The sequence below is a fragment of the Urocampus carinirostris genome, chromosome 15 (genome assembly GCF_059441175.1).
Source record: "Urocampus carinirostris isolate Australia breed hairy pipefish chromosome 15, RoL_Ucar_1.0, whole genome shotgun sequence".
Classification (NCBI taxonomy): domain Eukaryota; kingdom Metazoa; phylum Chordata; class Actinopteri; order Syngnathiformes; family Syngnathidae; genus Urocampus; species Urocampus carinirostris.
Window position 1 is genome coordinate 12,494,959 of NC_142363.1, and position 143,556 is coordinate 12,638,514.

Below are 143,556 nucleotides of genomic sequence, written 5' to 3' on the forward strand. Positions count from 1 at the left end.
CTACAAAAAACTCAACAGCCTCATCTTGAGGAAACTGAAGAAACCTTGAGAAGGGACTGCACATGTGGTAATCCCCCTTCCAGGATGACCAGGCTGCAATGGATGTTGCAATAACAAATAATACAAAGATAGTCAACATAAAACAAAGCTCATTTATAATCTATAGAATAAAAAACGAGTAACGCTTCACGAATTAGTGCCTCCCACTAGTACACAAAACTGGTAAAAAATACATGAACTATCACACCAATGTTAATTTTTATCTTAAAAAAAAATCATAGATCGAGAAATTTGTATTTGTTTTTCACCGTAAAATCCCACTTGAATCGGCGCCATGTTCTTCCCGCATCCTACTACCACACTCTGCCGTTTATCACTAGCCCTCGCTTGTACCAGACAACACAGCGCCATCTAGTTGCCAAATATAACACATTGGGGCTTTTAGACATGGTCACATCAGCTGGAAACAATTTTTATTCACCCTGCTACCAAGATGCACACCACTGTTTTGAAGACAACAGGCGATTAAAAAAAATATCTTCCAAAAAAAAGACGCATTCACACCAGACACCATTTCAAGTAATACAAAAATATTGTGTTTTATTTTGACAGAGCAGAACAGAAGCATGACACAAATGCAATTTGTAGAAAAAATACATCGCTCTTGAGCCTTTTTTTCTTGAGCGATCCCCGACAATAACGTTGACCTAACTGACCTTCTGGTCTGTCGGGCTGTTTGAGTACGCGTAGGCTTTCCCTAAAACGATTCTGTCCCTCAGAAGCTTGAAGAAGGCATAATAGTTGCTGAAGAGGATGAGTGCCAGCGAGATGGTCTGATGCCACTTTTCCGAGCATATCAACGAGTAGAGTTGGTAAAAAATCATGGTGCCTTCCAGGATGATGAGGATGTTCAATATTCGAAGCGGCTTGTTGAAAAAGAACTGCGGGTGGAAAAGACAACACAGGTCCATTGTGAGGCAAAGCCACGACAGCTCTCATAAAAAAACACCAATGCAGAATAGGGATGAGCAGATCGATCCAGATATCGATATTACGGATACCAAGCAGGTACTTGGATATTGACTACTATTGTCCTGAGATCTATATTTCACCACTCCACCAATTTCCTCAAAGTGCCGCTTATATACAGTGAAGAAAACAAGTATTTGAACACCCTATTATGTTGCTAGAAATCATGGAGGGGTCTTAAATTTTCATCGTAGGTGCATGTCCACTGTGCGAGAGATAAACTAAAAAGAAAAATCCAGAAATCACAATGAATGATTTTTTTAACGATTTATTTGTGTGATACAGCTGCAAATTCAAATTTGAACACCTGTGTATAGTCTATAATTCTGACCCTGAAAGACCTGTTAATCAGCCGATTAGAAGTCCACCTGCACTCTATGTAATCATCCTGAATCAGATTCACCTGTTTGAGGTCGTTAGCTGCATTAAGACACCTGTCCAACCCATACAATCAGTAAGCCTTGTAACATGGCAAAGACCAAAGAGCTGTCCGAAGACACCAGAGACAAAATTGTACACCACCACAAGGCTGGAAGGTGCTACGAAGCAATTGCCAAGCAGCTTAGTGAAAAAAGGTCCACTGTTGGAGCAATCGTGAGAAAATGGAAGAAGCTAAACATGACGGTCAATCTCAATCGGAGTGGAGCCCCATGCAAGCTATCACCTAGTGGCGTCTCAATGATTCTAAGAAGGGTGAGGAATCAGCCCGGAACTACACGACAGGAGTTGGTCAATGACCTGAAAAGAGCTGGGACCACTGTTTCCAAGGTTACTGTAGATAATACACTAAGATGTCATGACTTGAAATCACGCATGGGACAAAAGGTTCCCTGCTTAAACCAGCACATGTCAAGGCCCAGCTTAAGCTTGCATATGACCATTTAGATGATACAGATGAGTCATGGGAGAAAGTTTTGTGGTCAGATTAGGCCAAAGTAGAACTTTTTGGTCATAATTCCACAAAGTGTGTTTGGAAGAAAAAGAATGAAGAGTACAATCTGAAGAACACTACCCCTACAGTAAAGCATGGGGGTGGTAGTATCATGCTTTGGGGGTGTTTTTCTGCACATGGGACAGGACGAGTGCACTGCATTCAAGAGAGGATGACTGGGGCCGTATATAGTGAGATTTTGGGGAACAACCTTCTTCCCTAAGTCAGAGCATTGGAGATGGGTCGTAGCTAGGTCTTCCAACACGACAAAGACCCGAAGCACACAACCAGGAAAACCAAAAAGTGACTCTGTAAGAAGCATATGAAGGTTCTAGCATAGCCCAGCCTGTTTCCAGACCTAAACCCAATCGAAAATCTTTGGAGGGAGCTCTGACTCAGTGTTTCTCAGGAACAGCCCAGAAACCTGACCTATCCAGAGAAGATCTGTGTGGAGGAGTGGGTCAGGATCACCCCTGAAGTGTGTGCAATCCTGCTGAAAGACTGCAGGAAACGTTTGACCTCTGTAATAGCAAACAAAGGCTACTGTACCAAATACTAACATTCATTTTCTCAGGCGTTCAAATATTTATTTGCAGCTGTATCTCACAAATAAATTGTTAAAAAATCATGCATTGTGATTTACGGATTTTTCTCTTTAGTTTATCTCTCTCACAGTGGACTTGCACCTGTGATGAAAACTTCAGACCCCTGCATGATTTATAAGTGGGAGAAACAGCAAAATAGCAGGGTATTCAAATACTTAGTCTTCACTGTATGTTGATAGCTTAGTCCTCCACTCGGCCACTTATGAAGTTTATGCCTGTTTGCATGACTGAGAGGCATCACCTCTCCTTACCTGTCCTGCTGCTGCATCTTGCTTGTCAGGCAGAAGAGAGGGCCGAAGCTAGGCACCCTTTTTAGAAGCTAAATATGACAGTGGCAAACAGGATTTTCAAAAACACGTGAAAAAGTTTACCCTACACTCAGAAAGATTATTCTTGGCCATAGTAGCTATTACGTAACACTCAATTAAATTGAACCAAATGTTATTTGATAATAATAATAAAATGGCAAGTATATACAGCTCTTGTAAAACCTAATTTAAAACATTTTAAGTAAAGTAAATCGATTTGGCTCTAGTGTCCACTTAAGGCTGTGCACATTCATGGATGAGACAGTTGACTCAACTCATGTGGAGAAACTGTACATATGGGAAATGTTAATAAAGTGTTAATAAACATTTTAGTTATTTTGGTGTAAGGGTAGCTGATTTAAATACTTTAAATGAAACCCTGTTTTGCTTTATATTATCAGTAAAGCAGAGAGTATTGCTTTGAATGTTTTATTTCAACTACTGAGAGTATTAGCATACAGAGAGCAACAAGCTGCAACCAAAAATGTAAACACATTACTGTTCCTGAACAAAAATCTGTACATTCGTTGTCACTATGGCAACAAAGGCAAATGGGCTAGTTCGTTAGTTATATTGCTGATTTTCTGGTTTGACTCTCTTGACTCTACTCTGTAACAGTTAAAATAACAAGTAAATTTTTTTTTATACTGTTAAAAGTTTTTGAATTGTAAGGTTTACACTATTTGCACTTTTTTACTATATTTTCAAAATATGCTATAGAATGTATAGTTGACATTAGTATATTTGTATTTAGGGTACATTGCTGCTTTTTTATTTGGACTCTTTTGGCTTTTGTTCAAAAATTCAAAGTGTTTATTGTCATATGCACAGTAAAGAACCACGTTTCTCTGCACAATGAAATTCTTACTTGACTGTCCAATTTGCCAGTGTAAAAAAATCTAAGAAACTATACATAAAAGAATATTGAAAAAGATAAAAATACAAGATTAATTCAAGATGAGTTAAGGCAATAAGATAAAAAACAGATGTAATATGATTTCTTATATATTTTATAGTGTTAATTAACTGTTAGCTAACTCAAGAGGGAGAGATACATTTTTCAATGATAGAGATTTCCAAGCAAAAATTAGCGGATCGATACCACTGTGTATTGACTTGGATCGGATCGATACTACCCCAAATGCAGAAAACAACAGCCGATACGCTCGAGCTACTCACATAGAAGCGATAATGGGATACATCCGATGGTACTGCAACGTTGTAGTGGCCTGTGGCTTTGTAGACATTCTTATTATGCTTGACCTGGACTCCCTGTGGCCACATGTACTCTTCCGTCCACCTGAGAGCAAACAAAACAGAAACGTTTTTCCAAAACGATTTGTCGCCTGCAGCTATTGAGCGTGAGCGCTACGTACAAATGCTGGAGGACATTGGAACAGAGGGACGGGTCCACTTTCTGCCAGCAGCCCAAATGTGCTGCAGCTTTGTGGAGCAAGTCACAGTAGCGTGGTGGCAAAAAGTGTCTCATGAGGATGACGGCCGTGCTGACCGATACCAGGATGAAGAGCTCGCAAGACCAGCGTTTGTCCACATATTGTGTGCTCTGAAAAACAAATGAAAGGGATAGGGGTGCAATGGTTTGCAGTTGTCGACAAAAATTGATAGTAGAAAAGGTCGCGAGACAGATTCTTCAAACTGAGTGAGGCATCCCTGCATGAATATAATCTCTGCTGAGAGTCGCCTATAGCGTCTGTCTCGACTGGTAACAAGCATACAGAAATGGCGTCAACATCAACTAGGCGTACCAAAACTCCTATAGCTTGGGAGCATTTTAGCCTGAAACCAGCCAATTGAAAGACCACTTGAAAAGTTTGCAAAGCAGACTTGCATATGATGGAGGTAGATCCGTGTGACGCACAAATATATGAAGAGAAAAACTCGGACAGTTGAATGAAACGGAGTCTGACTCGCCTCGGTTTTGATTACATAAAGTTCACATTTTATATGCATTTTTCGCTAAAAATGAGTGATTAAGCGTTATGCCAAACTGTGCCAAGCAAACATATTTTAAATTAAATGGATGCAGTCCGTTAACCATTAAATGTTCTCCACAAAATGCAAATAGTAGTAGTTTTATTTACTGTTCTACTGCTGCTAATGAGTATGTGCTTGGTTTACTTGACTTTAGTTCATTATCTATTTGCCTGTCCCTAAAAAATGGATGGGGGTTTATTTATGGATCTAGGTCTCTACTGAACGAGCACTGTGCCTAATTGGATTTAAATAGGGCATTTTTATTACATTTTTGTCCAACTCTCCAGTATGTTCAATAAAATATGTATTTCTCATTGTACCAATTGTTGATGTGTTTATTATCATTTGCCACACAATTCAATTTAATGCGAAATTTAAGAAAAAAATAATAATAATCTGATTATTCACCCAATTGTTTCAATCGACGGTGACTAGTCGACTATTCAAATAGTTGTTAGTTGCAGCCCACGTTGACATCACACAAAAACTTTCAATTACTTTTAATTTTGCATTACCTAAAAGGTATAAAAGTACATTTTAAAACCATGTATATGAAACATCTGTAAACATCTCACCTTGACAAACCAGACAGGTACAAAGGCCACGTAGTAAGCGCTCAGCATGGAGCTGAGCAGGACCTCCTTCATTCTCCAGTTGAAGTCCATCTTGAGGAACTCCACCTCTTTTCGGATCAAATCCGGAGAAAGGCAGCAGGCGTGCGTTGGCATGATCTGGACGCCGTAGAGCTGGCTGGTGTGCTGCTTCCAGCTTTCCTTCAAAACCGTCAGGTAGTCCCGCACCCGGCTCACCCCGCCCACTTCTTTGGAACCGATGCTGGCGATGGGAGCGAGGGGGCCTGCGCGTCGGATGTCGAAGCTCAACCGGAAGAAAGGGATATACATCCCAAATCTGTCAAAAAAGGTAGTCATTAAAATATATTTTTGAAAAACCCTTATCAAGATCAAGTTACAGACACTGCCCTACCTACGAACGATCGTAAGTTGAATTTGTTGCTTCAGTGCATTATTTTGCATGTTTAAGGTTCATACAAGTATGTTTAAGGCTTGTATAAGTAACCTGTATTGTTTTGAACTAAAAAAATACACATTTCATAAAATAATATGCTTTATGAGGATAAATAAAGTTAAGTTTAACTTACTTTTGGAAGATGGGCTTCAAAAGCTAAGCTATTTTCTCCTCCGTGGTAAAAAGTTGCAGAAAAAAAAGCGATCCAACCATTTTCTCAACAGCATCAGGCTTTTATATTCCACTTTCATTTCAAATGAAAGGGCTCGCCTCCTCTTTACACTTTACACCAACCTTATTGAATGGATGCACGAGATATTAAACAATAAAAAATGTAAATTCTTAGCGTGTTGGAGATATGTTTACACACGAATTAGGAAGTAAAAGCCGGATTTCTTCTAAGGGTTGGCTGCTGGGTGACCTCTCAAGGCACCACCACATGCCGGTAGCGGCGCAAAGAAGCACTACAGTACCCTCCTCTACTCAGAAAAAGGTGCACACAATAAAAACTACTTACAAACTAACAAACTAACTTACAGCAATCTCCAGACATTTTGACATCCTGAAAAAAATGTTCGTATCTACCGTTTTACGTAAGTCGAATGGTCGTAAGTAGGGGAGCGTCTGTAATATATCTATCTATCTATCTATCTATCTATATATCTTTTTACCTTGGTCATATCCCTCAAGAGGGGTGACCGACAGAAAGACAAACACGTATACAAAAACAAGGAAAACAAAAAAAGGAAATCTGTAATCTAGAAAAACAATAAACAGTAAAATGACAAAAAAAGTTGAAGTGGGAAAAAAATCGGAAAACAGATCTTTTTTTTATTGCAGAAGCCAATCAATGAATATCAACACAAATTGGTTTTAATATGCTTAAATACACCTCAAGATAGGTGCAAATCAATAGTTTAATAATTGACCTGCCTTCAGAGTTGGAGCACAACTGCATATAAGTGAATTTTTGAAGGAAACTGAAGGACAGGACAACAAATTACATGCGGTCTAAAATGTGTAGAGTTCAAGATAAAGGTGCAGCGAAAGAAACAGAAAATTGCAAAGGACATAAACAAAACAATGCATTCTTGTATCTCTGTACAACATACAAGCTGTCAGCTCCCATTTACAAGTGAGTATCCACTCAACTAGGCAGAGTGTCTATTTCACTGGTTGACTGCTTTGCCATTGTCAAGCTAAAGCTCAGAAAGATGAAATGAAGCGATTTAAATGTCCTCATTTACACCAATTACTTCAAAATTTGGCCGGCTACAAGGAGGCCAACACAGTTTCTATAGGAAAGTTAAGATGGCATCCTATTTTTTCACTGTTCAGTAAGAAAAATACAATTATTACGGGATTGATTGTTTTGCAGTTAAATTGACAAATGGATGAAGGATGGACATCTCACCTTGACAAAATTCAAAGGGATGCGTGGATGCATTGACAAATGGACGGATGGATGGCATGTTTTATGAATATGTTTGTTGTGGGGTGTATGCATTTTTATGTGACCAATGTAAACTCGTAGTGTATTGCTATAGTATAGTATAGTATAGTATAAATCTAATAATAATTTTGTGTCCGAAAACTGTCTGTGACAAGTAACCTTTCAACTTTAATTGCCTCAGTTATAAAAACATGACAATAATTGTGTCTCATCAGCAGAGCGGTAAAGAAATGAAACTACAAACAACTAAAATGCACTTGTGAGGAATCGAAGAAGCTCTTATTTCCAAAAGAAAACACTCTCAAGTGATAAAAGCGCGGCAACGCTCGTGATCTTAACTCACAAAGTTGCGTGGTGACAAAAACAAGACGTCAGCAATCGATTGAGTGTGCCTGCAAACACGCTCTAAAGCTTAAGGTACAAAGTTCCTTCAAAGAGACATACGTAATGTTACTCACGGGTAGCAAAGGAAGAGCAGGCTTAGCACCGAGTAGCTTCGGAACAAGTAAATGAGAGAGCGGCACAGACTCCAGCCTGTCAGCGTGAGCACAGCAAACCTCATGATCACTAAGAAGATGGAGTGAGGAAATGATAGCTTCCCACTCTGTGATGCCTGCAGGAGGGGCAAAAGATGAGGAGAACCTTCATATTTAATCACACTATGCAACAAACTAATAATATCAAAATCGGACAGCAAGTAGCGTTAATTCCGGATTACAGAGCGCACCTGAGTAAAAGACGCAAGCTCAAATTTAAGAATGAAACCCAAATTTGTCTGGGTTACAAGCCACTCTGGATTTTAAGCCAGTGTGTCTTTGCAAAAGTGAACCCGTATTCGTACGAATGCAAATTGTTTACGCCCAGTGTTTAAGGATCATGTGACCAATCAAGATGGAGACTACTGGAGCGATTATAAAAACGAGCACACGTTTGCAAATACGCTGAAAGAGAACTGGAATGACGGCCATGTCGCATAAAATGTGAAGCCACTATTTTTAGACAACAGTGCCAGGAAAATCATTCTGTGGAGAATAGCACCAGACTGCAACACAGACGCAGATTTTGTGCTGTTGTCAATGGTGGTTGCCACAGTAAGAGACAAAATTGCATTTTCTAGTCATCGTTTTTTGAGGATTCAAGGAAACTCCAGGGACCTGACAATGACTAAGATCATGCAGAAACAGGCGTTATTGATAAATAACTTCCACTGCTGTTAAATTTTGGATGTATGAATTAAAGACAGGAAATATTGACTGGTTTCTCTGATAGATGGGTATAATAAATGTTTTCAGACGTCACAACAGTATTTTGTATTTAGAGTATCATACATATTTACTACTACGCCGAAGAAAAACTTGCATATGGACAGCGTCACGTTAAATGTGAACCCAATATTTCAAGACAACAGAGCCCGGGCAACCACACTGTGGAGAATAGTACCAGATTGCAACACAGACAAGGTTTTTGTGTTGTTGTCAACAGTGGTTGCTGCGGTGACAGACAAAATTTATTTGCTTGTCATCGTCCCTTGAGGATTAAAGGAAACTACAGCGACCTGACAGATAACTTCCACTGCTGTTCAAATCATATGTACAAACTAAAGTCTGAATTCCAGGTGGTGAAAAAGTTAAAATCCCGTAAGTACAAAGTCAATGTTAAATAAAGTACAATCAAACCCCTTGTTTTGCTATAGTTATATATTATCCGAATAATATTGGAAAAAAACAACTAATTTCTCCTCTAGAAGGGCGTCACAAATGTGTTAAGACACCACCACAATGGTTTGTATTTCTAGTTTTGTTTTCCCCCGTCGCCTGCGAACATGAGGAATTCGCCAAAATAAGCAAAATTGTATGATCATTTTGGCGGCACCAATGCCGTGCCATTTTCCTCCCAAAAGTGGCCCCCGCAAACTTGAATTATTTACAATAACAGAAGTTGTGATTAACCATACAATTTTATTGGACATCTGTAAACTATTCATTCATTTTATTGGTCTAAAAGAAAAGAAAAATAAACCGCACTGTGGTTTAAGCCACAGTGTTTAAAATGTTGCGAAAAAATAGCGGCTTGTCGTCCGGAAATTACGATACATTGTTTTCAAATTGCAACAATAATTGTGTTATTGTTCCTTTTCTAATCCCACACACAAAATCAAGGACACACTCAAAACATAAAAACTGGGATTGCAGTTGAATAAAAGCAGTAAAATGTTAGTATATAATAAACAGATTATGTTGATAAAACCTTAACATAAGTAAGCATTGCCAAATTACTACTTATTTGCATTTGATAACAGAAATTGAAACACTGATGTGCATAGCTCCTGTAATTAATGAGTTTAAAGGGTCAATGTGTATTATTTGAGCACCAGATGTCGCTGTATGGCAGGGGTCTCCAACCTTTAACCTTAGAGCTATATTTTGTTACTTATAAGCACAAACGACACCCAGTTTTATATGCATTTCTGAATTCTTAATCATTATTATTATTATGACTAATAAGTTATGCTACTATGTTATTGATTAAGTTAACATTTCTTGATATGTTGATTATGTATTAATTTTTTATGACTTTGACGACATTGAGTTTACAATTTTAGAGAAAATGGCAGGTTTGCCGGTCAAAGCGCTTGAGAGGGCAATGGTAGCAAAGCTGCCTAAATAGCCAGACCGAAAGCTAAATGGCTAGCTAAAAAGGAGGACAATATTTAGCTAGATAACTAGCAAAAAAAAAAAGAAAATGTTAGCTAGACAACAAGCAAAAAAACATCAAAAAGCTAGGTAAATAGCTTGCCAAATAGCTAAAATTGAGGAAAATAGCTCGCTACAAAGCTAACAAAGTAGCCAGATAGCTAGCTTTTAAAAAGCGAAGATTTTTTTCTCATTTGCTTTATAAAACCCATAAACAAGAATTTAGTTTGTTGTATTTCCTGCAAAATAAGTCAATACTTACAACCAATCAAAAAGTTTAATGGCCTCCCAGCTTTCTATAGACATCATTTTTGGTTTTTTCTGTGTATTTGTTTTTGTGCAAAAACCTCAACTACCACTACACTTCCGCCTAAATTCAAATAAATAAATTCAAATAAAATTTCTAACACAGGGTGAACCAATTACAGTAGAGATTTACAGTAGACCCCAGGATACAGCGTCCCCTGCCTTATGCTGTTTTCTCTTTACAGCATTTTCCTTTTTCGTGTAATCCCCAGCCATCTAGCTTTCGGTCTGGCTATTTAGATGGCTTTCACTCCTTTAGCTAGCTATTTAGATCCCATTTAGTTTTTTACCTGAGTATGAACTTTACATGACAATATTATTATCGTTGATATAATAACATTTGTCATTTAGATTCTATTTAAACCAAGTTACATATTTACTCTTTCCGTATTTTGCTGAAAATATTTCCGTTCCCACAAAAATATTTTACATAGTTGATAATATATTTACTAGAATTTTTGGCGTTGTTGTATTCTGTCCAGCCCATTGAGACTTTTTGTGATAAAGGGCTATAGAAATAAATATGACTTGACTTTGTCATGTGGGTTCAACCCATCTCTTCTAAAACTCCTAAATCAAATCTAAAAGAATAGTCTTGAATGTCATTGTTTGCAACAAGATTAGACATGACAGATAAAATCAGATGAAAGAATGTCGTGATAAATAGGAAAATATATATTTACATAGTAAAGGTTGGAGACTCGCCTAAACTGCAAGTGCAATATTCAACCCAATTTAAATTGAATGCTCTTTGTGACTATTCAGACTACAAATGATCCAGATTTCGGATCAATGTATGAACCAGCTAGAGATGTGTCTTATATTTTTTGCTTCTCCCGAAAGTTTGAGTGAACTGCAAACTTGAAAAAAACAAAACCCTTACCTCTTTGACAATTGCTGCGATTAACCTCCGAGCCAGAATGATGATTATAAATACGAGCATGTTATAATCTATCAGGTGGAAGTTCTGTAAAACAACAGGAACATTTAATGATAACAGTGCCACTTGGACATGTATATTTAAATAATCATCCTTAGTGTTTCCAATACATAGAAAGATTCTGGCGGACCTCCAAGGTTTAATTGATCTATCATAGTCCAATCAACTTTTATTATCAAAAAATATAGCAATATTTTTTAAATATATATAAATGTTAAGTTATTTAAAATAACCTCGAGATTTCTTATTGCAAAAATTAAAACACCATGGTTATGTATCTGTACCACGTATGTCTGTAAGCCAGAAGAAATCTCGGTCAGTCTGTCTCTCCCCGACACATGCAAAGATAACATTTGGTTGTTGCAGTGTTTGTTCCACCCCGCCTGCACTGTGATTAGACGGCCGAGTAAAATGTGACATTGACTCAGAGCAAGAAAAAGCTTTGGTGGACACGGGCCCCAAATGTAGTTCCTAGGTTGTGCATTACAATAACCCCGGTCATAGCAGCAATCCAAAAAGCAGCGGTACTGATAATGTAATTTACCAAATTAAAAAGGATTACGGGCTCCAGCCCCCCCGCGACCCTAATGAGGATAAGCGGTACGGATAATGAGATGAGATGAGATGAGACATTTAATTACATTTAAAACTCATAAAGGTGATTTGGTCGGTTTACTCGCCAATACCAAACCTTTATATAGTACACCAGTGGCATTGAAACAACACAAGTTATCATTTGACTAAGTAGTTGACAAGCAGATTTTTCTTAACATTAAACACTAGATTTGTTTATTATGTGACTTGCTTGCTGTCTCGTTGCCTTTCACAACTAATGTATATATAATTTAATAGTTAACAAGGGCAAACATTCATCAAAGATCGAGCTTCTTAATTTTGCTATAGAAATCCACCAGATTAATGCGTTTTAATTTAAAATGTACCCAATTATCTTCCGGTGGAGGATCCCCCCGGAAACCGCAAGACAGTACACCCACTAGGGTCTCACAAAATTTTATGGGAAACACTGATACTGGTTGTAGGATGTTAAGTTAAGTCCTCACCAGTGAAGTGTGTGAGGGAGGATGTGATGGCGGGTACCACCATACCGTCTTGTAAATGTTGACATAGTGGACAAAAAGGGCGATGAGGTGACAGAAGAAAAGGTGCAGCTCAAAAAGCACGTTGTGATCCACGGGCAACTCCGGGATCTTGCTGTGCTTCAAGGGCACCACCGTCTGTGCAGCAAGGGGAGGGCTGGACATGCATGCTCCTGTCCCGCTCCTGCAGAAACATGGAAGTAAGGATGCGTGAGACCTCAAATTCCTTTTTTGTAGGTTAAATATTCCCACTAACCTCGTGCGAGACCGCACCCCAGTGACTGGGGAGCTGGTGGAGTGGTTGCCATTGCTTACTGAGCCCGGTTCACTGCCAAGTGGAGGTCTACAGTAAGAGGTGCGGTTTGCCCCTCGCCTCCCTCCTGCCATTACACACACCCACAGCTCACTCCGAAGGGGATTCTCTCCTCGCTATAAGACCTGTTGAAATAATGATCAAGTCTAGTAACGTAGTTGTATAACCTTTAAATGGATCCAACATTTTTAGACATATTAGGAATAGTTTATGGCTTTTGGATACAACATATATTCATACTTTTCATCAATATGTTCCAATTATTTTTGGAAATAATGTATTTTAAAGACAGCATGTCCTGTCTGTCATCCTGAAATGAAACATGATCAGAGGAACACCAACACTTTAGCAAGCCAGTCGCCATATTGTTTTACGTGTTAATTAGCCCAAGACTGTTTTAAGTGAGGTTATTGTGGAGAATGCCTAGACGCAGTAATGGTACAACCGAGGCGAGGGGCGAGCGGACAAAAATTAGCTAACTCAAAAAAATAACACACGGAGAGCTGTCAACAGGGGTCTAACTGGGACAATCAACAAAGTCTGCCTCCGCGCAAAAACGAAAGGTTGGATAAGACAAAAAAAACAGGCAACAAATGCAAAGCCAGCCAGGAATTAACAAACCAAGGTAAACGCTAGCCCATCAAAACACACGCGATGAACAGCAAGGCTAAGCGGGAATCCACAACAAAAAGCACTAACAGCGCCAACAACAAAAACAAAGCCAGCCGAGAATAAACAAACAAGGAACAGGCAAACCGGGCATTAATATCTGGCTAGCCAATCAAAAAACACACGGTGAGCAGCTAACCTAGAATCAACAATGAAAAGTGGCAACGGCTAAAGCAATACCCGAGAATCTGGCCAGGAATAAACCAAGAGACATAGCCAAACCAGTGCTAACCTCAGGTTTGCCGGCCAAACATCACATGCTGGCAGCCAACGAGCGCCAACGGGAGCGAACCAAACAGGAAAGCCCTTGGCAGCCCCGACGGAGATCTAGCCGGGCACAATTATACAAAGTGCGACACACACACACGCACACACACACACACACACAGCGAAACACAAACAACAAAACACAATCGCCTATATCCGAGTAGAAATGAACGCTATGCAATCACGGTTCACTACAATTGCTGTCTGCTTTGGAGCTCCCCTTATATGTACTGTCAGTGGGATTCACCATTCCAAAAGTGGCTTGATCCTTCTATGACATCACAGCTTACGGCAAACAAGCCAGATGCGTCAACCTAAAGAATTAATTTCTCGACTCTTCCGACGCATAGAACATTTTGCAACATATTAACATAATTGTGGGCAGGTAAACCACACGTTTTGTGCTTTATTGGGAAAATAGAAATTTATTTTGAGAATACCTTTAATAACAACTAAAAGGTTTTGTCGACATTGATTGAGACAGCAGCTATGGGTCTTAACTGCAATCTCACCCACAGTGATGATATTTATCTCCTCTAACTTGACGACTCACCCGTGTCACTGAAAAGACAAGGCGAGTGCTTTTGGGAAGAGGTGCACTCCCTTTTATTTTACAATATCACAATGATCCATTCCCGGTGAGCCATTTTCAGAATCGGTCCGCAGGCTATCTACTTTGGGGACCCCTAAGACATATCTCGGGGAATAGTACTACCAATTAGAATGCTTTTGTTTTCGTGAAAACAGCTGCCTGCAATATATCTCATCTCATCTCATTAGCCGTACCGCTTATCCTCATTAGGGTCGCGGGGGGGCTGGAGCCCATCCCAGACATCTCCGGGCAGTGGGCAGGGGACACCCTGAACTGGTTGCCAGCCAATCGCAGGGCACACAGGACAGACAACTCATTCGCTCATTCACACCTATGGACAATTTGGACCGGCCAATTCACCTGAAATGCATGTTTTTGGAACGTGGGAGGAAACCGGAGTGCCCGGAGGAAACCCACGCAAGCACGGGGAGAACAGACAAACTCCACACAGGAAGTCTGGAGCTGGATTTGAACCCACGACAGGTTCCCATGACATGAACTGTGCCGCACAAGCGCTAACCACTGCGCCGCCGTGCTGCCCCCCTGCAATATATTTACTTGCGATTTTAAAAATCATAAGTTGTCATATATATATATATATATATATATATATATATATATAAAGAACAATATCTCTGTATTGTTTGTTATTGCAACATCTGTTGCAGCCTTCTCATCCTGGAAGGGGGATTACCTCATGTGCGGTCCCTTCTCAAGGTTTATTCATATTCCTCAAGATGGGGGTTTTAGAGTTCTTCTTTGCCCTCATATAGGTTTTAGATCAGGGGATAGTGTAATATCAGTCTGTAGCTTGCTATAATATGTGGTCTGTGCAGCCCTTTGAGACTCCTTTTGATTAAGAGCTATACAAGTAAGCATGACTTGACTTGAAAAAAAGTCTCAAAGGGCAAGACAGATAACCACTACCAAATCCCCTGATCTGAAACCGGCATGATGGCTAGGAAACATTAGAAACAAAAAACATATTTTATGATTAGAGGTGGGTCTGATGCTCCATCAAATGGAAGGAATGCCCAACTTTACACTCAAGCGTATGATTTTCACAGCGCCCCTCATCTTATTTTAGATTTTGAATTCAAAACTGGCTGGCATTTGTGTGCTTATCTTCTAAAAGGCTGGTAAGTGAACCTGATACAAAATAGTGTAACAACATGTTTGTTTTATATCTTACGGGGTGGGTCCATGGCTCAACACGAAAGTCCATAATTGATACGTAATTATCGCACTAATACACATTTCATAGTGCTCTGTTTAGATGACATGCACCTGTCCTCTTGGGCGTAACTCTTAGGAGGCATTGACACTTCATAAGAAAATGTCATACAAATGAATGCCAGCAGCAGTTAATAATAGGGAAATATGAAATGCAATGGCAAAGCAAAGCGACCAGAGAGAAGTGTAGGAGTCTTTAATAGGCAGACTTGTTGAGAAACATGGCAACAATTTCAAACATTTACAAGCACTTCAAATTCAAGTAATTTCCAATTATGTCATACAAACTAATGGCTGCTGCAGTTAATAATCGGAAAAAAAGAAATGCAATAGTAAAGCAAAGCCATCAGAGATCGGTGTAGGTGTCTTTTCTAAGCAGACTTGTTGAGGAACAGGGCAAAAAATTCAAGCATTAACAAGCACTTCAAATTCAAGTACTCTGCAATTATTGAAAACACAACATCCAAATTCAAGACTTTTAAGGATTTCAAGCACATGTGCAAACCCTGTCTTTCGGTTTTCCATTCTCATGTGCCAATGATCCTGCCAAAGAGGAAATGCCAACCATATCAACGCAGCTGATGCTCCAATGTCGCACAGCCATTTATTTATTTTTTAATCAAAGCCATTTATCCTAATAAACTTTTATCATTCTTCTTTTCAAAGTCTTTATTACATGTTTGACTCTGGAATGTCATGTCTAATCTCCTTGCATTCAATGATTCACAACATTTATATAAGTGTCAAGACAAATCATGTTTATTTGTATGGCTCTTTATCACAAACAGTCTCAAAGGGCTGCACAGAATACCATTAAACCATCTCCTGATCTAAAACCCACATGAGGACGAAGAAAAATAACCCCAAATGCCTGTTTGTTAAAAAATAAAAAATACTTAGGCCAATAATTGTTTTACTGTATTCTGAATGTTCTAGTGAAATAAACGAAACCCTGCGAGTCAAATGAAAGTGCTGCAATGGGGAGATGCGAGGTTGTGACCCTGATCGCCAAGCACTGCAAACTTTTGACGTAAGGATAATTTACAAAATACGGTTTCAAGAATGCCAGGCTGAATAGTCAGCCGTCACACACTTTTATCTAACCAAATTTGGCACACTTTCTGTGCAGCCCTTAGGATATTTCTTGGGATTAAGTGAGGCATTAGCTCAGGAGGTGGAGCGGTCGTCTTGGGATCAAACGATCGCAGGTTTGATTCCCGGCTCTTCCGTGTTATAGGACGAAGTGTCCTTGGGCAAGACACTGAATCCCTAATGCCCCCAATAAGCAGGTCGGCGCCTTGCATGGCCACTTTTGGGATGTGAATGTGTGTGTGAGTAAGTGTGAAGGACATTTTAAGCGCTTTGGGAGGTCTTCATTGACTTGAAAAACGCTATATAAATGCGGACCATTTACCATTTATACAAATAAATATGACATGACTTGACAATAAAGACAATTTTATTCTATTATATTCATTCTGGTATTATTTAAAGTTGTTTTGGTTTTACCCGACATTGGATTATTGTTCAGGATTATATAACTGCACAATCATTTCCTTACATTTGATTTGAGTCACGTCTAGTAATGAAGGTGTAATGTTGGGTTCCTCAAGTCAGACCAGTTGCAAATCAGTCAAAAGGTGTGGTCCAAACAAGCACGAATAGTAAAAGACACATTTATTACCCTACTGTAGTAACGACGTATGTAGTCATCAGGATTGCAATTCTGATAAGCACATATCACAAACTTATACATATTTCGCACTTGCTCCACAATCATCATTACAATCTCTTATAAACTAACGTCGCTAACACGACGTCCGTCCCCAGAAAAATCGTTTTAAAGTCGAGCATATAGTATATATTCGTCAAAACCACGCGGCAGAAGATGAAATAAGGTGGGGGGATCTCTGATGAACAAGGGAGGGTCTTTCCTCCAAGAGCATGCTCGATCAAATACAAAGATCCAAGGCCTGCTAAGAGTCCATGGATTTAGCTAGCTAGCACTCTGCTATGGTATCGATAAACAAGTCAAAGAAAGCCTACCAGCAAATATGAGTCAGATATTGCTCCGCGGCATTAATTTCCACTTAATTGGGGGAAACTGCTGCGAGACTAGCGTGTTTTTCATGAAAATGCGCAAACGCATTCATTGTTGTGGTACGAGTAGCCGCTGGTCCATAGGAGCGCGGACGTGAGTAAGCGAAGGGGCGGGGACTTATTTAAAGGGACAGTTCGTCAATAATTTACATAGGTGTAGGTACAGGGTTGTACATACCTGTCAACCTCCACGGCTCCATGCCCTTACAAACTGTCGTATTTTATAAATAATCTTACACCATATTTTTTTCAAATGTGTTTATTTGTGTAGTTTAGAAGAGAATATACCTTTATTGTCATTGTTACAAAATGGGTTAAACATATTGTGACAACGAAATTGGACGTGGCACTCTAGTTTCACATTTTACAGTGAGGATAAAAGAAAACAAAAAAGATACAGGAACAAGGAAGATAAAGGTTATAATTTACATAGTATTTCTACAAGAGAGTGTGGGCATGCAGGGTGTGACATACAGTTTTGGGATCGTATTAGTGCAATATGTGGTAGTGCAAAATAGGCAACATTGTGCAAAGTGAGCATAGCCATGAATACAATTTTAATCTGTATGAGGTAGTGTGTTTGCAAGAGTTTCAGTTTTTTGTGCGGTGTGTGTTAAGGGGGCTGATGGCTCTGGGGAAGTTTGTTTTTGTTTTGTGTGACGTGTAGTGTATGCTATTGTTTTAATAAGCTTATAATATAGCAGGGGTGGCGAACAAGTTTGACACAAAGAGCTGAGATTTTTGACTGTGAGAGTCAAAGAGCCACACCACCTTTTTGCAGGGGAGTCGAAAATAGGCACTACAGCGGCAGACGCATGCGCACAGTAGCATTAAACGCTCACTTCGTTTGTAACGAGAAAAACGATACTGAGATATAGGCTACAGCGGTGAACTCGTTTGACTTGATTAGTTTGCCGTTTCGGCATAGTTGGTGAATACCGGATGGTACCCATGATTGACAAATTTGCATTCATCCAGAAAGATTTTCTTGTACGTCGTACACGTCTTAAAATGCATAATAAACGTACTTTGTACGGCAAAAACGTACAGGTTGACAGGTATCGTTGTAAACCGGAAGGGGTTTACAGTAGCAACCTTGTGCAATGTTTTCAAGTTCTACTGGCACTCGTGTAGATTATTTTTCACTCGTATTTATTTTATTAATTGTTCCGCCCGGGCAGCACGGCAGCGCAGTGGTTAGCGCTTGTGCGGCACAGTTCATGTCATGGGAACCTGTCGTGGGTTCAAATCCAGCTCCAGACTTCCTGTGCGGAGTTTGTATGTTCTCCCCGTGCTTGCGTGGGTTTCCTCCGGGCACTCCGGTTTCCTCCCACGTTCCAAAAACATGCATTTCAGGTGAATTGGCCGGTCCAAATTGTCCCTAGGTGTGAATGAGCGAATGCAATGTCTGTCTCTGTGTGCCCTGCGATTGGCTGGCAACCAGTTCAGGGTGTCCCCTGCCCACTGCCCGGAGATGGCTGGGATGGGCTCCAGCCCCCCCGCGACCCTAATGAGGATAAGCGGTACGGCTGATGAGATGAGATGAGATGAGAATTGTTCCGCCCAAAGTGTATTTTTCCTCCACTCCTACCTCCCTTGTTGGTATACAGCGAGGGTACCATCAATCTACTTCCTTTTTTTATCAAATGATAAATTTAAGATATTTTATTTTTACTTTTGGTTATGAACATGTGTTGAATTGGGCCCTTCAAATCTTTGCCTCTGGTCATTTCATTATACTTATATAACGACAATAAAGTCAAGTCATGTTTATTTGTATAGCCCTTAATCACAAGGAGTCCCAAAGGGCTGCACAGACCACAGATTATTGCAAATAACAGACTATTATAGCACCATCCCCTTATCTAAAACCTACATGAGGGCAAGGAAAAACTCAAAAACATGGCCCGGATCTAGAGCCCGATCCAATTTTTCTCATAATGGATACATATACATTCAGACGTTTACATGTTAGATTTATTTTTCACATTTGTTTTTAATTAGATAAGGCTCATCAAATTGGTTTTGAAACACTCACAATTAAAGCAAAATAATATATAATGTCCCTGTTTTAAGCACTTAATTTGATATTTAGTTGTGTTATTACTGTACAGACACTGCCCGACCTACAAACGAGTTAGGTTCCAGACGATCATTCATAGTTTGAATTAGTTTGTAAGTTGCTTTAGTACTATATTTTGTATTATTTATGGTTTATATAAGTATGTTTAAAGCTTGTGTAAGTAAGCTGTGTTGTTTTGTACTTAAACAAATAAACATTTCATAAAATAATATGCTCTAGAAAGATAAATAAAGAGAGGTTTAACTTACTTTTGGGAGATGCGCTTCGAGAGGTCCTCCTCTGTGGTAAAAAGTGGCCGAATAAAAGCGTTCCGACCATTTTCTCAACCGCATCAAGCTTTCTTATTACACTTTAATTTCAAAATAAACGGATCGCCTCTTCTTTCCACTTGATACCAACCATATTGAATGGACAAGATATTAAACGATAAAAACGTCAAAGTTGTTAGTGCGCTAGCAATACAGAACACGTTGTTATGATTACACAGGAACCAAGAAGTGGAAGCCGGATTTCTTCTTCTGGTTGGATGCTGGGTGACCTCTCACAGCACCTCGCGGCGGAAAGAAGCACGGCAGTGCTGTCCTCTACTCGGAAAAAGGTGGACACAATACAAAATCTAATTTACAGCAATGTCCGGATATTTTTCGACATCCCCAAAAAAATGTTCGTATCTACTGTTTTGCGTAAGTAGTATTGTCGTAGGCTACAATTATACTTTTACATAACATTTGTGCTATTGTATTTGAATGGAAGGCTGAAATGTAAAAGAAATCTATTTCTAATATTTTTCATACTTTAGAGCAGGGGTTCAAACTGATTGTAGCTCGGGGGCAATACGGTCGGACTAGTGAATTAATGGCATAAAAAGTGTGCTTGAGCGGTGGGCTGAGGTTTTTTTCAGGGGCTTACAATTGAATTCTGATTCAGTGATTTAAGATTTGGACATATTTAAAACTGCAGGTTGTTTTCTCATTTTTCTCTTGTGTTTCTCTCAGCATTGTCTAACGGGCCATATAAATGAGGTGGCAGGGTAAATTTGGCCCACAGGTCATGGGTTTAACACACATGCAATGTTAAGAGCACATGTCAAAGTCGTGAGAGTTTCTAAGGCCCCTAAGATAATCTTGAGTCATCGTGTCATGCACCAGAGGCGTGTTCAGGAGAGTGATCAGACATGTAGTCTCTTGATAATCGCTTGCCGCGCACTGCTGAACGTTTTGTAATCGCTCACTGTGATTGCCTTACTGATCCAAAATGGCCGACGACAGTACAATGGATTTCGTTCTACAGCTTGCTTTGAGCGAGTTGGCTGATATGAGCGACAGTTCGCATATTGACACAGTTAAGGTTATCCTAAACGCAGTGGAAGGGTCATACCTGTCTTGCATTGTTCACAAACATTACCAGGCAATGTAAGACGATATATTACATCGCCAACAGCACTCGTCAGGGAGAGATCCTCCATCTTCTGCACTGTCGACGCCATGTTGGAAATCAAAGTAAGCGGTCTTTCTCCCGTGATTACTCGGGCACGCGAGCGCTCAATAATCACTGGCCGTTCAGAAGCTAGCGATAGCTCGCGATAGCAATCACTCACTCTCCTGAACACGCCTCAGGAATCACTCAGAGGTTTCTTAACAGCCACTTGGTGTCCTTAAATTGAAAGTTAAATGTCCAACTGAGTTTAAAGAGCCCTTATGACATATGTTTCATTGTGCCTTGCTGCTTTTATCTTACTTTTATCAGGTCTGTTTAGGGCGGAACAAACCGCCAAAGAGATGAAAAAAGAAGAGTTTATTTGAGTGCGTCTAAGAAATGCCATGTACCTTGTGCGCAAATCACGCGTTACTCTGCTGCCATCTCCTGGCACAAAGTCGTGATTGCAGCCTTACTTTTTCAAATACCATAAAGGACAAGACGGGCTTAAATATGATGAAAAACGCATTAAAAAAGTACATTAAAAAATGTGGACAAGGCAGCGCAAAAAATACAGTAACCCACTGCCTTATAATGGTTTAGTCCATTTGATTCATAGCACTGCTCCTCTTTGTCTCGTCCAGTGTCACTTGTGGCGTGGCAGGGGAGTCTGTGGAGGCTCTGGTGTGTTACGTGACACTGGTTATGGTAAACAACTATTTTATCATGACTTCTCATCAGCGTTTTTTTTCCCTGTAAAAACACCATGTTCAGGTTAGTCTATTACCTACAGCAACTATAGCAAAATACGCAAAACCTCCTCCTAATAGTGAAACTCCTTGACAGTGTTGATGATCCTAAATCACTCATGCTTCATCCATTGCAACCTGGTCATCCTTTTTATTTGATTTTTTTTATTTTTACTATAATTTATTTCATATTTTATTTTTATTGTTTGTTAATGGGCAGCACGGCAGCACATTGGGTAGCACGTGTGCAGCATAGTTCTGAGGTCATGAGATCAAACCTTCCTGTGTGGAATTTGCATGTTCTTCCCATGCTTGATTGAGTTTCCTCCGGGCACTCCGGTTTCCTCCCTCATTCCAAAAAAACATGCATGTCAGTTTAATTGGCCGGTCCAAATGAGCGAGTAAGTTGTCTGTCTCTGTGTGCCCTGTGACTCTGGGAACCAGTTCAGGGTGTCTCGTGCCCACTGCCCGAGGATAGCTGGGGTGGGCTCCAGCACCCCCATGACCCTACTGAGGATAAGCAGTGCAAATAATGGATAGATGATTTTATTGCAACATCCATTGCAAACTGGTCATCCAGGAAGGGGGATTATCTCATGTGCGATCCCTTTTCAAGGTTTCCTTATTTTCCTCATTCTGAGGTTTTTGAGTTTTTCCTTGCCCTCATGTAGGTTTTAGATCAGGGGATGGGTTAATAATAGTATAGTTTGCAATAATCTGGTCTGAGCAGCCCTTTGAGACTCCTTGTGAATGAGGACTATACAAATAAACATGACTTGATTTGAGCAAAATGCATGTTACTTTAACCAGCATCCCCAAAGCTTGTAAATTGAACCTATAATCGCCTATGGTTAGGTAAATGACAGAAAACTGAAATTATTTTCCTTTGAAGTACATCTTGCTAAAAGAGAAAATATACACCAATGGTTCCTGAATAATAGACTTCTTTTACAGTAATCCCTAGCCATAGTGACGTTTACTTTTGTATTTTGGTCCGCTAAACAGCCTCTGAGAATGTATTGGTCATGTTTACTGCATACAGTAGTTTCATTGAAAAAAAAAAAAAAGGCTTGGGCCTGTAAAAACTTTTCTTTAAAATACTGTAGTGTATTCGAGTATCTCATCTCATTAGCTGCACCGCTTATCCTCAGTAGGGTCGAGGGAGTGCTGGAACCCATCACAGCAATCATTGGGCAGTACTCGGGAAAAAAAAGTTTCTGGTTGAGATTTTAACTGAGTTCATTTGGAACCTACATGTCGGAAGTAATGTATTGTTAATGTTGTAGGGATTTTCCATCAAGGAAATGTTTAGTCCAAAACGTGCTGAGAGCCATAAGCTAATCCTTGACTGATTTTGGAATGTTCATTTTAGGTTCTCAGTAAGTTCTTTTAACTAGCATGTGACATTTGAATTTTTTTGCCAAATATTTCATTGGTCCAGCCCTCAGCTTGCAGTCTATTCGATTTTTCTTCGAATTGACGCTCATTGCTTATCCTCTTTTTGTATGCATTCATTCGTTATTCAGCTGCTGCACTTCTTGGTACTTGAGTTTTATCCAATTTTGAGACACTCAGTCAGGACAAGGGGCTCGTGCGAAGCAGTTTTTCCACTGGACCACTTCATTTTGACTATATCCAATCCTCTTGATTTTTAATAAAGAATGAAACAGAGCCATAGACAAATATTACTTAAGGTGATCACATAGTTATTCAGTAGGTTGGCTAAAATGATGCAAACTGTCCAAATACATTTCAACATTGTATCAAGCCAGCCCTTTGTCCAGTTTACCATGACACACCTGTCATGGTGGACAGTTCAGGTAAACAAGTTTACTTTGTTGCATTCACTTGTTTTGCTGCACCAAGTCACTGAGGCATTGGTCACAAAAAATACTTTAATATCATTGAAAAATCTTTTTAAAAGATGTAAAATTTTATACATTTCGAAATTCCCCCAAAAGGAAAAATGGCTCATCTCCACAGGAAACGTTCCACGTGGCATCATATCAGTCCCCACTTTCAAAAGGCGACTTAAAATACCTGTCGAGAAAGTACAGCAAATTTTAGGTTTTAGACTTAAGTGTACCTCTTCGAATAGTGATTGACTGACCATCATTGCTCAAGGAATCTGGCAGTAGTTTTGTCTCCAGCACTGAGACATTTTCACTACAAACCTGTAAAATAAAAACAAATGAGCTCTTGGCAGTACAAGCATGTGCATTAAACATTTGCCCACACACACAAGCAACATGCATGACTAAAAAAATAAAGATTTGTGCAACTCAAGCATTTTTTTCCATTAAGAATACTGGCACATAATTTGTTATATTATGGAGTGTTTTACATTCATTTTCACGTGTACTGTATTTTTATTGACAATCATTTTTCATCTACTATCTATAGAAACAGTAATAAAAACATGAGGTATTAAAAGTAAATGATTTTTTTGGAGCAAGAGTTGCATTACAATTTCTCTTTTTGTATGCTTTATTTTGCACGGTACAGCCGATTTTGCAATACAAGCTTTTGGGTGCATTTTGAAAAGAAAATCATTGTTTACTTGGCACAATATAAAACAAAAATCTAATAAAAGAGTTGGTTAGTTTTACCTTCATGTGGCGATCTTTTGGCTTTTAGAATCCTCCCCTCTGCGATTTTTGTCTTTTATAAAAAAGCAGCCAGCATGACTTTGCATCAAAGTCAAGACCCCTGCAAGCTTGGTTTGAAATACTGTTGAGATTGTTACTCTTAGTTGCAGATGCACTAAATAAAGGTTGATGACAATACATGTTCAAGCAGGATATCAAGTCCAACTTCTATTTGGCAGACCATACCTTGTGGAATGATGAGCTTTATTTTCTTAAGTGACATTACAAATGAAGTTTAGTAAATTTGAAAAACATTCTTGGTTCAATGTCAAAACACTTTTTTATTTTGCTAACGAAAAATCAGTCCGACAGTACATATGATTATTCAGCGTCAAATACAATTACACGATCACCAATGGGAATCTTTTCCGCACAACAAAGGCAAAATATCACGTTTGAATCACGTTTAAACTGAAACGAGAAACTTGAATATTTAAACAACGCTCTGAAAAAAAGACATTTGGAGAAACGCATTTAATCCTATTTAGCCAAATGTACACATTTGAGCAATTTAATGTGTCTTGCAAGATACATGGTTGTCCTGTATAAAAATGTTCCATCCTCTTGTACACACATTTAAATGGTTGGCCCTCAGTAGTTTGTCAATTGTGATAAATCACAACAAACATTTTCCTTCACCGAGTTTTATTACTATACGATTTAAGAGATTCAATAGAAAACAGGATTTGTATGAGATTGCTGTTGGACCATGTTTACCTGCAAATTAAGCTCTGTCATCTTTTGTTTTGTGTAAGCATAACTTAACAGGGAGAACTGATTTCTTTCGCCACAATACAATTAAAAATGTTACCAGCAAATATTGTTGAAGAGTAAATGCCTTAGGTTGGTCACACTTGAACTGCTAACAACTTATTGTAACAGGTTTTAAATTGAAAAATTATACATTATGAAAGCAAATATTTTTAAACCCTGGAAAAAAGCAGACACATGCAACAAAATGTTTTCTAAAAATACTAAAGCATAAAAAACAACCATTAAAAGGGGAAGGAAACAATGAAAACAATTACTTTTAAACGTTAAGTGAGTTACAATTGATGCCAGTTGCCATGGCAACTCTACCAGAAGCTGTTCAGAATCTTCCATAGGGATGCTCTCTATAAGCTCCTTTGGACCCCCTTGCTGAGGCAGCTTTGCCTCCAGCTCCAGAGGCCGACCACGAGCCATCCCAGTCTTCCTGACCTGATTTTGGGGAGGGGGTAAAAAAAAAAAAAAAATACAACCAATCATTCCTCTTCTTGCTTCTAAACAGTACAGGGTTGGCAGTTAAAGTTTTCAATACTTGCCATATTGTTCATAGCCAGCTTCCTGGGGCTCACCATGACCGTAGTCATAATATTCAGTATCCCTGGAAAGGTATTTAAACATAAGCAAAATTTGCCATGCAAACGTGTTAATAGCAGGTGTGTATCCCAATATTTACTCACGTGGGCACAGGTTGTTGGCTATAATAATTGTCATATCCCTCATAGGCTGGCTCTGCATATGAATCCTCATAAGCAGGCTGGAAGGAAGATAAATCACCGAGTACATTATCATGGCAAAAAGATGTCAAGACGTGCGTTTGATTAACCGTTTATTGGGACGCCTAAATAAGAAAGCTATATTTAATAGCTTACATAGTCTTCATAGGATTCGGGTTTAGCTTGATTGCCCGAAGGGGGAACTTGCTGGTGGGAAAGAGCAGCAGCGGGAAGCATCCGCGCCCCCCCTGCAGGGGGTCTGGAACGTGAAGCACCCCCTCGATTTGCAGATGCGCCTCTACCGCCTGGCCCGCCTCGAGAATTACCCCGCCCCATTCCGCCCCGCGGTCCACCACCACGCATACCTCCTCGAGGACCACCGCGAGGGAGTCCACGCCCTCTGTGGAAATGAAACAATTCAGGCATTTTAGTGCTCAGTTACAATAAGACAATCACTCCTCACGTTTGTCTTACCTTGGCCCAGCACCTGGTGGCATACCACGGCCTCTTCCCATGGGCCCGCCACGTCCCCTGGCTGAACCGTCGTGAGATCCATTCAGGAAATGGGGGTCCATAAATGGGTCATACTCACCGGGTTCCTAACAATAAATACTTGTTAAAATCTTTGAACAAATTCAAGTAAAAGGCTAGAGATGAGTGACTTACAGGAATGAGGAACTTTTTGACCTCATCCATAGCATGAGCCATGCGGAGGTAAGCATCTGGGATGGGTGCCATCACCTCAATAAATACATGCAACTCCATTGCAAGGTGAGCATACTTTGCTTCGCCACCATTACGCAGCTCTTCCTCCTAAAAGCACAATTTGTTGAATTATGTGCAAAATAATCATGCATTAGCAAATGGAGACAATATAAATCTCAGTCATACCTTTGACTTGTCCCTCATGGAACCTTTGCCCAAAACTGAAATCTTTGCACCAGTCTCCTCTTGCAGCCTCTTAATTGTGCTTCCCTGTGGCCCCAAAAGCTTGCCGACAAAGTTGACCTTATAGGGGAAAAATAGAAAATCAACACGTCTCAGTAAGTCTGTGTGGAGTACCCTTACAAGTTTCTCACACAGAGAAATTACCATTAAGAATTATAAATGTGTTCAATGTATTGATTGATCAGATTATCTTTTTATATGTCAAATCCTGTAGGCTTCAACATAAAAATAGAAACCGTTAAGGAATCTATTCACTACCTGCATACATAATGGAAAATGGAGGTTTGACAATTATAAACCTCAATGGAAACGAACACGATAATTACTAGTACAAGGATGGAAACATTTTCCCTCAAAAATCGATCACGTTACAATGACAAATGGAAATTTTAAAAACACAAGTCTGAAGAGCATCAGATGGAGAAATATATCAACCCCAACAGTAATTTTGTTGTGAGATTCGCAAAACATCATTTCAACACAGATAATTCTTGTAAAACAGAAACCGAAAGATGTTTTTCAGACTAATATGCATGAGAATTAACGAATTATAGACATACGAAAGAAATTGATAATTGATTAGTTGCCAATCGATCGCCTAACCGCCGCCGGTAGTTTAAAGATGGCCTCATTCAGTTAGGGTGAGCATAAAGCATGAATGTACAATCTCACCTTAACAGCAGAAGTTGTAATAATATATATATAATTGACTTACCCTTGGAAACTGCTTTGAGGGAATCAGTACACGCTCTTTGAGCATGAGATTCTTCGTTGTAAAGAGATCCAGATATTTCTCTTTCTCTTGTTCCTTCTTGGGTTCGCCTTTTTGGATCCTGTCGATCTCTATACAGAAGTACGCATAAAACATCAGGATCGAAAAATTCAATATGTAAAGAAATTAAATATCAAATGAATTATCTCGAATTAAGTGGGTCGTTTTCCTGTCTACATAAATGTGCAGACATAACGTCTTGAAAAAATAGAATAGTTAAAATTATGATGTAAACTAATTAGGCAAAATACCATATTGCATAAAATATGTAGTGCACTTTTAACAGCAACATAACGGAATCAATTATAGTGATGGTTGACCTACATAACCACCACGTGTAAAATTCGCCATCGTTATTCCATCGATCCCGACGCTATTCATTCATTATAAAACCAGGCCAAACGTCTACCGCCAACAGCACTAACCCGCTTTACGCAATAAATATCAACCTACCCGCTGAAATAAGCTTCATTGCGTGTGTGAAGGACGAATCCAAGCTGTCTTTCTCGGCCAGAAGCTGTGGTAGATATTTAGTGTCATCCATTTTGCTTTCCTCTTGAAAATCCTTCGACGCAATGGCGGACTCCCAAGTAGTCTTTGTTAGCGCTCGCTAAACTCGAACACTACTTAATGCAAAAGCTAGAAGTCGATACCTTTGATAAGGTTAACAGATAAACACTAAGCTGACGAAACTGAAGAAATGATCCTTTCCTCGCGGTCGACAGATTGGTGATGGTTTTTGTTCTGCGACACGAAGAGCAGTTACCTTCAGTCGACGGACAAAGAAGAAATGGCGCAGCTGAATTTGATTGAGGAGAGGAAAAGAAGCCGAGACCGGACGTGATGTCACATCATTATACCTACATATTTTATCACCAGAGTGGTTTAAAAACCTTTTTTTGTGTGTGGGTGTGTGAGGAAATATCGCGAAATGTTTTCCAAGCGAAAAGGGTATTTGTTTGGGATATTTAAGTCAAGTCACCTTTATTTTCTATAGCCTTTGATCACAAAACGCCTCAAATGGCTGCACGGACCACCAATAGAAGACCCTCTGAGCTAAAACCTACATGAAGGCAATGGAAAAACTCGAAAAACCTTACAAAAATTAAGAAACCTTGAGGAGATTGCACATGAGGCAACCCCCCTTCAAAGCAAGCTACAATGCATGGTGCAAAATCATCATCAGGCGCTATACACAGTCGACAACAAAAATAAACATAAGGAATCACTAAACCATCTTGAAGGTTCACGACTATATTTTCAAAATATTGGCCGATGCAACAGAGTCTGGCATAATGGGCCCAACCCATCGCATACGAGACAAATGTGGCACGGAAAGCTTAAAATGGATAGGCAATTTAAAAATAACAGTTCAAAAGCGTGCTTTGACCAAAAACTAAATTTCCCACGAGACCCGTCGACTACAATATTCACAAGTATTTCCATCAATGTAAATGAGCGTAATTGAGAAAATCGACTCTAAGAAGGTCCAAGAAGATTTTGTTGTTTTGTGATACATCTACATTCGAGATAACTTTATTCCCAGATCATGCTGCATTACGGTGTGGCATGCTGGGTGCTAGGCAGCAGACAGGAAAACACTTCAGAGGGTCATCAACACAGCCCAGAGAATCGTTGGTTGCTCTCTGCCCAGTCTGGAGGACATTGCCTGCTCTCGCTACCTCAGCAGAGAAAAAAAACATCATAGAGGACTCTTTTCACCCCGGCCACCACCTCTTTGATCTGCTGCCTTCTGGCAGACGCTACAGATCACACAAAACAAAAACAAACAGACTCAGAGACAGTTTATTCCCCAAAGCCATCACCACCCTTAACACACACTGCACAAAAAACTGAAACTCTTGCAAACACACTACCTCATATAGATGTAAAATTGTATTCATGCCTATGCTTACTTTGCACAATGTTGCCTATTTTGCACTACCGCATATTGCACCAATACGATCCCAAAACTGTATGTAAACACCCAATGTAAATATCTTCTTCCCCTACACGCCCACACTTTCTTGTGTAAATATTGTGAAAATTATTTTTTATCTTTATTGTATTTTTTATTCACTCAAGTAAAATGTGACACTGGAGTGCCCCGTCCAATTTCGTTGTCACAATATGTTCAACCCATTTTGTAACAATGATTATAAAGGTATATTCTATTCTGTTCTATTCTATGCCCGTATACAAAATTGCTTGTATCGCAAGGGCATTTTCCAGATCCAAAATAGCTTAAAACCAATACATTTGTTTCCGATTTACCAAAAGCATCCAAGATATTCTTAAATATCTGTAAAACACATCTTCCTGATTACCAATAACACATTCAAATAGTAATTAAACATAAAAATACAAGCACAAGGTAAATAAGACCATAATAAAATTAAATTGAGGCTTAAAACACACTAATATTCTATAGCTTATGAAGGACCAATAGTTCGTATTGACAATGTCCATATTCTTTGTTAGTGCCCTTACACCATCCATTGCAGCCCGGCAATCCTAGAAGAGGTATTACCCCTTCTCTAGGTTTCTTTTTTCCTCACGCTGAGGTTTTGAGTTTTTCCTTGCCCTCATGTTGGTTCAAAATCAGGCGATGGTGTGATTGTAATTCTGTGCAGTCTTTTGAGACGTTTTTGTGATTAAGGGCTATACAAATAAATGTGACATGTGCGGTCCCTTCTCAAGGTTTCTCAATTTTCCTCCCGATGAGAAGTTTTTCCTTGCATTTATGTATGTTTTAGATCAGGGGATGGTTAATAATAGTCTCTATAGTCTGTACTTTGTACAGCCCTATGAGACTTCTTGTGATTTGGGCTATACAAATACATACATGACTTGACTATTTTAGGCCCAGGTTTCTAGTGGCAATGTCTGGAAATTCTCATAACTTTAATTTTCTATCGTAAGTTGCAAACCTTTTTGCTCGAAAGACCTTCCACATTTATTGTAGCTCATGCAGATCGTATGTAGAGGCATCACTGTTTTTAATTTTTAACATATTGTATATGTGTTAGTGGCATTATTTTATTGCAACTGTAATGTTTTTGACTGGAATGCAAACTTTTGTATGTTAGCAACATAACCTTAAAATCACTTCTTTAAAATGGAGCCAGTACATGACAACTAAGATTTGGGGTTATTATATGAAAAAAAGTTTCTTGTACTGGTCCAAATTTTACACCAGCTAAAACAAACAAAAAGGTAAAAATGAAACAGATTTAAAAAACAACAACTCAATTTGGGTTACTTTTTATGAAACAAAATTACCTGATTGTTTAGGTTATTCCAGACTAAATGACCCAACATTTTGCGTTAGAAAATAATTGTTAAGTTTATAGTCTAGTAGATGGGCAGCACGGGAGCGCAGTGGTTAGCGCGTGTGTGGCACAGTTCTGAGGTCATGGGATTAAAGCTTTCTGTGTGGAGTTTGCATGTTCTCCTCATGCTTTCATGGCTTTCTTCCGGGCACTCCAGTTTCCTCCCACAAAAAACATGCATGCCAGGTTAATTAGCCGGTCTAAATTGTCCCTTGGTGTGAATGAGCGAGTAAGTTGTCTGTCCCTGTGTGCCCTGCGACTGGCTGGCAACCAGTTCAGGGTGTCCCCTGCCGACAGCCCGAAGATAGCGGGGATAGGCTGCAGCACCCCCGTGACCCTACTGAAGAAAAGCGGTACAGATAATGGATGGATAGTTTAGTAGATACAATACTCTAAAATATTAAAAAACGAATAAACACACCATTCACATAATTAGCCTACCAAATTACAAGTTTTACAACATATTCCAATACTCTCTTCGACAGCTCGCTGGGGAGTGTGGTTAATATTTTGGAAGTTTGGGTACTGTGTGAAGTTGAGAGAAAAGACTCAATTAGAATTTACTACCACCGGAGATTAAAGAAACATTTTTTTCAATAATGTGTTTACTCTTAATGAACACCCAAACACAAGAAACTACTTTATATCTTATTATTTTTGTAAAAAAAATGCTTCTTTAACAACATCTCCATAAATCAAACATAGCAAATTACATACAAGTACAATATAAAAAAGTTTATAAATAATAAACTACCTAATAAAAGTGTCCCCATGTAAATAGATACCAATCTGATTCATAACCAATTGTGAAATAAAATGGAACATCCAAACACAAGAAACTACTTTAAATCTTATTATTTTTGTAAATATTTTTTATTTTTTTCAGACAGCATCTCCATTAAACAAATACAGCAAATTACATACAAATGTCACTTAAACATTTTATAAACAAATAGATACTTAGCAAAAATGTCATAATGTAAACACATAAAGGTCTGATTCATAACCAATTGTGAAATGTCATTTGCACAGGCTTTCCTTGGTTAGATGTTGATAAAGTTGCAACGATCTATGTGAAAACACAGTTTTGACGATTTCTTAAAATTATCTGTTGACCGAGATTTAGAAGTGTGAAAAAGATAAATGGGTTATGTCTTTAAATGATGACTTCAAACTTATTTCAGGAAATCGTAATTGCTGATGGTGAGGCGTTGTTAAAATCAATACCATTGATGTAAAGATATTTACAAAGAAAGCAAAAAAGTACATTTTCATCCCTTCCATTTGTTGTCTAATATTTTTATCACATGCTCAGGTAAACCCCTGTACCAGCAACACTGGTAAAGGTGGAATCCACTGTGGAGTCAATTTAAGGCCACAACTACATAGACAACCACTACCCACATACAGTTAAAAACTGAAATGCAATCAAGAAATAAATACTCTTTAAAAACTAAACATTTGATCGTCACATGAAAGCTTCATCATCAAACACTATATATGCTCACTATAAACCATGATTAGTTCTTCAAATTGATCCAGAATTTAATGGCAGCAAATTGGATTCTAAGAATCCAACAATCAAGTCCATCAATAAGATTACAAATAAAAAGACCATTGAATCTGGCCGCCAACGTGCTGGAGTCCCAATCCACTGGTGAAGAAATGGATATCTTACAGTTTCAGATATCAATAATAACAAAAATCTCTGGTTTTTCTGTGTCGTGGACCTGCATGGCAGAATATGTGATGGCTTTAACTTCTGTACCCTATCACGAAAAACAGAAAACTGTCACTGCAGTTTGCCTTTGTTCTCAAAACATTTGTCAGGATTCTTACCTGTGGATGCTTCTTCAGAGAGAATGTTTCACCCCACCTTCAACACAAAAAAATTAAGTCACATGATGAGGAAGATAAGAAATTTGAGTTTAGTTACATTTTAAGTTAAGATTTAGGAAGATATCAACCTTACCCAATAGAGCGAATTTCAAAATTAGACGTTTTATTTATTTGCAAAACTTTGACCTCCTGGACAAAGACAGAAAAAAAAACATAATTATGTTTTAAAAAAGTAACAGGCATAATTTCAAAACTACTGTCTGTATTTGTTAAGCACATACAAACGCAGGATTTCAATGACCTCCCTTTTATGTATAATTCAGAGAATTTCCAACTTATAGTTCACAGAGGAACTGTTTTTTTTAGACTGTGAGAAATATACTTACCCTGGGAATAAAGAAATTATCTGCACTAAACTTGAATAGCCAGTCATCGAGAAAGTGAAAGAGTAAAGATTCCAAGTCGTCCCCTGTAAATATCCGCAGAAAGGCATTATTATTTGTTCCGAATAAATGATTACAATGAGATGTTCACCTTCTGACTTCACTTCTAAAGTATCGGTGGGTTCCACTGTTTCAGTGTCCGTCATGTAGCCAAACATGCCCATGGCGCATTGTTCAAAGGCTTCCTCAATGGTGTCGCCCCAGGAGTGGATTCTTGGAAAGCGTAAGGAAGTTTGAGCACTAAGTCTGCAAAGCCAAATCTATGACTGAATTATGTTCTGTAGGATACTCACTGAACATCTGCTGTGTGATCCAAGTCTATAGAAAGGGAGAAAAGGCTATGATTTCAAATAAAATATACATGACTTCGTTTTAAAATTAGAATTGTCTTTCTAGTCATTGATAATGTAGTGAACATTGTTCACAACAAGATTTGACATGTCACTCCAGGATAAACACGTAATAAAACTATAAAGAGAAAACAAGATAAAAAGAATGTCAGGATGAAGAGGCAAAAACTATTTACAAAGTACTGCTTGGATACTGGCCTATGTTGTAAGTGCATTATAACAATAGCGTGATGAAAAATAGTGTACCGTATTTTCCGCACTATAAGGCGCATCGGGTTATAGGGCGCACCCCGAAAAGTTAGTTTTTGGTCTTATATTTGACATACATAAGACGCACCGGATTACAGTATAAGGCGCTACAATGGGAAAGTCAGATAGTTCAGTCTAACTTATTACCCCCTTAACATTCCGAAAGCTTGCAAAGAAGCAAATACGTGTCGTAGACACGTGCGGATGCGGTGTCCGTACGATGTCACTCAAATGCATCGTTCCAAATATCATTCGGAAGGTTAAAGTCTTGGGATTCAAGAAATGCCAACCATTCCTTAGTTTCTATTTTCTTTTTCGCTCGCAACTTTACTGTGCATATGACAATAAACACTTGGAATTGAGTTTAATTTAAAAATAGACACTCCATTCCATCCATTATCTGCACCGCTTATCACAGAAACATTGAGTTCAGTCTGAAACAAGATACAGGGAAAATATATAGCCGTAGTAGCTCACTAAAGTCTTTGTGTTCAATAATAATGTGCAACCATGGTCCTCTTATATCCGTGAGTGTAGTAAATCCAGGAGAGTAAAATATTTACAAATACAGTACAGAATAGTAAAATACTTTTTTCTCTATGCCGTCAACCCGACGTGCTATTCACATCCATCTTTTTCGGCCAATTGCAGGCTTTGTTTTGCCGCTTCAGCCAATGCCAGCCTGTAAATGATAAAAAGGATCTGCCCCTTGACCTTCGAATAACTTTAGCCAATAGTGATCGATTCAACTGATGATTGACACATCCTTTTTGGCCAATTGCAGGCTTTGTTTTGCCGCTTTAGCCTATGTCAGCCTGTAAATGATAAAAAAGATCCGCCCCCTTTACCTCCGAATAACTTTAGCCAATAGTGATCGATTCAAATGATGATTGACACATTGGTTAGCCAATGAAACGCCGGTAAATAAATCCCAGCTGTAAAACCGCGGACTACTTGGCGTTCGGGGGAAAATCTAGTCAGCGGCTGCTGCATTAGTTGCAAGACTTTGCGACTTAATATTGATCCATAAATAAGGCGCACTGTATTATAAGTCGCATGGTCAGCTTTTGAAAAAAATAAAGGCTTTTAGGTGCGCCTTATAGTGCGGAAAATACGGTAATAACATTGGGCAGTCAGAAAATTCACGAATAAGACGATAATCAAAATGAATACCCATTTTTTTTAAAAATATGAGTAGGATAAATAATTTTCACTTTCTTGCAAACTTGTTTATGGATGTGATGGCCCTGTGGAAGAAACTGTCTCTGAGCCTGTTAGTCCTTGTTTTTAGGGACCTGTAGCGCCTACCAAAAAACCTCAAGTCAAAAACGAAGTGTAAGGAGTAAGAGGGGTCGTTTATATTGAGGAGAACAGGAACAATTAATTTTTTTCAAAAATCTTACTGTACCTGTACTTCAGGTTTCTTACTTGGAAAATCTCTCTGCTGTACTGCAGGAAAAAGCATGAAAGAGCTTGTAGCAGTTTATGGACTTTACAATATTAAAATATTTAAAATGGTTTCGGACAAAGGGGATGTTTTTATGATAATTAGTTTTTTGCAGTGGCGTTCACGTGATCTCTTCTGTGTTTGAAACAAAGCTCTTTCATGTATTTAATGAGAATGACTACTAAATATTGACCAGTGTTCGTGGAAATGTGTTTTTATTTAAAAAAGACAGTATTATTTAGCTTCTCATAGTGGTAAAAACACATTTTATCATTTAAAAAAATAAATAAATAATAAAACAAATACATGAACATATTACATAAACAGACATTTAAAAAAATACTCATAGAACAGTGCTTTGATTTAAAAACAACATGAACCTCACCTAGGGGGCTGACATAATTGTCAGCAATCTAGCGGCTATGGGTACCCAGAAACCACAACCTCACAATAGATTAGAAAAACGAGAAGAAAAAACGTGCTATTTGGTCTCTTTACACTGTATTCTTCTTTGTGCTTTTGGCACTCGTTTTTGGTTGCACGACACATTACAGCGACATCTTTTGGTTAAAAAATACACACTGTGCCTTTAAGGAAAACCTGCAGCATTCAAGGATATCTCGGAAGTCTCCACCATTGTTACCTGCTTCAGAATAAAACGTAGCATTTAAAATACATTGACAACTATTTTCGAGCACAATTTCAGAAGAATTCAACTTTTCTCTAGGGCGGCAGTAGCTCAGGAGGTAGAGCGATCGTTTTAGGATTAAGGGATCCCAGTTCGAGTCCCGGCTTGTCCGTGTTACATGCCGAAGTGTCCTTGGGTAAGACACTTAACCCCCAATAAGCAGGTTAGCGCCTTACATGGCTGCACAGATCACGGCCGCTATTGGGAAATGTGAAGCACAATGTAAAGCGCTTTGGGAAGTCATTGACTTGAAAAGCGCTATATAAATGCAGATCATTTCATTTCATTTCTTTTAGGGTGATAATAAAATCTATCTATCGACCCTGGTCATATCCCTCGATAGGGGTGACAGACAGCAAGAGAAACACATACATAAAAAAGTTTAAAGGAAAAAATGGAAAAAGTAGCAAAAACACAAACAATTTGACCATGGCCAACCGAAATGCCCAAACAAGTTAAGCACCCCGGCACCCAAGTTGATCATGCTTTCGTCCCTCCAGATGAGACGGGACACAAAAAAGCGGCCATGTCACTCGGGTCAGGGTGACACAACACACTTTTCTGTTCAACAGCAGGGCCCGACAGCTTTCACTGGACTACCCCTGCCGCATCATACAGGTGCCCTGCCCATCTCTTAGAATGCGTCCAAACATCCCACTATTCTTTCACAACCCCTCTTCCACTACATTTAGACCCCTTTCCACCAATGCACTCAAAACATCATCCATCCACGTCAATCGCGCCTTCCTCTTGGTCTCCCATTTACTTCTGCTCTGTAGATCCTCTTCAACATTCGCTCCTCATCCATCCTCTCCATGTGTCCAAACCAACCGAGTACTCTCTTATCAACACGCTTGCTCAGTTCCACTAGGACTCCAGTTCTATCTCTCACAATTTCATTTCTCAATCTATCCAATCTTGTCACTCCTAACATACTCCTCAAACACTTCATCTCAAAACATTTGGATCCACTACTACTCCAGTTCTGTCTCTCACAATTTCATTTCTCAATCTATCCAATCTTGTCACTCCTAACTTTCTCCTCAAACACTTCTTCTCAAAAACATTTAATTTCCTTCTTAAATCTGCGTTCAGGCTCCAAGTCTCTGCACCATACAACACAGTCGGCACAATCACGCTCTCATGCATTCCTCTCTTAACATCCGTACTCATATTCTACATAACAGAGTTACTCATGAATTTGTAGTCGTTTTTACTTACAACAGACCCCTGGGCCGGTAACTGCCTGCCAATGGATTTAATCAAGCCCGTGAGATGATGCACATGTCAAAACCAAGACCTGCAGTTTTAAATGTGTCTGGATGTCATCAAACCCAAGCTTCACTCGCAAAATAATCCACCCACTGTAGCTGTATTTGCTGACTACCATTTATCAACCAGAGTATGTTTAAAGCAGCAAAGTTCCTAAATTTGGGAAAACATTTAAAAAAAAAAAAAAAAAAAAAATACACAAAAAATATTTTTTTCCAGTTCGCATGAATACCGTGTTAAATAAACTGTAGTGGAAATCAACTAAAATTGGTCTTTTCTTTTCTTTTTCTTTTTACAAATGCACTGTTAATGCACACCATAATGTGTATCGTGTAACAAACGATGAACGTGGAAAAAAAACCTCATTGTTTTATACTAGTATATCATACATCTGAATCATAATTTATTTGTGAGCCTTCAAAAGATGCCCAACCCTACAGCTAAGGCACATTTTTTTATGCCATTAATATAGGAGTCCGGCCCCCGCGATACAGTTTTTCCAACATGTGGCCCCTGAGCTAAAATAAGTTTGACACCCCGGACTTACAACCACGACCACAAGATGTTGGATGCAATCAGACAGAACATGCAAAAAAATAATGGAAACATCAAATTATAACACAAGCTGATTTTATGAATAAAGAAAATTATTTTGAATGCAGTTATGACCTACGCAGGAATAATGATTACCGGTACACAAAAATCACGCGGAAAAAAGATCATAGATAAAATATTGAGATTCCATTTTGAAATCCCGTCGCGTAACTTTTATTACAGACAACCAATAGAGTGTGTTGTTATGTCACGATATCTTAAGTTATACTTACATTCGTATTTCTTTTTGATCGCAGGATACTTGGATTTGACAGCTTTCTGCCACTCTGTCAGATCGAGAGTGCGGTCCGCCATTTAATTAATCGGGTTCCTCAGCAGGTTAAGTGAAAAGATTGTCAAAAGAAAAATTCCCATGTCAGGTTGGACCATACACGGGTTTTCAACATGGTGGATGGGGCGGGTCAAGAGTAAATGGCTGCGTCGCACTTCCGGTTGCGTTTCCACTCCAGTGATTGGATAAACGAGCTCGGCGGAGTTGGCGCCATTGCAAGCGCTCGTGTTGCGCTTTCCTGCCAAATTCGCACTTGGACGAGTGTTAGCTTCTCAACAAAAGCGCGATGGCCGACAAAGACGGTAGGAAGGCTGCTTCTGTAGTGTACTTAGCCGGACTTGGTGCATGGCGTCCCCGTGACATTGAATTAGTTGGACGGACTGGCCCGGTGTTGGCGGGTCTGTCTGCTTCTCGTTTCATTGTTAGAAACGCTCATGCTAGCGGTTAGCTACTGTAGCGTTAGCTTCCTAGAGCGTGCTAAATGCACAAACTATAATTTACTTTTGTGAGGTGATATAATGGCCCACTTGGAGTCATGGTTTCACTGTGATATCGGTGTTGTTTTTATAGGACCCTCAGTCCCTTTTTACGGTTAAGTCTGGCAACGTCCATCTCAGTTGGCTTACACAATATAGTACATTGAGGGTCGGGGACCGTTTTGACTCTAGAGCCATGAATGCAAAATATTTATATTTTCTTTTTTACAGCAGGCCACACTAAATATAGTGAACATATTAAACAAACCTGCTATATCTTATTTCTAGACTAAAATGATTTGTCCAGAGCTTACTGTGGATTTTGAAAATTTAATTATCAAATGAATGGATCCTTCAAACCAAATGCCAATCTTTTTTTGCAATGACATTAAGTAGTCTGAATCTGTGACGTTTAATGTTTTTTTTAATATATTAAATAATGTGTATGTGTCCCAATTAAAATGACCCCCTCCCACAGTTACTTGTGATTGTTGATGTTTATTTTGACTATCATTTTCCTCCTGAATAGGTTTCAAAATAAGGAGCGAGCAGAGTTCTGTCGTGAACGTATCACAAAATATTGCTAACGGGAAAGATATGGATGTGTTTCAGCTATGTAACGTGGTCACTGTTCTAACCCAGGGAACAGAGTGGTCATTATTCATCTACCATTCCGGTTTAGTTGAGTTTCATTTGCAAAGCAATGGAAACTAACGTCAAACTGGCGAAAATCTGAACGGAAGTAAATAAATACTGAAGGGGGGTGGGGGGTTGATGTAGACTGAGCCCTGCAGCACGCCAGAGTTAGCACTAAAGGCTCAGAGGTCCTATAACACTATCTAACACATTGATACTGTTTGAGATTTAAATCCTAAGGGAAGCAAAGACCTACATGGCTCATGGCGCTTGTGGTAGATACACGGTATTGCACTCCCATCTCCAATGAGTTAAAATTTTGAATTTTATCCCCGAGCCAGACATGCACTCTTTAAAAGGGCCACTCATTCCTGTCCTTTTGGCAAACAATCAAGCTTATTATCAGACAAGGCTGGACTGGCTGTTGTGCACTTTGTCAATGCATTTCATCCACCTTTAAAGCGGCATTTTCTCATTTATTTGGTCCCCATCTTGCTTTGTTGGTAGCTGCCTTTGATGATGCAGTGGAGGAAAGGGTGATCAATGAGGAGTACAAAATCTGGAAGAAAAACACCCCTTTCCTCTATGACTTAGTCATGACTCATGCCCTGGAGTGGCCAAGTCTCACTGCCCAGTGGCTGCCAGACGTTACAAGGTAGGTGAACAGGTTACTGTCTGTAGTATTGTACTACAAAGGATTAAGATTTTCTGATCTTCTTTGCAGACCAGAAGGGAAGGATTACAGTGTCCATCGTCTAGTTTTGGGGACACACACCTCAGATGAGCAAAATCATCTTGTGATTGCTAGCGTCCAACTTCCCAATGATGACGCCCAGTTTGATGCATCCCACTATGATAGTGAGAAGGGAGGTAAGAGATGATTTAATGTCGACTAGTTCGTCCGTTTTTCCCACAATGCACACTTCATTTAATTAAAAATGTTGTGGCAGGCGCTACCAAACCCAACTGTCATTTACACTTCACAATATCAGTTGTTTCATTTAGAAAATATGAAAGTGCCTATCTCATTTAAGTGCATAGTATTTTTAGACAATAATGACCAAGTGGGAACCCTACTTGATGCATTAATTCTTGTCGTTTGCCGGCAGCTATGTTTTGAATGTACACTCGTGTATTATGCCCCCCACCTCTGTGTGTTGCAAAGTGACCGAAAAGATAAAAAAAACGAAATACGATAAAATCTGTGTAAAGCGTTGTTTCGCTTTTTCTCATCCCAAACTAAGCATTGGAAGTGACAAATGTTGAATACTTGTGGTAAAGATAAGATGTTTGCCTGAAATTTGGTCAGGGGTTGCCAAAATCTCCTGTCATCCTAACAAATAGAATATGAAAATTGTAATTAACTTCTGGCTGGCCCCTCAAATCAAGTTAGCCCGTCGGGCTTGGGTCGGGTTGGGCTGGATTTTTAGGTCAGATCTTACCTCTAACGTTTTGCCATGAAGTAATTTCTTGACAACAGAAACTATAACACCAACATAAAATTCACATTGTGTTTTTTCAAGATCCAATTAATCATCATATACAACTAAGAGTTTTTTTTCCCCGCTGTGCCTTTTTGCAGATATGTCTTACAGGACGATTTTCTCTTTTGTCTATAATCTCATTTGTCCCCACTGAAATAAAGAGTGAATAATGACATCAAATGTAAAACCTTTCCGTATGCTATCTATATCACTGGTGGTCTAGTGGTTAAGATTTAGCGCTGTCACCCCTGCGACTCTGGTTCGATTCCTGTTGCATCCAATTTTTTCGAATGTTTTTAGTGATGTTTTTTTTTAACTGATCAGTCATTGCATAATTACGGTAATATCAATAGATTGCGTGTTATATACAAATAAATAAAGCTAGCTGTCAAATTAGTTGCCGGATCAAGAGAAGGAAATCTAATTGTGTTTAAGAAATGGGTCTGAATTCTTGTAATCTAATTAATATCCTTTAAGACCATAGAATTGAACGGTTATTCTGACCTGATTGTTGGGCTGTTATCTGTTTTTAAAAATGAATATTTTGTCATACTGTATTTGTGTGTGTTTGTGCAGAGTTTGGTGGCTTTGGTTCTGTGAGTGGTAAAATAGAAATTGAGATAAAAATCAATCATGAAGGAGAAGTCAACAGAGCTCGGTACATGCCCCAGAACCCTTGCATCATTGCCACCAAGACCCCCACCAGTGATGTGCTGGTTTTTGATTATACCAAGCACCCATCCAAGCCAGGTTTGACAATCGGTTTTACAGTTCCAGATATCATCTTACTTCACCAGTGACCATTTTACTCATTTGTTTTTGCGTTCCAGACCCCTCTGGAGAGTGCACTCCAGACCTACGCTTGAGAGGTCACCAGAAAGAGGGCTACGGTCTATCTTGGAATCCAAACTTAAGCGGCTGCCTCCTCAGTGCTTCAGATGATCATGTAAATGCCTACATACAAATGTCACTTGTCCATTTTCCTTGTTCCTGTTTCTTACCACTTTCTGCCATTGTTTTAGACTATCTGCTTATGGGACATTAGCACAGTACCCAAAGAGGGAAAGATAGTCGACGCCAAAACCATATTCACGGGCCACACTGCTGTTGTAGAGGACGTTTCATGGCACCTGCTCCACGAGTCACTTTTTGGCTCTGTAGCTGATGACCAAAAACTCATGATGTAAGTCTAATGTAACATCAAGCATTGGGAAAAAGCACGACACTATTTTTAATCTGGATGCTTTACTATGTAAAAAGCTGGGACACGCGATCCAACAACACCTCCAAGCCCAGTCATGCAGTTGATGCCCACACTGCTGAGGTCAACTGCTTGTCTTTCAACCCATACAGCGAGTTTATCCTGGCTACTGGCTCTGCAGACAAGGTTGGTTTACACTTCTAGTCACACCAGTCACCATTCTTTGTATTGATGCTGACGTTTTTTCCCTTTTTAAAAAAAATGTATTTATTTATTTTTAAAGACCGTGGCTCTGTGGGATCTGAGAAACCTAAAACTGAAACTACACTCCTTTGAGTCTCACAAAGATGAGATATTCCAGGTAAAATCTTTATCAGTGTAATGTTTTTTAAGCTTATGCTAATAAGGCCTTGGCCTCAAGTAGCAGAATCCTCCAATTGTTCCTTTCTGTGAAAACAGGTCCAATGGTCTCCTCATAATGAAACCATCTTGGCCTCAAGCGGCACAGACAGGAGGCTAAACGTTTGGGACCTCAGCAAAATTGGCGAGGAGCAGTCTCCTGAGGATGCAGAAGATGGCCCTCCTGAGTTGCTGGTTAGTTGGGGGGGGTTGCTTATAATGTGCATCAGCTTGAATATTAGGTGTCTCACAATACTTGTTTGTTTAGTTCATCCACGGTGGACACACAGCAAAGATTTCAGACTTCTCATGGAACCCTAATGAGCCATGGGTGATCTGTTCGGTGTCAGAGGACAACATCATGCAAGTGTGGCAAATGGTAATGAGAGTGAAAAACATAACTTCAGTTGCAGCTAGACATATTGTAATGTATTTTTTCAAAATGCATTTTTCCCCTTAAGGCTGAAAACATCTACAATGATGAAGACCCTGAAGGAGTAGCAGATTCCGAAGTTCAACCTTGAATCCATTCCATCTTCTCTTCCAACCTGCATATTTCTATGATCTTTTTCCGGTGTCTGGTGCACAAGCACTTCTTTTAAACTTTACATTTTGGGCACCGTTGTTTTCAGAGAAAATCCGAACACGATGTTATCAGTCTGAATTGGTTTCACCCCTTAGAATAGTTTGTCAAAATCAGCTGTTCAACCCTGATGTGAAATGGTCATCGGTCCTTTAATTTGTTGAGGTGAATTGGTTAGCTCGACACATTTCTACTAAGATCCATTTTTATACAAATGTACATAACCAAGGTTTCCATTGTAATTGTTTGAAAGTAGAAAGAAATTTCAAGCTGTGTTTCATCTCATTCCCTTTCCTCTGCCTTTTTCTGTTATGTTGTGCTTATCTGAACTCTTGTACTTATATTCATAATAAATATTTGGATTAAATAAAGGCCTAGCCTAAATGAATGTTGACTGCAAAAAAATAGTAATAGACTTCTAACCAGTCCAGGGTGTGTCAGCTTCTTGACTACAACACAGCAGGGCTAGGCTTAGTTCACTTGAGTCTGGTGGCGCATAATATGAACAGTGATTCTCAAATGTTGGGGGATTGTTTGTGTAGCTCTAGGTGACGCGAGGGTTTAAAATGTAAATACATTAAAATACTTGTCTTCCAGGAATTGTAGGTACTAAAAATAAAATTGTAATATTCAGTCGCTAAGTGACTTGGCAAAAACAAATCTTATTTTTGATGCAAAAATCCTAAAACACAAATTTGAACTGGCAGATACTTTGGCACCCATTAAGAATCGTCATTTATCTAACGTAACCACATAACTTATTGAGCACAATTCTAAATCGTATAATGTATTTTCATAGTGGGCAAAGATCCTCTGGCTGCGGCTGCATCGACTCGCTACAACGGGTCAGATGTATCGACATTTCGTTCTGTGTACATTGTTACAAAGAATGACAATACAAAGGAAATTATTATTATTAAAGTTGAACCAATAGTTTTTTTGTGTTGTGTAAAAAGGACACGTATTTGTCAAGTATGAGTACAAAATGTAATTTATCTTTATTTCAAAGTATTTCAATAATACAATACAAATTATGTCCAATAAATCAATTTCTTTTTTGTGATAATTCATAAAATAAACAACATAATGGTTAAGATCTAATGGATGGCATGGTCTTTGTCTAGTTTACCGTAGTAAGCAAATTTGGTACAAGGCTATTACACTTTGGATGGATTGATAGTAGAATCTTGCAGCTTCTCTTTTGTTCTTTCATCACAGATACTAAAAATAATGGTGTATCCGTTAGTCCCCTTGAATTTGAGAGAATTGCAAGACTTAAAACAAACTCACCCGAGATTTGCCATCTTTTTTAAAATATCATTTGTAAGAACTTCTAAATCTTGCTTAACTCTTTGTTGCACCTTCATGTCCAGCTTTAGTTTGCTTAGAGCCTCATTCCGTTCTTCCTCTGCTTCCTGTTTGGAGAAATAGTTTCAACTATCAATTTGAATATATTGAATTTTAGATGTTCTGTACCATGTGCTGTGCGATTCTTTTCTCTCGCTCTTGCTGCATCAGGTTGATCCTTTGCTCCAAAGATGACCCCTGTTCCTTAAGTCTTTGAACTTCTTGTTTTAAGGGCTTTAGTCGGGCCTTTAAAGACATTGCCAATTTTTAATTTGGCCACAGAATGTGAAGTTTTTCTCCCCACAATAATGCAAATATGTTGCAAAATATTCCATGCATCAGTGACCTGAGAAATTTAGTCTCAATGTTGACCCATCTGGCTTATTTTCTGTATAATTGTGATGTCACTGAAAGAACACTTTCAAAATGGAGAATCCCAATAACTCGGCAGCAATTTTAGTGAACAGCTATTGGATACCGCTTATTTCTGCTTTGAGAAAATTGAACTTTGGTTATTCTGTATCCGTCCTCTTTTAGGTAGGCAATTGTGGCTTTGGTATAATTGTGTCCGGCAACCTCATCGGGGCTTTTTTGTTTGGTTTGCTCCGGGCTAGCCCTTGTTGGCTCCCTACAGTGTGTTTAATAGCCGGCAAGCCTGGCGTTAGTGCCGGTTTTGCTTTTTTCGCAGCTACCGCTTTTGTTATTTCAGTTAGCTTGGGTCTGTGGCAGTTTTACCCTGTTCCTTGTTTATTTATTCCTCCGTTAGCGTTTTATCTGTAGCCTTTTCCACTTTTATTGCTGGTTCTCAGCTAGCCTGGCTGCATGTCCTTTGGTCGGTCAGCCTTTCATCAAGCTTTCCCACTGAGGCGGTGTCCACCTTTCGTTTTGGTCCCGGTTAGCCTCCTAGGTCCGGCTCTCCATGTTTTTTTCTTTTTGCCAGTTCACCTTTTTTTTGTACCATTAAATACACCTGCGACACACCTAGGTATTCGCTACATATACTTCTACAACTGCTCAAAACACTTGTAACCTCTTTGACTAATTAACACATACAGTAAAGCAATATGGCGACTGGCTTGCTAGGATGCTGGTGTACCTCTAATGACTTTTGAGACTTTTTCTGATTAAGAGCTATACAAATAAACATGACTTGACGTCGCAGATCAGCATGACAAATGCATGCATGTTTAGGAATTTGGGATTACCTTTAAACTTGCTGCCTGCTCACTGCTCACCCTCAAGGCCTTCTCTCCAAACTGCTTCCTCTTGAGCAATGCTATGAGCCGAGGCTCGTACCTGTTCGCCAAGTCCTGCACACTGACGCTGAGCCGCCGCTGGATGCGGACAGAAGCTTGACGGCACAAGCTAACGTCACTCGTAGATCTGGGCCTGCATGCCGTCTTCGCCTGATCCCTCAAAGAGTTGAGATGGTTTTGGTGGGACTCCTGGAGCGTAAATAACTCTTCTGTCAAACAATGGATTTGGGTTTTGAGCTCCTCCTGTAAAAAGATGAGTCTCAAAAATAATCCAAAATATTGCGACCGTTCTCTTGCAAACACCCACTGAAGCTGTATTTGCTGACTATCACTTATCAACCAGAGAACATTGGAGAAACCCATTCTGACACTAATTTACCTTGAATTTCCCTACGGGGATGAATAAAGTATCTATCTATCTATCTAAAAGTCAATGACGCACTGTTTTAGTCAATGTGAAAAATACACAATAATAAATACTGTAGCACCTGGGCGTCTTTGTAGAAGTATAACAAATCTTAAGGTCCTTTCTCTATTGGATATGAAATCAAAAAGCAAAGTTCCCATATTCTGGTAAACATTTCATAAAAAATAAAAATCTAAAGGTCTTTCAAACCGTGAAATCAATCATTTAAATTAGTGTTTGTAAGCTATTTTTGTCACTGTTCAGGCTAAATGAGTTTCCGCAAGTTCAATAAACTGTAGCGGACATGAATAATAATAATAATAGTGGTTTTATTTGTTTATTTTACCAACGCACAGTTGATAAACACTGCAAGAGAAAAAGTCTTAGTGAAGGAAAACAATATTGAAATTATCCATCCATTATCTGCACCGCTTTTCCTCAGTAGGGTCGCAGGGGTGCCGATGCCCATCCCAGCTATCTTCGGGCAGTGGGCAGGGGACACCCTGAACTGGTTGCCAGCCAGTCGCAGGGCACTCAGCGACAGACAATTCACTCGCTCAGTCACACCTAGGGACAATTAGAACCGGCCAATTAACCTGACATACATATTTTTGGAATGTGGGAGGAAACACACGCAAGCACGGGGAGCACATTCAAACTCCACACAGGAGGTTTGATCTCATGACATCAGAACTGTGCCGCAAACGCGCTAACCACTGCACCGCCATGCTGCCCCATATTGAAATTATAATAAAATCTTACATCCCAGATTCCAAATTTTATTATGAGCCTCCAAAAAGACCCCAGCCCTCCAGCTAAGGCACACTTTAACGCCATTACTTTACTATTCTGGCCCCTGTGAGAATTCAAACATGGTAGGCATGTGGCCAGTGTTGGGCCCGTTACTTAAAAAAAGTAATTAATTATAGATACTCACAACTTCTTCCAAAAAGTATCTGAGTGAATTGTATGTCAAAGAATTTGAAAAAAAAAACCAAAAAACAATATGAAAAGGAAAAAGAGGATGAGGAAGAAAAAAAAGAATAAACTTTAGTCTGTGAGAGATCTTTTGATTAAGGGCTATACAAATAAACATGACTTAACATTTTTATACAACTTGCTATTGGTGGCTGTAATCGGTATTGATATCTGTATCAGTCTAAAAAAGTAGATACATCCCTAACCTAAATCGTGTGAGCCTAATCGGGTCCATTTGGTGTCTGACCTTTGTTAGCTCAGCTTGGGCCACATGGTACTCGTGTTCAGCCAGTTTCACCTGGCTGTGGATGCAATCCCTAGCAGTGTTGAAGAGCTTCCTCTTCACAGTCTGCACTTCTTCCAAAGTGTACATGTGATCTATTCTGGCCTGGTCGATCAACCTCCGTTCCTTCACCATAGTTTCCCTCAGATGATCCACAATTTGCATCATGGGCTCCTGTCTGAACAGGAACTCTTGAATGAGCTCTTTTCTCCGCATATCCAAACGGAAAACTTCCTCGATGCACCACTCAAACATCTGTCCTATGCTTTCTATGTCTGACTCGCCCGCCTTAGGGTTGTCCATGTTGCCATTGTCATTACTTCGTCTGATGTCTTCAACAAATTGATTGATTTTCGTGGGTGGCTCCTCAGCTGGCATATTTTCCTGATTGTCCATGCCTGCAAGACGACAAAAATCAGAGATGATTGGAGACTGACTGAAATGCCGTTAATCAAATGATGATCAAAGATAACAAAGGATTCAATAGCAGTATGTGCTATTTTGCATTACAAGTAAAATAAAGGGCAACGACCTCACAGTTGAATCCATCAATCATAAGAGTCTCCATTTGTACAAAAGCATTTACTGGTCACGTGATCTCAACCGACACTCACTCAGTTTTAGGATGGCAGTTGGGAAAAACGGTCGGTCCTTGCAAAATCTCCCTTCTCTGTTTTTGTCGCAAGTAAAACAGAGGCCCACTTTGCGCGTATTAATAACAACTGCAGTCAGTGAGGTAACCCTATCCCTGGGTTAGGCTGAAGTCTGTCAGACCCCCACGGGTGTCATTTCCTCTCCCAACATGCCCTGTATGACCCAATTCGAAATGAGTCAGTTTTAAAATGTCAACAATAACAACAATGATAAACGTAAAAATATTCTAATAAATGAGCATGAAAACAAAAAACTTTTGCTAACCACATGGGTGCATAGTAAGTGTTTAATGCTAACCACTCTTTCAACCCAATCCACTTCATAATAACATGCAATTGTTAAACAATTTTTAACATCCTGGTGAGCAAAATCATGCTATTCGCAGCGTTTTTATTTTCAAACAAACATATTGGACGTCAAAGAATGGGTCTCATCGTTTGAGAACGCCTTACAGTTGCTCCTAATCTATCTATTTCATTTTTTTTTTCAATTTTGAAAGGGGCCACTAGTGTGGAGTGAGACACTTCATGTGTGCTGCTAGATATTGCCCAAATTTATCTTTGTAAAAAAAAAGGCATGCCATTGTTCAGTATCTTTGCTTTCTTTCAGTGATCAGCTGAGTATCTAACATTCATCCACATCAGTAGGTGGCAGCATATAATTATTCATTTTTTAATATTTTGTATACAGGTATCTGCTCATAAGGAGGTACTACAATATATTTATTAACTTATTTTGCATAAGATCACACTACAAAAATAATAAATCAAATAGAGTAAAAATATTGTACATACATCCTTTGATTTTAATGAATATTTTCTTATAATACTAAAAAAATCTGACAATAAGTCAAAACATATGAAACACATTTTTGGGTTCGACTGGCTGAAGATATTTGCTAAGTTTAAGTATTATTTTTGTTACTTTTCTGGAAAACCAAGATAAAAAATATTGTAAAAAAAACAAACAACCAAAAACGGGTTAAAAATATAATAAAATAATTCCATCAATCCATCAATTATTTACACCGCTTATCCTCAGTAGGGTCGCAGAGGTGCTGGAGCCCATCTCAATTCTGGTCTGAAATCTCCAATTTTATATCTGTTAAGATTTACAATGGGCTCAAACTATTTTGGAAGGTTATCGTGCTTGGAATATACATGTAAATTAAAATAATTTTTTATTGTCAACCTTATTATCATCATATCTAAATTCTACATTTTAAAGTTCTAATTTACTCATGGACACGCTCTGCCCACCCAAACAAAACTGGATGAAGTGGTGACAGGGGTCTGAAAAAAGGAAAACAAAAGAAGAAAAAATTAAAACATAAAAGGAAAAAGGGAGAGAAAAAAGAAGAATAAACAATAAAGCAAGAACAAATAAGTAAAAGGCATGGAAAAAAATAAATAAAGGAATAAAAAAAAAGAGAGAAAAAAAAAGTAAGTAGGAACAAAAAACAAAAAGAGGAAAAAGAAAGAAAAGGGGAATTAAAAGCTACTTGAAAAGAAACAAACAAAAAAAACTGTTGAAAAAGGAAAAAAGAAGAAAAAATAGCAGTATATTACCAATAATAATGTAATATTCTGCACAAAAGAAACAAATACGTTTTTGAAAAATCTATTTTTCTACTTAATTATAATAGGCTTTTTATTTCACTTTGCCATGAACTTTTAACTAGTTCAAACTTTGTTTTATACTAAGCAACTTTAAACTGGAGTCCCTGCGTGACAAAACAAAATGTCTGTATGTATATATATATATACATATATATATATATATATATATATATGTGTGTGTGTGTGTGTATATAATATTGAGTTTTCAGTGAAACAACAAAATAAGCTACACAATACAAGAATAAACTGTACGCTTTTAAAAACTCAAATCATGAAACACATCTCTGAAAAACACTTGAAACAGCGCTGAGCAAAAAATATTGGGGGAAATAGTGGTTGTGCCTTAGATCTACCCCCCTCCTCTGAGACTCATGTCTGGCAACAACCCTGTCCATTAAGCTTTGCTACAACCAAAAGGCCATAAAAACTAATAGTATTTGTAAACATTTTGGAATGGTTGTCCAATTTATCTGTTCCCCCCCAGGCATGTTTGTTTGTATAATTATATTTTCTTGTAATTTTGATTGTTTGTACAGTTTGGTTGTATTTTAACGCAACGATGCATGGGAGTGAACATGCGTTTTGTCCAATAATACATTTAAAATTTAAAAAAAGGGTTAAAAACACTATTTTATTCAATCGTATATGTACTTCTCCTAAATGTCCACTAGATGTCGCTTTCACACAGACCACCCAGCCACATCCACACCTGAGGAAGAGCGGTCCAGCCTCTTCCAGGTGGGCCGATACTCTTCCACGAGAGCACCACCTCTCCCGGCCATTTTCACACCGAAGCCCGGCGGGGCGTCCCGAGTCCTCAGACGGCTGACAACCAGGCTACCAAAAACTTGGACCAGCCTCCAAAGACGGCGCCTCGACACCCAAGCCCACTAAAGCTTCTCGGCTCTTTCCTCGCCTCTCGCGGATATGTCTCACCTTAAAAGCTTCGGTTACTGAAAAAGTTTTCGAGATAAGTGGAAGGAACGACTGCAAATGGAGAGGGGCTGAGGACAAGTGAATCCATCCGAAAAATTTAACGAGGTAGGCGTCAATTACAATCACGATTTTGCTTCGTCAAATCGAAATGCGATAGAAATGTGTTGGTGGGGTGCGTAGTTTGAGTTTCCTTTAAATAATTGAAAGTAGAACATTTTCTCTATTAAAGGGACAGTGTTTAATATTAAGTGACTCCTAATGGTACAAAAAACTCCCTCAGTGAAAAAAAACAACAAAATTGATTTGAATACTAGTCAAAAGTTCATGAACTAGCATACCAGTGTTATTTTTTATTAAATAAAAAAAGTCCAATGTTGAGAAATTTGTATTTCATTCGTAGAATCCCTACCTAGAGGTCTTGCTGCTAGGCTGTGCTCTTGGCACGCATTAGACAACCGTGCAGAGTGGTTCCATATTACACACTGGGGCTTTAAGTATGAATTAACATTTCCCAACTAAGTTCAAAAAGCCCTCATAATGTTTTTTTCCCCCCACCGCGTCTATCTGCCTTTATTTTACTTTCAGCAAAGCTGTTTGGAGCGGAACACATTAGGTCAAGGATTTGCAACACAAAATTTTGAAAGAGACTAAACAGATTGACAAGAAAAATAAATAAACAAATGTCTGGAGCCACATGATATTAAAACCCTCTTTACAAAACTTTCTTGAATAAATAGAAAAATGAGATTCTTTCAAATAAGTTTGTCATTTATTATTTAATATTTATTCTGAATAGAACTCAAACATTGGAAATTGAGGGGTGCGTGATTTAAAAACTAAAGGCTGGAATCATGATTTTAAGCCAGGAGATGGCGGGAGCAGAACACATGATTTAGGTGTATTTCTTAGACGCGCTAGAATAAACGTTCCTATTTTCCCTTTTTTCGTTATTTTTAACCCCCACCCCGAACATGCATGATAAAGGCAGATAGGCGCAATGGAAAATAAAGAATAAAGCCTGTTAAACTCCATTAAATTGTTGACACGTACTAAATAAAGAAAATATTTAACTTATAACTTCTTAAGGACACTTCAAACGACACACCCCACCTTTAAGAGTGTCTATGTCTTGTGCTCCTACAAAAAATTCCTTCATCTTTTTCTATTTTCATACATTTCTGAAAAAGCTCCAGAGAGCTACTGGGTCAGCACTAAAGAACCACATGTAGCTCTAGAGCCGCAGATTGCTGACCCCTGCATTAGGTAGAAGGTATGGGCGATGGAAGGGAGTGCTGGAGAGTGTCTTCATGCTCATTCCCGTTTTTGTTTGTTTGTTAGTGTAGTGGTTCTCCGCTGGCCTTACGTGACCCAAATAAAGAAAACAATTCCAAATCTCAAATGTATGGAATAAAAAGCTTGTGCCGTTTGAACCAGAGATGGATTATTTTCACATTTAAGAAAAAAAAAAAAGAAAATGGCTAGCAAAACCCAAACCACTTTAAGTAGTAATATCGACTTCAATGCCTAATTTCAACATTTTTAGGGGAATCTGAAGCTATTCACTACAGTGGCTTTGTCTTAAGGATAACCTACTCAATATATTATATATTCTCCACTCTTTAGGCATTTGGCCATGCTCAACATGTGTACAAACTTTATCTGACTAAAGTGAAATGGCGGTGTCAACTCTCATTTGCACGGAAGTATTGCCGTCAATAGTTTAGGAATTTAAATAACCTTCAGTAATTTTTTTTCTTTTTTTAGCGTTATTTTGTAAGGCCCGCGGCGAACATTTGAGTCCCGACCCACCAGTTGAAAAACACCATCAGTGTAGCATGAATATGGTGAAAGTAAGAAAAGTCCTGTTTCAACTACAGTCCAAAACCGAAAAAAAGATTTAAAAAAAAAAGAGTTTATTTGAGCTTGTCTGAAAAATGCCATACTTGCATGTGCAACAAAGGGAGCTTGATAGAAACTGCAATGATGACATAAGCCAGGAGATGGCAGTAAGAAGTATAAAAGTTCCAAATTCCGTACAGCTCCTCTAACATAAAAAAACACAATCTATAATCAAAACACTGTTTTGATCAATTTTATCAAGCATTGTTAGAAAAACATTGCACAGGTGCCCAGCCAGAGAAAATAAATAGCTGTTTGATATATCTGTATTTAGTTTTTGAATATGATAATAGTCTTAAATCCAATACCTCGGGAAAACGGGTTACACGTGCTAATCCATTGTTTCTTGCATTTACCTGCACAAGTTGTTTCATTGTCTGTTTGTAAAGGGACAATTTCATCTAATTGGTTTTGAAACACTCAAAATATACAAATGAAAATATTAATTTAGATTTTTTTTAAATTATGAGTAATAGAAAAATAATATCTCCCTTTTTTAGCACTAAATTTGGATCATTTGAATTAAAAACTCAATCCGATTGGGCTATTAAAGAAATTTGATTTCTTGATAAATAATAAATGATTAAAAAAAGCATGTATTGAATAAAAAATTGTAGCCAGCCATTTGAATGTCAGCTGTGAGCATGATGAAAAATTATATAGTATTGTTTTTAGTTAAAATATATATTTTAAAGGGGTACACTGAGGCTAAGAAATCCAGATGAGTGCAATCCTATTACCTTAAACAAATCGGGATGGGCGTCTCCTCAAATGTTCTCTCCAATGTTCTCTGGTTGATAAACGGTAGTCAGCGCCTACAGTGGGTGGTTTGGAGTGGTGTGTGGCTTTGGTGACATCCAGTGGACATATTCAAAACAGCAGGTCATTGTTTGACGAGAAGTGGCTCATTTTTTAAAATGCTTTTCTCAGCATCGTCTTGCAGGCCGGAATAAATCCGTTAGTGGGCACAATACGGGCCGCAGGTCGTCGTTTGGCCACCCGCGACTTTTATGGTACTGTATTTGAGAAATAGATTTATGTTGAGTGAGACGCATGAAAGGAAAAAAAACAAGGTGTGGGACATTTGCTTAGCTTGGCCTTGAGGGATCCTAAGTCAAGGTATTGTAATTTAAGACCTGTGTTGCTTCCCTTTGCCTCTGAGCGAGTGACAATGAAGACTATTGTGTTGTTTTCCATCCACTGGCTTGGCTTGACAGCGTGGAGCTCGCTCACACACTTGGATTAATCCATTCATGAAGTACGTGGGTTTGTTTGACAGAGGTGTGGAGTAATGATAGTACAAATACTTCATTACTGTACTCAAGTAGCTATATGTCCAAACACTTTTTATATACTGGGCATTAATCTGATCCAACTTCATACACGATAGAATTGATCGATGCAGATCAAATACAGATACTTTTTGCTTGGAAATGTCATGATCATTGAATGAATGAATGAATGAAAACTTTATTCGAACATCAAAATAAAAACAGAACAAAAACAATAACTATTACCTACCCCTTCATCTTCCCCACCAAATGTACCAATGATATAACAACAATTGTAATGATATTAATAATAACAGTTATGTTATAAGAATAGCAACAATAACACAACAAAGTTAAGAAGACGCACTATTCCCAATCTCCCGCACCACTCATACCCCACCCTCCTCATCTCTGTATTCCTCCAGGGATGTTCCTTTGTATCTAAAACTTTTCCTGGTAGGTCTTACCTTTGGGATTATCAATTCACTACAGCCTCTTAAGTTATAATTTCCCTCTTTCCGAATGAATATTTTATGGATGTTTTCTGGCACTATGTTTTTGTTGACCTTAAACTGCAGGAATAAAATATTTGTATGATCTCGATATCCTACCCTGTGTATGGTTCTAATTGCACGTTTTTGGAGGATAAAAAGGGGCTGTAGTGAACTTTTGTAATTATTGCCCCAGACTTCTGCACAGAACTAGAGAACAATATAATAAATACAATGCAATATAGTTTAAAATGAATTTGGCTTTATTCATTATTGAAATGCTTTCAGATACTTTAGTTTGTATGTGTCTGATGTGTTTTCCAGCTTAATTTTTTTGTCCATTATGACCCCTAAAAACTTAATTTCTGATACAGCGTCTATTGCAGCACCATCTATTTTTACTTCTAAATCTTGATTTGCCTCGCAATTACCAAAGAATATTACTTTGGTTTTATTTAAATTTAAAGATAATTTATTTAGATCTATCCATACTTTTAGGTTAATTAATTCATGATTAATACAGGTTACCAAATCAATATAGTTATCATTTGAATAGAAAATGTTAATGTCGTCTGCAAATATTACTATTTTCAATAGAAGAAAGAAAATCCTGGCTCGAATTATTTTATATTTACAATAAACACAGCACAAACATTTTAGATGCCATTTTTTAAAAATAACTACAGTATATATTTTTTCTATTACAACTGTTTCAGAACAAAAGTCAGAAGAATCAAACAAATAAAGCAGCAATGACAAAAATCCAAATATAATGATGTCAACATGACAACTACACCTTCCGTTGCACAATATTTAAAAAATAGTCAGGTAGTGCAAAAAGTGTTAACAATACAATGTAAAACATTTAACAGTATGAAAAAATGAAATCTCTAATACAAAAACTGTCGAAGAACAAAAGTCAACAGTCAAACAAAAAATAGCAATGTAACAAAATTACAAATACTGTTAGTGTCAAAAAGACAACTAAAATACCGTCCATTGCACAAATGCATACAATTTTCAAATGAATGTCAGTATTGAAAATAGTGGAAAAACAATTTGATCCAAATTTAAAAATTATACTGTAAACTAATCTTACGATCCACTAACCAAATTATTATAGTGCTAGTTAAAGTGGGGGCAGCACGGCGGACGAGTGGGTAGCGCCTCCGCGGCACAGTTCTGAGGTCATGGGATCAAATCCAGCTACCAGCCTTCCAGTGCGGAGTTAGCATGTTAGCATGTTCTCCCCGTGCTTGCGTGTTTTTTTTCCGGGCACTCCAGTTTCCTCACACATTCCAATAACATGCATGTCAGGTTAATGGCTGTTCCAAATTGCCCCTAGTTGTGAATGAGCAAGTGAGTTTTCTGTCTCTGTGTGCCCTGTGACTGGCTGGTAACCAGTTCAGAGTGTACCCTGCCCACTGTCCGAGGATAGCTGGAATGGGCTCCAGAACCCCTGTTACCTTACTGAGGATAAGCGGTGCAGATAATGGATGGATGGACAGTTAAAAAGGGAAGACCGTATCAACCCCAGGAAAATAATATTGATCCCATCCAAGTTACTTGCTTAGTATCGATTATATCAATGTTTTGATTGATTAGCCCAACCTTAATTTTTATATCACATTTTTATCACTTCTTTTGGCTCATGCAGGTGTTGGGGGTTGGAGAAGATACACAAATTAAAACAAATGATAATTACTATTCTGGTAAAGGGACAGTGTGTGCTATTTAGGACTTCCTAGTGGGATAAAAATGTTTCATACATCAAAAACTAACAAATTATTGCTTCAAAATAATAAGCAAAAATATATGAATTATAATGTAAATTTGCATAAAAAATACTCTTAGGTTTGAGAAATCTGCATTTATTTTACGTAACATGAGCCTCACCTAGTGGGAGGTGATTTAATTGTTGGACATCTTGCTGGTACGATTACCCACAAACCTGGGAAAAAAAAATGTGAGAAAATTGGTGCGATTTGGTCACTTACAGTCTCTGTAGTTTGTATTCTTGCTTGCACTACACAATACAACAACATTTAGTGATCAAATAATACATACTGTCTCTTTAATGTGCTGATTAATTTGTCTATTAATTGACAAATCTTTTGAAATAAAAACTTAACCTCATATTCACATAAGAATAAACAAATGGATTTAGAAAATTGTTCAGCCGTAAAACAAATCCATATTCAAGATTTTTTCTCTTTTTGGCAATAATATTTAAATAATAACATCCATGTGCTCTCCAAATGGATACTTTTAAAAAATGAACACATTTACGCCATTGTAACCTAAATGTTTTTGTTCAACATCTAGTGTCATTGAAATTTTGATTGACCACAAAGATTGTTATTTAGGTGCAATTTTAGGTTCAGAGCTTTGGGGGTGCTGAGCACCCAGAGTGTGTGGCTGTTTTATCGTTACTGTGGGTAATAGACTCTCACCTGAACCTGGTTGAGCACCCTCAAAAACGAACTGGTTACACCCATGTTGTTAATCATGTTCAACAATATCATTCAGCGGGTATTTACATGAGGGAAGCTAAAATTTTGAGTATTTGGGGAAATTGAAACAATATAATGTGATTTATTTGTTTTTGATACGGTTGCCCCTATTAATAATAGAATTTGGTCTAATATCAGCTGCAATTACGACATTGTGTCTTTTCAGATTGTATCCAAATTCTCACTTATTTTCCCTTCTCTGCAAGCGGTCCATTCCAGATTCCACTCCTGCTCTTGTATCCAGCAGAGTCGGAATATTGCATCAAGATTACTCAAAAATAAAATAAAATAAAAAGCTTAAATAACTATCTTTTAGTGTTGGCCAGGCATAAGATGAGTTTGAGAGTAGCAGGACTAAAACAAAAGTTTATTATTCTTACCTGAGTCGACTTAAATAACCAGAACTGTCAATTCAAATTCCTTGGTGCCCGATACATATTAAAAAAAAAACCATACATCATCTAGAACTCCTGCTGATATCGGATTAGTTTGATACCGGACAAAAATTGCAATTCCTAAACAGTATCGGGAATGAAAAAGGTGCATTGGGGCACCCATAGTAATTTGTAAACGCTTTTCTACCAGAAATGTGAGTAGCAAGATATTCCTTACCAATTGTCTGATTCATTCTCATTTTTCACATTGTGTGACACAAGAATGAATCTTGTTGAATTTAATATATATTGTTGAGATACACAAAACACCAGCATCTAGAGAATGTTTGAGTGAAACAAAAAGGCGATTATAAAGATAATTTCCTGGCAGTGTTCATAGAGCAGCTTCAAACATGCTAGGCCAATGCTCGTTAGTTATTTTTTTGTTAACTGTTCTAGGCAATAGAAATTCTATAAATGAGGAAACTGTTATGAAGTATTCTAACACATTCAGTCAAATTTGGTATTGCAGTTTTGAAAGAAAATAAAAAAATATTTTTACTTTGGTGCTGAGGATTATTTATGATGTGTCTTTTTTACTTGGGCAAGGGAGTTTATTCTTTTGCAGTCCTTTCAGATGAAAAATAAAAATTGTACTTGAATTCTAAGTGTATACTATTTCAGTAGCTTATGGGTGCATAAATCTTCTTTATGCATATTGTTAAGGCCGATGTATGCTTTGTGAATTTTTATTTGTTTAACCTTACCTCGTGCTTTCCATGTTTGTCGGATAGCTTTTGTGGACTTTGAAATTTGAAAGTTGAGGTCCTAAGCCCCCTGTCCCCCCCCCCCCCTGCCTAAAACCCCCAACTACTTCATAAAGCTTTATTCTAGCCTCTATACTTGCAGATATATGTGAGGCTGAGGCCAAGCCATTTGTTTAGAAAGGGTGTGTCGCATAATGGTGCTCTTTCTCCGCCAGCCTGCCATGCTGGGGCATGCATGTGCGTACCCATAGAGATTGCAGGTGAATTATGCAATCGCCTTGAGCACAGCAAAAGCCTTTGGTAGAGTGGGAGCTACGCACCATACAGTATTAGTAACGAGACGGAACGGTAGCACTTACGGGACCGTTTAAGAAGACTATAGCAACATGGTTCCTTCTGAGGTAAAACTTTTTCTTATTTGGTTTAATTGGTCTGGAGATATTTAGGGGAAGAACTATGAGATGTTTTAGTTGGTACTCGCTTATGATGATTGTGTGTTGGTATGTAAATGATGTGTGAGCGTTTTAAAGTCTGGAAACACGATTGATGAGTGACACTGTGGATCAATAGGCTTAGCAGATGAGTAACTCATCAGTGGATTCTCATTGCAAACATTTAGCTTACACAAACATGGAGGGATGCTGTCAAGAAATTTCGTAAAACAAAAAAATAAATCTGGCCATTAATTAGATTTGACTGAAGTTTACTCTTAAGTGGTTCTAAAAAAAACACGAAATCTAAACATAATTTTGTAGTAAAGTGCAATTAATAATCACAATTGTTGAAAAATAAAAACTTTTTGGTCAGTCGGTTGTTAGTCTTTATACTTAACTAATATTGTAATGAGCGATATGCCACGTAAGGACAGAACTTACAAAAAGATGAGTGTTTACCTAATGATTTTGGTATAATGTTCTAAAATATTTGTCCTGGAAGAAATGATCACAAATACACCTGATTCCCAAAGTCATTGGTCATAAAGGAAAACAGTTGAAAAATGATGTCAAAATTCTGTAAAAGTAATTTGAGGCCTATTTAAAATTTACTTTGCATGAAAGGACATCGGTGTCATTACCAGACATAAACAATTAAATTAAGCAGCTATCAAGCCCAAAGCACAGTCATTTTGCTCAAATAAACAGGAACTGGAACTTGAGTATGTGCGCTGATACTTTCACTGGAAATCTATAGCAGGTAGCCCATAGAAACAAGGATTATTTTTGTGCTGATGAAATGAGTTAAATCTTTCCATATCCTTGTTTCATAAAACCTTGTTTTCATTGTTATCATTTCATATTTTAGAGTTTAATGGGGTAAAACCAATGGTTGATCTCATTAATGGTATTAAGCTAAAGTGAATCACAGGGCACTATTTTCAATTTCTTTACAAAATAAACTAACAGTTTTTAGAATAAGCAACATGTTACTCACAGGCGAAATATGAATTATTGATTGAAAATCAAATTGGATGATTTTTGGAACCGTCTTTAGGGTGTTAGCTTTTTAAACAGTAATTCAACAAACGTGATTATGAAACTACAAAACCAAATGTGTATTTAACCCGGTAAACAACCTAGAACCTTAAGGGTATACTTCTGGATCGAGTCCGCATGAACCGGATGTCAGATAGACACACTCACGAGTACTTATAGTATTCTGAATAATCGAACAAAACAATTGAACAGTTTGTCAAAAATGAAAAATTTCAGTTTTCTTGGTTTTTAAAACAAAGAGAAAATACAACAATGTTTTATTACATTTTCAATTTATATCCGGCTGACTCATGCTGCTGTTGCTTCTCTTCGACTTGTTGCGGCATGTGGCTGGGATCTTTTGCTCACGTGCATGATGGGATGCGAAGCGATGAAGGAAGCAACCAGGTGGTGAAAGGGAGATGGTGGGAGGGTGCAAGCAAATTTGGACAGAAGAGTGAGTTCCTTTTGTGGGTAATTATAAATCTTGCAGGAATGCAGCCTGTTCTAGAGGTAGACATGCTGCTGCTTGGCTACAGTTGTTTAACAGCATACTAACTTGCAGTACTATCGAAATCTCAGTACTTGTAGTGCAGTCTAATTTGTTATTGTTATATACAGTGTGTCCCAAAAATATATACACGTTTTAGCAGCTGATAAGTCAATTATTTATTCTTTCTTTATAGACTGAATCCGTTAAATGTGTGATTGCAACAAGACTTGACTTTGAAGAAAGGACATTTTTCATAAAATGCTTTTTAACCTTATTTATTCTTAGTAAATTAACATGGTGGTTGACCATGACATGTGGATTCTCAGGTCCCTAGTAGGTGCAATTGTGACTGTTAATTGAAGCATTCAATTTGAATCGGGCCTTATCACGGCACTAACTCTTTATGGTCGTTCTTACATTAGTCAGAGTATGACTCGCAATTCTATACTCTCTGGTCTGGATCATCAAAATTAAGATAATTGACTAATCTTGGAATGCAACTTCTGATGCAGTGATTTTTTTTTTTCAATGCCTACCTCGAGACTAACTTTCCGCGTAGACTTTCTTGGACTTCGTTACAACATTTCCAGTAATCTTTCTTCTTTTGTGTAGCTTGTCAAAGTACTTGGTCTTCTGGAACGCTTCTTTATGAACATCCTGATCAGTTTTATCAGCTTCAAAGTTATCTCTAATTTTAGTGAGGGTCACTCATGTTGGTAGCTCTTCGTAAATCTCCCTCCTAAATTGTCTTTGCACTTATACTGTGTTTTCGTATAGTCCAGTAGCATTTTAGAATACACTTTCTTCTTCAAAGCCAAGTCTGGCAGCCATCACTCGGTTCAATGGGTTCAGTCTGTAAAGAAAGAGTAAATAATTCAGTTATCAGCTGCTAAAATGTGTATACAATTGTTAAGGACGCCTTGTATTTATGTATAGAAAATTAACTATTTTGTGTTGTTTTATTCTTTGCTGCATGTTTTTGTCCCATGGTTGGTTGGTTAGTTTGATCCCTTAACCACTAGAGTCTTAGGGGCACCATTTCCTGTGGGTTGTCTTGGGCAATTACAGCCGGTCAGCGCTAGTCCCTCTCCAGGCCAACATGTTTCCACCCAATCTCGGACCGGGGACCTTTCCCGTTAGGCGATTGTGCTAACCACTGCACTAGCAGGTAAACCTTGTCTTATCATTAGGTAAAGAAGTAAATAGCCCTTCAAGGGAAATACCTTCAAGTAAAAAATGTTCTTAATAGAAATTATGAAAACATCGACGAAAGTGCCACTTATACTCTGACAATATCTTTATAGTCCTGATTTAAAGTCTTGAATAAAGTAAGTGTGCTTGAACCCACTTCTGAGTTTTAACAAGCTGGTGTCAGTTGTAAGCTCCTCAAGATGTGCCCTAGTTGTGTCTGTGTTAATACAAAATAAAGGTTACAGTGTAATTCCATCCTACGTTGTGTTGTGTCACTGTGTTATACAGTAAAGATGTAAGGCACCTGGATTTGAAGTGGTCGGGTTCAGCGATTCCCAAAACAAAGTTAAACATCTGGCTTGTTTGGAGCAGGCTGACTTGATTCAAAGCTAACTGCTTTTTAAGGATAGTATTGGCCTTTATGATGTGTTAATTCTCCAGGTTTCAAACAACAATATCCAGCTGATTGCTACATGCTGGGCCATGTGGGCATACGGTAGATGGTGCTATGTCCTGCCACGCCCTTTGGCAGTGCTTTACTTACAATCTGGCGATCCTACTCCCAAAATGGACATTGAAATATTCAAGATTATCGAAATTCAATGGGAGACTTCTTTTGCCCAAATGAACAGTTGCTTCTTAAGAATTCTGTATAATATGGATTTGGTGATAGGAAAGCTTATTTTAGCCTGTAGAATGTAAAAGCAACATCAGGCTCCTTGGTCAAACAAGACAACCCTGTTCATGAATATACTGAGGGATTAAATTCAAAGGTTTTCAGTTTCAGTGATGCTGCCATGATTCTTGATGGCAGATCATGCCATTAATAGTAATTTGAGTCTCATTTAGACAATTTTCCTTTTTGAGCAAGACACAAGTATCCTCAAACAATTACGTTTTTGAAAAAAAATCCACTTTAGCCAGTGGTAAAAATAAAACTCAACAAATATTACATGCGAATTAAAGGTACAAAGATTTTGAAGAGAATATTGAAATATGTAATAATAATAAATATCATGTTCAATTGATTTGACTTGGCATGTAAGTAAATACCTTTTGAAATATTTTATACATTGTTGAATTACGTTTTAGTTTTTTAAAAAAAATCCCCTTATCCATATGTTTGGATTGATGATTAAATTTAATGAAGTTGTGGAATGCACATTTTTGGCTTGAAGCTTTATGAAAAGAATGGCTGTATGAAATTAGCCAAACAAAAAGCTCTTTGCTTCAAAAATAAAACTGCCCCTTTGCATTTTATCTGATGAAGGGTGTCCGTTTTGTTAAATTCTTGATTGAGATTTTATTCAATTCCAGCAAGGCTTGATTTGATATGTGTTTAACTGGTATTACTTGGTTCTGAAGTTGAATACACCTCCAATCTTTTCATAAAGAGGCGTGCGCTAACTTAAGCACCCATAGATTTATGTTTATTTTTAAAAATATTTTTTCTCTGATAATAATAATGACTATTTTCGCCTGAGTTTGACAGTTCACATATACTTATATTACAATAGCCTCTCATTTGAACTAGGGTGTGTGGATTGTTTTTAGTTTTGCAATTTCATGTCCCTGAATTGCCACTGTATCTCTTATCCAGAGTGATAGTCTAACGTTCATTGTCAAGGACAAATAAACAGCACATGGGACACATGAAGACTCTAGCAAGACTAGAAAAACCACAGCCTGTGTTTGTCCTACGTGAAGGAGGAATAGTCCAACACTTGAATTTGTTTACTGTGGCTGCATTTTTATGAATCTCACGCTAGGTGATATTGTGGAGGTGCTAGGAAATGACTCTTTGTGCTTTTAAGATTTTTACCATTTTGTTTGGCTTGCCTGTAAAAACCTTTCCACTAGGTCTACAATAAAAGGATATAATCAATTTCCTGTGTTTGACAGTTTTATTCTTAGTGTGTGCTTCGTTTTTCAAATGTGTTTGCAAGGCTGATACTTTGGGCTTTTAAGTGTAACCGTGGAAATGGTAGCATGAGTCAACTCCTTGAGAGTGAACTGCAGGGTAAGTCACTGGGTGGTCCTTTTGCCACATCCTACTATGGAGGAACTACTATTTTTCCTCTTTGCAGAAAATAATCGGGGAGTTTGTGGCGTTCAACACAACAAAAGAACCAGGCCCTCTTTCCATAGGGACTGTCTTTTCCCTTTTTGGATGCAGTGCACACAGAGTAGACCGGTCTTAGTCATACCCGAATGACTGTAATTTAGGGTAGCAAAACACAGGGCACAGCTATCTGGCGATTTTGTTTCAAAATGATGTATGCATTGTCATCTCAAAGGGCTTTCTCCATGATGCTGTCTCCACTCTGTCCTAGTTGAAGACATAAAAATAAGCAATTTCTGAACCCCCTCAACAATTTTTGTGTTCATATTTATGTGAATATTTTCTTTAACCAGGGACCGGAAGACTATTTAAATTTTATGGCAGTTATAGGTATATTCCCGCACATGTTCCCACAATTACCCGCACAGATTTTGGTGAGAGAGCTAAAACATCAATTTTCCCAAAATGTTCCTTATGTTGCAACCAAAATAGTTATTTCTCATACGTACACTTCAAGTCTGCTTTGACTTACAGAGCTTATTCGGAAATGTTTCTTTTGTGTGTGATTCTTACTGAAGGATATACTCATTGCCTCCAATATCCTGTTTAGTATGCTGAAATTAGTTTCAGGGGGGAAGACACGCATTGCTGACAAGCATGAGCCAACAACGATTGAGTAACAGATCTTTACAAATAAAGCCAAGATTACCAATTCTTTAATAATTAACCCTTCACAGGTTTTCCCTGATTTTCTTACTATAGTTTTTGAAGCGCATTTTTACTTTTATCCTGGGAGATAAAATGTCCATTTAAAGTATGCAGACAGAAAACGCCTAGTAGTGAGTGATGCACATTTCTTAGGGGGAGTAGTAGTTTAGCAAGGTGAAGTAAGGAGGAGAAGGGAGGGTGATGAGCTCATGGACAAAGATGAAACAGCGGACTTGATTGAGAAGAAGATGAAAAGACCTCTGATATAATCCCTGATGGACGCCAGGGATTGTTTATTTTCCTTCTTGAGGCCTGGAAGATTGTAGTTGTGTCTGTGTGTCCTAACCATGTGTGTGCACTGTGGGGTGCGGCTTTGTGAGTTATGACTCCGTGTTGTGGAATGAAGGGAGCGGTGCCAGGTCTTTCTCTGCAGAACTGTGAAGTTTGGTCTCGAGGCTTGAGGGGACTGAGTTTGACTGCCATGTGGCCGGCCCTGTGAGTCGTGTTAGAGTAGCACAAACATAACACATACATACATACATACATATGCACCCAGGGCTTCTTTGTTTAATGTTGATAACCATCGGTGTCACTTAGCATATACAATGAGGCTTTAAATCCTATGGTACAGACTTTCTGGAACAGTGCAAATACATTGCTGAAGAATCCATCGCTTTTGTGTGTATTCCAGGGTTCAAATCCAACAAGTGACGGTATGACCAACCGAGACTCGCTGGGCTTCGGGGATCTGATTCCGCATGATGTGGTTGAGATCTTTGCCCATGAGAAGCATAAAAAGGGGAGGAAAAAACGCAGTCACTCCCTGGGACGAGCCTTGGGTTGGCTAAAGGGCAAGAAAAGGAAGGATCTCGGCACCACTGGGCAGAACCTTGGGCTCGGCCCAGCCTTGGACTTGGCTTTGGACGGACACGTGGCTACGCATCTCAGCAGCAACAAGGGAGGACACAAGTCGGGGAAACAGACCCAGGCCCAAGGAAACAGTCACGGTAAGAACCACTTACATCTGCCTTCACTTTCTCTTTGCTAACTGCAAACATAGTTGTCAAACACTAACATGCAACAGCTGTTAAGAGTTTCTCATGAAAGCACCAAGCAGAGCGCTAATTTTGATACTATCAATTTGATTCCATTCCGGACAAATTTGAGGGCTAAGCTTACAAGATAGCAAACAAACCACCACAGTATACTGGTTATACGTTTTTCCCTATTACCTGGGCTTTAACTGATGACTAAAAAAACAGAACAATCGGAATTTGTACTCCTTTAAAAAAGTGATCAGATCAGAAGCCAAAAAATCTTGGTTGTGAAATCCCTAAGGGTCATTTATGCCTCAGTTTTGCAAGTTTCACTCTGTAATCGATCTTAAGTTACATTTTGTCTGTTAAGGCATGTCTCCAAGCCTAAGGAAAGGTGAAACACAAACGTTCCTTTGAGTAATGAAGATGTTCTGATACTGTTTTTTTCATAGACTGTTACCTGTACTGAGTATTTGACTCTTGTGTCCTCAGTCATTCTAATAGCAAGTATGATTCTCCCCAGTACTTCTGATGTCACACTGCCTTCACTGGCAAAATGAAAGCAATAATGGACGGCAAGAAGCACTTGTGTGCACGGCAGTTGAATACAATGTTGAGTTGAAACAAATCCCAATAACCACCAGAAAAGAATAGAACCACAACTTTATGCGATAGTGATTTATTGCTGTGCCAACCGGCAAGGTTCTTAGCCCGTTTTAAATTGTTATCGCATCCATTTTGATGAAGACAGAAGACTGCCATATTTATCAGCAATAACATGGAGGGACTCGCGGCCCTCAAATTATTCCAGGATTTGCAGCAAGCATTTTTTACATGGTAGATTTGACGTATTTCTGGTCAATTTTATATTAAGTAGATACAGGTATTGTGGCTAACTTCGACCCCCCCAACAGAAGTGTTTCACACTCCTTAACGTGAGCGCACACTCGCTTTTTCCTAGCGCTGCGTTTTTGACAGAACGAGTGTCAAGATCATTGTCTGTATACTGTGTTTATTAGGGATTGGCGTGATTAAACAAAAAAATAGTGAGCGTTTGCGTGATCTACTAAAATTAAATAAGATAAAAGATAACGTTAGTATCTTACCTTTGCAAATTGAGGCGGCTTCCCCTGTCAATGAGCATCAAATACCGGCAACACAGCTATAAATAACTGGTAAGCTTCCAGACTTTTATAAGCTTTTATATCAGCACCGGTGTATGGGGATACTTCATTTAAAATATCGTGGTACAGATGGTGTGAAATGAAGTCAGGTAGACTGTATGATTTGTTTATATGTGTGAATGTGTCGGGATGAAAACTGTACAGGTCGGTAATTAGCATTGCTAATGCTATCCACAGTTTATCTAAATAGTGCCTTTTGTGCTTTTTGACAAGGTGAGCCACCTTATCTGACAGCTGGTTAATATGTGTTTGACTAGTCATTGCCAATGGTGTTGAAAAGTATAGCTATTTTATTGTTGTCTACTGTTTACTGGCCTCGTCCACTGTTTACTATGGTTTACTACCATCCATCATGGTGTCGTCATGTGGTTAGGTCACATGTGTAAAACAGGTCAATAAAATCCCCCTCCTAAAACTCTAGAAAAACCATATCATTTTAAACAAAGTAAGTGAAGACAATATTATTTTATGTCTTCCCACTAGTTTAAACTTATTATTGTGGTTATTATTGCTTTATCCATTATGAAGTATGGAGCAAAACTTACCCGGTTAATCCATCTCAGGGGTTGCCATTCTCCTACATTGTCCCCAGTGAAAATAACAGAACCACAATACAGGCCTCAAAAAGGCCTAGTCATTACTCTGTTTTAGAAGACTAGGTAGCCATAATTGGTTGTTACTAAGGTTTAAGTATGTAATTTCCAATGGGCAGGCAGTAACATAATAGCCCATGAAATAAATAAAATCAGGGGCTTTCGTATTTTTAACTCTTCCCCTAAAGATAAAATACATACACATATTTTTTTTTATTTTTTACATGGGACAGATATAGCAAAAATGACATCATCGTTATAGGTTTGATCAATAAAAAAAAAAAATCCACCAATCACGAGTCACTTGGAGCCACGGTCTTAAATTTGTGAGTCAACACTATTTTTATCTTTATTATATAAAAATCATCATATTTTTACTAGAGTTTTACAATCTTACAAAAAATAACTACACATATCATTAATAATTGTTGCACATTGTTTGTGTGTTTTTCTTTATTTTATTTGTAATATGCCGCAAAGAAAATTATCTGCATGGCGGAACATTTTGCAAATTCTTAGTATCATTTTTCCTATTTAGCGTTTTTAACCAAACTATTTTATTGATACAATTTTTTTATTAAATTAAACCAATATTTTTCCCATTTTTTTTAGCTTGGTAAGCATATCATTTTAAATAAAAAGATTGTTAAATATGGTGGATAATTGTGCACATTTTGACATTTTTTTTCAGATCTTAGTAATAATTCTTAAAATGAGAAAAAACATCTCCCAAATGCCATATCAAATTACCATTATCCTATTAGGGATTTTCTTTTCTCGTTTTACTGTCCAAATGAGAGAAACGTGTAATAAAATGCCAAGATAATCTGAAATAAAAACAAATCTGTAGGGCCAGACGTTATCGGTTAGCGAAAAAGTAATCTTGCACCACTTCAAAATTTTTGATAACTCACTAGAACTTTAATACACCTGTAGTGGGATTTTGTTAAACCTTGAATGCATTACCAGATCTAGTTTTAAATACCGTATCTTTGTATTGCATCAAATAAGAAGGCTATGTTTAAACCTAAATATTAATTGTTACTCTATTGTTTTGACACAAAGCAATACTTGTCATCAGAAGTTACGTCAACCTAAAATGTTGCAATTCTAAACATGGTGTTCCACAACATTTCCGGCAAGTTGATGGAAACCAGAGTAATATGTTTCTCCTCACCCCCAGGCATACATACATGTTTGTTCACTAAAGACTGTTTGAATAGACTGGCTTCCCAGTCACCCGCTGACCTTTAGATTTTCTTTCTTTGTTGTTGTCCTCTTCTGTGATAAAATCACTGACTTGCCTGGGCCCTGTGTTACAAACACCAAGTCCTGCACTGAGACTCTGTGAATCTTGTCTTTCAGACATGAGGTCACACTTGCATAGCCGTTTGAGGGCGGTTTAGCACGCACGCTTTGAATGGCAAAAAAAAAAGTGTTCACACTCACCTGCAGAAAGTGACTTTTTCCCAGAGTTGTGCTCAGCAGATCTTGTCTGAGCTTGCACATACCTGCTACTCAACCTCAAACCAGTTTTCCCTTTGCTGTCTGAACAACAAGTTTTAAACTGTGCATTCTTTTAGTTTGGATGGCAGCAAAATCGCAGTCTTTGCTAAATTGAACACGGTAAATACCCAAATGTCTTGGTCACAGGTACAATCAACAGAAACATCAGCCCACAAGCAGAACATTTTGCTAACGAAGCAACTCTTGGAAAATCATGAAAGTACTGCTTGTTTTGGGGCTGTTCGACCACGGTGTTCTAGCAGCAAGGACTTTTGATTCTTGTCACTTGCATTATTTACTTTCCGGGTAAGGGAGGGAGGGTCAGGCTGCTACACTTATTTCTACTTTTCACAGTGAAACTTGAGTGGAAAAGGTGTTGGAAGAATTCCACTCGGCTAAAAATAATGTTGGCTCGCACAGACGTTTTATTTCCACAACTGTTAAACAAGAACATATGTCCAGATGTAATACTTGGAATACACGTCTCTTTTCTACTTAAAGGCTCACTGGCCATAACATATTGTCACCACGTGTTATATAACATGTCATTATTTTGTATAGAAGTTATCTTTGTAAAGGTCAGTAAGAGAATTGTAGAATCTGTTTCTAGAGTTGAACCTTATAAAGTGTCTGGTGAGTGCAGAAAGCACGTTGCACAACTTTGGTTGTACATAGTGCTGTTACATGTGATTCATTGTGGTCAGCACAGGAAAAAAAATGAGAGTTTTGCAAGAGAAAGTACACTATGCTGGAGATACGTAGATATAGTTCTGTAAAGCTGGTGTGTATGTTGACCACACAACCTGGACCTTGTTCATTCTGTTGTCTGCACAATACTGGCAAAACGGAACATAAATGAAGTATGTACGGTTGATCTTTGAATTGGTTGATTTCTGAATTTGTATACCTCATTGTGTTTGAGGATCCGGCGCCTTGATAATGAACTGAGTACTTTAGATGGAATAAGATCTTTGATTTTTGCAATCCGGAGATGGAATAAGAGCTTGCTCTGTCCACTCCACGCATCGGCCCGGTATTGCAGTACCTCCGGGGATGGTGCATTCGCAATGATCGCAGCAAGGCTTTAGGGCTAGGACCTTAGCTTGGCCTTTTGGCTGAGAGTAAGTGTCCCGGCTCCTAGGCTTTGTAGCATATTATGAACTGACCGATAACGAAAAATGGATAATGAATAACGAAGATAGAACAATAACCCTTAAAACCCCCCCACATGAACATAAGAGGACTTTGTTTTACTCTTTCAAGTACAAAGCCATACTGTCAGATGCTAGGGATGTTCGATATCAACGCAACTACTACATAATATATATATTGATTAGCTTAAATGGGGGGAGCACAGCAGCGTAATGTTTAGCGCGTGTGGGGCACAGTTCTGAGTTCATGTTATCAAACCTTACTGTGTGGAGTTATCATGTTCTCCCCAAGCTTGCGTGGGTTTCCTCCGGGCACTCCTGTTTCCTCCCACATTCCAAAAATATGCTTGTCAGGTTAATTGGCAGGTCCAAATTGTCCCCTCGGTGTGAATGAATTGTCTGTCTCTGTGTGCCCTGTGACTGGCTGGCAACCAGTTCAGGTTGTCCCCTGCCCACTGCCTGAAGATAGCTGGGATTGGCTCCAGCACCCCTGCGACCCTAATGTGGATAAGCGGTGTAGATAATGGGTGGATAGTTTAAATGGACTGCAGCCTAAAATGAAGAAATGAATCATAATTTTCAAATTCGTAGTTCCCGAAAGTAGCGGCAAGAGGAAGGATAGTGCTGATACCTTTAAAAAATAAATCTGTCAATACAAAAAGCTAGCACCTCCTACATCCAACACTATTCGTTGTGTAATTACTTTTGTCGTTGTGCTGATTTGAAAACAACTGTTTTGGACTACATGTTAAATAGATTCAACTGTTTCAGGGTCAAAATTTTGGCAGTGTACAATCCATTTTAATTCAAGCATTTTTATTCTTTACTTTCATTTAAGTCTTCATTATTAAATAAATGTGCAATTAAAAGACTACAAAAACAGAAACTTTCGAATTAAGCATTTTTTATTTTAAATTCAGATATAGTGCAAATGATTTAAAGATGGAACATTTTAAGGTCAAACTACCTAATATGAGTTAGTGGAATTCTGATTTGATTCGTTACGATATAGCACAAAGAGGATAATGTGAATGTAGAGACACCTGGCTACTTTGCACTTCGGTTATCGCTGGTTCATGACTTGGCAGGTTTTCATGTTGCATTGTGCTATGTATTTTGATTGGCTAAATAGAGGAATATGCTTTATATTGACAACAAAGTTGGACCTCTCCACTCACTAAACCTGCTCAGGAGCCACGTGCTGGTCTTTTGCACTCCCTGGCACTTTTTCAAAAGTGTTTTATGATGAAAATATACTTCTTCTGTAAGACAGACCCGGAAGGTAAATGCAGTTTTCCGCAGCAAAGTATCATGTAAATTGGATAAGGGCCTAATTTATAAAGTTGTGCAATAAAAAATCAAAACTATTTTTAAAATTATAATTTGACATTAAGAAAGTTATTTGTAAAAAAACAAAACACTTTTAAAGTAAATTATTTGTATTTGTTAAAAATACTTGAGCCTGTGAATTAGGTTTGTTCTTGAGTAAAAAACACACCTAGGGACAATTGGGACCGGCCAAATAACCTGACAAGCATGTTTTTGGAATGCGGGAGGAAACTGGAGTGCCCTGAGGAAACCCACGCGAGCACAAGGAGAACATGCAAACTCCACACAGGAAGGTTTGATCTCATGACCTCAGAACTGTGCTACCCACTGCACTGTCGTGCTGCTACCCAGTTTAAAATATATTTGCCGATTTAATTGATAAAAAAGCCAATACCGATATCCATCAAATGTCCAAATATCATGCTGATAATCGTACTGACCAATAATCAGTCGACCTCAAGAATGAACATCTCTAATAAATATTAGAAAGAAAATGGCCTGGAAAGGGATGGGTGCCGCCAGGTTGTACTTGGCTGTACAGGAAATATAGCCGATATGGTAAAACATTTTTTTGCTTTCCTCTTCATTAATGGGTGCACTTTGATCCATGTTTTGTACATTTTAAAGTGAAGAATATATTTGTTTTTTGCTGGATGCACCTTCATTCTTTTGACAAGAATTAATTGTTTGATTAGTTTTTTGTTCTGTGGTTCTTTTTGGAGTTAAACCCTTACAAATTATGGCTCGTCGAGAGAGAATGGGGAAAATGTCTAACTTTTTTATGTACAGTGCATCCGGAAAGTATTCACAGCGCTTCACTTTTTCCACATTTTGTTATGTTACAGCCTCATTCCAAATTGTATTAATTTAATCTCTTATCTCAAAATTCTACACAAAATACTCCATTATGACAATGTGAAAAAGTTTTTTTTTTTACTTTTTTTGAATTTATTAAAAATAGAAAACTAAGAAATCACATTTACATAAGTATTCACAGCCTTTGCTTAATACTTTGTTGATCCACCTTTGGCAGCAAATACAGCCTCAAGTCTTTTTGAAAATGATCCCACAAGTTTAGCACCCCTATCATTAGGCAGTTTTGCCCATTTTTCTTTGCAATAAGTTTCAAGCTCAATTAGGTTGGATGGGAGATGTTTGTGCACAGCCGTTTTCAGATCTCTCCAGAGATGTTCGATCGGATTCAAGTCTGTACTCTGGCTGGGCCACTCCAGGACATTCACGGAGTGGTTCTGAAGCCAATCTTTTGAGATCTTGGCTGTGTGCTTTCGGTCGTTGTCCTGCTGAAAGATGAACCTTCGCCCCAGCCTGAGTTTAAGAGCGCTCCGGAGCAGGTTTTCTATATATTGCTGCATTCATTTGTCCTTCTATCTCACTAGTCTGCCAGTTCCTGCTGCTGAAAAACATCCCCACAGCATGATGCTGCCACCACCATGCTTCACTGTAGGGATGGTATTGGCCTGGTGATGAGCGGTGCCTGGTTTCCTCCAAACATGGCGCCTGGCATTCACACCAAAGAGTTCAATCTTTGTCTCATCAGACCAGAGAATTTTGTTTCTCATGGTCTGAGAGTCATTCAGGTGCTTTTTGGCAAATTCCAGACGAGCTTCCATGTTCCTTTTACTAAGGAGTGACTTTCGTCTGGCCACTCTACCATACAGGCCTGATTGGTGGATTGCGGCAGAGATGGTTGTCCTTCTGGAAGGCTCTCCTCTCTCCACAGAGGAACGCTGGAGCTCTCTGACTAAGGCCCTTCTTCCCCGATCGCTCAGTTTAGAACGCCGGCCAGCTCTAGGAAGAGTCCTGGTGGTTCCAAATGTCTTCCATTTACGAATAATGGAGGCCACTGTGCTCATTGGGACCTTCAAAGCAGTAGAAATTTTTCTGTATCCTTCCCCAGATTTGTGCCTCAAGACAATGCTGTCTCGCAGATCTACAGACAGTTCTTTTGACTTCATGCTTGGTGTTTGTGTTCTGACATCCACACTCAACTGTGGGACCTTATATAGACAGCTGTGTATCTTTCCAAATCATGTCCAGTCAACTGAATTTACTGCAGGTGGACTCCAATTAAGCTGTAGAAAGATCTCAAGGATGATCAGTGGAAAAAAGATGCACCTGAGCTCAATTTTGAGCTTCGTGGCAAAGGCTGTGAATACTTATGTAAATGTGATTTTCTTAGTTTTCTATTTTTAATAAATTCAAAAAAAGTAAAAAAAAAAAACTTTTTGGGAGTATTTTGTGTAGAATGTTGAGATAAGAGATTAGATTAATACAATTTGGAATGAGGCTGTAACATAACAAAATGTGGAAAAAGTGAAGCGCTGTGAATACTTTCTGGATGCACTGTATATATTCTAACTGCAGATTATTCAACAATTATTACTCAATAGCATTATCATATGATTTGTCATATTTTGTTAAATTTTACTGCTCATATAACTGAAAATGTACTAGTGCAACCTTTTACTAAGTAACAATAAGTTAAATTTATGATCCTTGCTCTGTTCAGCCTGTCAACATGCCTCTGTGGAGTGAAACCCTTAGCAATGAGCAGTTTGTGTACAAACGGTTGCTATTAGCGGCAAGCATAGCAAACTCTCCTCAGTGTGCGTATGTGTGCGTTGTGTGTGTCAGTACTAAACTTCAGGAGCAGGGAGCACTGGAGTGTAACACACCGGCACAGAATTAGATCCCTCCACAATGTCGAGTCTACATGAGCGGCCCGTGATGCTGATGAGTAGCGAAGCCAGAAAGGGGCCTCCCGCTCACTCAATGCCTGGCCCAAAGCCAGTTCATTAAAAAGCTATGCCAGCACTGTTACATTGACGGAGGAACAAGAGGTTTTGTTTTTCCTGAACTCTCACCCTTACTCCTCTTTGAGAAGGTGGCACCCGCAAAGGATAACATTGTATTGACACCAGAGAATCACTTCAGTTACTGTAGTGCTTCTCCATTATTTTCTATCATGCCCCCTCTAAGAAGAAAATCTCTTGCCCCTCAACGACCCCACCCATGCAACTATAAATATTAGTTGTCTATAAAATTGATTTAAGTACACGTCTATCACTATCATTTTTAACGTATAAGAGAATAAAAAAGACATATGAACTTATAGCTTTATTAACTGTCACCAAAAATATTTTAAGTTCATCTAAAATTCAAAAATCTGTAGTATTAGCAAAGTGCAGATCTTAAATGTAAAAAAACAAAAACACTTCACCAGGAATAGTGCCGATTCCCACTAACGTAGAGAAGGTGCAATTTCACTTATTCTAGGACAGTAAAAATGTTTGAAGATGAACCACCCCACCGCCTCCCCCCCTTGATAAACATTCTGTTCTCTCTGTTCTCTAACACTAATATTTGGTACCGTGAACAAAAATAGTGTGATAATGACACAAAATCCACTGCCTTTTCATTGGTTATCTGTATCACTGGCGGTCGAGTGCTTAGGTTGCAGGCTTTGATGCTAGGTCCTTAGCTTGGCCTGTGCATTCGCAATGATCGTAGCAAGGCTTTAGGGCTAGGACCTTAGCTTGGCCTTTTGGCTGAGAGTAAGTGTCCCGGCTCCTAGGCTTTGTAGCGTATTATGAACTGACCGATAACGGATAATGGATAATGAATAATGAAGACAGAACAATAACCCTTAAAAACCCCAAACCCCCTCTCACTTTCACTTTACCTCCAGAAACCTTGTTAGAATATGATATGGTGAAATTGTGAATGTGTTTAATTGCTGTTAAAAGTGTTGATAAAAATTGTTCAAACCTCATATTGTTAGAATATGATATAATTAAATTGTGGATGTGTTTAATTGCTGTTAAAAGTGTCAATAAAATTCAAACCAAAAACCTCTCACTGCCCCGACCCGGGTTTGACTTCCGTTGTATACAATGTTTTGCGATTTTGCTCAGCTATAGTTGTCATTTGATCAATCTTTGCTCAACTACAGTCTACCACAAAACCTCATGTGGTAACACACACAAATAAATATTGTATGCATCCTAATTTTACCAAGCTTTTGCGGTAAATAAGGCCCAACGGGTTAGCGCACTTTCAAATTTCTGGCCAATTTGCGGTAGTCCGAAAAAATAAAATACTCGTAATGCAAATGTACTGTATATTACTTGATTTCATTTTGTATATTGAAACTGGCACTGCATTGACGGACGGGTATTCTTTGCAAAAGGACACATTTATATACAATTCCACATATTTTACCAATTACTTAGAACTGTCATGTCAAACAAGTAGCCCTTCATGAATTGATAGCTCTTGCTTTCGTAACAGTTTGAAACTCCGGATCTAGATGAAGAATCCAAAGTTTGGCTGAACCTTCACATTGTTTTTTTTTTTTTCGAAATGTATTTTTTTGTGAACAAGACTGTTGGAGTTTGACCAGCACAGTGGCTTGGTTGTACTGATAACCTTTTGGATGTTCTCTATCTGTATTGTCTTTTTTGGCAACAAACTTTTGTGCGTACTTCAACTAGAATAAAGGGCTCTAGGGTGTAGTTCCTCAGTTTATTTATTTTTACCCAAAGTGGCACTAATGAATAGTTGAGAGCAGTGATCATGTTAATTACATAATTGGCCAAGTCTTTTGTGAAACTACCATCATTTTTGGTAGTGTTTATTTTTTAATGCAAAGTAGCAGTCAATTTGGTACAGACGCTACAAAAAGTCCCATTTACTAAACTGAGTAAATTAATCATCCTTCCAAGTCTTCATTTTGACCACTATTTTTCATTATTTTTTATCTCATCTCATCTCATTAGCCGTACCGCTTATCCTCATTAGGGTCGCGGGGGGGGGGCTGGAGCCCATCCCAGCCATCTCCGGGCAGTGGGCAGGGGACACCCTGAACTGGTTGCCAGCCAATCGCAGGGCACACAGGGACAGACAACTCATTCGCTCATTCACACCTAGGGACAATTTGGACCGGCCAATTCACCTGAAATGCATGTTTTATATAATATAAAAAAATATTTTTTAAAACAACTACAATTAAGATGTATTCACAATTATTAGAAGAGTATGCTAATTCACTATATATATATATATATATATATATATATATATAAATATGTTTTAACACTATATTACTTAGTGACCCAAATCATAAGAATTATGCTTAAAACTTTTTTGAAGGAACATAAAAGAAAATTTCTAAGAAAGAGAATATTACTCTGAATGGACTGAATTTCCAGCACAAAATTACCAAAAGAAAAAAATAAAACAGTGTTTCATTGTCATGGTCATGATCCTCGTCCCCTTTTCTGGACTATACTTTTTTGTCCATTAAAAGCTAAAATATCTAATAAATATGTACTGTTACTAAAAAGGAGAGTGCATCTGGTACAAGCTATTCACATTTCATCATCATTAGTCACTTTATTCAAAGTACTGAAGAAGAATGTATATGCTTGTGTTATTTGCATGTTAGACCTCACATGATTACTTTATGATAACTTGATACGTATTTAAAATCAGCAGTTTGTAATATACCTGCCTGTTATGATATATTTGATATTATGCCACTTATTGCAAAACAAATGTTTAAATTATTCTCCTTGTTCGATATTTATGCTATTGGTTACACATTCTAAGTTTCGGCCCCAAATGTTCATTTTGGTGCTTCCCTAAATATTTCTCTGAAGTATTATATCTATCTGCCTGCGGAACAAATGTTTCCTCCAATGTATTGTACGTACAAAAGATTTTGCTTGCACAAATGAATGTACATGAACAAGAATACTATTCACTTAACAATAAGACACATTGCACCTAATCTTGAGACGTAGCCATTTTAGGAATTTTTTTAATGTATATTATTCACAGTTATAATGTCCAAAATACACTAATGCAATGTAACTAAAACCTTTGATAAACACTGAGTACAATGGAACAAATCAGAGTACTGTAAACTATCCGATTAATCGCATATGCAATACATTTTTGAAATGGTAAATTGTGGACACCCTGTTTATTATAATTTACTAGTGCGTTTTCTTAACGGTAAATTATACTCAACAATTCTCAAATAAATATTTCTAAACATTGTGCTAGAGTTCAACTCTATGCATGTTTCTATTCTGTGACTCAGCAGATGATGGTTGGGGTCATAAACTTCACTCCAGATGCAGGTCAGCTTTTTCCTCTGAAGGCTCACTTTTAGATTCCGTGCATGCCTGACCTTTATAGAGATATTTGTCTGAGGTGGGTGGATTTAAGGAGCCTTTGTGTGATTGTGTGGATTGCCTTAGATGCCTAGCTTGTGCAAAGGTGTGACGTGGATGCTACTGTTGCAAGTACAGGTTTTTCTGCTCAAGTGTGGTTTTGTGTAAAAACTGTTGTGTTTTATAGCTGTGTGACAGCGAATAAGGAAATGAAACACATTGCCTTTATTTAGGGAAATGAAAGCAGTTGCTTAGAGATGGGAGAGGCACATGGTAGATACTTTGGTAAACAGAATATGATCATATTATATCCAATTTGTTTTTCAAGTTTTTATGCCAAGATTTTTAATGTATCAACATTTGTATAGGCAAGAGAGTCAAAAACGTTTTTTTTTTCTTATTATTCACAATCAAACAGAACCATTGAAATAAAATGTGTTTCCAAGCATTTGTAATGTACTCTATATAAACAAAATTGTTTTGTTCAGTGATGATTTCTGCTCACCTTACACATATGCGCATTTTTGTTAATATGCAGACATATAAAAGCCCTACTGAAGAGAGTGGCATGCTAAAAAGATATTAAAAATAATAGCAATTATCGACTGTATCCATCCCAATTTAGAATTATGATTTTGTGATCTTACAATGGCCACAAGAGGGCAGCCAATGTGGGTATCAGTATTGTCAGGAGTTACTTTTTTGAAAATAAGATTGCTTCTACTCACTCTATAGTCTCCCAAAAAATAACATAGGGATCTTTTGCATTGTTTCTATTACCATGTATCTTTTTTGTTTGTAATTGTTTATTACTCTCACTGTTGCTTGTCAGATTGTGTACAGTTTTTAAACGGTCTTGAGATTTTTGCCTTTGTGATGATGACATAATGACATGGAGAGACAGACAAAACTGGTTTGACAATGTTCTTTCATTATGGAAAGTGATCAAAAACATTTTTAGTATGCATTTGCGCAATACGCGGATTATAATGAGAGGTTCAAGATACGATCGAAAAGTTTCCCACCATGTATGGGTTTGTTGTGATAGCACTCTCTGTTGTTATAATTTTTTTAGCTTGACTGTCTACTAGGAAGTGATGCTTGAACATGACTACAGGTTTTAGTAGGTATTTATGGGGAATTTATTTTGGTTGATGAAAAGCACGATTTGGCAAGGATAGCATCTTTTACATGGCTTTATCTGAGTTTTTACTCAGTAACAGTTTCTGCTACCTTTTGTATAATTTTCTCTCTAAGCTTTCAGTGTCACTTGTAGGGATTAGCCAAAAGGACATCTGGCTGGCCTTAGTTTATGACATCACACACTGTTCATTTGCAAGATATTCTTTAGTGTGTCTCAAGTTCATGAAAGAAAAACATTTGTCAATGCAGTCTAGCAAGTATACATGGAGCCTGACAAGTGTGTGTTTTGTGTGTCAGTAACTGCAGGATGCAATGAGTGGTTGAGAGCCAAGGCACAAGATTTAATAGGTGGATGGAATCTATAGCATGGAAGATAGCTTGACATGCTAAAACAAAGGTGTGGGTTGTTTCTTCTTCCCTAAGCTGTGATCTGTCAGGGTCAGGAGCCCACTGTGATAAGCTCACAATTGTCTGATTATCCAATGACTCAGTTTTACTTAAACATGTCTCTGAACTCGTTCCATTATAGAAGACTGTGTTGAAATCCAATGTTATTGCTGTAATAATGAGATTCTGCAAAGCTGCACTTAAACATGCTTGAAATGTTTCCATCCCGCTGAATTGCTTTTACTGGAAGGCATGTCTGATGCTCATCTAAAATCGGTTGTATAGTGTTTCACTCCAGTTGTGTAGTTGCAATGTTGTTGTTACTTGTCTTCAGTCACACATACATATTTAAGCACAATGTTAAAACAAACAGAACACACCATTGTTTAGTGATGCAATGGCAGACCGGAATAAGTTCCAAATCCTTGAAAAGGCTTGTTTATACTTAGATACCGGTACTCTGAGTGTCTCAATAATGATAACATTTTAGGTACACAGTAACTTTTATATGGAATGTTAATTGACTCTTAGGTGTGCCTAATGAAAAAATCTTTGAATCATTAATACAGTCAGTTGTGCATAAATGTTTTTCTGTTGTCGTGTTAATCAAGGGCTTAAAGTGTTTGTTACCTTTGTATACCACCGTAATTCATTTTTACAGAACTGTATTAGTAATATGACACTTGTATTCCTTTAAAAAACAACAAATGCTATCCCCACCTGTCGGTAGTGGCTTTAAAAAAGTTATTTTACTGTCGCTGTATTACGCTTTGTGCTGTTTTTATCAAACAGGATCATTTTGAGGAATTTAAGGTTGGGTTTTTTTAAATAGAAGGTTAAGAATAGAGATGAAAAGTATGTATCCAGCAAACTGTCGGTTAAATTGAATTATTGTGGGTGTTCGAAACTTTTTTTAAGACTGTTACTTTAAAATTGAGTAGTCATTGATATAGATTTACTACACGCTGATAACATTAGTGGATGAAATTCCCTTTGCTCCGTTACTTTTAGGGAAATGCCTTTAAATCCCAATAAAATATTTTCCCCGATATTGCATTTATTAAATGGAAATCAATCATTCTTTTGATCCCTAATTTTGACTACTTGAAAGGACGCCAATATTTGTATCGCCAACCATCGCGAGTGTCGATACCTTAAAATAGGCTGCTATCGGCACCAGTACTTGTCATACATACTTGCCCATACTTAAATAACATAAAAAAGTATGAGCTCTAGTAAATGTAATTCATTCTTTTTTCGGGGAAAAAAATGTTTTGAGTAACAGGAAGGTTTTTTTTGTTAAAGGAGATATTCTAAATATTCATCCTGAACAAAAGAACTGTCCAGTAGCAAGCAAAACTGATCCAAACAAGAAAATCTGATACTTTCTGTATCTTTTGTGATGGTCAATAAAGAAATCAATACACTGTTATTTAAAGGGACAGTGTGTAATATTTAGTGCCTTCCATGGTACAAAAAAACTTTCACCCAGTAAAGAACCTAGATTTGAATACTTGACAAACATGAACTATCATATCAATGATAATTTTATTAAAATCATAGGTCGAGAAAATTGTATTTCTTTTTCACCGTGGAATCCCTTCTTGGATCTGCACCATTTTTCAAGCATCCTGCCTCCCCCACTCTGCTGTGTGTCACTGGCACTCCATCGTACACGACAACACAGTGCCATTTAGTGGTAAAATCATACACATTGGGGCTTTATTGAATTTCCTTTTGTTCAAACTTAAATACAATTATTATTTATTGCATGGCCTTTGAACATAGTCATATTTCAATATGCAGCTTTTTTGTCAGACAATGTTTTCCTATTCTGGACCAGTTGGGCAGGATCATGTCCACTGGATTTAGTAAATTGATTCAAATCCAAGATGTAAACATCCGCTTGGATTGGATACATAATCACTTCCAGCCTGTTAATGCTGTCAATCCATAGCGGACAGATGGCACTTTTAGGAGGGCAGTGATTAATATACGGACATATTGGCGAGTTACTCGTGATAGTTATGGAACCTCCTCATTAACTGCCGGTGGCACCCCACCCATTCCTCTCCTGTCAAGTGTGTTTGGTTATGGTAACTAGACACTTATGTGCTCATATCGACTGACTGTATGTACAGTGGGTGCAGCAAAAGTCGCATATTAGGAGGATTTGTGTTTGTAACTCACACGATTTGAATTTGACGTTTTTGTCGGGACTATTTAGACACAGGGTTCATGGGGGTGCTTGAAATTCTTAAATGCTTGAATTTTAATGTTTTGTTTTCAAGAAGTGAAAAGTGCTTGAATTTTGGTTGAAGTGCTTGTAAATGCTTGAAATTGTTGCCATGTTTTTTAACAAGTCTGCTTAAAAATGACACTGAGACTGCTCTTTGGTGGCTTCACTTTGCGATTGCATTTCTTCTTCCTGTGTGATTAACGGCAGCTGATGTTAGTTCGTATGGCATTGTCCAATGAAGTGTCAAAGCCCCCTACGGGTCATGCACAAAAGGACAGGTAGATGCTACTCCTTAACAGGGCACTATGAATTGTGTATTAGTGCAAGGATTACGTATCGGTTATAGACATTTTATGGGCCATATTAAAATGATGGTAGCGTTTCCTAGTAGTAAATTGGAATGGGAAGAACTTCCCGCAACTGATAATATAAGTTCCATATTTTTATCCATTATCTATACGTTGTCTCAAAAACAAATATATTTTCAATTTACTCAAGCTTCCACTGGATTTTTTCTTTTAATGGTACTGGGAAAATTGGGAAATTGGCTTCGAAAGTCCACGACTGCCAGCACCTGTGTTATGTGGTTTAAATGACTCACTTATTTATTTTTCCCTTTCTTAGCATTTTTTGTCCAACGCAAATGCCCGCGACCCACAGAAAGTAAGTCCGCAACCCACTTTTGGGTCCCAGCCCACCAGTTGAGAAACACTGATTTACAAGACTTATGAAAACGAGAATATTTTGCATTATTCATTACATAGGTTTGGAAGTACATGAAGTTAATCGACATTGTTGGGGAAATGATTTTTTTTCCTCTTATCATCAAACACAAGGTTACAATGAATTGAAAATCTACAAATTTGATAAAACTGAAGGGAGAAAAAAGGGCTGGCGGAAAAAAGCCTGTGCTTATCTTGCTCCTGTCTCCTTGACAGTTCAAAGACTTTTCACATGAATCCAATCATATCAGTTTTTTTTTAACAAAATATTTGAGGAGAATAAATCACATCCTATCATCATTCAAGGAAAATAAAACAATAATGCACACTTGATATTAAGTCAGATAATAAACATAGGATTACAATTTCTCATCACACGATTTGATTCAATATAATCACACACAAAATTAGACACTGTTTCAATAAATGTATGTATGTATGTATGTTTTATTATTATTATTATTTCTTAATTATTTTTTTTTATTCTTTCATGGTTAAATTCAAAGAATAAAAACTTGTCATTTCTAGTATGATTCATAATGTAGCCTCGAATTAATTTTGCTTTGTATTCTCTCAAAGGTGTGAAGGCTTGTCAAGTTTTTCAAATCAAATCAAACCAAACTTATTTGTAAAGCACTTTCCAGTTCATTGTCCGAACTCATCATTAGCTGTACCGCTTATCCTTATTAGGGTCGCTGGGCATTGTCCGAACTATTCCACTATTTTAATTGAGTAATATTTTTGCGTTGTTATTGGTCTTCTTTCGGATGGTTTGTCCCCTTTCCCTCATATCATACATTAATTGCTTTCAAGTAGCATTGTAAATTTGCTGGTAAGCTTCTGTTTCCAACTCTATACATCATCTGAGTAGTTTTGCCTCTATGAATAGGTTATATGTATGTGCTCTATAACTAGTTTGACTATATATTCTGATTGCTTTTTTCTTTATCATAGAGGGCTTAAAGTTGTGGCATGGGTGTTTCCTGGTATCAAAGCACAGTATGTTAAATAATGTAATAAGTGAGCAATAAATGACATGTAGATATTTTTGTATAGGATTTTTTTTTCAAGCATGCCAGAGTATAGAAAGATTTCTATGCCAACAGTAGAACTCTTTTCACATGTGTGGCCATGTGCTGAGAAGCTACAGGCCTCTTTTGGAACATGCTTTTGATCTAGTTTTAGGAATTCAGCCTATATACGCCCCCTTGCGGCTGAAAGTAAATAACCTCGCCATGAATGCATGGGGTTAGGAAATTTAAGATTTTTGCAATTAATTACATCATGTTAAGACTCTGCTAGATTTCTATTTTCCATAAAATGCCTGAAAGCAAGTCTTGTTTACCGCTGTTTGATCCTACCGACCAATCCGGGCGTTTGCAGATGGGCAACAAGAGGGATGGTAGGAATTAGGCTGCACAGGATTAAGCGCTTTAGCTTCAATTGTCTATTGGCTGTTGAGATTTTCTCCACTCGGAATGGAAATAACAAAAACAACTTTTCAAAAACAACCCTGGTCATCAATTTGTCCTGATGTACCAGACTCTGTTGGAAGTACATGTGGATTTAGATCTTGTTCTGTTTGAAGACTTTTTATACAGTACAAAGGTTGAATTTTGGGATTGTTGACCAGTGATAAAGGAAGTCATGGTGATGCTTTTGACTAATGACCTAAGCTCTAAATTCTACTGCTTTTCAACAGTCAAAAAGAAAGGTAAGTGAAGACAACATTGACTAAATCTGATCAGTTCAGTAATTCTTTTTGGAGTGTGAACAAAATGTGATCAGATCTTCTTTTGGAAGCTGATTAACATATTTTGATCTGTTTTTAAAATAAGAAAGAGGTCCGTTACAATTGTGACATATAATAATGAAAAAAATATTTTAATGTGTATAGAATGCTGGTCTAAAAGTGTGCTAAAAATTAACAGTAAAGCATGTGGCCGCACTGGCTAATTCCAGCGTGGTTTTACGGTGCAAATTGAGTACAGTAGGTGGCTAAATGTAGAGCAGCGATCAGTATCGGTGTTATGTAAAAGTGACCTGCAAATTGAAGCGACACATTATCTGTGAAGTCCTGAGACTTTAGACGAATAAAATAGAATAAAATTATTCAATTTTTAAAAAATTCTCCATTGTAAAAATCCTTCATTTTTTTCCTAAATCATGACATCAAGACAAATAATTCGATCCATACTTTTTTGTTGGGTTAGGTATACTGTTTTTTTGTCCAAAAACTATTGGAATCATAATCTCTCTGAAGGACTGAGATTTTTAAAAAATGTTTTACTGTTTACACTAACATGGAAAGCAGAGAGGATCTGAGTGTGGGAACGTGAGACTCATTCCTTCAAAGTTGTTCGTCAGGTTTTGTCGTGTTTGAAGTTCACATGTGACTGAAAGTTATTTGTATCTCAAATTGGGTTGTTTTTTGGATCACATATTGAGATTTTCCATGTAAAAATGGCAACATTTTCCCAGAGTAGAAACAAATGGAGCGTATTTATTCCTAATGAGATTAAACATTTGTCAAACCTACCACTTTTTTTTTTACATTTTATAATCAACCTTAATTCCATTGTTGAAAGCAACATTCAAATCCAAAAATTAATAATGAAGACAAAGTCTTTATTTCAGAGACATACGGTTTTGTTTTAAATTTGTTGAGTCCTAACACGATTTTGCCTCTTTGGAGTCCATAATCTGCTGTTAGAGTGACAATATCCCGTGGCTTTTCTTGTCCTCTCACTCAAGCTGCGCTAAATCTGCATGATGACAAAAGCCCGCCCCCTCCGCTTCTCCAAGAGAACGTGTTCATTGAAGCCAGCAGGCCAAAATACCTGGAGGACCTTCACAGCGAAGCTCTGGAAGGCTTGAAAATGATGCAACAGGAAGGTATTGTACTTTGGAAGACGAGCACTAACAGGCAGTTCATATCGTAACACAATTTCTGACATTGCATATGTTACTTATTTTTCCAGATACCAGTGGTGGAGTGGAGTTTCGAGACAATGAAAGTACAACTGTAAGTTGCACTGCACATAAATTATTGTTCCCTAAATCGCAAAACTTATCAGATGTTGGAACTTTTGTCAGTCGACAATGACAGCACGGACAGATGGGGAGAGCGGGGGCTTCACGACTGACAGCACCATTCCTGACGCATCCTCTGTTGCATCTATGAAGTCGTCTTCATCAATGAGATCCTCCCGCTCTGGTCTCACTAGGCAAGGTAATAGCATAATCGATCATAATGTTAGAATCTTTGAATTGAAAAAAATAAAAAAGACAATAGGCCAGGAAGTAAGCTTATTTATAAAATTGACATACTAGTTAAAGATTATCCCTAATTCCTAAATATTTCAAACCTAAGGAAATATTACATCATTTTTGCTTAATATCTGTATATATAAATAATCAGTATATTCTAATTATTTTCCGAGATAATACATTTTGAAGACGGCCTGTCTCGTCTTTGAAATCCTGAGCTGTGCCATCATCACAGTAACACAAGCATGCTTGCAAGCCATTCCCATGTTGTTTTACATGTTAGTCGAAGAGGTTATGCATATTCATTCAATTCCTGTCTGTTTCCTATACAGACTGACACATGAAATCAAACTGCTCATGACAACTGTGGGTGTTGTCGCGAGCAGTTTGTGACACCTGAATCCCTGCACCATCATTTGTGCTGAAGCTAATCAAAATACACCACCAACTGAATAATTCAGGTTAATGTGTTTCCGACTGACAAGTTATTTGCGCTTCATAAAGTAAAATTGCAAAATTACTGTATACAAACTGGTAATTAGATCAAACACTATCTTAGAAGAACACAACCTGTGTTTAGGAAACGATCACTCTCTCTCTCTCCTCTTCATCGTGAATGTGAAGTTTGTCCTCGTCCTCGTTACTCTCCTTAACCACTGGTCCGAATTGATATGGCTGTATATGTAATTCTCTGGCACCATTTTTTTCTCTATAGACGTATCAGTCAGGGACATCCTATCCTCATAATCAACTAAAAAAACGTGATCAGAGAAACTTTGATCATTACTATCACTGTCTGTTTCGGAGCTTGCCTCACATGTTGTGTCAATAGGATTCGCTAATTTAAAGGTATTGTGTTACGTCAATGATGTCACAACTCTACAGCAAACAAGCTAGATGGGTCAACTTTGAGACTAAATTTCTCAAGTCCCCCTGCTCGTGGAATATTTTGCAACATATTTGCACAATTGTGTGGAAGAACACTAGATGTTCTGTGCCTACTTGACAAAAAGAGTTGAAATGTGTTTTCGTGGCTATATGACAATTTCCTCAATATTGTTCTTACCAATTTCTTGGTTCAGGCTCAACATTCCGGCCTTTAAACTCTGGAAATCCGCCTGAAAAAGGAAGGACTCGAAGACGGCACAGGAAGACAGTGGGAAGCATCCCTCGGCATGTTCAGCAAGAATTTGGTACGGAGAATGAGTTTCATATTCATTACAGAATCCATATGAGGTTTAGAGGACAGATTATTGGCCATTTTGAATCATACCAGTATAAATGGCTACAGTGTAATGAATAGTCAAATCTCTAAAATCATATACAACCCACTGGGAGGTCGGTGGTTCGCGCCCCGGTCGAGTCATTCCTAAGACTTAAAAAGTGGTCGGCGGCGCCCTCTGTTGGCTGCGGCTGCATCGGCTCGCTACAACGGGTCAGGTGCAATCGACATTTCGTTCTGTGTACATTGTTACACAGAATGACAATACAAGGAAATTATTATTATTATGGAGTTTTTTTTCCAGACTTTAAGAAGGGCTCTAATTTTATGGTAAAAAAAGAGAACATTTTAAAGAAAACTAATGGCGCCAGAGCTGGTATTGAAATTCAGCACAGCTTTACTCAGAAATAATGTGTACCATTTATGTAATACTAGTGTTGAAGGTGAAGTGTAATATGGCTTTTCCTATTAGCTTTGATGACATTTCTGCTTAAGAGTTGCAGCCTAGCTGTTCATGTAAAGGGGATTTTTTTTTTTCAAATTAAGTTGTTTTAAATAAGGGCGAATACAGTCATAACAACAATTTGTTTGAAATAGGAACCGCTTGATCTGTAATAATACAATTTATTTTGTCTAGTTGAAGCAAGACAGATTAACCTTTATTCTGGTTGTTTAATTTTACACAGGTGGGTGCAACGCCAAATTAGGAGCTAACTTACTGGAGATAAAGGGCGATTAAAGATTGAAAATTGCAAAGCTTTTTTAAAGGATGACAACAAATGCCAAATCTAATTCAAGAGCTGCATAACATTGGAACTTGGTGCAAAACTCAAGACTACTCATTGCAATTACCATTGCATTAGGCACTCTCGTAACGCTACATATATTAACTAGTACAGGTTTCAGAGTACATTAAAACATACATTCAAAACGACTCGAACCACATACCCTTCACAATCCGTGTTTTCCTTTCCTCAGGCTTGGACAGAGTCGGCCGTACTATGTCTTCAAAGTTAGATGAGGAAGACTCTTTCAACAGTGAGAGTGATGCTGAGCATCACGGACCATCCAAATCCCACCAAAATGTTATCCAGCCGATTAGTGAGGACCAAATTCAGCAAACTCGTTCTGGTCCAGTAGATGACCTAGCCTTGCTGCACCGACTTGGACCTGAGTTGATGGATGGGGAGAGGCCTCGGTCAGTTGCCGTTGCCTCAATGACCACAGCTAACAGCCTTCAGGCGGAGCTGCCCTCCCCAGTCATGTCAATGTCACCACAGGCTGCTTATATGTCCAAAATCATCCCCAATGCCGTGTTGCCACCGTCCATTGAGGTTGTAGAGATCAACCGGGGACAAAGCCGGAACAGCCTGCGCACTGTTAGCAAGAGCAGCCTTCTTCTGTCCAGCCCTGCCCCGTCCCGCAGCTCCACCAGAACCACTTCTTCCAGAGCTTCCAAAATCAGCTCAGCTGGCGGCCACAACCCCTACAACCTGTCAGACGCCTCTGGTTGGAGCCATTCGGAGTCCTCAGAGACCTTGGTGTCAGATTCTTCAACCATATCTAGCGGCAATATCTCTAGAAAGGAAACTTTACAAGAGAAACATGCCTTAGTAAATGGCAAACTCATTAGTAGGGAGCGTGGCACCAAGAAGGACGGTCCAATTACGCGGAGCCTCTCTGTTATGAAATCCAAGAGGGCACCTCCACCGCCAAGCCGCTCTTACTCTCTACACAATAAGATGAAGCGGCGGTCTAGAGAATTAGCGGGGGTGGTCAATTCAACGGAGACAACTCAAAGTGGCACAGTCTCCCCTGTACGAACCGTCGAAAGCCCCGGCTACAATGGGGACACCAGCTCTCTGGATGACTCTGCAGGCTCTGTCTTATTTGGGGCAGCGAAATTACCTCAGGCAAGTACGTCTGTTAATTCGGAAAACACTGTATTATCTTCTGTTGAAAAGCAAGATTTGCCACAGGAGAATACATTAAGTAAAGTAAGATCTCCATCCAGCGGCTACTCCAGCCAAGATTGCACATCCCCGCAGATTCCGCCCTATAGCTCCTCACCCAGGCAAAAAAGAGGAATCCTAGCAAAGCTTCAAAGGTTGTTTCCCAGTGCCTCGTCTTTATCCCCCCTTACACATTTGGAAACTCATGAAAACACAACATTCACCAATGACCTCAAATCTCAACCAGCAAAAATAGATTGTGAAAGTGTCACCCCCTCAGTAAGGACCTTGCGTGAACTCTTTGACATCCCTCCCCACCCTAAAGTCCACGCACCTCCGGCGCCTCCTCCGGAGGTTTGGGCTCACAACAAGCGTACATTTGAGTTGCTTCTGGGACCACCTGCACCAGAAAACATCTACGCCATCATCAAAAAGAATCCAAAAGACAAGAGACCACAAAGGTTACCTGCATCTGTGTCAACAGAGGGATCCGCGAAAAGTTTGCAAGAAAGAAAACGAAACAATATGCCTCCAAATGTGGAGTCAACAAACAGGAATGTGCCAGAGACGCAGATGATTCAAGAAAGTGCACTTTTGAATGTGAACAAGGTTCACAAAATCAGCAGTGAAAGACTCGTTAAAAATGTAGATGTAGAAGAAAATGGCAAAGTGAAACCGGATGATAAGAAGGTACATGTAAGTGACATCTTGAATGAAATGTTAGTGAAGGCTGTAAGCAAAAAGGAAGAAGGATTGACAACAACAGATGGTGGGGTCGAAAATCCACCTAAATACGCTCTTTCGCTCACACGCATTTCCCCATCCCCTTCTCCACCTCCTGCACACTTCCCCCCAGAGCCTCCTGGAAAAGAACACATGGAGGTAAATGTCGTCTCTCCAGAATCATCCTGGCCTCCGCCGCCACCACCAGTGGATGGTGGTCCGGATGGATTAGATTTTCCCCTTCCACCGCCACCGTTAATTACCGAGGGTTTCGTTGCATCTCCTGTTACAGTAGCTAGCACTCAAAATCACTCCTCCCGTCCCACTCCTGCAATTATAGTGACCGCGGTACCGGAATCAAAACCCCAGGACTCTTTAACATCACATGGGGCTATGCCTCCGCCTCCTGTGAGTATACCCCCTCCACCAGCCTATGCCGCACCAGCCCCACCAATCCATTCTGCACCCCTTCCGCCGATTACAGATGCCATCCATATGAGAAAAAATGAAGTCATTCCTTCTCCATCTCAAGAGGTCTCCCTTTCAACAGCTCAGAAAGTTTCCCCAGATGTGGTTCCAGTGGTGTTGGAGTATGCTCCTCCTCTAGTTCAAGTCTTGCCTTCCCTGATTACAAAATCCACCTCTTTACCTTTAGCCAATGTTGAAGAAGAATCTCCTATTGACGATAATCAGGCTGCTCCTGTGGCTCCAAAAACTGCTCCAAAAGCTTCTTCTGAAGATGTCATTCCAGAGGTACTGGAAGAAGAAACTCTAACTTCCAAACTGTACCCACCGCAAAGCATTCCACCCCCACCACCAAGCCAGACCCTCAAAGCAGACTCGTCTCTCATGTCTGAATCTCAAAGTACACAGATTCCATGTAACGGTATTCTCACCCCCCCTAAAAGTATACCTCCTCTGCCTCCTGTGGAACTCCTCCCTTCAACTGTGATTACACTCCCAAACACAGAGGCCCCCATTTCACAACCAAGCGACTTTTCCGTCCAATGGAATTCTGTCACCCCCTCGTCATTGGAGAGGATCGACGAACTAAAGTCGTGTCCTCCTGCCAGCATTCCTGTGGCACCACCTCTACCTTTTGGGAGTCTTGATGTTCTTTTGCATCAGAAAAATATTGCGACCACAGAAAAGAAAAGCCCTGAATCTCCTTCAGATAATCAAGAGGAATCCGTCCCTGTTGTTACGCCTTCTCTCCTGCAAGCGGTCAGGCTGCGGCCTGTGAACAACAACCCTGAAGCTCCTGCAGATCAAGAGCGACCTCAAGCTGAGGTTATAACAACCCATCAACCCAACAACCTGTTCTCATCTGTTCAAGAGGCCCCACAGAAGCCTGTTAGAAGATCTCTGATTATATCCTCGCCTACATCCACAACCCCACCTGATGTCATCACCTCTGTACCAGATGTACCCCAGGCCCAGTCTGTAGTTGCTGATTCACCCATACCCTCTCCCACAGCCCTCAGGTCCCCAACAACGACTACCTCCCCTCCCCCTTCTATGAACCTGCAGGAGGCGATCCGTCTGCGGACGGCCGCCAGATCGAAAGACCGCTCTCCGCTCCGTCTCAGCTTGCATTCACCCACGTCGCCAAATCGCCACAGTCAGTCCCCCACCAGCACAGCAAGCTTTATCTTCTCCAAGAACAACAGAGTGGGGATAGACACCAGGATTATGTCACAGAAAACTCAAGACGTCTCCTCCAAGGAGGTCGAGTTAACGAAAAAATTGAAGATGCCGCCACCGGTTGCAAAGAAACCAAAAACAAAAGCTGTAGATGTGGGGGACGGCGATGATGTGGAGCCGACTGCAGGACAGCCAGCGAAGACTGAGGACATCATGGGTAAATGTTGCTCATTTCATTTTACAAACTCTTTACATCATTATTTTTTAAATAGAATTAAAAAGTTTGAATTGGACTCTAAGTGTGCCATCGTGAAAAAAATATTCAATTTGATGCAGTTGCATTTGAAATAATTAAAGGTAGATTTAAAAAGTACGGTTCACCTCAAGATGGTGCATTGCAAGAAAAATCAATCACAAATCCAGTTGCATGCATTTAAAACAAGTATAATTATTGTTTGAATGCCATCATATCCCGCTTGCGTGGACAAAGACGCGTGACATCACACGCGGCGTATTGTTAGCGGAAGTGCTCATGGATGCTGATGCCCTAGCCTATCTAGAAACGTAAAATGTATTATGCTACCGGAGGCAGAACAGAGTTGTCCTCCCAAATATGAATTAAATCCAAAACCTCACTTTCCATCCATTTTGAATGCTCTCTGGTTTATTGTCCGCAACGGTGTGTGGATTTTTACTCCACGCGGAAGAAAATGGAAACGAAGATTAATGAATCGAAGGTTCTCAAGGGGAGGGAACTGAAAAACGAACTCCCGCAGGTTTTTATCCACGTATTTTACTTTATAATCAATACTTGAATAAACCACAAACAAACTTAGTTTTGCTACCACTGTATTTTTAAATTCACACACTTGTATACTTGTGTTGTGTCAAAAATTTGTGTCATGCGTGGTGGCTCTTTTCTCCCCATGGATAGGGCAATATCACCATCTCTTGCTAAGAAGTGTAAATGACCCTCTGTTTTTTTTGGGTTCTTTGCAATTTATTGCCAGGGCAAAGGCCCGTGACCCACTTTTAGGTCCCCACCCACCAGTTGAGAAAAACTGGTTTAGGGTAACTGGACAAAGACAGGTCATATTAGCCCTGCAAGCTGTAGTTTGAGACCACTGCTCCAATAAGCTTTAAGCGTTAATAGTTGTCTCATAGATTCGTCTCGTGGTATAAAATTACGAGTGTGTTAATTAGTCTTATGTCCTTGTATTCTTGGTGAACAATAAAGGAAGTTATAGTTTGCTTTCTTTGACACTTACTACACCTTTTTTGCATTTTGCAACATTCTCTCCCTGTTTCTCCCACTTTAGATACGGCAGAGAAATCAAACGGTGGAGAAGCGGACATTGCAGAACTAGGAGAGACATGATCAAGTCGCGCAGAAGACGGGACAGACTGCAAATATGTTGTAAAAACAAACAAAAACAATCACTTTGGTGCAAATGGTATGGGTTGTTTTTTTCAAACGCACGTTCAAGAGTTTGGTAGATTCTTCACATTTCACGATCCAAGCTTTAATGGTACAAAGCATTTGAAATGGGCTCCCTTTGGCTGTTTAATTGATTGTATGCATACACTTCATACAGTATGTCCTGCTGAGTCAGTTCTTTTTGGACTTCTGAAAATGGTACTTGGGGGTGCTTTCTTGTAAAATATGCTAACAAGTTCTGTAATTTACCAAAGATGTTTCCAAACTCAATGTTTAAAAAAAACAAAACAATTAACTAAGTTATTTTTTTGGAAAAGGGTACTCTGCGAGTCCCTTTGTTGAGTTGTGTTAATCTAAAAAATATCTGAAATCAAGAGATAAATATTCCTCTCACTCATGCCATGTGTGGAACAACTCACATGTTTTCTTTGTTCGTGGCCCTTAATGTAATTCAGGATCACTTTATAATCAATGTCGAGCAATACTGAAATTCTTTATTTAGAGCACAATATCTGCTGCTGTTATGAAGCAAATAATGGAATGATTTTGCTTTGAAACGTATTTCCCTACGGACTAATGATATAAATCGTAAAAGGGGAAAAAAATAAAGATATATTGACACAACTTGGTCTTGATTTCTCACGATTCTTCTGTTTAATACATGTGGTGACGGCATAAATGCCTGCAAAATAATCATTAATATGATATGATCATTGCCATATTTCTTTTCAGGCTGATACTCGATCACTGAGTATTCACTGATTCCGGGTAAGGATACCACTAGTTCTGAGAGCCACTTATTGTTTAAAAATCTATAATCTACCAGACAAAGACACAAAGAGCTTAGGTAAGGTTTAGAATTATATAGAAACAATTACCTGACAGTTTCAACTGTTTTTCTCAACATTAAACAAAAGTTACAGGCCAGCACGGCAGTGTGTGTGCAGCACAGTTTTGAGGTCATGAGATCAAACCTTTCTGTGTGGAGTTTGCATGTTCTCCTCGTGCCTGCCTGGGTTTCCTCCAGGCGCTCAAGTTTCCTCCTACATCCCAAAAAGATGCATATCCGGTTAATTGGCCGGTCTGAATTGTCCCTCGGTATGAATGAGCAAGTGAGTTGTCAGTCTTCACGTGCTCTGCGACTGGCTGGCAACCAGTTCAGAGTGTCCCCTGCCAGCTGCCAGAGTATAACAAGAATGGGCTCCAGCACCCCCGCGACCCTACTGAGGATAAGCGGTGCACATAATGGATGGATAAACAAAGGTTTAAAATATTGTAAAAATACTAATGAAACGTAAAGGCATATTTTTCAATCCTTGTGTAAAAATTGCAACAAATTCATTGGACCTTTAACTCACTAGTTATTGAAAACTAGACAGAGATGTTTTGTTCGGAGTATCTGTTAAATGGTCCGGGCCGCTGACAATAGGTTGGCAGGCCAGAAACGGCCCATGGGCTGTACTTTGAAGATTCCTGTAATAGTTTGTAAAATTCTCTTCCCCCTTCAAAAATAACTTACACTGGCTGAAGTAATATGTCCAATCACAACATTTTATGTTAAAGGGACAGTGTGTGATATTTAGTATTTATTGTGGTACAAAAACCCCGTCATTCCGTAATGAAATACAACATTGATTGTAATATTGTGCAAAAATACATGAATCGTCATACCAATGGTAATTTTTATGACATTCATAGGTTGAGAAATTTGTATTTCTTTTACATAACAGAATCCATACCCAGTAGTCATCGCCTTATTTATCTGGTATCTTGCTGTTACGCTGTGCTCATTTGGCACTGGTTTTCGTTCTTATTAGACAAGACCGTGCCATCCAGTGGTCAAATCTTACACAATGTATGTTTAAAGGTGCACTGTAATATTTGCCTACTAGAGGTCTCTGTATCTTTTAGCAGACCTGGAAACGAGTGCTACAAAGCGCAAGGAAGAACAAAAACAACAGACTCAAATTGCACCATTTTTCGCCAAGCCTTTCATAGGGTTTTTGTTTTTTTTGGTGGTGCACAATCATGTCATTTCCCTCTAAGTAAGTGCTTCAATTATTTTCTGTCACGAGTTCGAAAAGCCCCTATGCTGTATTTTCCTCTGCGCCTGTATGCCGTTCGGGGCAGAGGAAGTGCCGGAAAGGGACATTGTGCTCATCTCTGCGAGTTTGTTTGTGTAGCACAAACATGGTGAAAGTAAGAAAAGGCCTGTTTCGAGTAAAGTCCAAACACCAACCCAAACCCCAAGACTGATGAAAAAATAAGTAATTAGAGCACATCTATGAAATGCACATACTCTCATGCGCATCATGAATAAGCTGAGGCTGCAATAATGACATAAGCCAGGAGATGGTGCCAGTGAGTCAAAAAGTTCCAAATTCAGTACAGCTCATTTAAAGATATAGGTTGCAATTCTGAATATTATCAGCAGCACTTCATCTTCAGAAACTGAAAAAAATAGCCTATAATTGCAGGTAAAATTTTATTGAGACAGCATTGTGAAGACTGGTGTAATATTAAGTCCATGTAAAAAACCAGGTGGACAATTGCTCCGGGGTCCTCTCATTATTGTGTACATCAGAGGTTTTCGTCCCTGGAGCGGATGGAGTCACTATCAAAATATTCGGGGTTTTTTGGAGATGTGATGCTAAACTAGCATCTTGTTTATCTTCTTGGGCAACATTTATGGCACCTGTCGCTTTTTTCTCAACTTCTCCTGATCCATCATTCGTCAATGCTCTCAAATCTCTCTCTACAGACTTCTTTATCTTTTCTTTTATGATCATACTTTTTCCTCCATAAGTCTTCGTTCCATAGTCTTCTCCGTCATTCCTGAGTGCATCTGAGGTTTGCCGCAAAATGTTGTGGTTTTGCACGTTAGGCATGAAGTTGTTGAGTCTCCCGATATGAACCCGGGCTTGCTCTACAACAGGCGGCTGATCTGAAACCAGCATGCTACCCCTTACAGAACCTTTGCAAAAGTGTTGAGTAAAAATATTAACTTTTAAGAAATTTCAACGGGGGGATGAAGAAAATGTATACCTTCTGAACTTGTTCTCTTGGACTTGGTGCTCACACACAACGAATCACAGCAATTGCAAATGGAGTCATCTCCTGAAAGTGCCATCCACCTTGAAAATATACCATTTGTTAAAAAAACTGTTTAAGACCAAAGCTTAAAGACTCACCTGTTCTCGCTAAACGTGCAGGATTTCTGCGCTGGGCCAGGCTCTTCTGACGATGCAAATAATGTGCAGGAAACGCTGATCTGAGCACAGACAACATCATACCTGTCATAACTTTTATGGTCCTCCTTTATATGTTATTTTGATTATTTCGAATTATGTTCTGGAATTCTTTTGAAACAAACTCTTTGCGCACAAGGGCGGTGGTCCAGGTGGGCTTGACAACAAGCTGGCGGGCATGAAGGTACCTGGTAATGATTGCATAAGAACAATAAGAGTAAGATTTTAACTGTTGGGCATGTTAAAGAAGTATTAAGTTATAGTTCCTATAGTTACTACTACTTCTTCCAAGTTAGTAATTGAATTACTCTATCATAAAAGTAAGTAGTTACCAGGGAAAGTAACTATCTCTGTTACTTGGAAAATATATACTACATTTCAGATTTTCTAAGCAGTATTTGAGTCAGTTAAATTGAGAAGAACAGACAGGAAGTTGTGTTAACTTTCATATAAATACCATCAACCGGTCAGCTTGCTTCCACCTACGCTCCAACCGTCTCCTTCCCTCGGTCACCCCCCCACACCACCGCCATCCGCGTCCATAGCCTTGTCTCCTCATTCCTCTATTAATGCAATTCTCTCCTTTACGGTTTACCTCAAAAGTCCCTCCATAAACTTCAGCTGCTCCATAACTTTGATGCACGCATCATCACCAAAACCCTCTCTTGCCTTACATCACCCCCTGTCCTTCAGCAACTCCATTGGCTCCCAATCGACTACAAAATCCTCCTCTACACCTACATGGCCAGTCACAAACTTGCCCCCTACCTCTACGACATCCTTCACATTGTCACCCCACACCCTCAGATCGTCCTCCTCTCTCCATCTTACTTTACCCATTGCCCGTCTTAGCTGTGTGGGGAGCAGAGCTGTCAGCCGCTCTGCCCCCCCAGCTCTGGAACTCATTGCCGCCTGACCTCCAGAATTCCGCCACCCTGTCCACTTTCAGATCTGGACTCAAAACCCACCTCTCCGGACTTGCCTTTTCATGATCATCTGCCTCACATACCACCCCCTATTAACTCCACTGTGTATTTATTTGCTGTTTATTACTTGCTTGTTTTATTCTTGCTTGGTACTCTATGTACGGCACCATTGGGTGTCCTGACAGGCGCTTTGAAATATGATGAATTATTATTATTGTTATTACCTTGCAATATTCATTGCACCTAACCAGCAACAGATTCAGCCTACAGTTGAAGTGCAACAAATATAAACGGTAATTAGTAAAACAAAAATTGGCAGTAAACAAAGTAAGTTTAATAAATTAAATGAAAAAATACAAGGAAAAAAGATAAAATATTTTTTTATACAAACACATTAACACTGAAAACACAGGAATTAAAATATTTATAAATCTACATAAAAAGACATAATAAAAAATTTTTAAAACCTTTTTTATGCTCAACTGTTGATTGGTGGGGAGCCGGCTCCCTTCAGTCAATTCCAAGAGCTGGCTCATAAAGACTTTGTTCGTGAACACCACGACTTGGTTGCAGCTGCATGATAACATTTTCAGATATAGTGCTCACATTTTTTTTTGCGTCTCATTCGCTTTTTCTTTTGGCGCATTAGAGAATCTACATTTGTAATCGCTATCTAACTGTATAGTAGTCACTATTCAGACATGATTCCAAAAGACGTGACGTAAACAACTCTGAGGAGAGGGGAAAGCTGTTTGTGGATTCTGGGGGTACAATGCCATTGGTGTTCTGCAGCCAAAGTAACGCAACGGTTTTGAGGAAACAGTAACTGCGTTGTAACCGCCGAAAAATAATTAGTTTGATTACCCAGTTACGTAACGTTACAAATTTAAGTAATATTGTCACAGTTTCGTACCTTTGGTAGCGACATTCAATGTCGACGTCAATCGGATTCGCATCACTTTGAAATGTCATGTTTGAAGGCTCATAATGGAGAGTGTACTTGTAAATGAGGAAGTCGCGCGTTACCTGCAAAGAATGGCGTAATTTGGGAGACAGACAAGCATTATAAATCATGCAGAGACAGAGACCCCTCGCTACTTTGCGCTTCAGTTATCGCTGGTTCACTCCTTTACAAAAACAAAACAACGGATGCTTCCCGCACCATTGAAGAAACAGATTTAAACCAAATGGTCATTGAATTTTTTTGAATCATTTTAAAAATTTAATTTAAAAAAACGACAAATGCCAGCACCGCTCTCGCAATATCCCCCTTGTTGCCTGCCCGCCGGCTCGGAAAAGGAGGGTGGGATTCCTTGAATAGGGGCAGGCAAGATTCATGCCGGTTGCCCAGTACCCCTTGATTCGAGATCTCTGATGCCAATTCATATCATACTGTATTCATACTAAATTGTTACCAGACACCTGCTCTGCCTTCCTGTGCATCTCGCTGAGAATTTGTGTCCAGCACCTTCATTGTGCTGCTAAATTGATGCATCTCTCTCACTCATTCGCCACTCAGAAAACAATCAAAACCTCGACTAATTTAAAATACGTACCAAGTCTCAATTTGTCTCTTTCGCTCATCTGGTGAGTCGAAAAGTACGCGTTAATGAAGGTCACCCCCCCCAAAAAAAACTCAAAGTGCTTTTCGGGGGTGGTTCTGGTCCCCGTTAACCGCGAAAACCAAGGGATCGCTGTATTACCTCTTGCCGGTAGCTGCAGGCGATCAGGGGATAACTGAAGAGGAGATCTCCAGAAGGTCTCAAGACTCCGTTGCTCATGCAACCAGAGCCCAGCCGGAGTTCCGATTCTTCGGCACCAAATCCGTAAAAAAACTTCTTGACCCGGACGACCAAATCGAACGCTGAGCAGGTCACAGAGACGTCCTGCAAGCGGTGCGAACCTACCCGCGTGTTTCCCCGTGCAGAAAACACTCGAGTGGGTTTGCTCAATAGAATTGAGGGGTGTTCGGCGGTGTCCAGTTTAGTCAACGTTTCCTTCGAGCCGTTGGTGTCCGTTTGGCAGAAACCGAGGTTTAAAACGAATAAAGCGGTTAATAAAATATTTTTTCTCGTCATGTTTATGAACTTGGGTCTTTTCCTCTCCAGATGCGCAGAAAATAACTCACGGTTACGGCTGAAGGTCATTAGAGGTGATGAGTTGTCACCTAGGGACCACATTAAAGAAAATTATTCTCCCTTATGTTTTCTGGATACAATTATTTTAAAGATTGGTCAATTCCTTAATGGTTTACTACAGATTTTTATTTTCAAGATAGCTTCATGTACAAGAACAAACGTGGATACGTTAAAGTTTATATAAAGCGATTTTGCTTTCACAACAACAGTAGGCTTCGAAGTTGCACAATCAAATGGCAGGGCAGATTACAGTAGTGTATAACCGCCTTGGTCTGTCAGAAGATTCTATAACCCTGTTGACACCTAATCGACATCGGCCGGTTAGCTCAGTTGGTTAGAGCGTGGTGCTAATAACGCCAAGGTCGCGGGTTCGATCCCCGTACGGGCCACTTCTTTTCGCATTTTTGAGTTCTTGTGGTTGTTTTTCCTCTACAGCAGGGGTCGGGGAGCTTTTTGATCCGAAGAGCCATAATACAGTAGCATCATATTATGAAAACCATACCATAGATTTTAAGACAAATTTCACCCAAATCGCCAGACCTACTTTCCAGATTAATTCTCATTTTCAGTGCATTCTTTTCACTGTGTAACATCAAATGATTTAATAACATTTATAAGAATAAAGCCTAATTCCCATATCAACAAATATACCAATGGGGTGATAGTGGAAGGTAATAAATGAAAGATAAGGATGCTGAAGGATTTTATACATTGGACTATAAAGGATTTTATACGATTGAGTGTGTCTTTATTCAATGAGCAGTGAAAGTTCAGGGCACCCTGGTAGGAAATATTGTTTACAGGAATGACGGGAACGGGGCGTAAGACTGATAAGATAATCAGCACATCCAGACGCGGAAAGGCCCTGATGACGGAAGAGCAGGCATTGTTTTGAGAAACGCTCTCCGTTGTTTTGAGGAACCACAGACATCGGGACGCTCTTCTCTGAGATTGTGAAACTCACGTTGGGCTTCCGTGGCACGCCCATGGGAGGAGCCGAGACGCCATCTTGCAGAGGGACGTGTGCCGAGAGAAGAAAGCTAGAGGACTTGAGAAGAAGGCTTCCCAGAGACTCCAACGACACTAATTCGGCCATTTTCGATGGAGTACACTTAGTTAAATTGCTAAGGAAATTAAATCTGCCCCCGTGTGAAAATGTCGGCTTTCTTTTTCATCTTTTCCAACAACAAACGAGCGCGCATAAATTGTTGAGTGAATGTAGGTTGTGTTTGGTTAATGGAGTCAGATAACTAATTCCAACAATTTGGTAAACGGTACATTTTGATATTTAATTCCCAACAATGCCAACCACCGTTAAACCCAAAGAGAAAGAACAATTAGACCACTTTAAACTTGTCTCCCTGCCTCAAATACTTAAAATCGTTGAGGCTCATTTCAAACAAAAGTAAAGTTTTAGCAGTGCACGGGCAATAAGATTAGACTACATCAGATCAAACTATTAGGCTGGGCCTACTAAAGCTGAGAGTATGTACTTTACTGCCCTCTAATGACCGGAGTGAGCATTTGGTTTACTTTTATTTTAAAATTTACAACCTTTAATAAAAATGACCCAGAGACGCACTTCTTTTTTGACTCTACCTCGGAAATTTCTGGCGGGCCGGATTAAATCATCCAACGGGCTGGGGCTGGCCCCCGGTCCATATGTTTGCCTGCTCTATGACAGGGTGACAGTATCTTATTTTGCCAGTCGAATTCTTAAAAAACGAAAGTGATTTTTTTAATCTACTGTTGCAAGAGCCGGCCAAAGGCATAAGCGACTTAAGCAGCTGCTTAGGGCCCCACAACCACTAGGGGGCCCCCAAGAGTGGGTAACTTTTTTGGTGCCAACATTGTCACTTGTGTGTTCACTCAAAAATACTACAAAAATAAAAAAACAATACAAAAAACTACAAAATAACTACCGGTACTAAATAAAACTAAATATCAAATACAGTGCTTATAAACAGGGACTTCATATATTATTTTGCTTTCATTCTGAAAATAAAAAAATAGTATAGAATTACTGCAAAAATACTACTACAGTAATACTCTATTACAAAATACTACTACAGAATTATTTACTCCAAAAATATTACAAAAAGACAACTACAGTATATTACAAAAATACTAAAGAAATATGACAAAAATAATACTATGGAAATACTACAGAAGTGTTTAAAAAATACTACTTAAATACTGCTGTGAAAATACATCAATTATTCTTCCACTGAAATACTAAAAAATACCAGTGCATTATACTATAATACAAAAAAACTACGAGAGAATTATTACAACAAAATACTAAAACAAGAGATTCCCAACAGAAATACTGCAAATTACATCTATAGCAATACTACAATTTTTTTCCCATCACAAAAATACTACAAAAATAAAACTACAGTAACACTGTACGTAAGAAATACTACAGAAATACTATACATATACAAAATACATCCTTAGATGAAAATTCTACAAAACACAAGAGATAGTACCAAAAAAACAAAAAAAATAATTCTACAGTAATACCACAAAAATACTATAATCATAAAACTACTGCAATAATACAAAAATATGTCAAAAAACTACAGGTATACAACAAAAAAACGACTTCTGAAATACAACAAAAGTACGACAGAAATACTAAAACAATTCTGCTATGGAAATACTACATTAAAATAATTCAGAAATACTAGAAAAATAGTACAAAATAAAACTGCAGTAGGGGCAGCACGGCGGCGCAGTGGTTAGCGCATGTGCGGCACAGTTCATGTCCTGGGAATCTTCTGCGTGGGTTCAAATCCAGCTCCAGACTTCCTGTGCGGAGTTTGTATGTTCTCCCCGTGCTTGCGTGGGTTTCCTCCGGGCACTCCGGTTTCCTCCCACATTCCAAAAACATGCATTTCAGGTGGATTGGCCGGTCTAAATTGTCCCTAGGTGTGAATGAGCGAGTGAGTTGTCTGTCCCTGTGTGCCCTGCGATTGGCTGGCAACCAGTTCAGGGTGTCCCCTGCCCACTGCCCGATGATTGCTGGGATGGGCTCTAGCACCCCCGCGACCCTACTGAGGATAAGCGGTGTAGCTAATGAGATGAGATGAGAAAACTGCAGTAACACTACAAATAACTGTAAACTCCTACCCCATCTTGTAATTCTACACGTTGACCACTAGATGGTAGCACACTACAATAAAGAATTAATATATGTAGCCAACGCAAGAGGATACTGAAAACATAAGATGTGACTGGTTTTAAATACAGGAGCCGAGTTTGGCTTTTTTGCTGATAAGCTTGACAAAGAAACCTGCTTTAAAGTGATAATTACCGTAATTTCAACACTATGAACCCACCGGATTATAAGGTGCACGCCCTATAATAGTCTTGTGTAAAAATATATTTCCACATACAGTGGCTTGCGAAACTATTTAGCCCCTTGAACTTTGTGACCTTATGCCACATTTCAGAAAATATATAAAAATGTAATTTCTTGTGAAGAATCAACAATAACTGGGACACAATCATGAAGAGGAACACACTTTATTGGATATTTTAAACTTTTTTAACAAATAAAAAACGAAAAAGTGGGTGTGCAAAATGATTTAGCCCCATTGAGTGAATACTTTGTAACGCCACCTTTTGCTGTGATTACAGCTGCAAGTCGCTTGCGGTATATCTCTATCAGTTTTGCACATCGAGAAACTGATATTTTTGCCCATTCCTCCCTGCAAAACAGCTCGAGCTCTGTGAGGTTGGATAGAAAGCGTTTGTGAACAGCAGTCTTCAGGTCTTTCCACGGATTCTCAATTGGATTGAGGTCTGGACTTTGACTTGGCCATTCTAACACCTTGATATGTTTGTTGGTGACCCATTACATTGTAGGTTTTGCTTTATGTTTTGGATCATTGTCTTGTTGGAAGACAAATCTCCGTCCCAGTCTCAGGTCTTTTGCGGACTCCAGCAGGTTTTCTTCCAGAATCGTCCTGTATTTGGCTCCATCCATCTTCCCATCAATTTTATCTTCCCTGCCCCTGCTAAAGAAAAGCAGGCCCAAACCATGATGCTGCCACCACCATGTTTGACTGTGGGGATGGTGTGTTGAGGGTGATGAGCTGTGCTGCTTTTACGCCAAACATAACGTCTTACATTGTTGTCAAAAAGTTTGATTTTGGTCTCATATGACCAGAGCACCTTCTTCCACATGTTTGGTGTGTCTCCCAAGTGGCTTGTGGCAAACTTTAAACAACACTTTTCATTGATACTTTTAAGAAATGGTTTCCTTCTTGACAATCTTCCATAAAGGCTAGATTTGTGTAATATACGACTGATCGTTTGCCTATGGACATGTTCTCCCACCTCAGCTGTAGACCCCTGCAGTTCATCCAGGGTGATTATGGGCCTCTTGGCTGCATCTCTGATCAGTTTTCTCCTTGTATGAGCTGAAAGTTTAGGGGGACGGCCCGATCTTGGTATATTTGCAGTGGTCTGATACTCCTTCCATTTCAATATTATTGCTTGCACAGTGCTCCTTGGGATGTCTAAAGCATGGGAAATCGTTTTGTATCCAAATCCAGCTTTAAACTTCTCCTCAACAGTATCTCGGACCTGCCTGGTGTGTTCCTCATTCTTCATGATGCCCTCTGCGCTTTAAACAGACCTCTGAGACTATCACTGTGCAGGTGCCTTTATACAGAAACTTGACAGAGTTTGCTGCACTGAAAGTAAAGGGAATGAATCATTTTGCACACCCACGTTTTCGTTTTTTATTTGTTAAAAAAGTTTAAAATATCCAATAAAGTGTGTTCCACTTCATGATTGTGTCCCACTAATTGTTGATTCTTCACAAGAAATTACAGTTTCATATATTGATGTTTGAAGTCTGAAATGTGGCAAAAGGTCACAAAGTTCAAGGGCGCCAAATAGTTTTGCAAGCCATTGTATTTCATATATATATATATATATATATATATATATATATATATATATATATATATATATATATATATATATATATATATATATATATATATATATATATATATATATATATATATATATATATATATATAAAATCTCATTGCATACAATGTTTCACACTGTTGATATCAATGAAAATAAAAACAATTCAATTCAATTTAAATCAACCAACGCATGAAGTAGAGGTAAGATGGAGCCTAAAAAAAATGCAGCCAGACCCGACCTGGGCCTATGGGTATTAAAGCCCGACCAATTAACTTGATTTCAGGGACCAAGCCAGAAGCAAACTCGAATTTTCCTATTTTATTTGCGACTCGGGAGGAGCGTGCTCGCCACTGAGCGAGAACTGGGGATGGAATCCATTGCACGGATCCTGAACAAAGAAAAAGAAACAAAGAATGATGTTGGGTGGATTATTAACAAAAAAAAAAAAAAATCATGTCAGTGAGAGAGAAGCTTGGGCCGGGCCGAACGTAACGTTTGACATTATAGACCACGGGTGTCAAACATGCAGCCCGCGGGCCAGATCAGGCCCGCTAAGGGATTGAATCCGGCCGGCGAGACAACACTCAGAGAAGCGCAAGAGAAAAACAAGCTGCAGGTTGAAATATGTCAACTTGATGTTGCCAAAGCCAGGTGCCTCGAACCAAGACACTGTACTTGTATTTATTTCTCTCTCTCTCTCTCTCTCCCTCTTTCTTTTCCACCCCATTCCTCCCACTCTGTTTCTGTCTCTTTCACTCTCTGTGTCTTTTAACCTCTTTTGCTCTAACTTCCTTTTTTCCTTTTCTCTCTTTTCTCTATCTCTCTTCACACGCTTCGCGCTTTCTTTTCTCTTTTCTCTCCTTCTGTCTTTCTATTTCTCTTTGAATTTCTTTCTTCCTTCCCTTTCTTTTCCCCCTCTTTCATGACTTTTTATCTTTTGTTTCTCACGCTCTCTCCCTCTCTCTCTTTTTCTTTCTTTGTCCCGCCCTCTCTCCTTTTCCCTCCTTTCTCTTCTTATTTCTGTATCTCTCTTTTTCTTTCTCTTTAATCTACTAGTCCGGCCACCGACAGAATGTTTGTTCTATCGTGTGGCCCCCGAGTTAAAATGAGTTTGACACCCCTGTTTTAGACCGACTAGGCTTGGGCCTATGATTTCACCACTGGCATGAGGATACTGTAAGCAAGTAAAAAGTTACGGCTTGGATTTAAAAAAAAGACAGGAACCAGCTTTGATTGTTATACTGATAAAATTGACCAACATCCCTGCTAAAAAGTGCTAACTTACACATGTAATAAAAAAAAACTGCTTTAGAAAGGCAAATAAATAAATAAACAACCCATATGTCATTTTTGTCAGGTAAAGATGTCACCCGGCCTGTTTCACTCTATTCCTTTCGGGGTGCGCCCGAGCGGGGGCGTTTTGTACCTCTCGGGGGAGCAATAAAACGTGTGTGAATGAATAATTCAGGTTTTCTGGATGTTCCCTGCTTGACTGGACCCATTTGAAACCTGCTCGGGGACGGGATGTAAGGGTCGAAGGTTAAAGTGCGTGTCACGGAGGTCGTGGGGAAAAGGAGGAGGTGACATCCAAGAATCTAAATTCCCTCACTGCCGACTTCGGAATACTCGCAGGGTCATGCGACTAACATCGGTCCTCCAACAAGGTTCGGCCCACCCCCCTTTTCCTTTCTTAAGCATCCCCACACATATGTTACTATAACAATAAAAGACAATGGGGTCCACTTGATGTTAAAATGGGGGTGAAGGAGGGAGGAGGCTATTGTTTGTGTTAACAATTGTCAGCCCTCCAAAGCCTCTGCTGAAGGAAAGATAAAAACGGAAAGATTGATCATTTTGGGGCTCCCGTTCAACCGGGGTGACCATTTTTTCGTTTCCTTAAAAAATAAAATAAGGAGAAAACTTAACCCAGAGATGCATCGATAACACTCTACACTCACCAGATTTATTCATCTATTTATTTTACTGTGTGAGTGCTACCTCTATAAACTAAAAGAGGAAGTTAAGCTAAAATCCTGGAGCTGGTGTGGTTGCTGTCGTGCGGGGTTTCTCAACTGGTGGGTCAGGACCCAAGTGTGGGTGAAGTCAAGTCAATTCATGTTTATTTGTATTGCTCTTAATCTTGTTAGGGAAAAAACTATATTACAAATGTACACCATTTATCAAATTGTTCGAATTAGTTATCTGACTCCATTAACCAAACACAAACTTCATTCTCCTAACAATGCATGCTCGTTTCTTTATTTAGGGAAAATATTGACAAGAGACAGGCATTTCCACACAGGGGCAGATTTATTTCCTTAAAGTATTTAACTAAATTAATTCCATCGAAATTAGCCAAATTATTGTCGAATCACTCTAATTAATCTTCGTCGAGCCTCCCTCTCATTCTCCGATCTGATCTCCCATCTTCCGTCTTCTTTTCACAAGTCGGGGCGTCGGCCCCTCCCCCATGGGCAGGCCAGGAACTCCCCACATGACCCCCACCCAGTCGCCACCTCGTCTGACCGGTGCGTCACGAACGCCCCTCCCATGGGGCGGGTCAGGTGCCAGCTTCACCACCTCCTCGCCGAAAGGCGCCGCCACGTGTAAAAAACTCACACCAACAAAGTTTATCTGAACACTTCTCCAAACAATGTCTGCTTTCCCGGGTCACAGGCTCCTCCGGCATCAGCCCTTGTCCCCTTATCAAAACTCCCCAGCACGCGCGACCTGTCATCGAACTTCAGCCTCCTCTGTGAAAAATCTTCATTGCATTCAATAACTGTAATTTGTAAAAAAATTGGATTTCAGGTTCGGAGCTTTGGGGGTGGTTAACACCCAGAGTGTCTGGCTGGTTGAATATGCACTTGTTTTACTTTAAGTGATTTAGGATCATTCAACACTGTTCAGGAGTGTCACTTTCCATTTGTGAGGGGAAAAAAAAAAAAAAAAAAAAAAAAATACCTATATGGTGCTGGAACCCATCCCAGCTGTCTTCGGGCAGTGGGCAGGAGACACCCTGAACAAAGACAGACAACTCACTCGCTCATTCACACCCAGGGACAATTTGAACCGGCCAATTAACCTGAAATGCATGTTTTTGAATGTGGGAGGAAACCGGAGTGCCCGGAGGAAACTCACGCAAGCACAGGGAGAACATGGCAACTCCACACAGGAAAGTTCGATCTCATCACCTCATAACTGTGCCGCATACAAGCTAATCACTGCTCCGCCGGCCATATTGCTGCTCCAGGTACCCACAGAAAAGAACTTCAGGGAAAGAAGAAGAAAAATTGGTGCTGTTCTTCATTTTGCTCATGTTGAGGTTTTTGAGTTTTTCCTTGCCCTCATGTGGGTTTTAGATCAGGGAATGATTTCATAATAATCTGTAGTTTGCAATAATCTGTGGTCTGTGTAGTCCTTTGAGACTCCTTGTGATTAAGAGCTACACAAATAAACATGATTCGACTTGAATTGACTTTGGTCTCTTTAGGTCTTTATAGTTTGTTTTCTTACTTGTTAAAACATTTCTTGGGACAATTTGGGATTTAATTCTCTTTTTGTTGTTGCCAAATCAAACTGTGAAAAAATACATGCTATTGCATAAAACTGTGATAGTCTTGATCTCCTTTCTCTTCAAAGTCTTTTATATTACATGTTTTTTACCTTGGAGTCCCGTTGCATACCATATTTCCCAACGTTGATATCAATGACAATAAAGACAATTCAATTCAAATGTGTTTGATCACTTGTTTTTACTTTCATGAAATGATACTATTATCAAAAAATACGCACTGTCGCTTTGGGGGTCTGTTTCCTTACTTTAGTTGTTTAAAAATTCACAGTATTATCTTTTATAAAGAGTTTTCAAAGGTATTACGTTTCTAATTTTTACATCACAAAAGCCTGGCACTGAAACCGATAGGTAATTGCTGGCAATTAGATGAGGGTGTGTTTGTTTCTCTTTTATTTGATTTGCTGTATTACATCCGTCTGTTGTTGGAAGTGTTGCACTTGATTTGGTTTAAGGTTTGGACACCTCTGCCTTAACCACTAGGGGCGCCATTTCCTGTGGTGTGTCTTGGGCAAGTACAGCCTGGTGACGCCCATCCCTCTCCAGGCTAACAAATGTTTCAGTGGTATTATTCTTGAGTGATTTTACTTTAATCTTAGTAACACACTTCGGCGCTGCGCCTTAGCGCCACGTATACTTCAGCCGAAGTGTGTACTTTGGCGCTGCACTTCGGGGCAGCGTGTACTTCGCCACCAAAGTGCACACTTGATTTGAGGGACCGAACCTGAAGTAAACACAAAGCTGCGCCTCAGAGCTGCATTTCAGCGTCGCGTGTACTTCCGTTTTTTAAGGCACTTTGGTGCCAAAGTACACGCGCCGCTGAAATGCAGCTTCGGGTTTACTTCAGGCCTGGTCCCTCAAATTAAATTAATCGGTCAGGTTCGGGCTTTTATACTTGCGGGTCGGGTCGGGCTGGATTTTTCACCCTCGATGACACCTCTAGTTAGTGGCATCGTACTCACTTGTTAGTTTGTTACTATGTTCTTTGCATTTTCCATTTCTGGTTTCTGTCTTTGTTTCTGATTTGGACTTTGTCAAGTTTGGTTTTGTTTGGACATTTTGTTGTTTTCTGAACAGTCGTTTGTCACTTAGTACCTCCTATTGTTAAACACCCTCTTTTTGAGCACTCATGCTTCCCCCTCCTTGGATCCATTACCCCCAACACTTAACAATATGGCGATCTTACAGAAGTTTAAAAAGGTCGGCTTCTATGTGAGCATACCATATATGGTCATCTGTAACTAGATAGTTACTTTCAGAGTGAGGCGCTACTTTTTTGGGGTCAATAACCTGAGGGGATTAGTTTTTAAAAAGTAACCACTAACTCTAATGACTGTTTTTCAGCAACACCGATGACAATAAAGACAATTCCACTTTTCAAGAGCCTCGCAAATCTGGTACTTTAGTCCGGCACGCTATAATGTGCCACGCTGATCAATATTGCTGTGTTGAAGTGTTGTCTGGCCACCAGACGTTATTGAACTTTGACCCTGAAGCGATTAAGGCGTGAAAAGCGTCCGTGGAAGCAAATGAAATATTGGTCTGTATTTGCTTCAGATATTAAAGACCGTACCCTACCCCCAAACCAATGGTTCACAGCTCCATCTCTACTGTCGGTATCGTATTCAAACAGGCTCCAGTGTACCCAACCCGCTGAGAAGTATTAGTATGGAAATGAAATAGCCACTCACTGCCTTGAATGATTTGCGTTGTCATTATCATACAAATGGTGAGACCTTTACTCTATTTACCAATACAATAAGGTTAAACGAGTTCCCCCATTTGCCTAAGTATCTGAACAGCAGCAGGTCATTTGCGCAAATCAAAAAGAAAACTGAGTCGAATCGGAGCCGCGCCTCTCTTTAAGGGGACCGGTAGTTTGTGTAGGACAACATCGTCAGTCGGGGTCACATTTAAGGGGCGTAGTGAGACGAAAAGCCATGCATACATGTTTAGAAGATTAGGATTAATCATGTTCTGATACTCAAACCGATACTGACAACCAAATCCCCCTAAAGCAGGGGTGTCCAAAGTTTTCAGAAAGCGGGCAAGGTTTGGTAAACTATTCAGCCTGGCATTCTTCGAACAGTCTTTAATAATTTCCCCCTCAGTGAAAGGTTCGCAGTGCTTGGCGATGGCTGTCGCGACCTCATAGCTCGCCTTTGTAGTATTCTCATTTGACTCACAAAGTATCGTGAAAAAGCAGTCTAGTTAGACTTTGTAGAATCCCTTGCAGTTCCTTGGTGCTTTCTCAAAAGCGTTTAACAATGGAAACCTTTATGGTTTCTGTAGGAGGGCAAACATGACACAAATGTTCCTGATGTTTTCTTATTAGTATAGATCTATACATTAGATAAATACAGTATGTGTTGCCTCCACAAAAGGGTTATTTAAAGCTTTTTATTTGTTTGCGGCTAAAAATTGTATTTTTATTTTTGGTCCAATGTGGCTCTTTTAACATTTTGGATTGCCCACTTCTGCTTTAAATAGTAAATGGACAGCATTTATGGAGCGCTTCCAAAGTCACTGAAGACCGCCCAAAGTGCTTTACAATACATTTCACACTTTACCCATTCACTCACACACCGATAGCGGACCCGGCCATGCAAGGCACATACCTGCATGAGACAATACAGATACATATAGCGTTCAATTATTACACAGTGTACCTTTAAGTAAAATAATGACAACAATTGTTAAATTTGGGTTTCATTTTGTCATGTTTTTTGAAAATATTTGGCAGTTTTGAAGGATTTCATTGGTTGTACGCAAATTCACTTCCAGTAGCCCTGATAAGCAGGTAGGCATCTAGCATGGCTGTCGCCGCTATTGGTGTGTGTGTAAATGGATAAGTGTAAAAAAGACTGAAAAGCGCTTTGGGAGGTCTTCGGTGACTTGAAAAGCGCTATATAGATGCAGATCATTCACCATTTGTCTTAATTTAGCGCTACCTTTTACGGTTTCGCTTTAAATAAAGAGACTTTAATCCTTGTTTTGACCGTCTTTGTACTCTTTTATGCACTTTACGCCAATTCACTTTCAGCTAACAACATTTAACGCCACCTTTGTGTTTATTCTTTGATACAAAGAGCCTTTAACCATGGAGACGATGGTCATCATACTGTATTATGAAGCTAACATTGAATTGCGAATAAAAACACTTTTTTCTATTGTTGGGACCAATCCAGCAAAAACCAGAACATTTAAAGTTAAATTAAATATTTTTGGATGATTAAGTGGCGATAGAGGGAACATTATCGATCCAATCCAAGTACAGGGTAGTAGCAATCAATTATGATCTGGAACCCTTCACTTGTTGGGTTAGCCTATTACGAGTAATATAGTGAGAAATTTTAGGCACTTTATATATTTTTTATTAAAAAAACTACAATGCAACTTTTCAAGTGACAGAGTGACTCAGTCAAAAATTTAGGTGTCATATTTGACCCCGATCTGTCCTTTCAAACACACGTGAAGAATATTACTAGAACAGCTTTCTTCGATCTTCGCAACATTACTATAATTTGTCCTATGTTGTCTCAGTCCGGTGCGGTGATTATAATTCCACGTTTGTTACTTCCCGTCTTGATTACTGTAATGCACTACTCCCCGGTCTCCCGAAGTCCAAAATCAAGAGCCTTCAGCTGGTACAAAATGCTGCAGCGAGGCTTTTAACTAAGACAAGAAAGTTTAATCACATTACCCCGATTTTACCTAACCTGCATTGGCTTTCTGTTTGCTTAAGATGTGATTTTAAGGTTCTGTTGGTATTATACAAAATCATGTATGGACTTGCTCCCTCATATCTTTCAGATTTAATTTCCCCCTATGTTCTGGTCCAGAGCCTTTGCTCTGAAAACGCTGGTCTACTAGTGATCCCAAGAGCCAAGGAAGAGATCCGCAGGTTCGAGAGCGTTCTCCATCCGGGCTCCGGTGCTGTGGAACGCTCTTCCCCCTGAGATTCGATCTGCAACCTCAGTGGAAATGTTTAAATCTAAGCTTAAAACACACTTCTGTTCTATAGCTTATGAATAACCTATAGTTTATGTTGATAATATGTGTATTATTTGCCCTCATGTTGGTTTTAGATGAGGGGATGGTGTCACAATGGTCTGTAGTTTACAATAGTCTTTGATCTGTGCAGCCATTTGAGACTCTTTATGATATACAAATAAACATGACTTGACTTGACTTGACTTAAAGGGACATTGTGTATTTTTTAGCGCCCCTTAATGTTAAAATACTTAAATGGGTTGTCTTTTAAGAGTTTCCAGAACAGTGGAAGTCTGATATTGAGACTTTTTGATTGTAAATGTCATGTATGATCTTTGAAGAATTGAACCCTCAGCCCTTGAGTTGGCTTACAATTACGATGAACATAGCAGAATGATTTTAGGCACTATTTTCTCTTGAATAACTACAATGCAAACTTTAAAGGGACAGTGAGTTTCAAGAACAGTGGAATGTTATTAATCACGGATCCCTTTTTAGTGGTAAACCTGATTTGACCCCACCGCACACAAACCTGAGTTCCAGCGACCCTTTAGGTGAATTGAGTTCATCTTTTATGTTTTTGCTTTAATACAAAGAGCCTTTAACCGTCGTGTTGACAATATCTGGACTTTCTTATGCGATTCACATGGAATTGTAAATAAAAACATTAATTTTATTGTTGGGACCACTCTAGCGAAAGCCTTAACATTTAAAGTTAAATAAAATATAACTTAGGGGATTTTTTTCGATAAGGCAACACAGTACAAAGAATTTAGGTACAATTGCATTTATTAAATAATCACAATCTAAACTTTAAAGGGACGATGTGTATTATTTAGCACCCCTTAGTGGTTACAAACTAAAATGGGTTGTCTTTTAAGAGTTTCAAGAACAGTGGAATGTTATTAATTACCGGTACCTTTTTTAAGTGGTAAACCTGATTTGACCCCACCTCACCCAGACCCGAGTTCGAGCGCCCTTTAAGTAAATTAAGTCCATCTTTTATGTTTTTGCTTTGATATAAAGAGCCTTGAACCGTCGTGTTGACCATCTTTGAACTTTACTATGCAATTTACAAGGAATTGTACATAAATACATTTTATTTTTTCTTTTGTTGGGACCAATCCAGCAAAAGCCAAAATATTAAAGTTAAATAAGATATAATGTTTTCCAAGTGGCAATAGAGGAAACTTTGATGTTGATCTGATCAACGTAAATACAGGATAGTATCGATCGATTCCGATCTGATACCTATACTTTTTGCTTGAAAATGTCATAATCTTTGAATAATTGAGTTAGCTTCTAGTTACAGATAAACACAGTGAAAATATTTTAGGCCGGTTCTTTAGAAATTAGATAACTACCATGCAAACTTTAAAGGGACGGGGTGTATTATAAAAGTTTCAAGAACAGTATAATTTTATTGATTACTTTGGTCCAGTGGTAAAACCGAAAAAGAAAATGGCATCAGCAAGTAGAATATTTTGAAGTGAAAGACACCACCTTCAAAGTCTTTATAGCGTGTCTACCCTGGTGTGCCATGTCTAATCTTGTTGCTTGACACATACCAGTCAACCTGTACGTTTTTGCCGTACAAAGTACGTTTATTATGCATTTTAAGACGTGTACGACATACAAGAAAATCAGTACGGAATAACGCAAATTGGTCAATTATGGGTACCATCCAGTATACACCGACTATGACGAAACGGCAAATCAATCAAGTCAAACGAGTTAGCCGCGGTAGCCTCTATCTCTGTATCATTTTTATTTTCATTGCAAACGAAGCGAGCGGTTTGATGCTACTGTGCGCATGCATCTGCCGCCTCGGATTTCATGTGGTAGTTATGAAGTGAAAGGAAGTCAGTCTCTTTTTAGAGAACCGTCTTTTTCGGCTCAACTCATTAAAGAGAGCCGGCTCTCGAACGGCTCACTTGCTTTGATGCGTTAAAATACGAATCATTAAGTTAAGAAAAAAAGGAAGTATAAAAGGAGAAAATAAAAAAGACGGGTTTGTGTTTATCCCTTTAATCAGTATATTACCAGCAATAATTTAATGCAGAAAATGAATTAATAATTTGAATAAGAAAATGTATTATTCTACTTAATTACATTTTCATGTATTTTTTCCTTCTACAGTGAACGTCCAAGCTACTTCATTTTTTAACTTTTTTTATAATAAACCTCATTCATGTCAAGCAACTCAGTATCTCACAACAAAATGTTAATTAACAATATGTATGATATATATTTGAAAAAAAATATGGTGTAAGGTTATTTTGTATTTTGTAAGGGAAAATACGACAGTTTGTAAGGACATGGAGCTGTGGAGGTTGACAGGTATGAGGTAATAAAAATACACAAAACAGATTTCCAAATGGACTTAATTTAAAAAAAATATAGAATATTTTTTATTTGTGGGCACTTTATCAAAGAGCCTTTCATCGAGTTTCTTCAGGGGTGGAGTCAGAAGGAACAGTTGTCTCCGCCCCCTGCCTTTTTATGCAAATGAGAAGGCTTACCCGGATGCGGGAGCCGTTCTGCAGTAGACGCTTGCGTGGCCCCGCCCTGATCGTCTGTGGCGATTATAACAAGATTCGGACTGGCGCGAAAATCGCACTGCGGGGCGGAACCGCAACCGGATACTTTGAGCCAACATTTCGGCGACAAACTCCAACAAAGAGAGACCGAAAACAACGGCGTGCATTCTAATTTGCACACATTCGGGTTGGGATCCGTGGACTCGTGTGAGCGCAGTTTTTCAAACCGGTAAGTGTTTTCGTGGCTGCTTTTTGCAGAAGTTTGATCGAGGTCCGGTTCCTTCGAGTTTCAATGGTGTTGTTTCAAATCCGAATTTAATGTATTTCGTAAAGCGTTATGTAAGCACTTCAAAGTAAATACCACGTGGAGGCTAACTTGTATGTTCCGTTAAAGGTACAAAGGGATTAAAGCGCCGTAAAGGATTTTTGCCCCCCTCCCCTCCTCCAGCTTTAAAATGGAGTTTGACTGTTACCAGCAATATTTTTTCGATGACTTGGATACTGAAGAGGATTTCTACAATTCGACCGCACCGAGTGAGGACATTTGGAAAAAGTTCGAGCTTTTGCCCACACCTCCCATGACGCCCACCCGGGACGATGAAACGGTCTGGTTGTCCCGGGTTCTGGTTCCGGACGAGGAGTGCGAGAGTGAGGGGCTTCTGCGGAACTTGAGCTCCATCATTATCCGGGACTGCATGTGGAGCAGTTTTTCAGCCAGCAAACAGCTGGAGAAGGTGATTCACGGCCGCCAGGCGACCCCGCCTGAACCCTCTGTGCCACCCCCGGTTAAAGCGCAATGCGTCTCTCCGGCCGCCCACCACCCCGTCTCGGCTGTGGACTGTGTTGACCCCGCCGCTGTCCTCGCGTACCCGGCAGCAGGCTGCAGGAGGACTGCTTCGTCTGGTTCCGACTCTCCGAGCGATTCTTCCGGTAAGGGTCGAATAGAACACAAAATAATTAGAGATTAGACTTGGCACTCGTGAGTGAAGATGTAAGAAAGACTTTCTTTATGATGTCCTTAAAGAGTTGAAAGTTAGATACCTTCTCTTTGAAGTATGTGTTGCCCAACTTGGTTCAAAGAGATTTACTTTTAGCAGAGCTGTTTGGGGTGGAACACATTAGGTTCTAGGAATGGGGACTTGGCAAGTGCTGGAGAGTGCATCATCAACTTTGTTTGTTTGTTTTTATATGCAAGTGTAGATAAGACCTGCTCACTAAAACACAAAAATGGCATCAATCGATAAAATCCCTTTAAATAATCATTACAAATGTAACCAACGGTTTATCAGATTTTAACTTAGTAGGGATGCCTCCTTTGATGTCCTCAAAATTATTCTCTTTTAAGTATGTGTTAACTACGCCCAACAGAGTTCAAAGACACTTCACCTATATCCTTTTATCTCAATTTCAGTAGAGCTGTTTGGGGTGTAACACATTAGGTTCAAGGAATGGGGGCTTGACTGAGTGAAGTCCTGCAGGTTTTTGTTTGTATGCGTAGCATGGAAATGGTGAAAGTGGGAAAATGCCAAGCAATCATGTATGTAATAATGTAGTCACTTCAAACCAGGAGATGCAGACCGAGTCCGTACAGCTCCTTTTTAAGAGGAAAACGATCAGACTGTCGGAAGAATTAAAAAAATATTTACCATGTAATTCTCTGGCACTATGATAGTGCTCCGTAGCATTTCCATTTAGCTGTATAATAGAAAAAAATGTATGTTAATGAAGAATAAAATAGCAACTAATATTTGTGTTATAACGATTTGAATAAAAACATAAATTGTGTTTATCGTCATGTCAATGTGGTGAAACATTGTATGCAACAGTATCGGGGTAAACATGTCATAAAGACCATAAAGAGGTAAAGAAGATAAAGGTTTGACAGAAAAATAGGCAACAACATAGTGCTTGGAGACTGCATCACTTGTAGCGATGGCCTGGTTTTAAGGGACATGCAATGGATGAAAGAGGTGAGTCCAAATAGTGACATCTAACGGTAAAATATTACATTGCGTCCTTCTAAATGGGGAGTCTCAAGCTCAATCTACTTTGGGGACGCAGGAACTCGAGTCTGGTTGAGGTTTGGTCGAATATTCAAATATTTTATGGCAAATTGAGAATAAAATCTGTAATATGAGTTACATGATTTGACAAAGCAAATTTTTCCTATATTTTAAATAATTACTATGCGGATAAGAAAAATAGGTTTTCAATAATTTTTAGCTGCAGGCATTTTATAGTGTCAATATTTTTTCAACAATTTAAGTGTTTTCAGCTCCGTATAAATATTATTGGTTTATTATAAATAATTTTGTCACCGACATTGGGGAAAAAACCCTGAATGAGCAAGTGTATTTCCATAGTTTGCGTTGCTATATTCTGCAATGGGAAAGTTGTTTTACAGTGTGATCTTTTTTTCTTCCTTTTTTCTGCAATCCCATTTAAAACACACTGTCAAAGGCTCTGACTTTTCTCCATTCAATGAATGCCCCGAGGCTGCGTGGGGGAAGTGTTGATGTGCTTGCTTGGTTGTGGAATGCACTTCCCGTTGCCACCTCATTTAGATTTTGATTATTGAGCATTTCCTTAGCTTTGTCTATAAATGCAACAAAGATGAGCTTATTAAGTTGAGATATTACTGATGTAATTTATGACATTTGTCTAGGGGGGATGATGTTGACTGTATGCAAATCACGTGAAGTGCTGTATTCCCAAATCGTCCTACTGCATTAAGTTTAGAGCTTAGTAGACTCTCTGAGGAGAGAAGATATCAATGGATTTTGAACTAGCAAGGAGACCACAGGAGCCCAAACCTCCAAGAATTTCCTGTTAAGGCCTTCCCCCGAACCTATTTTTTATAAATCTCCTGGGTTACAAAAACACATCTGCCCTAAAGGATGCAGTAGTCAAAGAACAGCATCATGATTGGCTGAAAGTGACAATGATTGTTGTTCATATTAGGCAAAACCATGAACAATAATGATCAAAATAACGCAATTGCATTCTATGCGATATCCTTTCTAGGCTTCCAATATAAAAAAGAATAAACTAGTTTACTTTTTAAACTCATTTATTAACCCCCCTAGATTATAGTTGTAAACCCATCTTTTTGTACGTAGTATAAGAAACTCTTGGTCTCTTATCACTATTGGCAAGGGATGGGTGAGCTTAAGATCAGCCGCATGGGCTCTGCATTTATTTGCACAGGTTGTGATTGTTAGGGCTTCTAAATTTTTGTCAGCAAAATAAGAATTTTGTTTTTTTCTCACTTCTGCATAAATGTTGATAACAATTTATGATCTAATGTATATTTAAGCCAAATTGGCTGAGCTGGGTGGATTTTAGAGATCTGAGGAGATGATATTTGAGGTGAGGAGTGGGGTATGATTGAATGAATAGGGCATTTGAGGTGTTACGTTTGAATTAAAACCACAGTAACTCGTGCAGGGATGGTTATTGTATTTTTTTCGCGAGTAATGTACATTCGATTTGATCTTCTTATCACACTTTTTTTCATGGTGGCAGAGACTAATGTTAGAGTCTTAAAAGATAAACGCAAAAAAGCACAACGGAGAAACTCTGGTGCATCTGATGAATCTGCCTCTGAAGGACATGAACTTAAAACACTTGAGTTTTATGTTGGTATTGTGTTTACAGTTGTCAATAAAAAGCGGCATGGCCGCATGTGTTCAACAAGGGTTGTCACTTTTCAATGCCTAGTTTGATCTGGGGAAGTTGGCACACCATTTCACTAATTTAGTATTTTGTCCAAAACCTTTCTCGCCTTTCTTAAAATCCCAATCCGTTTTTGTGCCTTAATTTCACACTAAAATGTTGTTTGACTTGCAGATGATGCTGATGATGACGATGAGGAGGAAATCGACGTTGTCACAGTGGAGAGCAAAAACAACCCATCGAGTGGCCGCAAGCCTGTGGCGTTAACGGTGCGTGCGGATCCCTGCCCAAAACGCTTCCACGCATCAGTCCACCGGCAGCAGCACAACTACGCAGCCCCATCCCCCGATACGGACGAGGACGAAGAGCCCGAAGACAGGTCCGCGACCCGAAGCAAACGTGCCTGCCTGGCGCCCGGCTACCCGGCGTCCCCTTCAGGGAGCTCCTTGAACTCTGACCCAGAGGACTTAGACCGCAGAAAGACCCACAACTACATGGAGAGAAAGAGGAGGAACGACCTGAGATCCAGGTTCCTGGCACTCCGAGATCAGATCCCGGGCCTGGAGGCCAGCAAAACCCCAAAGGTGGCCATCTTAAACCGGGCCACGGAATACCTGAAGGAGCTCCATGACAGGGAGAAACGTCAGTTGCGGGAGTGCAAACGCTTAAAAGTCCAGCAGCAGCATCTCCTGCGAAAGTTGGCCATGCTCAAAAGGTCTTGAATTTCCAGAAAGGAACCTTTTGTCACTTTTTTTGCAGCGTTGGTGTTTTATGTACCATTTTGGAAGTGTTTTTTTATTTTTAAGTTGTTGCCTCAAGCCTGTTGTGGAAGACTGTTCCTCCTGTTTTGCACATAAGTTAGGAAAATCCAGAAGATGGTGTATTGAATGTTTTTAAGATTTAAGGGACCCCAAAGTGTGACTGGAGCTCAGAGGACTTCATTCCATAAGTTGCACATATGAGGCAAGTGAGTTATTTTTCTTGTTTTGTTTTTTTGTAATGAAATAATAAATTTATTGCTCCGGTTGTAAGGGCACGACAAACATTGTTCTGAGCTTTACTCTTTTTGATTTCGCCAGCAGGCGTCAAGGAGCTTCTATTTTGTTTAAGAAAATGATGAGTTCAAAAAAGGCAAAAAAAAGTTTGATATGTTGCACTGCTGTACTTTATATTCACACGTCACTTTGTGAAGGCAATGCATCTCTTGGTTTTGGTTCATTTGGAAAGCATGTTCATTCCTGGCAAGATTAAATTTTTATACCTTGTTTGAAGGAAATGGTCTGTCTGTTTGTCCTTGAGATTCGCCCTTGAATAGCGAATCTGCAAAAGTGCTGCTAGCGTCCATCCAGCAAGTGGATACACTTTCCTATTATAAACGCCGTCCATCAAATGTTTAGAAATTAATTCCTAGCACAAGATTCATGGAATTTTTAAGCTTGAACTGTCGCGGCGCCTCAAGTGATGGTAACAGTATAGTTTTTCCTAATCATTTAGTGGGTAACATAAGTTATTCATCTTGATCACTAATCCTGCTTTATTTTTGATTTTCCTACATTTCAAACCGCTTCATCCTAATTTTTTTTTTTTTTAATAAAATATTGCTTAGAATAAGCAAATATCTGCTTTTTTTACTCAAAAGGTGTTTATTTCATTTATTTTACTATTTTGGAGTGGAATCTATTTAGAGGAGCGTGTGTGTAATTCAGTGCCTCCTTCAGTGGTACAAATACGTAATTTATTTAACAAAAAAAATCATGATTTTAAATAATAAGGGAAAAAATTAAACAATCATATATATATAATATATATAATTTAGAATGTATTTGCAATAATGAGGCTCACATTGACAGTCATCTTGCTGCTCCAGATTCCTAGCATCATCAAAAAAGCTAGGGGGTAGGAAAATCCATAGGGAAATGTTGCGTTTTGGTCACTTGGAGTCTTTATTCTTCTTGTACAAGCATAAATTCCCTTCTTACCCCCAAACAGCAGGCGTGTATAGGCAGAACGGAGGTCAGCTACCTGTGTATCCAGGACCGCATGCAGTGATAAATCACCCCCCTAGTGGCTCCTTGGAGCTGTTAAATATGTTTTGGAAATGGAAAATGTTTAAGTTAAATATTAACTAAGTTACTTTTATTTATAAATCCCCATTTTGTTTTGAGTTTTAAAAGGCTTACGTGAAGATAGTTGTACAGGGCTATCAATACTCCTTATTCCAAATACTAATATACAGTGTCAACACCTGTTGTTTAGGTCTGTGTAGTTTTGTATACCTCCCTGTGTATTGGAGCTCTTTCTATTTCACTTCTTCTAGTGGTCAAATATTATACAGTGTCCCTTTACCAACAACAGATGACTGCTAATGACACTGTTTTTGGTGGGAAGCGGGCAGTGGGAACGAATGAATACATATTACTGTCTTCGCAATATGCGTCCCCTGTCCCCAGCTATGTGTGTATTTGCTCCACAGTTCACGGATGTCATAGAGCTAATTCTCATGTGCCGATTGTTGACCCCGCAGATGACCCGGCAGACGAGTCGCAGCAAGCCGGTGGAATTCTCAGTCGGGTTGCAGCTCTAAGCGAAGTTTTGTTCAGGAACACCCTGCGCTCCAACCGTCTCGCGCTGGCCTTTTGTTGATGTCTTTTTTCTCTTTATTGGCGGCTTCCTGTGCACTTTCACCCCTCCGGGGCACGTTTTCGTCAGCGGGGAAACTGGAGACTAAAAGCCAACAACACATGAAATTGTGCAATGCAAAAAAAAAAATTGGTTGAAGGCTATTCACTTCATTTTACTCAGTTTCCCAACTATATAGCTTCCTGGGGGTTGCAGGTGATTATAGTTTGAGTAAAATTAATTTTTTTTTTTATTGTTTTTCTTAATTTAAAAAACAAAATTTATATTTTTATACAATCATTACTTGTATATTTTGATACTATCCAACAAATTTTTACCGTTTGTTATTTTTTGTTTTCTTTTAGAATAAAAAGTGTATAAAATGATATGACGAAAGTAATACTAAAAAATACCAATTTTAAAAAAAAAAACATCGAATATGATTGAATATATCTTATCAGCTTCACACATATTTTTACGTTTAAAATGAATATATATAATCTTCACAGGCCGTATTAAAAAAACCTGCAACGTATCAGTGGTTACGCAACCTTTTGTGTACCACAGACTGGTTTAATGTCTTGTACCCTGGCCCGATAATATTAGTAATAAAATCCATAATAATACAAATTCTAAATCCACTGTGCATTCACTAGACCACTTTTATCTAGATGACATAGGCAAAGGCATTCCATTTTATTTCATCATAGGATTTTTACTCATGTTACCACAATGCACAATGTTTTTTCTGAAATATTTCCCATAATGCTCTACTATAATGTGGCACACAATAAAAATAACGTGACAATGAGATAAAAAAACAATGCTTTTTCTTGTGTAGTCAACAATCCTGGTGGCCTTGTGGTTAGGTTTCGGCCTCCTCAGACACTGATCCAGGTTTGATTCCTGTTGCATCCAATTATGAGCAAAACTAATCAACATTATTTGTTGGATGAGCAATCATTGCTCAAGTATATTAATACGCTACTGTATAAAGTCTCGTGTATGATGTACAAGATTTTTTTAGGGTAAAATAACGCAAAAACAAGGGCTTTTTTTTCCTGTCTTTGTGGCCTAGTACCAAACAACCCAGGGAATGGTACCAGTCCACGGCCCGTGGATGCTGACCACTGTTACAGTTGATTTTTTTCAAAGTTTTCCAATCTTGGTGTGTGTGTCGGCAGGTTCCTTAACGTCCTTTACCTTACCTAGTCCCAAATGCCAAAAAGCGGACTTTCCTGAACCAGTAACAGCAAACACTCTGCTCCTCCGGTTCGACTCTACAAACTCGCCCAACCCGAAATTCAGCTCTCTGGTTTAAGTGCCGCTCACACGGAAGTTTTATAAATGCTCTTAGGAGCACTTTCACACGTGCACTCACAAATATAGAATGCATGTGCTATTTTTTTTTTGCTTCCCTCATTTTTGTCTAAATACACAACTAATTGTGCAGAATCAAGGTGGAACTGTATAGAATGGAAATCAGGCCTTGCTCTTTAATTTGCTTTTTACTGCTTCTTACGCGTACTTGATTCCTTTTGGTGCTTATTTTCATTTGTTTTTAACATATCCTTACACAATCAAGCATGCATTACCTGTAATCATGGAAATACGAAATCAAGAATATATTAAATAGTTATATTTATTCAGTATAAACGTTCTTTCTCTTTTTACTTCACAATTTTTGGATTTTGCTTTTAAATCTTTCAAATTCTATATTATGAATTCTATCAATATAAATTAGTATGTAACGTATTCCTGTGCTGGGCGTCTACAGATACAGAGTGAGGCATGCAATTTTCTAGCCTCATGCCAGAGGGCGATAGTGAGACCAAGGATTTTGATTTGTTGCACACTTCAGCCCAAAGCAATGTTATTTATTTTATTAATGAGCTAACAGCAAGTCAATGCATCCAGTCATTTTTTTTCTCGTTGCATGTACTTTTTCTCATAATTGACATTTACCAATCGATGCTTTTATTCAAAAAGAGCAATTTGTAACATATTTCTGTGATGAGTGTTTGCAGATGCAGAGTGAAGCATGTAATTTTCTTGCCTCATGGCAGAAGGCGATAGTGACACCAAGGATTCTGATTCAGTGCACACTTCATCCCTACACAATAGAATTTGTGATAGTATTAGCAAGCTTGTAGCATGTAAAGCCATCCCGTATTTTATTTTTCGTTGCATTGATTTTTTTTCATAATGGAGGGCTACCTATCTCATGATGCTTTCATTCAAAAAATAACAGCATGTCGACTTAATTTATTAGTTAATGTACCACAATTAAACTTCCCTCCCATGCTACAATTTGTATAAGGCGTTTCGGACTTACGTTAGCTTAGCAAGTAGCATAGCTTTTCCGTCATATCACAAAGGGTAATTTACTTGTTTGAGGCCAAAGAGGTGATATTTACAGTCTTGCTTGTTTTGCTGCAGCACTATTTAGCCGAACCTAGTTGCTAACTTGTAGCTAGCTTGTGCAGCACAATTGACACTAAGCTTTTGTCAACCTCCTCACCCAATGTCTTTTTTTTGCACTAAATTATTCCCAGAAAACTGCCACGCAAAACTAGAATATTATATCATATCGAACCTTATAGTAAACTCACTTAACTGTAAAGTTAAACATAATAGTAAGAAATCTTTCTCTTTTCATTTACCAATGAAGCTAGCATGTACACTACGCACCAATAACATCAACTTGACCTTTTCAGCTCTTGAATTGAGCAATAATAAAAAGTGCATCTTCGTTCTTGGAAGGAGAGAGCATAGGGTTTTGCAACATCCGCTAGCTTGTGCTGAGTGTCTTGCCTCTGCAGGGAGAAAAAACAAAAAAATACAGTCACACACACCCTAGATGTTGAGCAATATTTATAACATTTTTAAAGGTTCTCAAGCATGCCCGACTTAGAAGTAGAATTACAATTAAAGTTGTCTTTTTTGTCACTGACATCAACGTTATCCATCCATTATCTGCACCACTTGTCCTCAGTAGGATTGCCGGAGTGCTGGAGCCCATCCCAGCTATCTTCGGGCAGTAGGCAGGTAACACCCTGAACTGGTTGCCAGCCAGTTGCAGGGCACACAGAGACATACAACTCACTCGCTCACTCACACCTAGGGACAATTAGAACAGGCAAATTAACCTGACATGCATGTTATTGAAACGTGGGAGGAAACCGAAGTGCCCGAAGGAAACCCACGCAAGCACAGGTTTGTGGTTCATTGTGTTGTTTATGTATACATAGTTAGGCAGCGTAAAGCTCTGCCACACCAATCATGTGAAAGTTTCCCTGAACGCCTAACGTAAAGGAACAGTGTGTATTATGTGACCACTAGATGTTGCTGTGTTGTGTAATGATTCAGAAAATAGAAGAAGAAGAAGAAGAAAATGAGTTCAATATAAGTTCAATGTGTACATAAAGCAAACTTATCACCAGTTTGTTCTTGCAAGGGTAAACATTTTGTTTCCTATATATTGTATTGAGTTGCCCTGCAATAAGATAGCAACCAGTTCAGGTTGTCCCCTGTCCACTGCCCGAAGATAGCTGGGATGGGCTCCATCACCCCCGCGGCCCTAGTGAGGATAAGCGGTGCAGATAATGGATGGATATATTGTATTGAGTCTGAGTTTGATAATATATTTAATTTGTTAATATATTCTTAACAGCCCTAACCGGATCAAAAATTGCCCTGACTACTCCATCCATCCATTATCTGCTGGAGCCCATCTCAGCTGTCCTCGGCCAGTAACCAAGGAACACCTTCAACTGGTTGCCAGCCAATCACAAGGCACAAGACAAGACAACTCACTCGCTTATTCACACCTAGGGACAATTTGGACCGGCCAATTAACCTTCCATGCATGTTTTTGGAATGAGGGAGGAAACCGGAGTGCCCGGAGAAAATGCAATCTCCACACAGGAAGGTTTAATCCCATGACCTCAGAACTGTGCTGCGTACGCGCTAACCACTCACCCGCCGTTTTAGGTTAATATATCTAGATTTTTGATCAAAAAAGAAAAAGAAAAGCCAGTGTTTTGGGTTGCTTAAAGGGACACTATGATATATTTGACCACTATGTGCCACTGTAAAGTGTAGTGCAACTGAAAACGATTGCTAGAAAGCACAAGGAAGAATACAAACTACAGAGACTGGAAATGACCAAACCGTACCATTATTCTTCTCAATTTCTTTTGCCCAGCCTTTTGCAAGGTTTTTCATTTTTAGGGTACCCCTAGCAGCAATATGGCCGACAATTATGTCAGCTCCCTCTAAGTGAGCCTAATCTTAGGTCAAATAAATGCAAAGGTGTCGACCTGCGTGTCAGAGCCAGAACAGATGGTGACCCAAACACATACCGTTTCACACAAAAGTTTATTGGGACATTGAGGAAGTCAGGCGCGGGGAAACAAACGCAAGCGATCCGGTGCTCGCTGGACAGGAGGAGCAAGCAGCACACTCGATCGGCGCGTGATGGGAATGCGGAAGTGAGTGGATTTGCCGAAGCGGAAGATCGGAGATTGTTTAATGGGCAAAACGGGTCGATAGCCGGAGCGGGAGATCAGAGCGTGGTCGGTGAGCAAAACGGGTCCCTAGCCGGAGCGGGAGATCAGAGCGTGTCGAAAGAAGGGAAAAATTAGGGAGCCGGAGACGATCGGGAAATCAGGAGGAGACAAGTAGAATGCGGATGAAGACGGGACAGATGGGAGCCAGAGTCAAAGTGCTTGCCTTGCGTATGCGGAGGTTCGCTTACAGACTGACAAGGAGTGACTTGAGTACTGAGTTTAAATAGGAGGGAAATCAATCAGGCAACAAGCAGCAGCTAGCGCCAAATGAGTGCGGACAGGAGAGGGCAGTGAGTAATCATGACACCGCGAGTATTTAAAAAAAAAAAATAATTTGTATGACAGTTCATGTATTTTTGCCACGAGGATGTGCTGAATATTATACAATGTACCTTTAATCGAACATTTCAGAAAGCTATTAATACAATGATTTCATCTACAGTGATTTATCTCCTACTTAATAATATTTGTACAGACAATCTGCCATAGAACTATCGGGCGGCAGTAGCTCAGGAGGTAGACCGCCCGTCTTGGGATCAAGGGATCCCAGTTCGAATCCCGGCTCGTCCGTGTTACATGTCGAAGTGTCCTTGGGTAAGACACTGAACCCCTAGTACCCCCAATAAGCAGGTCAGCGCCTTACATGGCTGCAAGGCCGCTATTGGGAAATGTGGAGCACATTGTAAAGCGCTTGACTTAAAAAGCGCTATATAAAATGCAGATCATTTCATTTCATATTTAATTTTAATGCTGAATTTTGACCTTTTAGGTCTGTTATATAAATTCACTGCAATGCTTTAGAGTGGTATTTCAATTTTCTTTTCTTGTTAAATTATTTCAGAATTTATTTTAACCAAAGTTTAATTTTAACACGGTACAATTTAGAATTTGGGTTCAAAAAGTTGGCTGAGGGGTTTGACTAGAAGAGATCAAAATGATTGATTTCTCCTTATCAGAGGAAGAGAGACCTACCCATTTTTTCCTCATATGAATTTATGAATAGATAAACTTGCATACATCTACATGTACAGGTTGTATTTGAGTTGATATTCATTTATAAATAGACTATTGATTCAAATTGGCGTTAAAAATTTAAGCACATGCTTATATTCTGGCCATTTTTTTAAGTACTACATTTCATAACATGCATTGAACTCAAAACATATGATGGCAGGCTCAGAAGGTTTCCTTTCTCCCATGAAATTTGATCAATATACTGTATTGCTAAAAAAAATACATGATTAAAAAAATAACAAGTACGGAAAAAGGATTCATTTAAAAAATGGGCCTGGGGACTAGAGTAGTACCAAAGGTTTTTTTTAATTACTATTTATTCTTTTATTAAAAGAAGTTTTTTTGTTATCATTAAGTTGTTTTCAATTTCCGTTTATTTTTTCATGTATATTTGAAGTACATCTTTCCAAAAATACATTCTGAAAGACCGTTTTGTATATCTTGCTAATTATTTTCAATTTATGACTCCACTTAGTTAGTTGTTGGACTTAAAATGAAAAAATCTAATAAATTTTATATGACTTTACTGTGTTCCCAATAAATAAACTTCCCAGACAGTACGACTTAAATGGAGGTTATTCATAATAAATGACAGTGATTTATTTGGTGGTAAACCACTGCTATTCAAAATTAGCCCCGCCCACTTCATTAAAGGAACGGTGTCTATTACCTAACGCAGGGGTGTCAAACTCATTTTCACCAAGGGCAATATCAGCATAGTTTCTGTCCTCAAAGGGCCAACCAGATGCAACTTATAAATATAACTACATGTTAGTACACTACAAGAGTACAATAAATGTAACTACTCTTTTGTGTAAAGTAACTCTGAATTTGATAAATATTCAGGTCACAAACTTGTACATTAACAAATCTCTCAACTAGAGGGAGTTGACATGATTATCCATCATCTTGCTGCTAAGGGTACCCCGCAAAAAACAAAAACCTTTTATAAGATTGAAAAGTCCATATACGTCTGAACCGAAATATGATTGGCTAGCTACTTCCTGGTTTGACCCATGGGATTGACTATAGGTTTTAACAAATTTAGCTGATTCAACTAAAATAATTGGGAATGATTTTACTTAGATTGTAACGTCTAACAAAGAGCTATGGGTTGTGGAGGAGATTGTCACAGCTGTTGAACTGAAGGATAGCGGATGTACCTTGCATGTAACTTTGGATGATTTTCTGTTTTTCAGCCAAATTTTTCAACGCTCATAATTTCATTTTTTCAGCCTTTATTAGTTGCCGTATTGTTTGATTTATTATTTATAGATTCATCTCTTTATTAATTCTCAATATTGTTTTTCTTTTTAATCTAGATCTTATTATTTTGTGTGAAAAAGACGTCTGAGAACAGTGGAAATGTCTATTTTTGGACCTTTTCTCGAGGAAAGTCCGTTGTGGCCAAACCTCAACCAGACTCTAAAGAAAACGGACAGAATTTGTTATGATTAAAGTTATGATTGCAGCCTCAGTCAGCTTGTTCAGGATGCATGTTCAAGTACATGCATTTCTTAGACGCGCTCTGTTTTTTGATCTTTCTTGGGGTTTTGGTGGGGGTTTGGACTCTATATATAGCAGTCGTATTCTTACTCTCACCATTTTCACGATACACTAAAAAAATAAAACAATGGGGACAAGCATGACGGCACTCTCCAGCATTCCAGCATTCCCCCGACCCGCATTTTCTCCTACCCAGTGTGTTCTGGCAGCTTTGCTAAAAGTAAGACAAAAGCAGATAGGCACGGTGAACACTAAGGCCTAAGGGCTATTTAAACTTTAAAAAGTTGGTCATTTTTAACAGTTAATAGAGAAAATATTAAATATTTTCAAATACACCTCAAACGATGCACGCCACTCTTAATTCCTCTGGCCCCCCAGTAAATTGATCCCTTTACTACAAAATTTAGTGGTCAAATATTACATAGTGTCACTTTAAAACTGCTTTGTGCAAATGTTATATTTTGAGGGAATCATGACCATTTTCAAGTGCTACGTAATCCACAAACACATTGTGGGGGATTGAGATTCCACTGGCATTCTTTCTTATCACTGACCTCCATTTTGCAAACTTAGGACACATGATAAAGGCGGCAGATAAATAGCTTTATCTCGCGGTCAGATCAAACTGACTGTGTGCAAACGGCGGGATTGTATGAAGCACTCACTATTGCAAAAAGATTTGTGGCAACTGGAGAAGGAAGCCGACTTTGTCCTGAAACTTACTCAACACTTAAGAGTCGCACACCCTTCCCTTTGGTCTATTTTCAAGAAGCTGGCGGTCAAGGAAGTTGTGGGATGGCATGCGGGAAGGGATGTTTACACACACTCAAACACACCAGGGCTGCAACCAACGATTATTTTAAAAGTCGACTAGTCACTGACCATTGAAGCGATTAATCAAATAATCGGATATTTATTTATTTTCCCTAAACTTAGCATGGAGTTTGTTTAATTGTGTAGCATATGATAATAAACACAGGAAAAATGGGTACAATGAAAAATCTTTTATTGAACATATTTCAGATTTGTACAAAAAACAATTAGGCATTGTGCTCGGTCAGTAGAGACAGAAATCCCTAAACAAACCTCTGTCCATTTTTTAGGGAAATATATAATAAATCTAAATCAAATGAGCAATTTTATCACTGTAAAGTGTAAACGAAGAGCTGGCTCATTAGCAGAAGTAAATGACAAGTTTTCCGGGTAGATGCAAAGGCTGGGAAGCTACAACAGAGGCAGGTGTACTCAAAAGAGGTACAAAGTAACAAACAAACAAGTGGTCAAAAAAACAACGAAATGTCCAAAAAAACCCAAAACATAACATGATAGTGGAAGGGCATTGACATGCCAACCAGGGTGACGACGGCAATGACCCAACCCCGTGTGCTTTCCAAACAGTCATTATGTAAAGTCAGGGTAATCACCATCAGGTGTTGGGAATTTGGGCACAAGTGTGCCAAGTTCTGTACCCCTTGGTTGCTGCCCTCTGGTGAGATTGGCATGCCAGATTCTGACATCATCTCCTCTTCAAGAGCTGGATGCCAGACGGCCGAAAATCGCAAAAAAACTTAATGGAGGCTGCAGAAAATGTCCTTAGCTGGAAAAAGGGACGGCTTAAGGTCCTTGTCCGTCCCAGCAGAAACAAGGGCAGCAGCGACCTTTTCATCGCCAAGACAGGATCCTTTTTGTTGCCAGGACAGGGGCCAGAGTTGGTCCCTGTCCTGGATTTGAGCCAACTCTCTGCGATGATTAAAATAAAAGAGTCCCAAATGTAACGGTTTCCCGCAAGTTGTCGTTCCAGGTCATTTATTTAATGGTTGATGGATCTGGCATTGCTGAAATACAGGCTCTGCAGTGGTAGCTTGTAAAGGTTGTTAGCTTCCCCGTAGCAGTAGGCAAGAGCTTCAGCCTCGCTACTGCGTTGTCTCCTGACGCGATATTCAGTGGATTCCTGGACTTAATAACAATCCATGGAGCACTTGCTGGTGATCAGTATTTTTTTTGCGTTCTTCTGACTTTAATCAGAGTCCGATTTTAATTGATGACTTTCTTTTAAATGTAACGCCAAAAACTAGCAGCCGCTATCCTTCCCAGTTTGTTTTGATTCAGAGATGTAAAGTCCGCATGCTTACCCCTGTTTGACTGACAGCATACACCAGCCTATCACAGTTGCATACTATGGGAAGCTGCGTCGTGGCCGTCATAGACTTTCTGGACTAGTTTACAGGCTGGGGGCGTCGTTGCTGTCATGCACTTTCCGGACAAATTTTCAACATGTTACCTAGTGTTTACTATATTTGTGTACTGTAATGCTAAATCTAATTCACCCTGGTCATCCTGAAAGGGGGATTACCACTTGTGAGGTCCCTTCTCAAGGTTTCTCTTTTTCCTCACGCTGAGGTTTTGAGTTGTTCCTTGCCCGCATGTTGGTTTAAGATCAGGTAATTGTGTAATCGTAATCCTGTGCAGTCCTTTGAGACATTTTTGTGATTAAGGGCTATATATATAAATGTGACTTGACTTGACATACGCAAACAGCCATGCCCACCAAATACATACACACACAAAGTCTTCTCAGGATTTTTCTGTGTACTCCCTCTGACCACAATGCACAATACGTTGATATCAATGTCAAAAAAAGACAATTCAAAATTTAAAATCCACTGAGGATTGAACCAGCGCAAAGTAGTGAGGGGTCTCCTGTTTTTGGATTTTTGTCAACAACGTGTACTAATCGTTGCAGCACACAAATGAAAGTTTCAACAAAAAACTTTCCCTAGTCACGCTGTACTTGCTTTCTGCCTACTGACCCACATTCCAACAGGATTGCATCACTGGAGCTGAGCCGACTGCTGCCACTCAAAGCCATGCGAGTCATGCTCTTGAAATCCCCCCCCCCCAACCCTATGACCTCCCCTCTCGGTCAATACCGTGCAGCACTCTCTTTATTTTTATCCACTTCCCATCTGACAGTTTGTTGCTCCCCAGGTATGCGCTTGGTTACTCGGGTCATGCTTCTTTGCTCACTTCCTTATGCCGGTCAAAGGTCAGCGTTACATAACAGCCGTGATTCAATTGTTAAAGGCCGCATGTTTTCCGCTTTCCTGGACTGGTGTCGAACAGGTTTCGAACTGTGCTACTTGTCTAATACAGGGGTTCTCAAAAACCGGGCCACAGACCCGTACCAGGTGTCAGGTCTTTTGGTACTGGGCTGCACAGAAAGAAAAGTTGGTCCCTTAATTGTTGGCTTATTATTGTTTTATGAACTTGAACAGGGGCTTATGAGGCAGTGCATCTGAAATAAAATCAGGGTGGTTTGTAAAGTAGTGGTGGGGAATAATGGGAGTTTTGGTATCCATTCGATCCAGGTAAATAAAGGGTGTATCGATCGATGCCAATATTGCAAAATGATAATAATAGTAATCAATCTTTCCACATGAATAGATCTTTTTTGCTAACTTTTGGTATTTGGAATTTTTTCAAATTCTACTCAATCTTTAACTTCTTTTTCAGCTAAAAAAGGGAAATGATAGTAGTGATAGTGATAGTGATAGTGATAGTATTGGTATCCCTGTGATATCTGGATTCAAGTCGACTATCATACAAAATAGATTTTCTTTCTTGGGGCTGTATGATTTAGATATTACATGAATACATGAAAAGCTGCCCATTAAACTTTCGATGCATATTCTATGGAAAAATCATCAGAAGTGTTTAAAATAATAAAAAAATTAGCAATCATTTCATATTATTTTAAGGAAATTAGTCAAAATCATTCGGATGTTTTACATTCAATTTTTTAACGGTATTTGCCGACAGTATTAGTGAGTACTTGCTCCCTCATATCTTTCAGATTTAATTTCCCCCTATGTTCCGGTCCGGAGCCATCGTCAAATACGACGGCTTTGAATCCCCCCCCTCATTTTTCCCTTTAATTTCTATGTTATTAATAAAAAAGAAATATATATAAATACAATCTTTTATTAGTTGTATATTGCTGATTTTGGCGTAAACGTAAAATCTCACAATATTGTATTAAAATAGCATTAAAAGTTTGCTAGTAGGCTGTTAGGCATAATCAAAAAAATTTAAATAATGGAAGGTTTGCAATATTACAATTTATTGGTAATAAATCCAGAATGTATGACTTTTTATTCTAGCGAAAATAAATATTTCATCATAATATCCTAATTTATTTTAATATATTTAATATACACTTTTGGTATATATATTAGGATAAGTCCTTTTAAATGAATGTTTTTTTTTTACATTTTCAGGTGGAAATGGAAAAATCCCTTAAATTATCTAAAAATGTGTAACATTTTTTTGCAACGCAGACAATTTTGATCCGTGCTTATATTTTCATGCAGTAAGTTAAATTAATGCTGTATGTGCTTGAAATCCTTGAAAATGCTTGAAATTGTTACTATTTTGGCAGTCTCTCTATTTCTGAATTAATCAAGTTAATTTAGTTGTGAAACCATATTTCCCATTATTTGTCTTCGATGAAATAATTGTTTTTCTATTTTCTGAGGTTTTTCGAATGCAACCCTCACTCTTTGCTGCAGTTTTAGATTCATGCGCTTTATATAATAGTCATTGTGCCTTCAAATATGAAACAAATTGCTTCATTTTCCTCATTCTAAGGTTTTTGAGTATTTCCTTGCCCTCTTGTAGGTTTTAGATCAGGGAATTATCTAAATAATAGTCTGTAGTCTGTAAAAGTATTTGCAGCCCTTTGAGACTCCTTGTAATTAAGGGCTATTCAAATAAAAATGACTTGACTTGACTTTACTGCACGTGCATCCTATGATTTGATAAGTGCATGTTATCTTGTACCAACTTGCCATAATATAAGTAATCAAAACTTTTCTTTTCGTGCTGATATTTTTTAGGGTGGTCATTCACTACTATTGATATTTTAGCTGGTTTTGCGAGAGTGTATGTGAATAATCTTTTGACAAACATTTCCTTATTTCTATTTCAATAATTGGATTGTTAACTAAAATACAATATCAAGGTATTTCACATAGTGAAGCCTAATTGATCCTGGTGACAGTCTATATGCAATACAGGTCGGCATGCTAATCAGTTCTCACGTAGCCATGCAATGTCAGTGCATCAGACCCCTCAATTTGCCTGCCTAATCTAGAGCTAATCCTAATCCCGTTAGTGTAAACACTTCTGCCATCTGTGACCACGAACACAAAGGCGGTCATTTTAATGAACCCCTCCAAAGACTTTTATTGGCTGCCCGGGTTTGACTCTTGTAATTTTGCTTACGCCACACACAGAATCTGGAGGCGAGCCAGTTAAGGATGCGTAATTCATAACAGAATAACATAAATGGAACAACTACAACAGACACGCAGATTACATTTCTGTTTTTGCGCAAAGGCTTTGTTTCTATTAAATGAATGAAAATGCTATTGAATTGTTCAGGTTTCCCCAAAACGACCTCACAGTGTAATTCTTGATTATATTAAAGGGACAAGTGCTTTGCATGAGTGATTCTCAACTGGTCTGATTTGAGGACCCGCCGTTCCACCAATGACAAGCTGCGACCCAAATAAAGAAAAAAATTCCACTTCCCAAATGTATCCAATGAAAGGATTGTGCAGTTTAAAGCAAATGACCAGCAATACCAAAAGTACTTCAAGTAATATATACATATACTAGTATATAAGCCTACATCGCATATAAGCAACCCTCTAAAACTGCTTTAAAATAGACACATACCAAAAGAAAACAAAATATGAATAAAGTTTGTACTTAAACCTAGCTAATCATATAATTATATGGTTAATAAAGATTAACATTCTGGTAAAAATATAAACCTGTAACACTTTTAAACCATTTGTCATACCTTCCAGCAGCGCTGTTATAGCAGACACGCGTACATTATATTTTTGGATTTTGCATTTGATTTCTACTTCTACACAATCGTTTTTGGCAGTTTTCCACTCTTCCTTCCCCCTATCACTGATTTTCTTGCGAACCATTATTAGTGGCAGAAAAAGGAAATAAAACCAAGAAAATCAAAATAAAACGAGATGCGGTCCCTCTCAAAGGCACCGATTGAAAAAAGAGAGACAGGAAAAAGAGATCGAGCGGGGTATTACTGCCATGTAAGCTGTGTAATTAACCTTGTTTTTTCTTCTCCTTAGCACAATTTTTTGCCGTGGCAAAGGCCCGCAACCCACTAAAAACTGATTCACGACCTACTTTTGGGTCCCGATCCACCAGTTGAGAATTACTGGTTTACATTGTGACTGTATGACACATGAAGGGTTAATGTTTTGACAAATTGCCATTGCTTTGGCAGTGGCCACTCCCAAAGCAACGTATTCGTCCCATTGAGAGATAAAGCGTTCATATAGTTGAAACTTCTTGGTTGTCATTAATACCTCCTTCTGTTTAAGGAGGAGGGAGGGGGGGGGATTTTGTAGAGGTTTATTGTTCTATATTCTTTATCAATTATCCATTATCTGTTATCGGTCAAATACATACACTACAAAGCCAAGAGGCCGAGACACTTGCTCCCAGCCAAAAGGCTGAGTGAAGGTCCTAGCCACAGGGCCGGGTAGCGATCAGTGCGAAGGCACCGTTCCCGGAGGTACTGCAATACCGGGCCGATGCGAGGAGTGGGGGTTCTTCAGTGTCCCAGTTGCAAAAGTACTTACACATGTGGGGATCTGTTTGATTTCTTTATATATACTGCTGTTATGTAAGAGTGTTATATAACAAATATGTGAATTCATACAATGGAAACGTACATGCTGTGCCGTTTTTCATGATCATTGAAGATCTGCATTGAGCGTGGCCGGTGCCAGGGTATTTGCAGCTCATAAACTGGCGAGTAAAATTAGAGAACAATTGAATAATTCTGAAAAAAGCCATCTTCACTGCTCAACAGTTTAAAGTTGTTTTGTTGTGTCAATACCACGCTACTACAATGCTTTTTAACAAAATGGATGAGGCATTTAAAAAAATGTTTTGGGCCAAATTGCACTGATTAATATTAGAGAATACTTTTAGGTGCCTACCCTCTTAATTGTGCTAATCTAGCACACGGTGCCAATTTTCTTGATTATTTTTCAACCCCTATTTAACTGGCATTCTAGCTGCTAGTTTAAGTCAAGTCATGTTTATTTATATTCAAGAGCTGGATGCCAGACGGCCGAAAATCGTCTCAAGGGGCTGCACAGACCACAGATTATTGCAAACCACAGACTATTATTACACCAACCCCTGATCTAAGACCTAAATGAGGGCAAGGAAAAACTCAAAAACCTCAACATGAGGAAAATGAAGAAACCTTGAGAACAGACGCACATGAGGAAATCCCTCTTCCAGAATGACCAGGTCAAAGCGAATGTTGCAATAACAAATAATACACAGATATTGTCACCAGATAATATAGGCAATTCATAGCTTATGAACAGAAGTGTGTTTTAAGCCTAGATTCAAGACAGTTCCACTGAGGTTGCGGATCGAATCTCAGGGGGCAGAGCATTCCACAACATCAGGGACCAAATGGAGAACGCCGTCCTAAAGTGACTGAAAGCCTCCGGCAGCATATTGTCCAGATGGAAACGAAAGGGAGGACCTTTTCAGCAATCGACAAGTTGATGGTTACATTTCTTTGTTTTCAACAATATTGAATCTTTACAAATCTACAAAACTTGAAGTCGTCCAAGAAGGCTGGTCGTCCACGGAAGACAAATACAAGAGAGGACAGGTCACTGCGGAAGATGTCAATGGGTAATCGTTTCCACTCTGCAGCTGGAATTGCTCGCCAGTGTAGTGCTGATCACGGTAAGAATATTTTCCCGCATACAGTGTCTCGCCATTTAGGGGCATTTGAACTAAAAGCCTACACTACATTGACCAAACCTCTCATTAGCAAAACAAATAAATTAATAAATAAATAAATGAGCTGGACTGAGCTTTGGTGAGGAGCATGCTGTGTGAAAAGAGGAGAACTGGTCCAGTATTCACTTCATTGATGGAAGCAAATAGAGTTTATTTTGGTCCGATGGGATGCATCGTGTTTGGCGACACGTTGGAGAAAGACTAAATCCAAAGTGTGTAAAAATGTCAGGGAAATGTGGAGGAGGTCATGGTTTGGGGCATGTTTTCTGGAGCAGGAATCCGCCTCTTGCACAGTTACATGGACGAGTGAATGCAAATGGGCATCAAAACCTTCTTCAACAGCACAGGGTTCATTACTTGCATTCATCGCCCAATTAGCCCCACAGTCTTGATGCAAGACAACGCTCCATGTTACACAATAAAACAGGTAAAACATTTCCTTGAAGGTGAAAACATTGAATTAATGGTACGGCCTACCCAGAGTCCCGATTTCAACCTAATAGAGAACCCCCAAAAATCTTCGGTGACCAAGTTATGGTCAAGAAACCCACTACAATCACCGAATTGTGCAGGAGGCTGGAAGAAGAAATCACACCAGAGCAGTGTGAGGGACTAGTGCTATCCTGTGGCTACAGTCAGGCCTGTTCACGTCTTACTAACCTTGAGATTTTTTCTATGCCAAAGTAATTTTTGGTTTATAATTTTGATTATTGTGGCCTCAAATTTGGATTAATGCATTTTCTGTGTTGTAGCAACATGACATAGACAATAAAATTTTACCTGAGACAAAACGAAGATTTTTATTATTTTAGTAGTATTCAATTTTTTATAAATTGTTCTCTAGATGTGAAAAATGTCCCACAAAAAGTTGACTCAGGACTTTTAGTTTTGTTGGCTTTTTTAGAACCTTAACAGATACAGGACCCAATCATGTAATGTTCTCACACAAGCCTTTATTTTACGGGAAATGGGGAGTCATGCACGTTGGGTAGCCGGTCTGGCGTGGAAAGACCGGAAACCAGAGACCGATTCCAATTGCCCGAGTTGATATCGGACAGATGGGGTTGATACCGGGCAGGAAGTGACAGACAGGATAGAAAACGGATCAGGATATCGAAAATTAACAGAAGAAGGTAGACAGGAACGAAAACTGGAGAAAATAATAAACAGGACAAAAACAGAGGGAAACTAAACTGAAACCCGAAATTAAACAGGACAACAATAACCGTAACAATACCGGACTGGAGATATCACAGGAAAACAGGATGGAGTCAGAACCCACGCCTTGTGGGGCAGGAGTTCGTTTGACGGGCTAACACTGAAGCAAGAGAGCGCTGAGCTTTATATAAACTGAAAGTCAATCTCTCAATGAGCCGCAGCTGGCACAACACGGGCGGGGCCAATTGGGCACCATGGCAACTGTGACACACACGGGCGGGGCCAATTGGGCACCACGGCAACCGTGACACACATGGGCGTGGCCAATTGGGCGCCATGGCAACCATGATAGGCTTAGGATAGTTTTTCTGGAAAGACGTTCCCCTCTCCCAGAACATCAACACCATCTCTTACAGGCAGTCAGGTAGGTTACCCTAGATGGGAAAAGTGATGTTTTTATTCAAATTGTGCAGCGTGAAGATTGCATATATGAGATAAGACAATAAAAAGTTATTTTTTAATGCTAAAGTTTATGAATTACTTTCTTGCTCTGCGATTCAAATGATGAATCAGAGTCAGGTTCATTTATTTGTAAATCTGACTTTGCCTCACCAGAAACAAACCTCACCGAATGTCACTGGATTCGAATTTCGAGGCAGGAGGTGGAAACTGGTTCCCAACCCCCGTCCTCAAAAAAACAAGCACCCCACGAAACAGCCAAACCCCCACTCCCACAACCCCAATTGACTATTATACCTCTCTGTTGTTTGTCATTTGGACTATTTTCTACTGTTTATTTGCATCATGGACAGTATTGACCAATCATGTTGCTGTTCTTTGATACTTTCACCCTCTATTTTTGTAATTACCGAGATTTTCTTTCTCATTGAATGTTAAAAATCGAGCGTCTACCCAACTATAAATTTATCACTCTCACCCCCAAAATATCGTCAATCTGGGGTTGACGAGTGTCTAATACATGGTGTTGATCATTTCGGAGTCAGCAGCAAAATAAGAAAGAACAGAAAACAACATACAATTGTACTATTAGATAATCCGTTTTTCCCCCGTCACAGTTCTCGGTTAGCTGTTACAGCATTTACCGTAAGTGATTTTGTCAAAGGGAAAACAAATGCAGCAGGTAAGTAGCTAAATTGGCAGGAAGCTGTTTGAAATTCCTTGGCAGGATCAACAATCCTTCCGCCCTCACCTTCTGCAAATCATCATAACTTAAAGGTGGTGTCCGCGTAGTGAAACAAATCAAACCTGCTAAAAAGTTTGATGGAAAATACAAACTACGGGGACTCAAAATGCACCTTCCTTCTTATTTATTGCCCGGCCTTTGGTGAAAGAAAGAGAAAAAGAAAAGAAATAGCCCCCCATACACACACACAAAAACACTTACACAGACAAAAATTAAGAAAAAAATGAAAAAAAGGGAAAGAAAAGGGAAAAGAGAAAGGAGAAAGATGAAAAAGAGAGAATAGATAAGGAAAATTGAGAAAAGAATGACAACAGAAAGAAAAAAGAAAGTAAATTAAAAAAAACAAACAAAACAATGACGGAGAAAAAATGGAAAATTAAAAAATTAAAAGCAAAGAAAAGAGTAGAAAAGAGAAGTAAAAAGAAAGAAAAAGAAAGAAGAAAACAAACAAGGGCAAAAAAGAGAGGAGAAATTTAAAGAAAGAATGAAATGGACAAAACAAGAGAAAATCAATGAGAAAAAAAGGGCAAGAAAAGGAAGAAAAGAAGAAAAGGATTGTTTTTTGTTTTTGGAAAGGTACCCTTAGCAGCAAGATGGCCGGCAAATACACAAAAGAAGAAAAAAAGACAGGTTTTTCTTTTTGAGAGGTACTCTTAGCAGCAAGCCGGCTGTCAAATACACTGGAGATCAAAATTAGAGAACAATTTATGAAGAATGAAAACAATTTGAAATTTTTCCTTCTTCACTGTTCCACAAGTGAACCGGCCTGACTTCAGCACATCTGCGGCCACAGGATAGCACTAGTCTCTCACACTGCTCTGGTGTGATTTTGGTCCATTCTTCTTCCAGCCTCCTGCAAAGTTCTGTATACATTTACATATACAGTAAGCCTACATCGCATATAGGGGACTCCCTGCTTTAAAAAAGACACATGGTTGGTTAATTGTTTGGGGTTGGATCTCTTAGCCACTAGGGCCGTAGAGGCACCATGTCCTGTGGTGTGTCTTGGGCAAGCATAGCCTAGTGACGTCCATCCCTCGATAAATATTTAATTACATAGTTATTAAGATTAATGTACTGGTAAAAAGCTAGAAACATTCACTGTTCCTTCCAGCATTGCTTCAATGGCAGACACCATTTTCGTATTTCACAATCATTTCCTTCTTCGACTCGTTCGTTGTTGTCACTGTTTTCCACTATTCCTTCACTTTATCACAACTTTTCTTGGGACCCAGAAAAAGGAAATAAAACCAACAAAATAAAAATAAAATGGGACGTGGTCCTTCTCAATCGACTAAACAGGTAGAAGGGATCGAGCGGGGCGTTATCGCCATCTACTGCTGAGGGTGTAATTGACCTTCTGTCTTTTTCTTCATAACATCATTACATCTGAAACGGCCCGCGACATACTGAAAAGGGGTCTGCGACCTACCAGTTGAGAAAAAAACCTAGAGTCCCATGTCTAATCCCGTTGTTACCAATGTTCACTACGTAGTTATCAATGACAATAAAAACAATTCAAACTCTAATCAAATGTGTCATCGCGCGCCAACATATGAGCGGCATTGACCAAGCCGCCATTGATTTGTAACTTGTTCCCGTGTGCTGAGAAGCAGTTAGAAACTGCAATCTCTGGCCTTTGTTGGCCGGCAGATGTTCCATTGTTTCCGGCCGGCGGTGTAAAGTTGCCTGCGCTCGAGTTGCCGCCCCGCTTTCAATGACTCCAGCTCTGCGGCTCGTGCACCCCCAAGCCACAGAGGGGGGATTTTGCAAAACAACCCCCTGCAGACCTCATCTTTGTTGGCCCACAACCATTAAAACCAGGAAAGCCCCCACTCCCGCCGACACTCGGATTCTACTTTAGGTCCTTGCCTTGTTTGTGCCCCCTCCCCTGCGGGCAAAAGCCTAATCAGATCACCCCCGCCGCCATACACATCAAAAGCCAATTTATTGACCAATTACTGCATTGGGAGAGTACGGGGGGAGGGGGGGTTACATCAATATGCATTTGAATGCTCCTAATGCAAATACTGTCTAGTTTTTGTATTGTCCTGTTCTGTGTTTTGGAGTTTAGAGTGGAATTTTGCTCTTTGATGTCTTCAAGGTTTGACGTCACAAAGAGTTCACAGCTTTGTCTGAGCATTGTTTCTCTTTGTACCTTGTTTCCTCCCGGCACCTATGTCTTTGCATCGTGGCTTTCTTCTGGTAGTTTTTGTACTGTGTGACTCCCGTTCTTGTTCTATCGAGGTGTGGGTAACTTTCATATTTTGTTTGGTTAGAGTCTGTGTTGTTTTTCTTTAATGTTTTTGTTTAGTTTCATATCACGGTCTATTTGTCACAATGACACTTGTTGTTCTCTCCATCTGTGGTGTTTATTTACCTTTCATGTTCTGTTTTGTGAAAAATTTTGGTGTTTAAACATAATATAGTTGCTCCATTCACACATGAGTATGTTCCCTGCATCCTCTTTCTTTTGTATTTGGTTCAGTTAGAACTACTGTTGTAATTATTCTATCAAAGATGGGTATACGTCCTGCGTCGAGTTGTTCTATCAAGGTGTGGGTATATGTTCTACGTCATCAACTTTCATGTTTTGTTCGGTTAGAGATAGTTAGTGTTACAACATGCCCTGTGTTGTCTTTCTTCACGTTTTTGTTCTGTTTCATATCATGATCTTTTTGTCATGATGACACTTTTGTTTTTCTCTCCATCTGTGGTTGATGTTTTAGAGTTCATTTTCTTTTATGTTTTGTGATAAATGTTTGGTGTTTTAACATATAATTTGTCACAATCCCCTGGATCGGGAACACCTGTGTTCAGGATTTGGCGTTAACAGCCAGGACAGCTGATTGGCGCACCCTGTACATTTAAATCCCCAGCTTCAAGTAACACTTTGTCCGATTGTACTATGCGATCTGTTGCCATCTGCTCAGAAAACCCGTACCTCCGACTCTTTGCCTGCCTCCTGTTTTTCTACCTGATCTCCGTTGCCGACCCGTTTCCAAATTTGCCTACGACCTGCCCTGTCCGCCTGACTCCTGATCTCTCTTCCGAACACAACGACGCCCTTCTTCTCCAGCCCCAACCAACAACACGACGACTACGCCTGTCCACGACCATTCCCGCCAAGCCTTCACCCGCCTGTCAAGTCTCGACAATCCGTCAAACAACGGATCGAAGATTCACATCTTGTCATTCCTTCCTTCCAATAAAAACCAAGAAACGAGTGCAAGTGATCTCAGTTTTCCTTCCGTCACGTCTGACATAATTGCTCTATCTACGCATTAATAAGTTTCCTGCGTCCTCTTCCTTTTGTATTTTGTTCAGTTAGAACTACTGCTGTAATATTTCCATTAAAGATGGGTATACGTCATGCGTCAACAACCTTTCAAGTTATGTTTCGTTAGTTTGTAGCCAAACGTATTCTCCATTGTCTTTCTTGTGTTTGTTCAGTTAAAGCTAGAGTTCCAACATACCATTTGTTCCTCTAATTTGATTTTTTGTTCTGTTGGAGTTAGTGTTCCAACAAATCCTGCAATAGTTTCTTTCATTTTTTTTAATCACAGACAATTAGGGTACCTGCATTATATTTCATGGTCTTGCCATCATAGCACTCCCCGTTATTGTTTTATCAAGCTGAGGGTATATGTCCTGCTTTGTCAATTTTCATGTTTTGTTCGGCTAGAGCTAGTTAGTATTATAACATACCCTGTGTTGTCTTCTTTCATGTTTTTGTTTCGTTTCATATCGTGGTCTATTTATTACGACACTTTTTTTTCTCTTCGTCTTTGGTGATGTTCTCGTATTTAATTCTTTTTTTTTATCCTTCATGTTTTGTTTTGTGAGAGATGTTCCCTGCGGCCTCTTCCTTTTGTATTTTGTTCAGTTAGAACTACTGCGGTAATTGTTTTATCAAAGTTTTGGTATAGGTCCCGCGTCATCTCCTTTCAAGTTGTGTTTAGTTAGCGCTAGTTCATGGCCTAACGTATTCTCCATTGTCTTTCTTGTTTTTGTTCAGTTGAAGCTAGCGTTCCAATATATCATGTTTCCTCTCTTTTCATGTTTTTGTCTGAGTAGCTTTGATGTCCCTGAATTCTGAAAATCCTAGTAAACTTAGTTGTTAATTGTCTGTACATTATCCAATACAATTCTTTTTTATCTTTCTGTAAATAAATCATGTTCCAAAATCGTTTTGTGTGTCTACCATACTGACAGATTTATTACTTAGCTGTTGTCATTATTTTCCAATCCTTTCCTGCTTGACATATCTCCTCTCATTTTTGTAGGGTGTAAAAGTCAAAACATTCAAATTGATGACAGATATTTTAAATAATCAATGGAGTCAAATGAAGCTCTGGACCTAATGTTCCAGTTGTATGTATGCTTCCCTTCCAAACGCCTGAAGGTCACACGTCTTCCCCTGAATGCATCTGCCGAGTACTCAAGTGATTTAATTCAATTTATTTGGTCAAATGCGATTAACTGCCCGCCTTTTTGGATTGCTTTGGTCAAAGTCAAGGGTGTTGGTTGGTTATTGGTATTGGTGGGATCAAATCAAAACCAAACACTAGTCTCAAGTGAAATAGGGGAAAGGCAAAGCCAATCAGATTGGTCCTATCCATCAGCACTTCAGCGGAAAACGGGATTTAAACCTTTCTGCGCTGCTAGGTAACCATTACATTGATCGATTTTTTTTTTATATGATCACAAAATATGGCTCGATAGGGTTGGGGACATGTCACCTACGTACAGTGTTTGGACAAAGGAACGCATTCCTGGAATATGAGGAAGCTGAATTTCTCCTAATGGAGATATTCTTCCTACTAGTAATACTCGCATCCAAGCCGAATTTACAAATATAAAATAAAATTCTGAAATCAGTTTGGTCAGCTTGTATGCGCAATTTGGTCGTGGGTCAACAGTAGTAAATGGCAGGCAGGGCATAAGGACGGGTCGTGGCTTATACAACTAAGCAACAGGAAATCAATGGGGCGAACGTGAACACGGAATTTATGGTAAAAGTGTGCTGAATTTGGTTTTCTTTTAATTTTTGAATTATTTTTGCTATACACGTATCCCGGATAAAAAAAAACAAATGTCTTGGACAGTACCTGGAAATGGAGAAGGAGATTTTCAAGTGTTTTGAAGCCCAGGGATAAAACATATATGGACTGTCATGTGTAAGTATTCATTTGCAAGCTCTCATGATTGCACAAGCCAAGAAATATGAAGGGGTTCACTGTTTCCACAGGATGGTAGACACATTTTATTGTATTTCTTTTATTATTTGTATAGTTTGAAGCAGTTTTACAGGGTACGATTCTATGCGTGTACACACGGTATTTTGTAACGGCTTAGTTACTTTCCGAGTAAAAAAGGAAATTTTTGTTGTCAGTAATCTGGGGGATAATTGAATTTCGTTTTAAATGAAGTAACTGTAACTTACTACTATTTTCAAGTAATCTACAACCTTGGTCACAAAAGTACTAATGGTTCATCTTGCTTCTAGCCTCTTTTTGCTTCAACACAAAAACAGGAAGTGTGCGCTGCCCGCATGTTTCCCGAGCTTCATAATAGGTGAGCAGTGCTTAATACAAAGGTTATGTAAGGGATATATCTTTATTTTGCAATCTTCAGTGTGGCAAATGTCGAAATATTCTGTATTCGTTCTGGTTTGACCGGAGAAGCGTATCCCATTTACTTAAACACAAAACAAGATTTTATGAAATGATTCATAAACACAAAAGCAGTAGGTAAAGGATAGTAGCTACTAGTGATTCCAAGAGCCAAGAAGAGAACAGCAGGTTCGAGAGCGTTCTCTGTTCGGGCCGCGATGTTGTGGAATGCTCTTCCCTCTGGGATTCGATCTGCAACCTCGGTGGAACCTCTTAAATCTTGGCTTAAAATACACTTCTATTCTATAGCTTATGAATGACCAATATTTCATGTTGACAATATCTGTGTATTAATTGTTATTACAACATCCATTGCAGTCCGGTCATCCTGAAAAGGGGATTACCTCATATGCGGTCCCTTCTCAAAGTTTCTTCAGTTTCCTCATGTTGAGGTTTTTTAGTTTTTCCTTGCCCTCATGTAGGTTCTAGATCAGGGGATGGTGTAATAAAAGTCTGTAGTTTGCAATAGTATCAGGGGATGGTATAATTATACTCCGTGGTTTGCAATAATCTGTGGTCTGTGCTGCCATTTGAGACTTGTGATTAAGGGCTATTCAGATAAACATGACTTGACTGGACTCAAATCGACCAAAACAATAACATCAGGGACGCAAAATATATACTCATATATGAATTGAACAACCACATTTTTTCAAAATTCATAGAGATCCTACCTACTCATACTAACCACACAATTAGAAATAGTAAAATGAGAGATGTGCCCGTTCACTGTTCAGTGGCGCTAAACAATTCACACTGTCCAGTTGAGAAAATGGCTGTCTTGAGCCAATCACAAGTTTTGGTTTGCAAAAACGTTCACTGCATATGTTGAATAGCTGTAATGCGCGCTGAGGTTTGTGCCTGGTGAGGCAAATTTACAAATACATGGACATACATCTTATTGATCATTTGATTGGCAGAGCAAGGAAGCGAAATATGAACTGTTGCATATAAAAGATTTAAGTAAAAGTATCAATAGATAAGTAATTCTCCGTCAAAAATTACTGGATCACTTAACTTGCTGTTTGTTTTCGAATACTATCACTTATTCTGTTGCTTGGGGCTGGGATGTGCGTCAAATCAGAATTCTTGTTCTCATTGTCGCCCTCGGCCTTGAGGCAAGAGAATTGCGCGCCTCACTCTGCACCTGCAAACATTTTAAGCACTAAATTTGATATTGCATTATTTTTTTGTGGCATTTTTGTAATATTGCTTGGTTAATTGGACCCCTTAACAACTAGGGTTGTAGGGGCACCATTTCCTTTGGTGTGGCTTGGGAAAGTACAGCCTGGTGGCACTCATTCCTCTCCAAGCCAACATATATTTCTGCCTAGTTTTAAACCGGGGACCGTTTGCGTATGAGGCAAATGTGCTAACAATTGCACTACAGAGTCATATTACCAAAGTAATATTTCTGCAGTAACATTTTTGTAGTATTGCTGTATTTGTATATTTGTAATATGGTGTCCCGACGGATCACCACCTTAT

At 39.0% G+C, this 143,556-nt stretch overlaps 8 protein-coding genes, 1 non-coding gene and 1 pseudogene across 15 annotated transcripts; 5 read left to right on the forward strand and 5 right to left on the reverse strand.

Moving 5' to 3' along the window:
• Positions 1-570: 570 nt before the first annotated feature.
• On the reverse strand, positions 571-17,659 carry tmem39b (transmembrane protein 39B). The gene is made up of 9 exons (XM_088354945.1): positions 17,504-17,659; positions 12,640-12,821; positions 12,348-12,567; positions 11,230-11,313; positions 7,806-7,960; positions 5,444-5,777; positions 4,250-4,437; positions 4,053-4,173; positions 571-941 (listed from the first exon to the last, which is right to left on the reverse strand). The coding sequence occupies exons 2-9, from the start codon at positions 12,768-12,770 to the stop codon at positions 708-710; spliced, it is 1,467 nt and encodes a 488-aa protein (XP_088211071.1). The 5' UTR covers positions 12,771-12,821; positions 17,504-17,659; the 3' UTR covers positions 571-707.
• A 6,027-nt stretch (positions 17,660-23,686) lies between these two features.
• Positions 23,687-28,472, reverse strand: LOC148351574 (KH domain-containing, RNA-binding, signal transduction-associated protein 1-like). 2 transcript variants are annotated; one of them, XR_015852872.1, is made up of 11 exons: positions 28,108-28,472; positions 27,598-27,725; positions 26,826-26,942; positions 26,601-26,747; positions 26,409-26,533; positions 26,091-26,334; positions 25,899-25,975; positions 25,758-25,819; positions 25,482-25,653; positions 23,916-23,979; positions 23,687-23,845 (listed from the first exon to the last, which is right to left on the reverse strand). XR_015852872.1 is itself a non-coding variant. In XM_088354430.1 (9 exons), the coding sequence occupies exons 1-9, from the start codon at positions 28,196-28,198 to the stop codon at positions 25,544-25,546; spliced, it is 1,101 nt and encodes a 366-aa protein (XP_088210556.1). In that variant the 5' UTR covers positions 28,199-28,471; the 3' UTR covers positions 24,639-25,543. The 2 variants fall into 2 exon arrangements, 1 of the variants encoding a protein (XP_088210556.1); XM_088354430.1 differs by lacking the exons at positions 23,687-23,845; positions 23,916-23,979 and having other exon boundaries at positions 24,639-25,653; positions 28,108-28,471.
• A 3,365-nt stretch (positions 28,473-31,837) lies between these two features.
• On the reverse strand, positions 31,838-38,294 carry tslig1 (tRNA splicing ligase complex subunit 1). The gene is made up of 7 exons (XM_088354029.1): positions 38,102-38,294; positions 33,562-33,586; positions 33,360-33,481; positions 33,212-33,294; positions 32,959-33,014; positions 32,826-32,862; positions 31,838-32,755 (listed from the first exon to the last, which is right to left on the reverse strand). Exons 1-7 carry the CDS (start codon positions 38,181-38,183, stop codon positions 32,669-32,671), a joined length of 492 nt encoding a protein of 163 aa, XP_088210155.1. The 5' UTR covers positions 38,184-38,294; the 3' UTR covers positions 31,838-32,668.
• Positions 38,295-38,296: 2 nt separating this feature from the next.
• Positions 38,297-43,310, forward strand: rbbp4 (retinoblastoma binding protein 4). The gene is made up of 11 exons (XM_088354028.1): positions 38,297-38,462; positions 39,780-39,927; positions 39,997-40,142; positions 41,333-41,506; positions 41,587-41,702; positions 41,779-41,939; positions 42,017-42,143; positions 42,241-42,318; positions 42,417-42,551; positions 42,625-42,735; positions 42,818-43,310. Exons 1-11 carry the CDS (start codon positions 38,447-38,449, stop codon positions 42,878-42,880), a joined length of 1,275 nt encoding a protein of 424 aa, XP_088210154.1. The 5' UTR covers positions 38,297-38,446; the 3' UTR covers positions 42,881-43,310.
• Positions 43,311-44,006: 696 nt separating this feature from the next.
• Positions 44,007-50,875, reverse strand: LOC148351577 (syncoilin-like). 4 transcript variants are annotated; one of them, XM_088354170.1, is made up of 6 exons: positions 50,828-50,875; positions 47,174-47,607; positions 45,492-45,785; positions 44,416-44,532; positions 44,230-44,354; positions 44,007-44,160 (listed from the first exon to the last, which is right to left on the reverse strand). In XM_088354170.1, exons 2-6 carry the CDS (start codon positions 47,603-47,605, stop codon positions 44,097-44,099), a joined length of 1,032 nt encoding a protein of 343 aa, XP_088210296.1. In that variant the 5' UTR covers positions 47,606-47,607; positions 50,828-50,875; the 3' UTR covers positions 44,007-44,096. The 4 variants fall into 4 exon arrangements, with proteins under 4 accessions (XP_088210296.1, XP_088210294.1, XP_088210293.1 ...); XM_088354168.1 differs by lacking the exon at positions 50,828-50,875 and adding an exon at positions 50,192-50,565 and having other exon boundaries at positions 47,225-47,607; XM_088354167.1 differs by lacking the exon at positions 50,828-50,875 and adding an exon at positions 50,192-50,565.
• LOC148351578 (uncharacterized) lies at positions 50,208-92,023 on the forward strand. 3 transcript variants are annotated; one of them, XM_088354164.1, is made up of 8 exons: positions 50,208-50,523; positions 64,351-64,666; positions 83,905-84,045; positions 84,132-84,175; positions 84,247-84,382; positions 85,503-85,613; positions 86,621-90,178; positions 91,281-92,023. In XM_088354164.1, exons 2-8 carry the CDS (start codon positions 64,375-64,377, stop codon positions 91,337-91,339), a joined length of 4,341 nt encoding a protein of 1,446 aa, XP_088210290.1. In that variant the 5' UTR covers positions 50,208-50,523; positions 64,351-64,374; the 3' UTR covers positions 91,340-92,023. The 3 variants fall into 3 exon arrangements, with proteins under 3 accessions (XP_088210290.1, XP_088210289.1, XP_088210291.1); XM_088354163.1 differs by lacking the exon at positions 50,208-50,523 and adding an exon at positions 57,908-58,134; XM_088354165.1 differs by lacking the exons at positions 50,208-50,523; positions 64,351-64,666 and adding an exon at positions 82,623-82,864.
• Positions 68,883-69,046, forward strand: LOC148351579 (U2 spliceosomal RNA; annotated as a pseudogene).
• Positions 92,024-93,867: 1,844 nt separating the features above from the next.
• Positions 93,868-97,842, reverse strand: LOC148351580 (uncharacterized). The gene is made up of 6 exons (XM_088354962.1): positions 97,277-97,842; positions 96,487-96,599; positions 94,769-94,835; positions 94,591-94,670; positions 94,445-94,533; positions 93,868-94,373 (listed from the first exon to the last, which is right to left on the reverse strand). Exons 1-6 carry the CDS (start codon positions 97,751-97,753, stop codon positions 93,919-93,921), a joined length of 1,281 nt encoding a protein of 426 aa, XP_088211088.1. The 5' UTR covers positions 97,754-97,842; the 3' UTR covers positions 93,868-93,918.
• Positions 97,843-98,026: 184 nt separating this feature from the next.
• trnai-aau (transfer RNA isoleucine (anticodon AAU)) lies at positions 98,027-98,100 on the forward strand. The gene has a single exon. It is a non-coding gene; the product is annotated as a tRNA-Ile (tRNA).
• Positions 98,101-112,798: 14,698 nt separating this feature from the next.
• Positions 112,799-117,722, forward strand: LOC148351582 (protein L-Myc-1b-like). The gene is made up of 3 exons (XM_088354644.1): positions 112,799-113,000; positions 113,166-113,701; positions 116,621-117,722. Exons 2-3 carry the CDS (start codon positions 113,227-113,229, stop codon positions 117,166-117,168), a joined length of 1,023 nt encoding a protein of 340 aa, XP_088210770.1. The 5' UTR covers positions 112,799-113,000; positions 113,166-113,226; the 3' UTR covers positions 117,169-117,722.
• Positions 117,723-143,556: the final 25,834 nt, after the last annotated feature.

What these genes read in the sequence shown, in the direction of transcription:
- tmem39b (XM_088354945.1), bottom strand. Translation starts at nt 12,770, where the DNA reads ATGGCAGGAGGGAGGCGAGGGGCAAACCGCACCTCTTACTGTAGACCT. An exon ending in CTGCTCTTCCTTTGCTACCC is followed by an intron (nt 5,778 to 7,805) that starts GTGAGTAACATT and finishes CTTTTTTGACAG; the next exon opens with ATTTGGGATGTATATCCCTT. An exon ending in TACCTGTCTGGTTTGTCAAG is followed by an intron (nt 4,438 to 5,443) that starts GTGAGATGTTTA and finishes TTTGTTTTTCAG; the next exon opens with AGCACACAATATGTGGACAA.
- LOC148351574 (XM_088354430.1), bottom strand. Translation starts at nt 28,198, where the DNA reads ATGGATGACACTAAATATCTACCACAGCTTCTGGCCGAGAAAGACAGC. An exon ending in CCATGAGGGACAAGTCAAAG is followed by an intron (nt 26,748 to 26,825) that starts GTATGACTGAGA and finishes TTGTGCTTTTAG; the next exon opens with GAGGAAGAGCTGCGTAATGG. An exon ending in AGCTGGCTATGAACAATATG is followed by an intron (nt 25,654 to 25,757) that starts GCAAGTATTGAA and finishes CCCCAAAATCAG; the next exon opens with GTCAGGAAGACTGGGATGGC.
- tslig1 (XM_088354029.1), bottom strand. Translation starts at nt 38,183, where the DNA reads ATGGCGGACCGCACTCTCGATCTGACAGAGTGGCAGAAAGCTGTCAAA. An exon ending in TTTAGAAGTGAAGTCAGAAG is followed by an intron (nt 33,295 to 33,359) that starts GTGAACATCTCA and finishes GGATATTTACAG; the next exon opens with GGGACGACTTGGAATCTTTA. An exon ending in CTCTGAAGAAGCATCCACAG is followed by an intron (nt 32,756 to 32,825) that starts GTAAGAATCCTG and finishes TTTTCGTGATAG; the next exon opens with GGTACAGAAGTTAAAGCCAT.
- rbbp4 (XM_088354028.1), top strand. An exon ending in TGGCTGCCAGACGTTACAAG is followed by an intron (nt 39,928 to 39,996) that starts GTAGGTGAACAG and finishes TCTTCTTTGCAG; the next exon opens with ACCAGAAGGGAAGGATTACA. An exon ending in ACAAAGATGAGATATTCCAG is followed by an intron (nt 42,319 to 42,416) that starts GTAAAATCTTTA and finishes CTGTGAAAACAG; the next exon opens with GTCCAATGGTCTCCTCATAA.
- LOC148351577 (XM_088354167.1), bottom strand. Translation starts at nt 50,264, where the DNA reads ATGGCCGGGAGAGGTGGTGCTCTCGTGGAAGAGTATCGGCCCACCTGG. An exon ending in GCTGGACCGCTCTTCCTCAG is followed by an intron (nt 47,608 to 50,191) that starts GTGTGGATGTGG and finishes GTCGTCTTGCAG; the next exon opens with GCATGGACAATCAGGAAAAT. An exon ending in AAAGAATCGCACAGCACATG is followed by an intron (nt 44,355 to 44,415) that starts GTACAGAACATC and finishes TTCTCCAAACAG; the next exon opens with GAAGCAGAGGAAGAACGGAA.
- LOC148351578 (XM_088354163.1), top strand. An exon ending in GGCCCAAGGAAACAGTCACG is followed by an intron (nt 64,667 to 83,904) that starts GTAAGAACCACT and finishes CTCTCACTCAAG; the next exon opens with CTGCGCTAAATCTGCATGAT. An exon ending in GAAGACTGAGGACATCATGG is followed by an intron (nt 90,179 to 91,280) that starts GTAAATGTTGCT and finishes CTCCCACTTTAG; the next exon opens with ATACGGCAGAGAAATCAAAC.
- LOC148351580 (XM_088354962.1), bottom strand. Translation starts at nt 97,753, where the DNA reads ATGTGGTCCCTAGGTGACAACTCATCACCTCTAATGACCTTCAGCCGT. An exon ending in ATTGAATGTCGCTACCAAAG is followed by an intron (nt 94,836 to 96,486) that starts GTACGAAACTGT and finishes AATCATTACCAG; the next exon opens with GTACCTTCATGCCCGCCAGC. An exon ending in TGCACGTTTAGCGAGAACAG is followed by an intron (nt 94,534 to 94,590) that starts GTGAGTCTTTAA and finishes TATATTTTCAAG; the next exon opens with GTGGATGGCACTTTCAGGAG.
- LOC148351582 (XM_088354644.1), top strand. Translation starts at nt 113,227, where the DNA reads ATGGAGTTTGACTGTTACCAGCAATATTTTTTCGATGACTTGGATACT. An exon ending in CTCTCCGAGCGATTCTTCCG is followed by an intron (nt 113,702 to 116,620) that starts GTAAGGGTCGAA and finishes TTTGACTTGCAG; the next exon opens with ATGATGCTGATGATGACGAT.